This window comes from Saccopteryx bilineata, chromosome 10 (genome assembly GCF_036850765.1).
Source record: "Saccopteryx bilineata isolate mSacBil1 chromosome 10, mSacBil1_pri_phased_curated, whole genome shotgun sequence".
Classification (NCBI taxonomy): Eukaryota; Metazoa; Chordata; class Mammalia; order Chiroptera; family Emballonuridae; genus Saccopteryx; species Saccopteryx bilineata.
Genome location: NC_089499.1, coordinates 8787412 through 8930329, shown reverse-complemented (window position 1 = coordinate 8930329; position 142918 = coordinate 8787412). Strand labels below are relative to the sequence as shown.

General features: G+C 45.1%; 10 protein-coding genes and 3 pseudogenes across 12 annotated transcripts; all 13 read right to left on the bottom strand.

Moving 5' to 3' along the window:
* Window positions 1-10641: 10641 nt before the first annotated feature.
* On the bottom strand, window positions 10642-12190 carry LOC136314383 (C-C chemokine receptor type 1-like). Its single transcript, XM_066245193.1, has one exon. The coding sequence runs from the start codon at window positions 12188-12190 to the stop codon at window positions 11123-11125; it is 1068 nt and encodes a 355-aa protein (XP_066101290.1). The 3' UTR covers window positions 10642-11122.
* Window positions 12191-20205: 8015 nt separating this feature from the next.
* LOC136314508 (C-C chemokine receptor type 1-like) lies at window positions 20206-25254 on the bottom strand. Its single transcript, XM_066245523.1, has 2 exons — window positions 25176-25254; window positions 20206-21340 (listed from the first exon to the last, which is right to left on the bottom strand). Exon 2 carries the CDS (start codon window positions 21271-21273, stop codon window positions 20206-20208), a length of 1068 nt encoding a protein of 355 aa, XP_066101620.1. The 5' UTR covers window positions 21274-21340; window positions 25176-25254.
* A 3576-nt stretch (window positions 25255-28830) lies between these two features.
* Window positions 28831-32349, bottom strand: LOC136313975 (C-C chemokine receptor type 1-like; annotated as a pseudogene).
* A 915-nt stretch (window positions 32350-33264) lies between these two features.
* Window positions 33265-138939, bottom strand: LOC136314184 (C-C chemokine receptor type 1-like). Its single transcript, XM_066244733.1, has 2 exons — window positions 138857-138939; window positions 33265-34393 (listed from the first exon to the last, which is right to left on the bottom strand). Exon 2 carries the CDS (start codon window positions 34327-34329, stop codon window positions 33265-33267), a length of 1065 nt encoding a protein of 354 aa, XP_066100830.1. The 5' UTR covers window positions 34330-34393; window positions 138857-138939.
* LOC136314181 (C-C chemokine receptor type 1-like) lies at window positions 41454-83688 on the bottom strand. Of its 3 annotated transcripts, none has more exons than XM_066244731.1 (2): window positions 83629-83688; window positions 41454-43460 (listed from the first exon to the last, which is right to left on the bottom strand). In XM_066244731.1, exon 2 carries the CDS (start codon window positions 43393-43395, stop codon window positions 42328-42330), a length of 1068 nt encoding a protein of 355 aa, XP_066100828.1. In that variant the 5' UTR covers window positions 43396-43460; window positions 83629-83688; the 3' UTR covers window positions 41454-42327. The 3 variants fall into 3 exon arrangements, with proteins under 3 accessions (XP_066100828.1, XP_066100827.1, XP_066100826.1); XM_066244730.1 differs by lacking the exon at window positions 83629-83688 and adding an exon at window positions 64708-64828; XM_066244729.1 differs by lacking the exon at window positions 83629-83688 and adding an exon at window positions 46998-47114.
* Window positions 50741-60043, bottom strand: LOC136313974 (C-C chemokine receptor type 1-like; annotated as a pseudogene).
* LOC136314180 (C-C chemokine receptor type 1-like) lies at window positions 60227-64793 on the bottom strand. The gene is made up of 2 exons (XM_066244728.1): window positions 64708-64793; window positions 60227-61360 (listed from the first exon to the last, which is right to left on the bottom strand). The coding sequence occupies exon 2, from the start codon at window positions 61295-61297 to the stop codon at window positions 60227-60229; it is 1071 nt and encodes a 356-aa protein (XP_066100825.1). The 5' UTR covers window positions 61298-61360; window positions 64708-64793.
* LOC136314182 (C-C chemokine receptor type 1-like) lies at window positions 79155-83711 on the bottom strand. Its single transcript, XM_066244732.1, has 2 exons — window positions 83629-83711; window positions 79155-80289 (listed from the first exon to the last, which is right to left on the bottom strand). The coding sequence occupies exon 2, from the start codon at window positions 80220-80222 to the stop codon at window positions 79155-79157; it is 1068 nt and encodes a 355-aa protein (XP_066100829.1). The 5' UTR covers window positions 80223-80289; window positions 83629-83711.
* LOC136313973 (C-C chemokine receptor type 1-like) lies at window positions 98702-99846 on the bottom strand. Its single transcript, XM_066244302.1, is given in 2 exon segments — window positions 98702-99231; window positions 99234-99846. Coding segments are annotated over 2 exon segments (1143 nt in total).
* LOC136314843 (small nucleolar RNA SNORA42/SNORA80 family) lies at window positions 105835-105977 on the bottom strand (annotated as a pseudogene).
* On the bottom strand, window positions 107809-108873 carry LOC136314421 (C-C chemokine receptor type 1-like). The gene has a single exon (XM_066245306.1). It carries the CDS (start codon window positions 108871-108873, stop codon window positions 107809-107811), a length of 1065 nt encoding a protein of 354 aa, XP_066101403.1.
* LOC136313972 (C-C chemokine receptor type 1-like) lies at window positions 116343-121125 on the bottom strand. Its single transcript, XM_066244300.1, is given in 4 exon segments — window positions 116343-116453; window positions 117217-117452; window positions 119999-120380; window positions 120382-121125. Coding segments are annotated over 4 exon segments (1473 nt in total).
* Window positions 133885-134865, bottom strand: LOC136314185 (C-C chemokine receptor type 1-like). Its single transcript, XM_066244734.1, has one exon. The coding sequence runs from the start codon at window positions 134863-134865 to the stop codon at window positions 133885-133887; it is 981 nt and encodes a 326-aa protein (XP_066100831.1).
* Window positions 138940-142918: the final 3979 nt, after the last annotated feature.

Genomic DNA, 142918 nt, shown 5'->3' with positions numbered 1-142918 from the left:
TAAGGTAATTTCAATGCCAATGACAGTTCCCCAATTTTATTTCCCATTTGGTTCAAGTCCGTTCATCATGAGTTCTATGTTCCTCATTTTTTCCAGCAACCTAAACCCTGTAGGTGGGCGTGGAGAGTTTATGGAGGCAGCTGCTGCCTCCTGATTTGCTCTGGGCTCTGAACCAAGTCAGCTGTGGAAATCCCAGTTTTTAAGCCCATTGGTGGTGGGGGTAGAGGTGAGGGGAGGCTCAGTGGTTTTTTTTACAAATGTTCACGTTCAGAAATGTGAAACTCTCATTGGGCCAAGCCCTTGGCTGGAGCCCTTTATTCTTTCTTCTGGAATGACCTAGCTCACTCATTCATCTCCAGGGAGAAGTTCACGAAAAACACTCAAGGCCCAGACGTGATCCACCTCAACTCCAGGTGGCGTCGCTCCAGACTGATCAGAGGTCACAATCTTACTGGGACACTGAAGCTGTCTCCCCTCTAGACACCGTGTCTGGCAGGTCACACTTGCTGGGACCTGAGTCAGAACCTATCAGAGAGTTTCTCTTCACCTGCGGATGGAGATGTGGAGCTGGCCCTGTCCTGGTTCTCGGTATGGAAGAAGGGGAGCCGTTTCCCCGGTTTCAGGGACAGGAGCCAGTGGAACAGCTGATGGGGTACTCGTGGAAACTCTTGCCAACAAAGACGTAGATGATGGGGTTGACACAGCAGTGCATATAGGCGATCACCTCTGTCACTTGAATGGCCAGGGATAATTGGTCTTTCTGCTTACAGAAATTGACTAAAAGGATGTCATCAAATGCATAAATAGAAATAATCAGATTGAAGGGCATACAAAAAAGAAAAAGCATGGTCATGATGACAAAAATCAGACGCACGGCTTTGGACTTCCTCTCATTGGGCCGTCTGAGCAGAATCTTGATGATCCCTGTGAGGCAGTCGGTCATGATCACCAGAGGCTAGAACAGCCCCAGGACGCTCAGTTTCAGAGCCAGGATCCATTTCCACTGATTGCGATATTTAGGAGGGAAGTAAACGGTGCAGCTGTAATGATAGAACTCATCCTGGGACTCTGAAAAGTAAAGCCCGGGATGGCAGCCAGAATGGCAAGGACCCATCTGACTACGCTGGTGATGATACCAAATGTGACGGTCCGGACCCACGGGGCAAACACAGCATGGACGATGGCCAGGTACCTGTCGATGGTCAGCAGGATGATGAAGAAGATCTCGCTGTACAGACCTACTTGCACATGACATTGCCGAACACCAGTTATCTTTCTGATGGTAGTGAATCCAGAAGGGCAGCGTGAAGAGGAAGAGCAGGTCAGAAATGGCCTGGTTAGGAATGTAGATGCTGGTCATGTTCTTGAGCCTGTTGTGTTGCAAGAGGACCAGGACCACCAGGATGTTGCCGACCAGGCCAGTGACAAACACCAGGGAGTATAAAGGGGACAGCAGCTGAGCTGCAAAGGACCTCCAGTCTTCTTTCTGGCACAGGGTTGATTTCCTGTCCTCAAAATCTGTGGTCCTGTCATAGTCTATTATACTGGCTGGAATTTCAATCCTGCTTTCTCCCGTGGGTCCAGGAAGGAGATTTCTGTTTTTACTTTGCTGTTAGAGGCAGTGGGCTCTGAAAAATAGACCAGGCACAGATTATGTCTCAACCCCTTCACAACTGTTTATCGAGTGCCCACCATGTACCATATCCTTGGACCCAATGTTGAGATAGGGTTCTCTCTGCCCTTATGGAAACTACAGTTTACTGTAGATTGGGGGTGGGATAACAATTAACAAATGAGTGAACCTAGCATGATATCAAATATTTTGGCAAAGAGGGCTATGAAGGAAACTTCTGTGGATTGAGCTCCCAGACCTCACCACATTCTTCACCACCAATGGTTTCCTCGTGCTTCCTATAGACTTATCATTGATCTTAGTCTTAAACTATCCTGGAGGGTACAATTCACTTTTCCAATTTTAGAGGTGATGACACAGAAGTTCAGAGTGAGCGGGATACATATCCGTGACAACCAGAGCTGAGGCTCAAACCCGGTGTGTACACTCTCACGCCTGTCCCTGAAACCACTCAAATGTCCTGCCTCCAATCACAGAGCTGTGACTTTGCCCTTGGGAGTTCACAGAAAGACATGGGAGTACAAATATTCTTAGCTGACAGTCTAATAATTACCAATGAACCTGCATGGCATTAGAGATTAATAGTGTTTTTGTTGGTGTGACAAAGGTTACTGAGAATGTCACACTGTGTGGCCATGTGATCTTTTTAGATGTCACAAAGTCTAGTGGATGCTCCTGTGATTTGGTAGCATGGGCACAGATGTGGTACATTGCAGAGGTCATCTCACCAAAGCGCAGTACTGCCGCCACAGTCCAATTCTAGGAGGCCAGCCCATCCCTTAGTGGGGGACACTGAGGACACCAGAGGGGGCTTGGCCTGGCCCACGGTACTCGGTCCTGACAGGGCACAGGCAGGTCTGCAGTAGCTCTGTCATGTCAGAGCAGGTCAGAAATGGTTAGTTTGAGGACATAAATGTGGGTCATGTCCTTGAGGCTCTTGTATTATTGCTAGAGGTCCAAGACCACCAGGATGTTGCCTCAGAGAGCTCTGAGGACTCAGGGGAAAACCAGGATGGATAAGCGGGTGACCTGGTGAGAAGAAGCGGGTTCTCAGGAGGAATGGCTCAGAACAGCTTGAAGCCATGCGGTGTTGCTCAACCAAGTGGAAGCTGGAATGCTCAGAAATAAGCTCTGGAATAGTTTTACCCGACATTTCCTTGAAACAAACAAAGACAAACACAAACGATAAAGCACCACTAGATGGCTTGCCTTACAGGACTCTGCACACCTGCTCTTCAGCCCTCTTTCCAATCCTTTCTGACCACTTACTGAGGACGCCTCCCCAAATGGAGCATGGGCTTTGGTGTAACCGACCAGCTGTGTGAACTTGAAGAAGTTCATCTCTCTCCCTGAGCCTCAGTCTCTCTTCTGTAATGTGAGAAAGTATCCGTTACTCTGAAGGATTTCTGTAAGGTAAGGTATGAGAACAGCCAGCCCTGGCCCTTGCCAGGACACCAGTAAACATCAGGGGACCTCCTTCCTGGCATTACCCCTTCCCTGAGGACTCTAGTGAACAGGAATGTCCGAGTCTCCAATCCTGTTCTTGCTGATGTTCCCTATCTCCATGTTCCCCAGCCAGGTCTCTCTGTAGTTATTCTAGAAAGGGAATTCTGGTTGATGATGGACACAGCCGTGGAAGCTGCATTTTCAGATTCTAATGGTATTGTCACTAATCTGAAAGCTTTGACTGAAACACCAATCATGTAGCAGGATTTGCCTGCATCATAATTCCCTTCACCCCGGAGTCTCTGGTGCTCTTCCTTCTGCACCGATGCGTGAATGTTTCCTGCTGAGGAACTTACATTTCTAACGTGACTTTAGAAACTTAAGGCCCATAAGGGGTGTATGTTGGGCACCTCAGCTAGGGCCTTATGGTTTTCTGCCAAATCCATTTCTCTGGGTCACTTCTTCACCTCTGCCCTAGCTCTGTGACTGAGGAATCAGCCCTCTTTCTGGAAAAACCCAGCTGGACATCAGTAACAGAGTGGAGTCGACAATTTCTGATTTCTCCAGCCACTTTTTAGGGCCGGCGGATCAGCTGGCAGTCAGCATCATGGGAACCACAGGGTTTGGAGTGGAAGCAATAGGCAGCTGGAAACACAGGGGTGGCTCATGCAACACTGACCTCGGGAGCCCAGTCTTTAGGGAAACTTTGGCAAAGGTGAAGGCACGTTGATTGAGCATCGTCAGATGTCATTAGTGAAGTAACCTGCATCCCCCCTCTTACTCCATTCACTGTTTTCCCTAGAGGTGGGCACCATGTAATAACACTGCTCCCTAAGGGATTGGGGCTGGGGCGGCTCCTTGAAGGAGAATCCAAGGGCCATGTTGCAGCCAACCTGCCGGCCATGCTGCTGTCTGTCTAAAGAGTCTGCCCCAAGGTCATTGCCCAGAGGTCAGCTCTGGCCCTGCAGCCTGGAACCTTCCAGTGCCAACATGCTGCATCCTGGGAGTAGCTAAGCCTCTGAGCAGGGAGGGCAGTCTGTGTGGTAAAGACACCAGGCCTGGGGTGTGGGGCTGCTGGCTTTTCCTAGTTCATAAGCACTAACCGTGCGCCTGTGTCCCCAACCCCACAGTCAGCATATTGGTAGCTTGAAATCCAACACAGTGGGCATATTTACATGCAAAATCAGCAAAACTGGAAATCAGGGCTCTCTCTTTACAAAAGCCTGCTATAAAATATTTAGGAGCACATCAATGCTCACCCACCTCCCTGCCAGTATGAATAGTCTACTAGCTGTCCTGCTGGTCAGAGCGGGAAAAAAAATGTCAATGAGTGACATACAGCCTGTTGGCAGGCTATGCAAACTTCTGGGAATTTCTACTCTGGAAATGTGAGACTCTCTAGATTATTTGCCAGGAGGAAACAGTTAATGAAGATATTTCCAAGGAGTGTAAACCCCACTATTCTCAGAACAAAATTTTGCTTCCACTTTCTTTAGTAGGACAGAATAGATACATCGCAAAAGCTCACCAGGACAACTCTCCCCATTTGGGAGTGAAGTTCTACCTCCCCCACAGTCAGCCAACAGTCTGAGTTTGTGAGTCCTTGGTTCTATTCTTCTTAAGAAGATGGTTCAGTTTCAAACCATCCCGCATCTGCAAAGACTTTTCTAATTCATAGCTTCCTTCTGCTACAATGACTTTATACACCATGTATGATTTTCATTCACATGGGGGAAACTTTGCAAGTAATTTACTCTTGAATTGCCTTCCACAGAAAGAAACTTTTGCCTCTTAACACTGAGCCTACTTCTTAATCAGTCAGTAATGACCCATCATTCGAGACAGCTTCTCTTTTTAGCAAAATAAAAGCTTATTTCACATCTGATTACCCATCTCATAAATCCTCCTATTCTCAGCATTGCCATCTAGTTCACTGCCTGGCAGGTGCATCAAGGGCCATCAGACACACTGCGTGCACAGATTCATGCAGACTGTCCTCCATAGAAGCTGACAGGACAGAAACGACAAGTGCAACTTATTCTTGTGTTGTTGTAAAGTACCGAATCCTCAATTCCACGGGTTTTTCATACAGACATCAAGTCCAAATGAGTTTTGAAGAGTTTTATTAAAGGAGGAAATTTATTAAATATGCTGGCCTCATATATCATACATGGGGCAGTCCCAAATCGTGTGTGAGTATAATATTCTAGGAACTGGTTATATACCCTGAATTATACATGGGCAGGGAAAAAGCCTGACATCACGGCATAAGCTTATACCCTTTGTTTTCCCCTATACTGGTTTGGGAAAAGAATGAAGGGTGGGGGTAGGGACACAATTCATGAGCAAGTTTATAACATTTGTCTACAGGATTCATAAAAAGACGCTTCTACACTTTAAAACTTCTAAGGCAACACAATGGTAAAAATGTCACTTTACATATTAGAAGACATTCCTATATGTTCTAGTGTTCACTTGCTATTCCTTTGTTCAGAGATACATATATTAACTACATGCTTTCTGGAGGGAAGAAGTAGTTTCCATGGGGACAAATTCCTGTAAATGGTCCATTAATATAAGAAAAGGTTCAATTTAATCTTTCTTTGCCCACACCTGGTTATTCACCCATTTCCCCACAGGTGTGGTGGAAGGTCAGAGAATCCAAGTCTCCTTCCCCTTTGCATTTAAAACGCACTGCCATCGGCCATCTTGATTTTATGCTAATCACACAAGTACAAAGATCATTTACAAAATCTCTTTGCATGCCTAGCCCAAATTAATGAAATATTCTGCAAGCTTCTTAAAATATTAATATTAATTCTGTAGCTTTGGTACCTTACAACAATCCCCTCTGGCTCTATTTCCTAAGTCAAATCCTTGACTTAATTTACTGAAGAGCATAAGGCTGTCGTCTAGGAATATTAACTTATAACATGTAACAGATATTTAACAGACAGCATTAATAACAATACAGTTCACTAAAGAAACAAATATTACTAATTGATTCTTTATATATTGTACAATCTTTTTCAATTTACATAAAACTAATTTGCTTTTAGAATAATTTACCTTTAGTTAGAATGTTTAATTTTAAAACTTTTAACCTTTGTGACAATTAAGTTGGCTTTCTTTTTACCCTAGCTTCCCCTTTCCCAAAGTCTGATTAAAAAGAGTCCTTAGTTTCTTCATACATTCACCGTACATAGACCAACCAGCTTCCAGTTTGTGGTTGGAGTAAGGCATGCCTTCTATTTTGGCAGCAGTGGGAGTTGTCAGGATCAAGGTATGTGGGCCTGTCCACGTGGGAACTAGTCCCTGGGTAATGCACTGGATCTCTTAATAACGCTGGAAGCACCACTTGGACAGTCTTTTGAACAGTTTGCTGAGTAACTTGTAAATCCTGAAAGTACTTAGGGAAGGGGTGGTTACGTTTCTTTTACTATTTGATTCATATAATTTACTTGCCCTGAACCTTTGGGTACAAAGTAACTTCAAATTAGTTTCTAATTAATACTGGGTTCCTTTCCTACTAGCTTTGAGGCTGTGGACACAAATGCAGGTCCAATACTAGAATGGGCAAGCTAAACCTGGAAAGAACCTTATATATAGCAATTTTCTAACAATTGTCAATTATTTAATTAAAGTCTATTTCTAAATATTCTTAAATGTTTACTTGAAAAGATAAACTTTCTTCCCAGTTTTTAAATCTTTTCTAATTGGTATTGAATAAAGCTTTGGCAATAAGGGTCCCAAAACCCCACTGGTTCTGGGTGGCATCTATTCATTTGAATTACTATGTTCTGATTTTGAGGTGGACTGGAAGAATATATACAATTAATAAAAATACTATAACAAGCATCTTAATACAATAAAGTGACTAAAGCCTATTAGATTATTAAACGAAACAAAATTCTAACTAATATAACAGAATTTAAAATAAAATTCTTACGGTTATAATGTTCTTAACATGTTAATGTAATTTCACTAAATCTATGTTGACACTATAACTGATTTATATCATTTACAAATGTAACCTAATTTCTATTTCAGTCTGAGAAATGTCCTAAAGAGCACGAGTCATACGTATTCAGAAAAAGTCCACAAGGCAGTTGAACTGTGGTCATATTTCTACACTTTGCAACTAGAGTCCAAGTCCTAATGACCAATGTTTCTAGCTGGAATTAGAAGCAGGTCCAAGCCTACAATAGGCATGGGGCATTGGGACAAGAAGAATAAAGGAGACACTATACATTAAATAAAGCAACAGAAATCAGACTGTCATTACCCCTAGTAAAGATCTTCAAGGGATAAATAAAACTCAAATATTTAGGCAAGGCATAGTGAATGGCCCTTGTGTTTACCAGAAATGAGAGTATTTTCACCTTCTACTTGGAAGAAATACCTTAGGCTCATAAATGGTGTCGTGAGATGGGGCCAACCTTTAATTCTTGAGTGGCAGATCCCAGCAGGCTGGACAAGGTCAGGTCACAGGTAGCTGGAAAGGGCTGGAAGAGACTGAACCCTCCCTCCATGGAGCAAGGGGGCAGGTTACATTTTTTTTTTGTCCCTTTTCTTTTCACAGCAAAGGCATGTCCCCCGGTGGGGCTGAGAAACCTGGCCTCAGCTCAATGACCTTTCTTTCTACTCTTGAAGCAGGACCCTGATGGAATCCTATGAAGCCCCTTTGGGGTGCTGGAGCCTTTAAGGGTATAGGCCAAAAGCTGGCATTTTCCTGATCTCTTTTGGGCCTTAAGTCTTCTCTGTTTCTATTTTGGTCATTATAGACCTTAAAAGCCATGCTCACAAGATCTCGCTGAGGGACTTGAGAACCCTTTTCTATCTATATAAAGTCTTGGAAAAAGACAAAAGCAGTGTTATTAGCTGGATTAAATCAAGAAAAACAGGTTTTTGGTGTCTCCTTTAGAATTCCAGAGTCTCTTTGCTGCTGAATAACACAGTACATTGGTATTCAAAAGAAATTTTAACAAAACCGTGATAAAATAGACTTGCAGGAGTTCCAGGATATGACTCTTTTCCTTATATTACCTCGCATTGAACAATATTGTTGCAAAATGACAATAACCTAAACATTACATAAAAAGGCATTATTAATAATTCCTAATATTTAAACTAGAATTTCAATCTCACAAGGCTATAAAACAGTAAAGAATTAACAAAAGGCCTTTGAAATAACATATACATTTTAACACGGAATATATATATATATATATAGTGTGTGTGTCTGTACAGTCATGGTGCACTTTTGACCGGTCACAGGAAAGCAACAGAAGAGGATAGAAATGTGACTTCCCTCCCTGTGCTTGTTGCCAGGCAACAGCATGCACAGACTAACCCACCAGCTCCCACAATTGCAAACTATTCAGTTGCTAAACAAACTCTTATTCCTCAGGATCCCAGACTTTCTCAGTTCCCGGAGCCCTTACGTCCCAGTACTTTTCCTCAGTGCCCGGAGACAAAAGAAGAACCGAACTCTTCCCCTCAGGAAGCCTTTAGATTCAAACAACTTAAGTGATCTTGTCTATAGATGCTTAAAAATATACATCTATTGAAAAAATAATATTTTATTTCATTTTTAATTAATCCAGGCCAATGGGATATGTACGCCTGATGGGCAGATGTTGAAATCCATGGGACAATATTCTCTCAGTTCCTGTTCCACACTGATTTATCTCAAATCACTGGAAACCCGACTTTGCAGAGACACGCCCACTTTGAAGGGATGCACCACAATCTAACATTGAAACTGTGAACTTTCTCCTACTTGTAGTTCCCAGGGTGTCCAGAAAATGTGAGGTGCAGTGTGGAGCCCTTAAAAATTGGAACTGGGAGTTCACTGTGGCCCCAGGGTGCCTCAGCACACAGTTTGGAAACCGTAGCCTTATCTCACGTCATGTCTCTGATTAAGCTCTGACTGATACGCACATAATCTCATAGATATTTGGGTCTATTTTCTCCCTGTGTTTGTTTTCTTCATATATACTATAAAATATAAACCAGAAGATTCTGTATTTTTCCTTTTTATTTAATATTAGCAATATAAGCATATTCACATGTCAATAAATTTTTTTAGAAGTCATGCATATTGGTATCCTAGCTTATACTAAGAGTAGTTATTGAACTCTTCCTCGGTTATCGATCTTTCCAGATGTGCTGCTTTTTCCCATTATCTGTGACAGATCCTGGAAGCAGGATAATTAGGTGAGCTTTTCAAATGATCTTTATACCCATTTCTAAAGCGCTTTTCAGAAACACAGCACTGATTTACATTTCCATCAGAAATATGTGACAGGGACTGTGTCACAGCATCCTTTCCTGCTTTGGGTATTTTTATTAATAAAAAAATTTGACATCTGGTTATTATCTTAGCAGGCAAAAGAAGAAGTTCACTGTCATTAGCATGTCCTTGATTACTAATGTAATTGAGATTTCATATTAATGGCTACTGCATTTTTCGATGACGTACTAGTTAATATCTTTGTTAATTGTTTGACAATTGGGCATATAAAATAATTATGGGATAGAAAAATCCAAGTGGTTTTCCTACTGATTTGTAAAATTTCCTGATACATTAGGGGAGTTGATGATAGCATCTTGGTCTTAATTTTTAGTTTGTTATATACATTTTTTCTCTGTGTTAACATTTTTGTATTTTATGTTTTATAATGTGTGTCAATTTATAAGCCAGCCAATTTCCTTTTCAATAAATTACTTTTTATATTCAAAATTTGCTTACACTGTTTCACCTAGTAATTTTTCTAAAAGGTTTTAATTTGTTAAATTAAGAGCTAAGATAGAATGCTTTGGGGGTGAACAAAAGCTACACAGTGATTTGGTGCTGGCCTTCCAAGTCCCTGCCAGGACTCTCTATTAGGTCTGTTTCTGGGGTCAAACTGACCATCTCATTAGGCTCCTTCACATCTGGGCACATGGAAGGATGCGGTGCATGTGTGGGTGGCAGGCTCTACTTACAGTGGTCTTATATCCCTGGTCTCAGCCCCACCCACTCTACCCGGGCTCTGTTGGCATCTTTGTGGCTGACACCTCACTGAGCATAGGGCTCTTAGAGAACACCCCTCCCACCTGAGCCTCGTCTCAGAGGGTTGCTTTGATGGGAGCAGGTCCTCAGTCACCACGTGGGAGTGGATTGATTTGTGGAATCAACAATGGGCATATGAGTCAATTTGAGTCCATCTGCCGAGAAATTCAGTGTCGACACCATAAACAATGCTTTGAAATAATGTATTGAGCTTGAAACTTTATTGAATGTGCTCCTTTTAAAAACAACAAGAGCAGAAGGATGAGAACAGTAGTACATCTTTGTTATAATCATGAATGTGTACAAGAGAAACATAAAGTATAACAAAGTTCATCAACAATGAACATTGTATGTAATAGGGTAAAGAGATTTAGAAGTGAGTTTGAAGTCTGGGGTTTTGAAATAATGACTCTACTTTTTCCATGGCTACTTCCAGATATACAACCTTTTATACACAATGTCTGTATCTGACACTACACCTGAATTGCTTGATTTTAGTCAGTATAAAAATATTCTCTAATGAAAGTTCCATTGTCAAGAACAATTTCCCAACTCTCTTTTTCATTAGGTCTCAAGTTCTGCCATCATGAGTTCTATGTTCCTGAGGGCTTCTAGCAACCTAAACTCTGAAGGGGGGACTCAACTGTGGAAATCACTGTTTCCAAGCTCACTGGTGGTGCGGATAGAGGTGAGCGGATGCTCAGTGGCTTTGTTTACAAATGTTTATAGTCACGAATCTGGAACTCTATTTGGCCCAAGCCCGTGGCTGATGCCCTCTCCTTAGTCTTCCAGAACGACATAGCCCACTCATTCGTCTCCAAGTAGAAGTTCATGGAGAAGACTCAAGGACCAGAGATGATTTACCTCAACACCAGGTGGCGTTGCTCCACACTGGTCAGTGGTCACAATCTGGCCGGGACACCCAAGCTGCCTCCCCTCCAGCTACAGACACTGTGCCTGGAAGGTCATTCTTGCTGGGACCTGAGTCAGAACCCATCAGAGAGTTCCTGCTCCCCTGTAGATGGGTACATGGAGTTGGCCCTGTCCTGGTTCTTGGTGTGGAAGAAGGGGAGCCATTTCCCCGGGCTCAGGGACTGGAGACTGTAGAACAACTCACGCAGGTACTCGCGGAACTTCTCGCCAACAAAAACATAAATAATGGGATTGACACAGCAGTGCATGTAGGAGATCACGGTTGTCACTTGAGTGGCCAGGGCTAGTTGGTCTTTCTGGTTATAGTAATTGACTGAAAGAACGTCTTCAAAAGCTGAAAGAGACATAGTCAGATTGAAGGGCGTCCAAAAGAGAAAAAAGATGATCATGATGACAAAAATCAGACGGATGGCTTTGGACTTCCTCTCATTGGGTCGTCTGAGCAGAATCTTTATGATCCCCGTGTAGCAGACGATCATGATCACCAGAGGCAAGACCAGCCCCACGATGTTCAGTTTCATAGCCAGAAACTCTCTCCAATGATTGTAGTATGCAGGAGGGAGAAGTGAGTTGCAGATGTAACGACCTTCAGTGCTCATGGAATCTGTAAAGAAAACATCTGGAATTGAAGTCAGGCTGGCCAGGACCCAGCTGACTACGCTGGTGATGATACCAAATGTAACAGTGCGGACCCGAAGGGCAAACACAGCATGGACGATGGCCAGGTACCTGTCGATGGTCAGCAGGATGATGAAGAAGACCTCACTGTACAGACCTACATAATAAAGCCCCGACAGCAACTTGCACATGACTTTGCCAAACACCCAGTTATCTTTGTGAAAGTAGTGAATCCCAAAGGGCAGTGTGAAGACGAAGAGCAGGTCAGAAAAGGCCAGGTTGAGCAGGTAGATGCTGGTCATGTTCTTGAGCCTCTTGTGTTGCAAGAGGACCAGGATGACCAGGATGTTGCCCACCAGGCCAATGACAAATACCAGGGAGAACAAAGTGGACATCACCTGCACTAGAAAAGACCTTACGGTTTCAAATAGGCACGAGGTTGTTTCCCCGTAGTTTACTTTTGGGGTCTTGTTATAGTCCATTGAAATGTTTGAAATTTCCATCATGCTTTCTCCCACAGGTCCAAGTAGATGGTTTCTGTATTTACTTTGCTGGTAAAGGCACTGGGCTCTGGAAAACAAAGACAAGGCAGTTATTATATGACACCAACCACATCACAATGTTCATTGAGTGAAAAGTGCCAACTTGTAACTATGTCCTGGGATGCAACCTTGAACAAAGTGGCCCCAGGTCTTCTTCACTGTCATGGAAATTGTACTTTATTTGGGGGGGGAGATATAGGGTTGAGGGATACAATAAACTAATGAGTGCACAAACGATGAAGTCAAATTGTCAAATACTTTGGCAATGACTGCTGGGAAGAGAATGTCTGGTGGATGGAGCACCCAGACAAAGGGAGAGCAACCTCTTTCTTCATCACCAATGCTTCCCTCATGATTCCCACGGACCTGTCATTGGACTCAATGTTAAAGAATCCGGGAAGGCACCATTTATATCTCCCATTTTACACATAATGACAGAATAGTTCGCAGTGTGTAGGACACTTCTGGGACAATGAGAGCTGGAGCTCAAATCCAGTGTGTATCATTCTCACACCCACTCTTGAAACCACTTGAACTTTCAGCCTCCAATCACAGAGCAAGGACCTTGCATTTGGAAGTGCACAGGAGGAAATGGTTAAGAAATCAGTCCTGGTTGAGTGTCAAAAACTGACCAATGGATCTTAATGGCCTTTGGAGCTAAGAAGTTTCAATTTTTTTATATTTTATTTTGGTATATTTCTGAAATGAGAAACGGGGCGGTAGAGAAACAGACTCCTGCATGCACCTAATCAGGATCCACCTGGCAAGCCCATAAGCAGGCAATGCTCTGCCTATCTGGGGCCCTTGCTTCATTACAACCAGAATCATTCTAGCACCGTAGGTGGAAGCCATTGGGGCATCCTCAGCACCTGGGCCAACATTGGTGCAATGGAACCTTGGCTATGGGAGGGGAAGAGAGAGATAGAGGAAAGGAGAGTGGAAAGGGGTGGAGAAGCAGATGGGAGCTTCTCCTATGTGCCTTAGAGGGAATTGAACCCGGGACTTCCACATGCCTGGTCGGGACTCTACCACTGAGCCAACAGACCAGGGGTTAAGGAGATTCTTTGCTGAGGTGACATAAGACACTTGGGGCACATGAATCTGTGTGGCCATTTGATCTATTTAGTTGTCACAAAGCCTAAAGAATGTTTCTATCACTTGGTTGTCAGGGGCAAGGATGTCCTACAATGCACAAATTATCCCCCCAAACCCTAGTAGGCTGCCACAGTGCCCTCGTAGGAGGCCAACTCATTTCGTAGTTGAGAAAAACGAGGCCAACATTATAGGCTCAGCCTGACCCACGGCCCTAATGGGGTATAGGTAGGTCTGCAGACACTAAGTTGGCCTCCGGGGACAGCTGTGAGGACTCAGGGGAAAGGCAGGATGCGTGAGGAGGTGACCTGGTGAGAAGTAGGGGGTTCTCGGGAGGACTGGCTCAGAACAGCCTGAAGCCATGCGGTGTTGCACATCCAGGTGGAAGCTGGAATTCTCAGAAATGAGCTCTGGAATAGTTTACCCAATGTTGCCTTGAAAGAAACAAATACAAATGAGAAAGCACCACTAGATGGTTTGCTTTACATGACTCCCCACCCTAGCTATTCAGTCCTCTTTCAAATCCTTACTAAAGATGCCTCCCCAAAAGGAGCATGGGCTTTGGTGTAACCGACAAGCTCTGTGAACTTGAAGGAGTTCATCTCCCTCTCTGAGCTTCAGTCTTTCATGTGTTATGTGAGAAAGTATCAGTAACCTTGAGGGAGTACTGTAAATAAGGTATGACAAAAGCCAGGACATTAGTAAACATCAGGGGAGCTCCTTAATTGAATCTACCTTTCCTTCAGATCTCAAGACACCCACAATGTCCAGTCTCCTATCCTATTCTGGCTGATGTACCTGCCCCAAGTTCCCCCGCCAGGTCTCTCTGTAGTTAATCTAGAAAGGGAATTCTGCTGGATGATGTACAGTAGTGGGAGCTGCATTTTCAGATTTTCATTATGTTGCCACCAGTTTGAAAGCTTTGACTTAGACACCAATCGTGTAGCAGGACTTGCCTACATCATAATTCCCTTCACCCCGGAGTCTCTGGCGCTCTTCCTTATGCACCGCTGCGTGAATGTTTCCTGCTGAGGAACTTATATTTCTGCAGTGTCCTTAGAATCTTAAGACCCATGAGTGGGTATGTTCCACACCTCAGCTAGGGCCCTATGGTTTCCTCCCAAATCCATTTCTCTGGTTACCCCCTCCACCTCTGGCCTAGCCCTGCGACAGAGTAATCAGCCCTCTTCCTGGAGAAACCCAGGCTGGACATCTGTAACAAAGCTGAGTGACAATTTCTGCTTTCTGCAGCCACGGCCAGGGCCAGTGGGTCTGCTAGCAGTCAGCATCATGGGGACCATAGGGCTTAGAGACAAAGCAACAGGCAGCTGGAAGCACAAGGAGCAGCTCATGCAACCCTGACCTCGGGAGCCCCGTCTTTGGGGAAACTTTGGCAAAAGAGAAGGTTTGTTGAGTCAGCATCGTCAGATGCCATTAAACAAAGTAACGTCCATCCCCCCAGCCTCCTACTCCATTCACTGTTTTCCCTACAGGTGGGCACCATGCAATAACACTATTCTCCAAGGGATTGGGGCTGGGGCGGGGACTTTAAGGAGAACCGAAGGATCATGTTGCAGCCAACCAGCCCACTAAGCTGTCCTGTGTCTTTAGCATCTGCCCCAAGGTCATTACACAATGGTCAGTTATGGCCCTAAAGCCTGGGACCTTCCAGTGCCATCATGCTGCATCCAGGGAGTAGGTGAGTCTCTGACCAGGGAGGGCCATCTGTGCGGGTAAAGACACCAGACCTGAGGTGCGGGGCAGCTGGCTTTTTCTTGGTCATAAGAACTAATCGTGTGCATGTGTCCCCAACCCCACAGTCAGAATATTAGTAGATTGAAATCCACTACAGTGGGCATGTTTACATACAAATATAGCAACATTGGAAATCAGGGCTCGCTTTATAGGAAAGCCTGCTATGGAATTTTCAGGGAGGCCCATTATAAAATATCAAGCAGCACATCAATGCTCACCTGCCACCCCGCCAGTCTGAATAGCCTAAGAGCTGTCCTGCTGGTCAGAGTGAGAACAAATAGGTCGATGAGTGACACAATGCCTGGTGGCAGGCTATGCACACTCTTTCAAATTTCTAATCTGGAAACGTGAGACCCTCCAGATTTTGGGGCTGGGGAAACAGTTGAAGAAGATACCTCCAAGTAGCCCCAACCCCACTATTCTCAGAACAAAATTCTGCTTCCACTTTCTCTAGTAGGCCAGAAAAAATGCATCCCAAGAGGTCACCAGGACCACTCCCTAAATTCAGGAGAGGAAATCCTACCTCTTCCAAAGTCAGCTCACAATGATAGTTGGTGAATCCTTGGTTCTACTTTTCTTAAGAAGATAGTTGAGTTTCAAACCTTCCCGCATCTGCAAAGACTTTTCTATTCCTAGCCCCCTCCTGCTACACCATGTATGATTTTCATTTCCATGCAGTTGATTTGCAAGTAATTTCCTCTTGAATAGCCTTCCACAGAAAGTGGCTCTTGTTCCTTAATGCTCTGACAACTTTCTAATCAGTCAGTCCCATTATTCGAGAAAGCTATTCTTTTTTAATAGCAACAAAAAATGATTATTTCACATCTGATTGCCCATCTTATAAATCCTCCCATTCTCAGCATTGCTACACAGTTCACTGCCTTGCAGGTGCATGAAGGGGCCATCAGACGCACCGCGTGCACGGATTCATGCAGATTGTCCTCCACAGAAGCCGACTGAACAGAGAAGAGAAGTGCCACTTACTCTGGTGTGAAAGGATTTTGAGCACAAATTCTTTGTTTGTAGAGTTTTTACAGTCTTTGTTTTCCAGGTTCAAGGTCCTGATGGAGTAGGAAGTCTTTCATTTCCTGTGTATCCATGGAGACAGGACTCTAGGGATCTCAGTCACAGAATGCAAAGTGGAGGCAAATTCTTCTTTTTACATAGGTGAGTTTGCAAGAGTAGTAAGGACACCAAACACTGCCATGATGCTGAGTTCCATGTAAACATTTTTCTGTGGTCACTTGGTGGCACTTCTCTCTGCGGGTTCTGTCTTAAGGGCATCGGGGGCAGGTAATGAGGTGTTGTTGTTTGCGGTAAGGTGGGTGGCAGTAAGGTGTTTTCCAGAACTCGTGGAGCCAGTGAAGGCTGGGAATGGGAGGGGGACTGATGTAGGGCGGGAGGTTTCTGTGCTGGCGTGCTAGCCCATGCTAAGGACCCCTGACACAATTTAGGTGAATGCTTAAGAGGAATTAATTTATAGCTACAGCTGTAAGTAAAAAAGCTGAGGGTCCCAGCAGATCTAATCTTGCCAACAGAGGCAGGATGCATTCCTTGTGCGTCAGCCTTGCAGATATTGCAGGAAGGCGGTTTATTCTCCTTAAAACTTTTGCAAAGATATTGTACAAATGTGCTGAGAAAATTGTAACCTTGTGGGGTTTACCTTTGATACCCCCTCTCCCCTTGGAGCTCATCGCTGTTTGTTGCTTTCTCAGTGCAGCAGACAGACCACTGGCCAGAGAATAAAGCTTCCCAAGTTCAATCAATTTGGTGTTTGGTTCCGTTCACTGCATCACAACAGTCTCGTTGCCAGTGAGCAGCCTTTTCTTTCTCTTTCATTTTTTCTTTCTCTTTCTTCCCTCTCCCTAGTCTTTCTTCATTTCTTTCTTATCACAAAGAATAATTTTGTTTTAGATGTGCTTGTTTAAATATATTGGTAGCACTCAAGGAGTGCACAGATGAAAAGAAGCCTCATACTTTCTGGGGATTTTGTCCAGTGTCAGTCTAGTGGGCGTGGCATGGACATTTCCCAGAATCCCTTGCCTGCAGGGGCAGGTGAGTGTACACTGGGAGGAGTGATTAGCAGTCATTTGTAAGGGTGAAGCAACAGTGTTGAGCTCAGAAGATGGAAACAGTGCCAGGCCCTGTGGTATCTCCACGCACTGTCATCCACCTGCTGGCTCCCGCTGCTGGAGTTGGGCAGCACCTGGACCCACAGTGACTGCAGGTCCTGCTGCTGCCTGAAGTCCTGGGCCAGGAGTCCAAGCATCAGCATGGGGAAAGGGCAGCTTCCGTTCACGTCACTGTCCTTTCTACTGACACCTTCTACTTTGTCCTTGCTGTCATCCGTATCTAATGTCCCTTCCTGAATGCCCACTTGGCTGACCTCTAGAGACTTCCCTCCCTGTGCTAGTGGCCAGACAACAGCGTGCACAGACTCACCCACCAGCTCCCACAATTGCAAACTATCCAGTTGCTAAACACACTCGTATTCCTCAGGATCCCAGACTTTCTCAGTTCCCGGAGCCCTTATGTCCCAGTACTTTTCCTCAGCGCCCGGAGACAAAAGAAGAACCGAACTCTTCCCCTCAGGAAGTCTTTAGATTCAAACAACTTAAGTGATCTTGTCTATAGATGCCTAAAATTACACATCTATTGAAAAAATGATATTTTATTTCATTTTTAAATAATCCATGCCAATGGGATATGTACACCTGGTGTGCAGATGTTGAAAAGCATGGGACAATATCCTCTCAGTTCCTGTTCCACACTGATTTATCTCAAATCACCGGAAACCAGGCTTTGCAGAGACACGCCCACTTTGAAAGGAATGCACCACAAACTAACTTTGAAACTCTGAACTTTCTCCTACTTGTAGTTCCCAGGGTGTCCAGGAAATGTCAGGTGCAGTGTGGAGCCCTTAAAAATTGAAACTCTGAGTTTACTGTGGCCCTGGGTGCCTCGGCACACAGTTTGGAAACCCTAGTCTTATCTCTTGTCATGTCTCTCATTAAACTCTGTGATACACACATAATCCCATAGAAATTTGGGTTTATTTTTTCCCTGTGTTTGTCTTCTTCATATATATTATAAAATATAAACCAGAAGTTCTGTATTTTTCTTTTTTATTTAACATTAACAATATAAGCATATTCACATGTCAATAAATTTTTTTAGAAGTCATTCCTATCCGTATCCCAGCTCATAATAACAACAGTTATTGAACTCTTCCTCGGTTATCGATCTTTCCAGATGTGCTGCTTTTTCCCATTATCTGTGACAGATCCTGGAAACAGGATAATTAGGTGAGCTTTTCAAATGATCTCGGTACCCACTGCCAAAAGCGCTTTTCAGAAACACAGCACTGATTTACATTTCCATCAGAAATATGTGACAGGGACTGTGTCGCATCATTCTTACCTGCTTTGGGAATTTTCATTAATAAAAAAAATTGACATCTGGTTATTATCTTAGCAGGCAAAAGAAGAGGTTCACTGTCATTAGCATGTCCTTGATTACTAATGTAATTGAGATTTCATATTAATGGCTACTGCATTTTTCGATGACTTACTGGTTAATATCTTTGTTAATTGTTTGACAATTGGGCATATAGAATAATTATGGAATAGAATAATCCAAGTGGTTTTTCTACTGATTTGTAAAATATCCTGATACATTAGGGGAGTTGATGATAGCATCTTGGTCTTAATTTTTAGTTTGTTATACACATTTTTTTCTCTGTGTTAACATTTTTGTGTTTTATGTTTTATAATATGTGTCAATTTATAATCCGGCCAATTTTTTTTCCAATAAATTACTTTTTATATTCAAAATTTGCTTACACTGTTACACCTAATTATTTTTCTAAAAGGTTTTAATTTGTTAAATTAAGAACTAAGACAAAATGCTTTGGAGGTGAAGAAAAGCTACACAGTGATTTGGTGCTGGCCTTCCAAGTCCGTGCCAGGAATCTCTATTAGGCCTGTTTCCCTGGTCAAACTGACCATCTCATTAGGCTGCCCTGCATCTCGCCACATGGAAAGGTGCGGTGCATGTGTGGGTGGCAGGCTCTACTCACAGCGGTTTTATATTCCTGGTGTCAGCCCACCTACCCGACCTGGGCTCTGTTGGCATCCTTGTGGCTGTCACCTCACTGAGCACAGGGCTCTTAGAGAACACCCCTCCCACCTGAGCCTAGTCTTGGAGGGTTGCATTGACAGGAGCAGGTCCTCAGTCACCATGTAGGAGTGAATTGATTTGTGGAATCAACAATGGGCATATGAGTCAATTTGAGTCCATCTGCTTAGGATTTCAGTGCAGACACCATAAACAGTGGTTTGAAATAATGTATTGAGCTTGAAACTTGATTGAATGTGCTCCTTTTAAAAAGAACAAGAGCAGAAGGTGAGAACAGTAGTACATCTTTGTTATAATTATGAATGTGCACAAGAGAAAACATAAAGTATAACAAAGTTCATCAACAATGAACATTGTATGTAATAGGGTAAAGAAATTTAGAAGTGAGTTTGAAGTCTGGGGTTTTGAAACAATGACTCTACTTTTCCATGGCTATTTCCAGATGTACAACCTTTTATACACAAGGTCTGTATCTGCCACTAGACCTCAATTGCTTGATTTTAGTCAGTATAAAAATATTCTCTAATGAAAGTGCCATTGCCAAGGACAGTTTCCCAACTCTAATTTTCATTAGGTCTCAAGTTCTGCCATCATGAGTTCTATGTTCCTGAGGGCTTCCAGCAGCCTAAACCCTGCAGGGGAGACTAAACTGTGGAAATCACTATTTCCAAGTTCACTGTTGGTGTGGGTAGAGGTGAGGAGATGCTCAGTGGCTTTGTTTACAAATGTTTATAGTCACAAACATGAAACTCTGTTTGGCCCAAGCCCATGGCTGACGCCCTCTCCTCCGTCATCCAGAACGACATAGCCCACTCATTCGTCTCCACTTAGAAGTTCATGGAGAAGACTCAGGGCTAGAGATGATCTACCTCAACACCAGGTGGCATTGCTCCACACTGGTCAGTGGTCACGATCTAGCCGGGACACCCTAAGCTGCCTCCCCTCCAGCTACAGCCACTGTGCCTGGAAGGTCACTCTTGCTGGGACCTGAGTCAGAACCCGTCAGAGAGTTCCTGCTCCCCTGAAGATGGGGAGATGGAGCTGGTCCTGTCCTGGTTCTTGGTGTGGAAGAAGGGGAGCCATTTCCCTCGGCTCAGGAACTGGAGCCTGTGGAACAACTCACGTAGGTACTCGCGGAACTTCTCACCAACAAATACATAAATAATGGGGTTGACACAGCAGTGCATGTAGGAGATCACGGCTGTCACTTTTATGGCCAGGGCTAGTTGGTCTTTGTGGTTACAGTAATTGACTGAAAGGACGTCGTCAAAAGCATAAATAGACAGAGTCAGATTGAAGGGCGTCCAAACGAGGAAAAAGATGATCATGATGACAAAAATCAGACGCACGGCTTTGGACTTCCTCTCATTGGGCCGTCTGAGCAGAATCTTCATGATCCCCGTGTAGCAGACGATCATGATCACCAGAGGCAAGACCAGCCCCAGGATGTTCAGTTTCAGAGCCAGAAAGTCTCTCCAATGACTGTAGTATGTACGAGGGATAAATGAGGTGCAGGTGTAATGACCTCTAATGCTCAGGGAATGTGTAAAGACAACGTCTGGAATTGAAGTCAGGCTGGCCAGGACCCAGCTGACTACGCTGGTGATGATACCAAATGTGACGGTCCGGACCCGCAGGGCAAACACAGCATGGACAATGGCCAGGTACCTGTCGATGGTCAGCAGGATGATGAAGAAGATCTCGCTGTACAGACCTAAGTAAAAAAGCCCCGACAGCAACTTGCACATGACATCGCCGAACACCCAGTTATCTTTCCGATATTGGTGAATCCGGAAGGGCAGTGTGAAGAGGAAGAGCAGGTCAGAAATGGCCAGGTTGAGGACGTAGATGTTGGTCATGTTCTTGAGCCTCTTGTGTTGCAAGAGGACCAGGACCACCAGGATATTGCCGACCAGGCCAATGACAAATACCAGGGGGAACAAAGGGAGCAGCAGCAGAGCTCCTAAAGATCTTACGGTTTCATATAGGCACAGGGTTGTATTCCCGTAGTTGACTTCTGTGGTCCCATCATAGTCCTTTGAAATGTTTGAAATTTCCATCCTCTTTTTTCCTGCTGGTCCAGGTAGATGGTTTTTGTGTTTACTTTGGTGGTAAAGGCAGGGGGCTCTGGACAACAGAGACAGGGCAGTTATTATATGACATCAACCACATGACAACCGTTTATTGAGTCAAAAGTGCGGACTGTGAACCATGTGCTGGGACACAACCTTGAACAACGGGGCCCCAGGTCTTCTTCACTGTCATGGAAATTGTACTTTAATGGGGGGGGATGTAGGGGTTGAGGGAGACAATAAACAAATGAGTGCATAAACCATGAAGTCAAATACTTAGGCAATGACTGTTGGGAAGGGAACGTCTCGTGGATGGAGCACCCAGACAAAGGGAGAGCAACCTCATTCTTCATCACCAACGCTTCCCTCATGATTCCCACGGACCTGTCATTGGACTCAGTGTTAAAGAATCCGGGAAGGGCACCATTTATGTCTCCCATTTTACACATGATGACAGAGAAGTTCGCAGTGGGTAGGACACATCTGGGACAATGAGAGCTGGTGCTCAAATCCAGTGTGTATCATTCTCACGTCCACTCTTGAAACCACTTGAACTTTCAGCCTCCAATCACAGAGCAGGGACCTTGCATTTGGAAGTGCACAGGAGGACATGGTTGAGAAATCAGTCCTGGCTGAGTGTCAAAAACTGACCAATGGATCTTAATGGCCTTTGGAGCTAAGAAGGTTCTATTTTTTTTTTTTTTTTTATTTCTGAAATGAGAAACAGGGCAGTAGAGAGACAAACTCCTGCATGCACCTAATCAGGATCCACCTGGCAAGCCCATAAGAAGGCAATGCTCTGCCTATCTGTGGCTCTTGCTCCACTGCAACCAGAATCATTCTAGCACAGCGGTTCTCAACCTGTGGGTTGCGACCCCGGCGGGGGTCGAAGGACCAAAACACAGGGGTCGCCTAAAGCCATCGGAAAATACGTATATTTTTTTGTTTTGTATTTTTCTGAAGCTGGAAACGCGGAGGCAGTCAGACAGACTCCTGCCTGCGCCCGGGATTTACCCGGCACGCCCAACAGGGAGCGATGCTCTGCCCATCCGGGGAGTCGCTGTGTCACAACGAGAGCCACTCTAGCACCTGTGGCAGAGGCCAAGGAGCCATCCCCTGCGCCTGGGTCATCTTTTGCTCCAATGGAGCCTTGGCTGCGGGAGGGGAAGAGAGAGACAGAGAGGAAGGAGAGGGGGAGGGGTGGAGAAGCAGATGGGCACTTCTCCTGTGTGCCCTGCCCGGAATCGAACCCAGGATTTCTGCATGCTAGGCCGATGCTCTACTACTGAGCCAACCGGCCAGGGCCAATACATATTTATTATACAATACATTTTTAAATAAAAGATGTATTTCTGACGGCTTTAGGCGACCCCTGTGTTTTGGTCATTCTACCCCGGCTGGGGTCGCGACCAACAGGTTGAGAACCGCTGTTCTAGCACCTTAGGTGGAGCCCATGGAGCCATCCTCTGCACCCAGGACAACATTGGTACAATGGAATCCTGGCTATGGGAGGGGAAGAGAGAGATAGAGAGAGGAAAGGGTGGAGAAGCAGATGGGATCTTCTTCTGTGTGCCCTGACCAGGAATTGAACCCAGGACTTCCACATGCCTGGTTGAGACTCTACCACTGAGCCAATAGGCCAGGGATTGAGGAGGTTCTTTGCTGAAGTGACATAAGACACTTGGGGCACATGACTCTGTGTGGCCATTTGATCTATTTAGTTGTCACTAAGCCTAGAGGATGTTTCTATCACTTGGTTGTCAGGGGCAAGAATGTCCTACAATGCACAAATTATCCCCCAAACCTCAGTAGTGCTGTCACGGCACACGGCCCTAATGGGGTATAGGTAGGTCTGCAGAAACTAAGTTGGCCCCCGGGACAGCTGTGAGGATTCAGGGGAAAGGCAGGATGCATGAGCGGGTGACCTGGTGAGAAACAGGGGGTTCTCGGGAGGACTGGCTCAGAGCAGCCTGAAGCCATGCGGTGTTGCACATCCAGGTGGAAGCTGGAATTCTCAGAAATGAGCTCTGGAATAGTTTACCCAACGTTGCCTTGAAACAAATAAACACAAATGAGAATGCACCACTAGATGGTTTGCTTTACATGACTTCCCACCCTTGCTATTCAGTCCTCTTTCATATCCTTACTAAAGATGCCAGCAGAAACAGAGCATGGGCTTTGGTGTAACTGACCAGCTCTGTGAACTTGAAGGAGTTAATCTCTCTCTCTGAACTTCAATCTCTCATGTGTTATGTGAGAAAGTATCAGTAACCTTGAGGGAGTACTGTAAGTAAGGTATGACAAAAGCCAGGACATTAGTAAACATCAGGGGAGCTCCTTACTTGAATCTACCCTTCCTTCAGGACTCAAGACACCCAGAATGTCCAGTCTCCCATCCTATTCTGGCTGATGTACCTGCCCCAAGATCCCTGCCAGGTCTCTCTGTAGTTAATCTAGAAAGGGAATTCTGCTGGATGATGTACAGTAGTGGGAGCTGCATTTTCAGATTTTCATTATGTTGCCACCAGTTTGAAAGCTTTGACTTAGACACCAGTCATGTAGCAGGACTTGCCTACATCATAACTCCCTTCACCCCGGAGTCTCTGGTGCTTTTCCTTATGTACCGCTGCGTAAATGTTTCCTGCTGAGGAACTTATATTTCTGCAGTGGTCTTAGAAACTTAAGACCCATAAGGGGGGATGTTGCACACCTCAGCTAGGGCCCTATGGTTTCCTCCCAAATCCATTTCTCTGGGTCCCCACTCCACCTCTGGCCTAGCCCTGTGACAGAGTAATCAGCCCTCTTCCTGGAGAAACCCGGGCTGGACATCTGTAACAAAGCTGAGTGAAAATTTCTGATTTCTGCAGCCACGGCCAGGGCCGACAGATTGGCTGGCAGTCAGTATCATGGGGACCACAGGGTTTAGAGACAAAGCAACAGGCAGCTGGAAGCACAGGAGCAGCTCGTGCAACACTGACCCGGGAGCCCCATCTTTGGGAAACTTTGGCAAAGGAGAAGGCACATTGAATCAGCATCGTCAGATGCCATTAAACAAAGTAACTTCCATCCCCCCGGCCTCCTAGTCCATTCACTGTTTTCCCTACAGGTGGGCACCATGCAATAACACTGCTCCCCAAGGATTGGGGCTGGGGCGGGGACTTAAAGGAGAATCGAAGGACCATGTTGCAGCCAACCAGCCCACTAAGCTGTCCTGTGTCTTTAGCATCTGCCCCAAGGTCATTACACAATGGTCAGTTATGGCCCTAAAGCCTGGGACCTTCCAGTGCCATCATGCTGCATCCAGGGAGTAGGTGAGCCTCTGAGCAGGGAGGGCCGTCTGTGCGGGTAAAGACACTGGGCCTGAGGTGCGGGGCAGCTGGCTTTATCTGGGTCATAAGAACTAATCGTGTGCATGTGTCCCCAACCCCACAGTCAGCATATTGGTAGCTTGAAATCCACCACATTGGGCATGTTTACATACAAATATAGCAACACTGGAAATCAGGGCTCGCTTTATAGGAAAGCCTGCTATGGAATTTTCAGGGAAGCCCATTATAAAATATCAAGCAGCACATCAATGCCTACCTGCCACCCCGCCAGTCTGAATAGCCTAAGAGCTGTCCTGCTGGTCAGATTGGGAACAAAAAGGTCGATGAGTGACACAATGCCTGGTGGCAGGCTATGCACACTACTTGGAATTTCTAATCTGGAAATGTGAGACCCTCCAGATTTGGGGGCTGAGGAAACAGTTAAAGAAGATACCTCCAAGTAGCCCCAACCCCACTATTCTCAGAACAAAATTTTGCTTCTACTTTTTTTAGTAGGACAGAAAAAATGCATCCCAAGAGGTCAGCAGGACCCCTCCCTAAATTCAGGGAAGAAAATCCTACCTCTTTTAAAGTCAGCTCACAATGTGAGTTGGCGAATCCTTGGTTCTACTCTTCTTAAGAAGATAGTTGAGTTTCAAACCATCCCGCATCTGCAAAGACTTTTTTATTCCTAGCTCCCTCCTGCTACACCATGTATGATTTTCATTTCCATGCAGTTGATTTGCAAGTAATTTCCTCTTGAATAGCCTTCCACAGAAAGTGGCTCTTGTCCTTAATGCTCTGACAACTTTCTTAGTCAGTCCCATCATTCAAGAAAGCTTTTCTTTTTTAATAACAACAAAAAATGATTATTTCACATCTGATTGCCCATCATATAAATCCTCCTATTCTCAGCATTGCTACGCAGGTCACTGCCTTGCAGGTGCATGAAGGGGCCATCAGACGCACCGTGTGCACGGATTCATGCAGATTGTCCTCCACAGAAGCCGACTGGACAGAGAAGAGAAGTGCCACTTACTCTGGTGTGAAAGGATTTTCAGCACAAATTCTTTGTTTGTAGAATTTTTATAGTCTTTGTTTTCCAGGTTCAAGGTTTTGATGGAGTAGGAAGTCTTTCATTTCCTGTGTAACCATGGAGACAGAAGTCTAGGGATCTCAGTCATTCAGAATGCAAATTGGAGGCAAATTCTTCTTTTTACATAGGTGAGTTTGCAAGAGTAGTAAGGACACCAAACACTGCCATGATGCTGGGTTCCACGTAAACTTTTTTCTGTGGTCACTTGGTGGCACTTCTCTCTGTGAGATCTGTCTTAAGGGCATTGGGGGAGGGCGATGAGTTTGCGTTGTTTGGGGTGAGGGAGGTGGCAGTAAGGTGTTTTCCAGAACTCCTGGAGCCAGTGAAGGCTGGGAATGGGAGGGGGACTGATATAGGGCGGGAGGTCTCTGTGCTGGCTTGCCAGCCCATGCTAAGGACCCCTGACCCAATTTAGCTGAATGCTTAAGAAGAACTAGTTTATAGCTACAGCTGTAAGTGAAAAAGCTGAGGACCCAGCAGATCTAATCTTGCCAACAGAGGCAGGATTTGTTCCTTGTGCGTCAGCCTTGTAGATATTGCAGGAAGGCGGTTTATTCACCTTAGAACTTTTGCTAAGGTATTGTACAAAAGTGCTGAAAAAATTGTAACCTTGTGGGGTTTACCTATAAATACCCCTGTCCCTTTGGAGCTCATCGCTGTTTGTTGTTTCTCAGTGCAGCAGACAGACCACTGGCCAGTGAATAAAGCTTCCCAAATTCAATCAATTTGGGGTTTGGTTCCGTTCAGTGCAGTTGCATCACAACAGTCTCGTTGCAGAGAGCAGCCTGTTCTTTCTCTTTTTCATTTTTGCTTTCTTTCTCTTTCTTTATGTTTTTCTATCTTCCTTTCTATATTTCTTTTTTTAAATTATCTTTCTTATTATTTATTATTTCTTCTAAAGGTTGCAAGTAAAAGTGTTTAAATGAGAATCTTGTGTCCTCTGTTCCTCAATAATCTGGCTAGTAAACCAGGGGGAGGCGGCAACTTCTCTTGGGCGCCCCTAGTCCTCCACTGTCACTGCTCACTGTCCTCCACTGTCACTGCTCACTGTCCTCCACGGTCACTGCTCACTGTCACTGCTTACTGTCCCTCTCATCTCCCCTGTCTGCCCCAAACCCACAGAGCTGTTTCACACAGAGAAAACCCCAGCCCGGAGTGAATACAGGTCTGTAGAATGGAGTTCGCTGTCTCTCTGAGCCCAGGCTCCTGTGAAGATCAAATCCCAGCTCTCCCCTTGACACCAGGGCTGATCACTAGCTTTCCTGTGTCCTGGCTCCCCCTCCATCAAATGAGAACACTGGATGCTTAGGCTCGTAGGAGGATGCACAAGGTCAGCTTGTATGAGTGTTGGGTATAGGAAAAATGTCTCTTAAAAGATTTTTATTCTGGTTTTCCTCACAGTAGCCAATACCTGCTCTGTGCTGGTGTCTCTTTGAGTCCCACCTGCTTTTCTATAAAAGGAGGACTGTGCTAACCCCTGTCACAGGCATGTTGTAAAGTGCCATTCAGAAATCATATACGTGACCATGTTTAACATGTCCCTTCAGGCTCAGTTTCCTCATCTGTGAAAATGAAGACAATAGAGGAGGTGCCATCATGAACATCCCGTGAGTCTGCTGGGTGGGGTCTCCCCCTGTGGCAGCCTGTCTATAGAGAGATGGCGGGAGAGAGAGGCAGGAAGGGAACCAGATTGACAGCGATGGCTACTGGCCCGGAATCGTGCCACCTTTGCGCAAAAAACAGGGCATGTGTGTACAGGGGTTAATGGGAAGGCACATCAGTGACGAGCCTTTCAAATCATTCCCATCTCAGGTCTGCCCTTTACTGACTTTGGGCTTGTTGTGTAAGCTCCCAAGTGTCTCTTTCTTCCTCTGTAAGGCAGGGTTATAACGCCAACGTCTCACAGACACAGACATGAATGAATGATTTGGTGCAGTGCTCAAGACATTAATGCTTCCTGTCCTAATGTGGGTGTCCATCGAGGTGCAAACCATGAGCCCAGATGCAAGTGCATGCAGTGAGAGTGCAGGGGTCCCAGAAAACACCACAGGGAGGGCATAGTAGGACAAGAAAAGAAAGGAGCTGAAGATGAGAGCCACAGAGTCCCTGCCGCTGTGGACAGCAGGGTTCGGCCTACGTGGAATACAGGGACCCTGCAGGGTCATCTGAATTCAGGCCTGAGTTGTGAGGACACCAGGCAGTGTCTGTGAAATCTGGACCTTTCCATACGGTTGAGGGTTGCTTTTTGTGCTATTCTGGCTTCCTATCTGCCCCGCTCACCAGACGGGCGCCCCGTGTTGTTGGAGGGGCTGCAGCGTGTAGACGTGCATGCTGAGGGGCGTGCCCATGAGGTGCTCAGGAGACTCAGATGCACGCCAGTGTTGGCACAGCTGAGCTCCCTGCCCCTCCCCCACTAGGGCACTCTGCCAAGTGGTCATCAGTCACTCCTATCCCCAACAGGAAATGGAAGGTCTGTGTGTGTCTGGTTATCTGTTGTACTCGGCTGGTGGGTTGGTTTCAGAGAGTGAGGCTACTTCCAAAAGTAAAACACCTCATGAACAAGGTCTGTGTCTCGTCCTCAACCTGAATGGTTTGATTTTATTGAATACAAAAAAATTTTCTATAAGGGAATTTCAATGCCAATGACAGTTCCCCAATTTTATTACCCATTTGGTTCAAGTCCTTCCATAATTAGTTCTATGTTCCTTGTTTTTTCCAGCCTCCTAAACTCTGTAGGTGGGCGTGGCGAGTTTGGTGGAAGCAGCTGCTGCCTCCTGATTGGCTCTGGGCTCTGAACCAAGTCAGCTGTGCAAATCCCAGTTCCTAAGCCCATTGGTGGGGGGATAGAGGTGAGGGGAGGCTCAGTGGTTTTGTTTACAAATGTTTACGTTCAGAAATGTGAAATTCTTATTGGGCCAAGCCCTTGGCTGGCGCCCTTTATTCTTTCGTCTACAATGACCTAGTTCACTCATTCATCTCCAGGGTAAAGTTCATGGAGAAGACTCCAGCCCCAGAGGTGATCCACCTCCACCACAGTTGGGGTCGCAACACACTGATCAGAGGTCACAATCTTACTGGGACACTGAAGCTGTCTCCCCTCTAGACACCGTGTCTGGCAGGTCACTCTTGCTGGGACCTGAGTCAGAACCCATGAGAGAGTTTCTGTTCACCTGCGGATGGAGATGTGGAGCTGGCCCTGTCCTGGTTCTCGGTGTGCAAGAACAGGAGCCAGTGGAACAACTGATGGGGTACTCGTGGAACCTCTCATCAACAACGACGTCGATGATGGTGTTGACACAGCAGTTCATGTAGGCGATCACCTCTGTCACTTGAATGGCTAGGGCTAGTTGTTCTTTCTGGTTACAGAAATTGACTAAAAGGATGTCATCAAAAGCATAAATAGAAATAGTCAGATTGAAGGGCATACAAAAAGAAAAAACATAGTCATGATGACAAAAATCAGTTGGATGGCTTTTGACTTCCTCTCATTGGGCCGTCTGAGCAGAATCTTTATGATCCCCGTGTAGCAGACAATCATGATCACCAGAGGCAAGACCAGCCTTAGATGTTCACTTTCAGAGCCAGGATCCATTTTCACTGATTGCAATATTCAGGAGGGAAATAAATGGTGCAGCTGTAATGATAGGACTCATCCTGGGACTCAGAAAAGTAAAAACGCGGGATGGCAGCCAGGTTGGCCAGGACCCAGCTGACTACACTGGTGATGATTCCAAATGTGACGGTCCGGACCCGCAGGACAAACACAGCATGGACGATGGCCAGGTACCTGTCGATGGTGAGCAGGATGATGAAGAAGATCTCGCTGTACAGACCTACGTAATAAAGCCCCGACAGCAACTTGCACATGACATTGCCAAACACCCAGTTATCTTTCCGATAGTAGTGAATCCAGAAGGGCAGCGTGAAGAGGAAGAGCAGGTCAGAAATGTCCAGGTTGAGGACGTAGATGTTGGTCATGTTCTTGAACCTCTTGTGTTGCAAGAGGACCAGGACCCCCAGGATGTTGCCGATCAGGCCAGTGACAAACTCCAGGGAGTACAAAAGGGCAGCAGCTGAGCTGCAAAGGACCTCCAGTCTTCTTTCTGGCATGGGGTTGATTTCCTGTCCTCAAATTATGTGGTCCTGTCACAGTCCACTGTACTGGCTGGAATTTCAATCCTGCTTTCTCCCATGGGTCCAGGAAGGTGATTTCTGTTTTTACTTTACTGTTACAGGCAGTGGGCTCTGAACAACAGACAAGGCAGAGATTATGTCTCAACCACTTCACAACTGTTTATTGAGTGTTTCTATTTTGGTCATTATAGACCTTAAAAGCCATGCTCACAAGATCTCGCTGAGGGACTTGAGAACCCTTTTCTATCTATATAAAGTCTTGGAAAAAGACAAAAGCAGTGTTATTAGCTGGATTAAATCAAGAAAAACAGGTTTTTGGTGTCTCCTTTAGAATTCCAGAGTCTCTTTGCTGCTGAATAACACAGTACATTGGTATTCAAAAGAAATTTTAACAAAACCGTGATAAAATAGACTTGCAGGAGTTCCAGGATATGACTCTTTTTCTTATATTACCTCGCATTGAACAATATTGTTGCAAAATATCAATAACCTAAACATTACATAAAAAGGCATTATTAATAATTCCTAATATTTAAACTAGAATTTCAATCTCACAAGGTTATAAAACAGTAAAGAATTAACAAAAGGCCTTTGAAATAACATATACATTTTAACACAGAAAATATATATATATATTGTGTGTTCGTAGAGTCATGGTGCACTTTTGACCGGTCACAGGAAAGCAACAGAAGAGGATAGAAATGTGACTTCCCTCCCTGTGCTTGTTGCCAGGCAACAGCATGCACAGACTAACCCACCAGCTCCCACAATTGCAAACTATTCAGTTGCTAAACAAACTCTTATTCCTCAGGATCCCAGACTTTCTCAGTTCCCGGAGCCCTTATGTCCCAGTACTTTTCCTCAGTGCCCAGAGACAAAAGAAGAACCGAACTCTTCCCCTCAGGAAGCCTTTAGATTCAAACAACTTAAGTGATCTTGTCTATAGATGCTTAAAAATATACATCTATTGAAAAAATGATATTTTATTTCATTTTTAATTAATCCAGACCAATGGGATATGTACGCCTGATGGGCAGATGTTGGAATCCATGGGACAATATTCTCTCAGTTCCTGTTCCACACTGATTTATCTCAAATCACCGGAAACCCGACTTTGCAGAGACACGCCCACTTTGAAGGGATGCACCACAATCTAACATTGAAACTGTGAACTTTCTCCTACTTGTAGTTCCCAGGGTGTTCAGGAAATGTCAGGTGCTGTGTGGAGCCCTTAAAAATTGGAACTGGGAGTTAACTGTGGCCCCTGGGTGCCTCGGCACACAGTTTGGAAACCCTAGTCTTATCTCTCGTCATGTCTCTCATTAAACTCTGTGATACACACATAATCTCATAGATATTTGGGTCTATTTTCTCCCTGTGTTTGTCTTCTTCATATATATTATAAAATATAAACCAGAAGATTCTGTATTTTTCCTTTTTATTTAATATTAGCAATATAAGCATATTCACATATCAATAAATTTTTTTAGAAGTCATGCATGTCGGTATCCTAGCTCATAATAAGAGTAGTTATTGAACTCTTCCTCGGTTATCGATCTTTCCCGATGTGCTGCTTTTTCCCATTATCTGTGACAGATCCTGGAAGCAGGATAATTAGGTGAGCTTTTCAAATGATCTTTATACCCATTTCTAAAGCACTTTTCAGAAACACAGCACTGATTTACATTTCCATCAGAAATATGTGACAGGGACTGTGTCGCAGCATCCTTTCCTACTTTGGGTATTTTTATTAATAAAAAAATTTGACATCTGGTTATTATCTTAGCAGGCAAAAGAAGAGGTTCACTGTCATTAGCATGTCCTTGATTACTAATGTAATTGAGATTTCATATTAATGGCTACTGCATTTTTCGATGACGTACTGGTTAATATCTTTGTTAATTGTTTCACAATTGGGCATATAGAATAATTATGGGATAGAAAAATCCAAGTGGTTTTCCTACTGATTTGTAAAATTTCCTGATACATTAGGGGAGTTGATGATAGCATCTTGGTCTTAATTTTTAGTTTGTTATATACATTTTTTCTCTGTGTTAACATTTTTGTATTTTATGTTTTATAATGTGTGTCAATTTATAAGCTGGACAATTTCCTTTTCAATAAATTACTTTTTATATTCAAAATTTGCTTACACTGTTTCACCTAGTAATTTTTCTAAAAGGTTTTAATTTGTTAAATTAAGAGCTAAGACAGAATGCTTTGGGGGTGAACAAAAGCTACACAGTGATTTGGTGCTGGCCTTCCAAGTCCCTGCCAGGAATCTTTATTAGGCCTGTTTCTGGGGTCAAACTGACCATCTCATTAGGCTCCTTCACATCTCGGCACATGGAAGGATGCGGTGCATGTGTGGGTGGCAGGCTCTACTCACAGTGGTCTTATATCCCTGGTCTCAACCCCACCCACTCCACCCAGGCTCTGTTGGCATCTTTGTGGCTGTCACCTCACTGAGCACAGGGCTCTTAGAGAACACCCCTCCCACCTGAGCCTCATCTCAGAAGGTTGCATTGACGGGAGCAGGTCTTCAGTCACCACGTGGGAGTGAATTGATTTGTGGAATCAACAGTGGGCATACGAGTCAATTTGAGTCCATCTGCCGAGGATTTCAGTGCCGACACCATAAACAATGCTTTGAAATAATGTATTGAGCTTGAAATTTGATTGAATGTGCTCCTTTTAAAAACAACAAGAGCAGAAGGGTGAGAACAATAGTACATCTTTGTTTTAATCATGAATGTGTACAAGAGAAAACATAAAGTATAACAAAGTTCATCAACAATGAACATTGTATGTAATAGGGTAAAGAGATTTAGAAGTGAGTTTAAAGTCTGGGGTTTTGAAATAATGACTCTACTTTTTCCATGGCTACTTCCAGATATATAACCTTTTATACACAAGGTATGTATCTGGCACTACACCTGAATTGCTTGATTTTAGTCGGTATAAAAATATTCTCTAATGAAAGTTCCATTGTCAAGAACAATTTCCCAACTCTCTTTTTCATTAGGTCTCAAGTTCTGCCATCAGGAGTTCTGTGTTCCTGAGGGCTTCCAGCAGCCTGAACCCTGCAGGGGGGACTCAACTGTGGAAATCACTGTTTCCAAGCTCACTGGTGGTGCAGGTAGAGGTGAGCGGATGCTCAGTGGCTTTGTTTACAAATGTTTATAGTCACGAACCTGGAACTCTGTTTGGCCCAAGCCCATGGCTGAAGCCCTCTCCTCTGTCATCCAGAACGACATAGCCCACTCATTCGTCTCCAAGGAGAAGTTCATGGAGAAGACTCAAGGACCAGAGATGATTTACCTCAACACCAGGTGGCGTTGCTCCACACTGGTCAGTGGTCACAATCTGGCCGTGATACCCAAGCTGCCTCCTCCAGCTACAGACACTGTGCCTGGAAGGTCACTCTTGCTGGGACCTGAGTCAGAACCCATCAGAGAGTTCCTGCTCCCCTTTGGATGGGCACATGGAGTTGGCCCTGTCTTGGTTCTTGGTATGGAAGAAGGGGAGCCATTTCCCCGGGCTCAGGGTCTGGAGACTGTACAACAACTCACGCAGGTACTCGCGGAACTTCTCGCCAACAAAAACATAAATAATGGGATTGACACAGCAGTGCATGTAGGAGATCACGGTTGTCACTTGAGTGGCCAGGGCTAGTTGGTCTTTCTGGTTATAGTAATTGACTGAAAGAACGTCTTCAAAAGCTGAAAGAGACAGATTGAAGGGCGTCCAAAAGAGAAAAAAGATGATCATGATGACAAAAATCAGACGGATGGCTTTGGACTTCCTCTCATTGGGTCGTCTGAGCAGAATCTTTATGATCCCCGTGTAGCAGACGATCATGATCACCAGAGGCAAGACCAGCCCCACGATGTTCAGTTTCATAGCCAGAAACTCTCTCCAATGATTGTAGTATGCAGGAGGGATAAGTGAGTTGCAGATGTAACGACTTTCAGTGCTCAGGGAATCTATAAAGAAAACATCTGGAATTGAAGTCAGGATGGCCAGGACCCAGCTGACTACGCTGGTGATGATACCAAATGTAGCAGTGCGGACCCGAAGGGCAAACACAGCATGGACGATGGCCAGGTACCTGTCGATGGTCAGCAGGATGATGAAGAAGACCTCACTGTACAGACCTACATAATAAAGCCCCGACAGCAACTTGCACATGACTTTGCCAAACACCCAGTTATCTTTGTGAAAGTAGTGAATCCCGAAGGGCAGTGTGAAGACGAAGAGCAGGTCAGAAATGGCCAGGTTGAGCAGGTAGATGCTGGTCATGTTCTTGAGCCTCTTGTGTTGCAAGAGGACCAGGACCACCAGGATGTTGCCCACCAGGCCAATGACAAATACCAGGAAGAACAAAGTGGACACCACCTGCACTAGAAAAGACCTTATGGTTTCAAATAGGCACGAGGTTGTTTCCCCATAGTTGACTTTTGGGGTCTTGTTATAGTCCATTGAAATGTTTGAAATTTCCATCATGCTTTCTCCCACGGGTCCAAGTAGATGGTTTCTGTATTTACTTTGCTGGTAAAGGCACTGGGCTCTGGACAACAGAGACAAGGCAGTTATTATATGACACCAACCACATCACAATGTTCATTGAGTGAAAAGTGCCAACTTGTAACTATGTCCTGGGATGCAACCTTGAACAAAGTGGCCCCAGGTCTTCTTCACTGTCATGGAAATTGTACTTTAATGGGGGGGGGTGAGATATAGGGTTGAGGGATATAATAAACTAATGAGTGCACAAACCATGAAGTCAAATTGTCAAATACCTTGGCAATGACTGCTGGGAAGGGAATGTCTGGTGGATGGAGCACCGAGACAAAGGGAGAGCAACCTCATTCTTCATCACCAACGCTTCCCTCATGATTCCCACGGACCTGCCATTGGACTCAGTGTTAAAGAATCCGGGAAGGCACCATTTATGTCTCCCATTTTACACATGATGACAGAATAGTTCGCAGTGGGTAGGACACTTCTGGGACAATGAGAGCTGGAGCTCAAATCCAGTGTGTATCATTCTCACACCCACTCTTGAAACCACGTGAACTTTCACCCTCCAATCACAGAGCAAGGACCTTGCATTTGGAAGTGCACAGGAGGAAATGGTTAAGAAATCAGTCCTGGCTGAGTGTCAAAAACTGACCAATGGATCTTAATGGCCTTTGGAGCTAAGAAGTTTCAATTTTTTTATATTTTATTTTGGTATATTTCTGAAATGAGAAACGGGGCGGTAGAGAAACAGACTCCTGCATGCACCTAATCAGGATCCACCTGGCAAGCCCATAAGCAGGCAATGCTCTGCCTATCTGGGGCCCTTGCTTCATTACAACCAGAATCATTCTAGCACCTTAGGTGGAAGCCATTGGGGCATCCTCAGCACCCGGGCCAACATTGGTGCAATGGAACCTTGGCTATGGGAGGGGAAGAGAGAGATAGAGGAAAGGAGAGTGGAAAGGGGTGGAGAAGCAGATGGGAGCTTCTCCTGTGTGCCTTAGAGGGAATTGAACCCGGGACTTCCACATGCCTGGTCGGGACTCTACCACTGAGCCAACAGGCCAGGGGTTAAGGAGATTCTTTGCTGAGGTGACATAAGACACTTGGGGCACATGAATCTGTGTGGCCATTTGATCTATTTAGTTGTCACAAAGCCTAAAGAATGTTTCTATCACTTGGTTGTCAGGGGCAAGGATGTCCTACAATGCACAAATTGTCCCCCCAAACCCTAGTAGTGCTGCCAAAGTGCAATCCTAGGAGGCCAACTCATTTCGTAGTTGAGAGAAACGAGGCCAACAGAATAGGCTCAGCCTGACCCACGGCCCTAATGGGGTATAGGTAGGTCTGCAGACACTAAGTTGGCCTCCGGGGACAGCTGTGAGGACTCAGGGGAAAGGCAGGATGCGTGAGTAGGTGACCTGGTGAGAAGAAGGGAGTTCTCGGGAGGACTGGCTCAGAACAGCCTGAAGCCACGCGGTGTTGCACATCCAGGTGGAAGCTGATATTCTCAGAAATGAGCTCTGGAATAGTTTACGCAATGTTGCCTTGAAAGAAACAAATACAAATGAGAAAGCACCACTAGATGGTTTGCTTTACATGACTCCCCACCCTTGCTATTCAGTCCTCTTTCAAATCCTTACTAAAGACGCCTCCCCAAAAGGAGCATGGGCTTTGGTGTAACCGACCAGCTCTGTGAACTTGAAGGAGTTCATCTCCCTCTCTGAGCTTCAGTCTCTCATGTGTTATGTGAGAAAGTATCAGTAACCTTGAGGGAGTACTGTAAATAAGGTATGACAAAAGCCAGGACATTAGTAAACATCAGGGGAGCTCCTTAATTGAATCTACCTTTCCTTCAGGATTCAAGACACCCAGAATGTCTAGTCTCCCATCCTATTCTGGCTGATGTACCTTGCCCTAAGATCCCTGCCAGGTCTCTCTGTAGTTAATCTAGAAAGGGAATTCTGCTGGATGATGTACAGTAGTGGGAGCTGCATTTTCAGATTTTCATTATGTTGCCACCAGTTTGAAAGCTTTGACTTAGACACCAATCGTGTAGCAGGACTTGCCTACATCATAATTCCCTTCTCCCCGGAGTGTATAGGGCTCTTCCTTATGCACCGCTGCGTGAATGTTTCCTGCTGAGGAACTTATATTTCTGCAGTGTCCTTAGAATCTTAAGACCCATGAGTGGGTATGTTCCACACCTCAGCTAGGGTCCTATGGTTTCCTCCCAAATCCATTTCTCTGGGTACCCCCTCCACCTCTGGCCTAGCCCTGTGACAGAGTAATCAGCCCTCTTCCTGGAGAAACCCAGGCTGGACATCTGTAACAAAGCTGAGTGACAATTTCTGCTTTCTGCAGCCACGGCCAGGGCCGACAGATTGGCTAGCAGTCAGCATCATGGGGACCATAGGGCTTAGAGACAAAGCAACAGGCAGCTGGAAGCACAAGGAGCAGCTCATGCAACCCTGACCTCGGGAGCCCAGTCTTTGGGGAAACTTTGGCAAAAGAGAAGGTTCGTTGAGTCAGCATCGTCAGATGCCATTAAACAAAGTAACCTCCATCCCCCCGGCCTCCTACTCCATTCACTGTTTTCCCTACAGGTGGGCACCATGCAATAACACTATTCTCCAAGGGATTGGGGCTGGGGCGGGGACTTTAAGGAGAACCGAAGGACCATGTTGCAGCCAACCAGCCCACTATGTGGTCCTTTGTCTTTAGCATCTGCCCCAAGGTCATTACACAATGGTCAGTTATGGCCCTAAAGCCTGGGACCTTCCAGTGCCATCATGCTGCATCCAGGGAGTAGGTGAGTCTCTGACCAGGGAGGGCTGTCTGTGCGGGTAAAGACACCAGGCCTGAGGTGCGGGACAGCTGGCTTTTTCTTGGTCATAAGAACTAATCGTGTGCATGTGTCCCCAACCCCACAGTCAGAATATTAGTAGATTGAAATCCACTACAGTGGGCATGTTTACATACAAATATAGCAACATTGGAAATCAGGGCTCGCTTTATAGGAAAGCCTGCTATGGAATTTTCAGGGAGGCCCATTATAAAATATCAAGCAGCACATCAATGCTCACCTGCCACCCCGCCAGTCTGAATAGCCTAAGAGCTGTCCTGCTGGTCAGAGTGAGAACAAATAGGTCGATGATTGACACAATGCCTGGTGGCAGGCTATGCACACTCCTTGGAATTTCTATCTGGAAACGTGAGACCCTCCAGATTTTGGGGCTGGGGAAACAGTTGAAGAAGATACCTCCAAGTAGCCCCAACCCCACTATTCTCAGAACAAAATTCTGCTTCCACTTTCTCTAGTAGGACAGAAAAAATGCATCCCAAGAGGTCACCAGGACCACTCCCTAAATTCAGGAGAGGAAATCCTACCATTCCAAAGTCAGCTCACAATGATAGTTGGTGAATCCTTGGTTCTACTCTTCTTAAGAAGATAGTTGAGTTTCAAACCATCCCGCATCTGCAAAGACTTTTCTATTCCTAGCCCCCTCCTGCTACACCATGTATGATTTTCATTTCATGCAGTTGATTTGCAAGTAATTTCCTCTTGAATAGCCTTCCACAGAAAGTGGCTCTTGTCCTTAATGCTCTGACAACTTTCTTAATCAGTCAGTCCCATCATTCAAGAAAGCTTTTCTTTTTTAATAACAACAAAAAATGATTATTTCACATCTGATTGCCCATCATATAAATCCTCCTATTCTCAGCATTGCTACGCAGGTCACTGCCTTGCAGGTGCATGAAGGGGCCATCAGACGCACCGTGTGCACGGATTCATGCAGATTGTCCTCCACAGAAGCCGACTGGACAGAGAAGAGAAGTGCCACTTACTCTGGTGTGAAAGGATTTTGAGCACAAATTCTTTGTTTGTAGAATTTTTAGAGTCTTTGTTTTCCAGGTTCAAGGTCCTGATGGAGTAGGAAGTCTTTCATTTCCTGTGTAACCATGGAGACAGGACTCTAGGGATCTCAGTCATTCAGAATGCAAAGTGGAGGCAAATTCTTCTTTTTACATAGGTGAGTGTGCGGGAGCAGTAAGGACACCAAACATTTCCTGGATGCTGAGTTCCATGTAAACATTTTTCTGTGGTCACTTGGTGGCACTTCTCTCTGTGGGTTCTGTCTTAAGGGCATTGGGGGAGGGCGATGAGGTGGTGTTGTTTGGGCTGAGGGAGGTGGCAGTAAGGTGTTTTCCAGAACTTGTGGAGCCACTGAAGGCTGGGAATGGGAGGGGGACTGATGTAGGGCGGGAGGTCTCTGTGCTGGCGTGCCAGCCCATGCTAAGGACCCCTGACCCAATTTAGCTGAATGCTTAAGAGGAACTAGTTTATAGCTACAGCTGTAAGTAAAAAAGCTGAGGGTCCCAGCAGATCTAATTGTGCGTCAGCCTTGTAGATATTGCTGGAAGGCGGTTTATTCTCCTTAAAACTTTTGCAAAGATATTCTACAAATGTGCTGAGAAAATTGTAACCTTGTGGGGTTTACCTTTGATACCCCCTCTCCCCTTGGAGCTCATCGCTGTTTGTTGCTTTCTCAGTGCAGCAGACAGACCACTGGCCAGTGAATAAAGCTTCCCAAGTTCAATCAATTTGGTGTTTGGTTCCGTTCAGTGCAGTTGCACCACAACAGTCTCGTTGCCAGTGAGCAGCCTTTTCTTTCTCTTTCATTTTTTCTTTCTTTCTCTTTCTTCCCTCTCCCTAGTCTTTCTTCATTTCTTTCTTATCACAAAGAATAATTTTGTTTTAGACGTGCTTGTTTAAATATATTGGTAGCACTCAAGGAGTGCACAGATGAAAAGAAGCCTCATACTTTCTGGGGATTTTGTCCAGTGTCAGTCTAGTGGGCGTGGCATGGACATTTCCCAGAATCCCTTGCCTGCAGGGGCAGGTGAGTGTACACTGGGAGGAGTGATTAGCAGTCATTTGTAAGGGTGAAGCAACAGTGTTGAGCTCAGAAGATGGAAACAGTGCCAGGCCCTGTGGTGGCTCCACGCACTGACATCCACCTGCTGGCTCCCGCTGCTGGATTGGGCAGCACCTGGACCCACAGTGACTGCCGGTTCCGCAGCTGCCTGAAGTCCTGGGCCAGGAGTCCAAGCATCAGCATGGTGAAAGGGCAGCTTCCGTTCACGTCACTGTCCTTTCTACTGACACCTTCTACTTTGTCCTTGCTGTCGTCCGTATCTAGTGTCCCTTCCTGAGTGCCCACTTGGCTGACCTCTAGAGACTTCCCTCCCTGTGCTAGTGGCCTGGCAACAGCGTGCACAGACTCACCCACCAGCTCCCACAATTGCAAACTATCCAGTTACTAAACACACTCGTATTCCTCAGGATCCCAGACTTTCTCAGTTCCCGGAGCCCTTACGTCCCAGTACTTTTCCTCAGCGCCCGGAGACAAAAGAAGAACTGAACTCTTCCCCTCAGGAAGTCTTTAGATTCAAACAACTTAAGTGATCTTGTCTATAGATGCCTAAAAATACACATCTATTGAAAAAATGATATTTTATTTCATTTTTAAATAATCCATGCCAATGAGATATGTACACCTGGAGTGCGGATGTTGGAATCCATGGGACAATATCCTCTCAGTTCCTGTTCCACACTGATTTATCTCAAATCACCGGAAACCAGGCTTTGCAGAGACACGCCCACTTTGAAAGGAATGCACCACAAACTAACTTTGAAACTGTGAACTTTCTCCTACTTGTAGTTCCCAGGGTGTCCAGGAAATGTCAGGTGCAGTGTGGAGCCCTTAAAAATTGAAACTCTGAGTTTACTGTGGCCCTGGGTGCCTCGGCACACAGTTTGGAAACCCTAGTCTTATCTCTCGTCATGTCTCTCATTAAACTCTGTGATACACACATAATCCCATAGATATTTGGGTCTATTTTCTCCCTGTGTTTGTCTTCTTCATATATATTATAAAATATAAACCAGAAGATTCTGTATTTTTCTTTTTTATTTAACATTAACAATATAAGCATATTCACATGTCAATAAATTTTTTTAGAAGTCATTCCTATTGGTATCCCAGCTCATAATAACAACAGTTATTGAACTCTTCCTCGGTTATCGATCTTTCCAGATGTGCTGCTTTTTCCCATTATCTGTGACAGATCTTGGAAACAGGATAATTAGGTGAGCTTTTCAAATGATCTCGGTACCCACTGCCAAAGCACTTTTCAGAAACACAGCACTGATTTACATTTCCATCAGAAATATGTGACAGGGACTGTGTCACAGCATCCTTACCTGCTTTGGGTATTTTCATTAATAAAAAAAATTGACATCTGATTATTATCTTAGCAGTCAAAAGAAGAGGTTCACTGTCATTAGCATGTCCTTGATTACTAATGTAATTGAGATTTCATATTAATGGCTACTGCATTTTTCGATGACTTACTGGTTAATATCTTTGTTAATTGTTTGACAATTGGGCATATAGAATAATTATGGAATAGAATAATCCAAGTGGTTTTCCTACTGATTTGTAAAATATCCTGATACATTAGGGGAGTTGATGATAGCATCTTGGTCTTAATTTTTAGTTTGTTATACACATTTTTTTTTCTGTGTTAACATTTTTGTGTCTAATGTTTTATAATATGTGTCAATTTATAATCCGGGCAATTTTTTTTTCCAATAACTTAATTTTTATATTCAAAATTTGCTTACACTGTTACACCTAATTATTTTTCTAAAAGGTTTTAATTTGTTAAATTAAGAACTAAGAAAAAATTCTTCGGAGGTGAACAAAAGCTACACAGTGATTTGCTGCTGGCCTTCCAAGTCCCTGCCAGGACTCTCTATTAGGCCTGTTTCTGGGGTCAAACTGACCATCTCATTAGGCTGCTCTGCATCTCGCCACATGGAAAGGTGCGGTGCATGTGTGGGTGGCAGGCTCTACTCACAGCGGTTTTATATTCCTGGTGTCAGCCCACCTACCCCACCTGGGCTCTGTTGGCATCCTTATGGCTGTCACCTCACTGAGCACAGGGCTGTTAGAGAACACCCCTCCCACCTGAGCCTAGTCTTGGAGGGTTGCATTGACAGGAGCAGGTCCTCAGTCACCATGTAGGAGTGAATTGATTTGTGGAATCAACAATGGGCATATGAGTCAATTTGAGTCCATCTACTTAGGATTTCAGTGCAGACACCATAAACAGTGGTTTGAAATAATGTATTGAGCTTGAAACTTGATTGAATGTGCTCCTTTTAAAAAGAACAAAAGCAGAAGGGTGAGAACAGCAGTACATCTTTGTTATAATTACGAATGTGCACAAGAGAAAACATAAATTATAACAAAGTTCATCAACAATGAACATTGTATGTAATAGGGTAAAGAGATTTAGAAGTGAGTTTGAAGTCTAGGGTTTTGAAACAATGACTCTACTTTTTCCATGGCTATTTCCAGATGTACAACCTTTTATACACAAGGTCTGTATCTGCCACTAGACCTGAATTGCTTGATTTTAGTCAGTATAAAAATATTCTCTAATGAAAGTGCCATTGCCAAGGACAGTTTCCCAACTCTATTTTTCATTAGGTCTCAAGTTCTGCCATCATGAGTTCTATGTTCCTGAGGGCTTCCAGCAACCTAAACCCTGCAGGGGGGACTAAACTGTGGAAATCACTATTTCCAAGCTCACTGTTGGTGCGGGTAGAGGTGAGGGGATGCTCAGTGGCTTTGTTTACAAATGTTTATAGTCGCAAACATGAAACTCTGTTTGGCCCAAGCCCATGGCTGACGCCCTCTCCTCTGTCATCCAGAACGACATAGCCCACTCATTCATCTCCAAGGAGAAGTTCATGGAGAAGACTCAGGGCTAGAGATGATCTACCTCAACACCAGGTGGCGTTGCTCCACACTGGTCAGTGGTCACGATCTAGCCGGGACACCCTAAGCTGCCTCCCCTCCAGCTACAGCCACTGTGCCTGGAAGGTCACTCTTGCTGGGACCTGAGTCAGAACCCGTCAGAGAGTTCCTGCTCCCCTGCAGATGGGGACATGGAGCTGGTCCTGTCTTGGTTCTTGGTGTGGAAGAAGGGGAGCCATTTCCCTGGGCTCAGGGACTGGATCCTATAGAACAACTCACGCAGGTACTCGCGGAACTTCTCGCCAACAAAAACATAAATAATGGGGTTGACACAGCAGTGCATGTAGGAGATCACGGCTGTCACTTTTATGGCCAGGGCTAGTTGGTCTTTGTGGTTACAGTAATTGACTGAAAGGACGTCTTCAAAAGCATAAATAGACAGAGTCAGATTGAAGGGCGTCCAAAAGACGAAAAAGATGATCATGATGGCAAAAATCAGACGCACGGCTTTGGACTTCCTCTCATTGGGCCGTCTGAGCAGAATCTTTATGATCCCCGTATAGCAGATGATCATGATCACCAGAGGCAAGACCAGCCCCAGGATGTTCAGTTTCAGAGCCAGAAACTCTCTCCAATGAGTGTAGTATGTACGAGGGATAAATGAGGTGCAGATGTAATGACCTCTAATGCTCAGGGAATGTGTAAAGACAACGTCTGGAATTGAAGTCAGGCTGGCCAGGACCCAGCTGACTACACTGGTGATGATACCAAATGTGATGGTCCGGACCCGAAGGGCAAACACAGCATGGACGATGGCCAGGTACCTGTCGATGGTCAGCAGGATGATGAAGAAGATCTCGCTGTACCGACCTAAGTATAAAATCCCCGACAGCAACTTGCACATGACATTGCCGAACACCCAGTTATCTTTCCGATAGTGATGAATCCGGAAGGGCATAGTGAAGAGGAAGAGCAGGTCAGAAATGGCCAGGTTGAGGACGTAGATGTTGGTCATGTTCTTGAGCCTCTTGTGTTGCAAGAGGACCAGGACTATTAGGATGTTGCCAACCAGGCCAATGACAAATACCAGGGAGAACAAAGGGGGCAGCAGCCGAGCTCCTAAAGACCTTTCAGTTTCATATAGGCACAGGGTTGTGTTCCCATAGTTGACTTCTGTGGTCCCATCATAGTCCTTTGAAATGTTTGAAATTTCCATCCTCCTTTCTCCTGCGGGTCCAGGTAGATGGTTTTTGTGTGTACTTTCGTGGTAAGGCAGGGGCTCTGCACAACAGAGACAAGGCAGTTATTATATGACACCAACCACATGACAACCGTTTATTGAGTGAAAAGTGCCGACTGTGAACCATGTGCTGGGACACAACCTTGAACAACGGGGCCCCAGGTCTTCTTCACTGTCATGGAAATTGTACTTTAATGGGGGGGGGATGTAGGGGTGAGGGATACAATAAACAAATGAGTGCACAAACCATGATGTCAAATCCTTTGGCAATGATGTTGGGAAGGGAACGTCTGGTGGATGGAGCACCCAGACAAAGGGAGAGAAACCTCATTCTTCATCACCAACGCTTCCCTCATGATTCCCATGGACCTGTCGTTGGACTCAGTGTTAAAGAATCCGGGAAGGGCATCATTTATGTCTCCTATTTTATACATGATGACAAAGAGTTTGACAGTGTGTAGGACACATCTGGGACAATGAGAGCTGGAGCTCACATCCAGTGTGTATCATTCTCACGTTCACTCTTGAAACCACTTAAACTTTCAGCCTCCAATCACAGAGCAGGGACCTTGCATTTGGAAGTGCACAGGCAGAAATGGTTAAGAAATCAGTCCTGGCTGAGCGTCAAATACTTACCAATGGATCTTAATGACCTTTGGAGCTAAGAAGGTTCAATTTTTTTTTTTTTTGTATATTTTTGAAATGAGAAATGGGGCGGTAGAGAGACAGACTCCCGCATGCACCTAATCAGGATCCACCTGGCAAGCCCATAAGAAGGCAATGCTCTGCCTATCTGGGGCTCTTGCTCCACTGCAGCCAGAATCATTCTAGCACAGCGGTTCTCAACCTGTGGGTCACGACCCCGGCGGGGGTCGAACGACCAAAATACAGGGGTCACCTAAAGGCATCGGAAAATACATATTTATTATACAATGCATTTTTAAATAAAATATGTACTTTGGACGGCTTTAGGTGACCCCTGTGTTTTGGTAGTTTGACCCCCGCCGGGGTTGCGACCCACAGGTTGAGAACCGCTGTTCTAGCACCTTAGGTGGAGCCCATGGAGCCATCCTCTGCACCCAGGCCAACATTGGTACAAAGGAATCCTGGCTATGGGAGGGAAAGAGAGAGATATAGAGAGGAAAGGGTGGAGAAGCAGATGGGTGCTTCTCCTGTGTGCCCTGACCAGAAATTGAACCCGGGACTTCCACATGCCTGGTTGAGACTCTACCACTGAGCCAATAGGCCAGGGATTAAGGAGGTTCTTTGCTGAAGTGACATAAGACACTTGGGGCACATGACTCTGTGTGGCCATTTGATCTATTTAGTTGTCACAAAGCCTAGAGGATGTTTCTATCACTTGGTTGTCAGGGGCAAGGATGTCCTACCATGCACAAATTATCCCCCAAATCCCAGTAGTGCTGTCACAGTGCAATCCTAGGAGGCCAACTCATTTCTTAGTTGACAACAACGAGGCCACCAGAGTGGGCTCAGCCTGGCCCATGGCACACGGCCCTAATGGGGTATAGGTAGGTCTGCAGACACTAAGTTGGCCCCGGGACAGCTGTGAGAACTCTCGGGAAAGCCAGGATGCGTGAGTGGGTGACCTGATGAGAAGAAGGGGGTTCTCGGGAGGACTGGCTCAGAGCAGCCTGAAGCCATGCGCTGTTGCACATCCAGGTGGAAGCTGATATTCTCAGAAATGAGCTCTGGAATAGTTTACCCAACGTTGCCTTGAAACAAATAAACACAAATGAGAATGCACCACTAGATGGTTTGCTTTACATGACTTCCCACCCTTGCTATTCAGTCCTCTTTCATATCCTTACTAAAGATGCCAGCAGAAACAGAGCATGGGCTTTGGTGTAACTGACCAGCTCTGTGAACTTGAAGGAGTTAATCTCTCTCTCTGAACTTCAATCTCTCATGTGTTATGTGAGAAAGTATCAGTAACCTTGAGGGAGTACTGTAAGTAAGGTATGACAAAAGCCAGGACATTAGTAAACATCAGGGGAGCTCCTTACTTGAATCTACCCTTCCTTCAGGACTCAAGACACCCAGAATGTCCAGTCTCCCATCCTGTTCTGGCTGATGTACCCTGCCCCAAGTTCCCCCGCCAGGTCTCTCTGTAGTTAATCTAGAAAGGGAATTCTGCTGGATGATGTACAGGAGTGGGAGCTGCATTTTCAGATGTTCATTATGTTGCCACCAGTTTGAAAGCTTTGACTTAGACACCAATAGTGTAGCAACACTTGCCTACAGCATAATTCCCTTCACCCCGGAGTGTATAGGGCTCTTCCTTATGCACCGCTGCGTGAATGTTTCCTGCTGAGGAACTTATATTTCTGCAGTGGCCTTAGAAACTTAAGACCCACGAGGGGGGATGTTGCACACCTCAGTTAGGGCCCTATGGTTTCCTTCCAAATCCATTTCTCTGGGTCCCCCCTCCACCTCTGGCCTAGCCCTGTGACAGAGTAATCAGCCCTCTTCCTGGAGAAACCCAGGCTGGACATCTGTAACAAAGCTGAGTGGTAATTTCTGATTTCTGCAGCCATGGCCAGGGCCGGCGGATCGGCTGGCAGTCAGCATCATGGGAACCACAGGGCTTAGAGACAAAGCAACAGGCAGCGAGAAGCACAAGGAGAAGCTCCTGCAACACTGACCCCGGGAGCCCCGTCTTTGGGGAAACTTTGGTAAAAGAAAAGGCACGTAGAGTCACCATCATCAGATGCCATTAAACAAAGTAGCCTCCATCCCCCTGGCCTCCTAGTCCATTTAATGGTTTTTCTACAGGTGCATACCATGCAATAACAATTCTCCCCAATGGATCGGGGCTGGGGCGGGGACTTTAGGGAGAATCGAAGGACCATGTTGCAGCCAACCAGTCCACTATGCTGTCCTGTGTCTTTAGCATCTGCCCCAAGGTCATTACACAATGGTCAGTTATGGCCCTAAAGCCTGGGACCTTCCAGTGCCATCATGCTGCATCCAGGGAGTTGGTTAGCCTCTGAGCAGGGAGGGCTGTCTGTGCCGGTAAGGACACCAGGTCTGAGGTGCGAGGCAGCTGGCTTTTTCTGGGACATAAGAACCAACCATGTGCATGTGTCCCCAACCCCACAGTCAGCATATTGGTAGCTTGAAATCCACCACATTGGGCATGTTTACATACAAATACAGCAACACTGGAAATCAGGGCTCGCTTTATAGGAAAGCCTCCTATAGAATTTTCAGGGAAGCCCATTATAAAATATCGAGCAGCACATCAATGCCCACCTGCCACCCCACCAGTCTGAATAGCCTAAGAGCTGTCCTGCTGGTCAGAGAGGGAACAAAAAGGTCGATGAGTGACACAATGCCTGGTGGCAGGCTATGCACACTCCTTGGAATTTCTACTCTGGAAATGTGAGAACATCCAGATTTTGGGGCTGGGGAAACAGTTGAAGAAGATACCTCCAAGTAGCCCCAACCCCACTATTCTCAGAACAAAATTCTGCTTCCACTTTCTCTAGTAGGACAGAAAAAATACATCCCAAGAGATCACCAGGACCACTTTCTAAATTCAGGGGAGGAAATCCTACCTCTTCCAAAGTCAGCTCACAATGTGAGTGGCGAATCCTTGGTTCTACTCTTTTGAAGAAGATAGTTGAGTTTCAAACCATCCCGCATCTGCAAAGACTTTTCTATTCCTAGCTCCCTCCTGCTACACCATGTATGATGTTCATTTCCATGCAGTTGATTTGCAAGTAATTTCCTCTTGAATAGCCTTCCACAGAAAGTGGCTCTTGTTCCTTAATGCTCTGACAACTTTCTTAATCAGTCAGTCCCATCATTCAAGAAAGCTTTTCTTTTTTAATAACAACAAAAAATGATTATTTCACATCTGATTGCCCATCTTATAAATCCTCCCATTTTCAGCATTGCTACGCAGTTCACTGCCTTGCAGGTGCATGAAGGGGCCATCAGACGCACCGCGTGCATGGATTCGTGCAGATTGTCCTCCACAGAAGCCGACTGAAAAGAGAAGAGAAGTGTCACTTACTCTGGTGTGAAAGGATTTTGAGCACAAATTCTTTGTTTGTAGAATTTTTAGAGTCTTTGTTTTCCAGGTTCAAGGTCCTGATGGAGTAGGAAGTCTTTCATTTCCTGTGTATCCATGGAGACAGGACTCTAGGGATCTCAGTCATTCAGAATGCAAAGTGGAGGCAAATTCTTCTTTTTACATAGGTGAGTGTGCGGGAGCAGTAAGGACACCAAACACTGCCATGATGCTGAGTTCCACATAAACTTTTTTCTGTGATAATTTGGTGGCACTTCTCTCTGCGGGTTCTGTCTTAAGGGCATTGGGGGCAGGTAATGAGGTGGCGTTGTTTGGGGTGAGGAAGGTGGCAGTAAGGTGTTTTCCAGAACTTGTGGAGCCACTGAAGGCTGGGAATGGGAGGGGGACTGATGTAGGGCAGGAGGTCTCTGTGCTGGCGTGCCAGCCCATGCTAAGGACCCCTGACCCAATTTAGCTGAATGCTTAAGAGAAACTAGTTTATAGCTACAACTGTAGGTAAAAAAGCTGAGGGTCTCAGCAGATCTAATCTTGCCAACAGAGGCAGGATGCGTTCCTTGTGTTTCAGCCTTGCAGATATTGCAGGAAGGTGGTTTATTCTCCTTAAAGCTTTTGCTAAGGTATTGTACAAAAGTGCTGAAAAAATTGTAACCTTGTGGGGTTTCCCTTTAATACCCCTCTCCTCTTGAAGCTCATCGCTGTTTGTTGCTTTCTCAGTGCAGCAGACAGACCACTGGCCAGTGAATAAAGCTTCCCAAATTCAATCAATTTGGGGTTTGGTTCCATTCAGTGCAGTTGCACCACAACTGTCTCGATGCCAGTGAGCAGTCTGTTCTTTCTCTTTTTCATTTTTGCTTTCTTTCTCTTTCTTTATGTTTTTCTATCTTCCTTTCTATATTTCTTTTTTTAAATTATCTTTTTATTCATTCTTATTTCTTCTAAAGATTGCAAGTAAAAGTGTTTAAACGAGAATCTTGTATCCTCTGTTCTTCAATAACCTGGCTAGTAACCCAGGGGGAAGCTGCAACTTCTCTTTGGCGCCCCTAGTCCTCCACTGTCACTGCTCACTGTCACTGCTCACTGTTCCTCTGGTCTCCCACATCTGCCCCAAACCCACAGAGCTGCTTCACACAGAGAAAACCCCAGCCCGGAGTGAATACAGGTTTGTAGAATGGAGCTTGCTGTCTCTCTGAGCCCAGGCTCCTGTGAAGATCAAATCCCAGCTCTCCCCTTGAGACGAGGGCTGATCACTAGCTTTCCTGTGTCCTGGTTCCCCCTCCATCAAATGAGAACACTGGATGCTTAGGCTCGTAGGAGGATGCACAAGGTCAGCTTGTATGAGTGTTGGGTACAGGAAAAATGTCTCATAGATGATGTTTATTCCGGTTTTCCTCACAGTAGCCATACCTGCTCTGTGCTGGTGTCTCTTTGGGTCCCATCTGCTTTTCTGTAAACGGAGACTGTGCTAACCCCTCTCACAGGCATGTTGTAAAGTACCATTCAGAAATCATATATGTGACCATGTTTGAAAATGTCCCTTCAGGCTCAGTTACCTCATCTGTAAAAATGAAGACAATAGAGGAGGTGCCATCGTAGAATATCCCGTGACTCTGCTGGGTGGGGTCTCCCCCTTTGGCAGCCTTTGTAGAGAGAGATGGCGGGAGAGAGAGGCAGGACGGGAACCAGATTGACAGCGATGGCTACGGGCCTGGAAACGTGCCACCTTGGTGCACAAAACAGGGCATGTGTGTACAGGGGTTAATGGGAAGGCACATCAGTGACGAGCCTTTCAAATCATTCCCATCACAGGTCTGCCCTTTAATGACTTTGGGCTTGTTGTGTAAGCTCCCAAGTGTCTCTTTCCTCCTCTGTAAGGCAGGGTTATAATGCCAACGTTATAGAGATGACTAAAGGAAGATACAGACACACATATATGAATGAATGATTTGGTGCAGTGCTCAAGACATTAATGCTTCCTGTCCTAATGTGGGGTGTCCATCGAGGCGCAAATCGTGAGCTCGGATGCAGGTGCACGCAGTGAGAGTGCAGGGGTCCCAGGAAACACCACAGGGTAGGGGATAGTGGGACAGGAAAAGAGAGGAGCTGAAGATGAGAGCCACAGTTCCCTGCCGCTGTGGACAGCAGGGTTCGGTTCTACTGGGAACGCAGGGGCCCTGCAGGGTCATCTGAATTCAGGCCTGAGTTGTGAGGACACCAGGCAGTGTCCATGAAATCTGGACCTTTCCACACGGTTGAGGGTTGCTTCCTGTGCTATTCTGGCTTCCCGTCTGCCCCGCTCACCAGGCAGGGAGCCCCGTGTTGTCGGAGGGGCTGCAGCGTGTAGACGTGCATGCTGAGGGGCGTGCCCATGGGGTGCTCAGGAGACTCAGATGCACGCCAGTGTTGGCACAGCTGAGCTCCCTGCCCCTCCCCCACTAGGGCACTCTGCCAAGTGGTCATCAGTCAGTCCTACCCCACAACTGGAAATGGAAGGTCTGTGTGTGTCTGCTTATCTGTTGTGCTTGGCTGGTGGGTGGGTTTCAGAGAGTGAGGCTACTTCCAAAAGTAAAACACCTCATGCACAAAGTCTGTGTCTGGTCCTCAACCTGAATGGTTTGATTTTATTGAATACAAAAAAATTCTCTAAAACGGAATTTCAATGCCAATGATAGCTCCCCAATTTTATTACCCATTTGGTTCAAGTCTTTCCATCATGAGTTCTATGTTCTTCATTTTTTCCAGCAGCCTAAACCCTGTAGGTGGGCGTGGAGAGTTTGGTGGAGGCAGCTGCTGCCTCCTGATTGGCTCTGGGCTCTGAACCAAGTCAGCTGTGGAAATCCCAGTTCCTAAGCCCATTGTTGGTGGGGGTAGAGGTGAGGGGAGGCTCAGTGGTTTTGTTTACAAATGTTCATGTCCAGAAATTTGAAATTCTTATTGGGCCAAGCCCTTGGCTGGTACCCTTTATTCTTTCGTCTAGAATGACCTAGGTCACTCATTCATCTCCAGGGAGAAGTTCACGAAAAACACTCAAGGCCCAGACGTGATCCACCTCAACCCCAGGTGACGTCGCTCCACACTGATCAGAGGTCACAATCTTGCCAGGACACTGAAGCTGTCTCCCCTCTAGACACCGTGTCTTGGCAGGTCACTCTTGCTTGGACCTGAGTCAGAACCCATCAGAGAGCTTCTGCTCCCCTGCGGATTGAGATGTGGAGGTGGCCCTGTCCTGGTTCTCGGTGTGGAAGAAGGGGAGCCGTTTCCCTGGTTTCAGGGACAGGAGCCAGTGGAACAGCTGATGGGGTAATCGTGGAACCTCTCGCCAACAAAGACGTAGATGATGGGGTTGACACAGCAGTGTATGTAGGCGATCATCTCTGTCACTTAAATGGCCAGGGCTAGTTGGTCTTTCTGGTTACAGAAATTGACTAAAAGGATGTCATCAAAAGCATAAATAGAAATAGTCAGATTGAAGGGCATACAAAAAAGGAAAAACATGATCATGATGACAAGAATCAGACGGACGGCTTTGGACTTCCTCTCACTGGGCCGTCTGAGCAGAATCTTGATGATCCCTGTGAGGCAGATGGTCATGATCACCAGAGGCAAGACCAGCCCCAGGACACTCAGTTTCAGAGCCAGGATCCATTTCCATTGATTGAGATATTCAGGAGGGAAGTAAACGGTGCAGCTGTAACGATAGGACTCATCCTGGGACTCAGGCCCGCAGGCCAAACAGCATGGACGATGGCCAGGTACCTGTCGATGGTCAGCAGGATGATGAAGAAGATCTCGCTGTACAGACCTACGTAATAAAGCCCCAAAAGCAACTTGCACATGACATTGCCGAACACCCAGTTATCTTTCCGATAATAATGTATCCAGAAGGGCAGCGTGAAGAGGAAGAGCAGGTCAGAAATGGCCAGGTTGAGCATGTAGATGCTGGTCATGTTCTTGAGCCTCTTGTGTTGCAAGAGGACCAGGACCACCAGGCCAGTGTCAAACACCAGGGAGTACAAAGTGGGCAGCAGCTGAGCTCTAAAGGACCTCCAGTCTTCATTCTGGCACAGGGTTGATTCCTGTCCTCAAATTCTGTGGTCCTGTCATAGTCCACTGTACTGGCTGGAATTTCAATCCTGCTTTCTCCCGTGGGTCCAGGAAGGTGATTTCTGTTTTTACTTTGCTGTTACAGGCAGTGGGCTCTGAACAACAGACAAGGCAGGGATTATGTCTCAACCCCTTCACAACTGTTTATCGAGTGCCCACCGTGTACCATGTCCTTGGACCCAGTGTTGAGCTAGGGTTCTCTCTGCCCTTATAGAAACTGTAGTTTACTGTAGATTGTGGGTGGAAAAGACAATTAACAAATGAGTGAACCTAGCATAATATCAAATATTTTGGCAAAGAGGGCTGTGAAGGAAACTTCTGTGGATTGAGCTCCCAGACAAGGGGAGACCTAACCACATTCTTCATCACCAACGCTTCCCTCATGCTTCCTATAGACTTAGCATTGATCTTAATGTTAATCTATCCTGGAGGGTACAATTCACTTTTCCAATTTTAGAGGTGATGACACAGAATTTCAGAGTGGGCAGGACACATATCCAGTGACAACCAGAGCTGAGGCTCAAACCCGGTGTGAACACTCTCACGCCTGTCCCTGAAACCACTCAAATGTCCTGCCTCCAATCACAGAGCTGTGACTTTGCCCTTGGGAGTTCTCAGAAAGACATGGCAGTAGAAATATTCTTAGCTGACAGTCAAATACTTACCAATGAACCTGCATGGCATTAGAGATTAATAGTGTCTTTGCTAGTGTGACATAGGGTACTGAGAATGTCACACTGTGTGGCCATGTGATCTTTTTGGATGTCACAAAGTCTAGGGGATGCTCCTGTGATTTGGTAGGCATGGGCACAGATGTGGTACATTGCAGAGATCATCTCACCAAAGCGCAGTACTGCCGCCACAGTCCAATTCTCGGAGGCTAGCCCATCCCTTAGTGGGGGACACTGAGGACACCAGAGTGGGCTCCGCCTGGCCCACGGTACTCGGTCCTGACAGGGCACAGGCAGGTGTGCAGTAGCTCTGTCATGTCAGAGCAGGTCAGGAATGGTTAGTTTGAGGACATAGATGTGGGTCATGTCCTTGAGCCCCTTATATTATTGCTAGAGGACCAAGATCACTAGGATGTTGCCTAAGAGAGCTCTGAGGACTCAGGGGAAGATAGGCTGGATAAGCGGGTGACCTGGTGAGAAGAAGCGGGTTCTCAGAAGAAATGGCTCAGAGGAGGCTGAAGCCATGCGGTGTTGCTCAACCAGGTGGAAGCTTGAATGCTCAGAAATGAGCTCTGGAATAGTTTTACCCAACATTTCCTTGAAACAAAGACAAACACAAACGAGAAAGCACCATTAGATGGCTTGCCTTACAGGACTCTGCACACCTGCTCTTCAGCCCTTTTTCCAATCCTTTCTGAGCACTTACTGAAGACACCTCCCCAAATGGAGCATGGGCTTTGGTGTAACCGACCAGCTGTATGAACTTGAAGAAGTTCATCTCTCTCCCTGAGCCTCAGTCTCTCTTCTGTAATGTGAGAAAGTATCTGTTACCCTGAAGGATTTCTGTAAGGTAAGCTATGAGAACAGCCGGCCCTGGCCCTTGCCAGGACACCAGTAAACATCAGGTGACCTCATTCCTGGCATTACCCCTTCCCTGAGGACTCCAGCCATCAAGTATGTCCGAGTCTGCAATCCTGTTCTGGCTGATGTTCCCTGTCCTCCATGTTCCCCCGCCAGGTGTCTCTGTGGTTAATCTAGAAAGGGAATCCTGTTTGATGATGGACACAGCCGTGGGAGCTGCATTTTCAGATTCTAATCGTATTGTCACTAATCTGAAAGCTTTGACTTAGACACCAGTCATGTAGCAGAACTTGCCTGCATCATAATTCCCTTCACCCCCGAGTCTCTGGTGCTCTTCCTTATGCACCGATGCTTGAATGTTTCCTGCTGAGAAACTTACATTTCTGCAGTGGCCTTAGAAACTTAAGGCCCATAAGCAGTGGATGTTGGACTCCTCAGCTAGGGCCCTATGGTTTCCTCCCAAATCCATTTCTCTGGGTCACTTCTCCACCTCTGCCCTAGCCCTGTCAATGAGGAATCAGCCCTCTTCCTGGAAAAACCCAGGCTGGACATCAGTAACAGAGCGGAGTTGACAATTTCTGATTTCTGCAGCCACTGTTTAGGGCCGGCGGATCAGCTGGCAGTCAGCATCATGGGGACCACAGGGTTTGGAGTGGAAGGAATAGGCAGCTGGAAACACAGGGGTGGCTCATGCAACACTGACCCCGGGAGCCCAGTCTTTGGGGAAACTTTGGCAAAGGTGAAGGCACGTTGAATCAGCATCATCAGATGCCATTAAATGAAGTAACCTGCATTCTCCCTGTCTCTTACTCCATTCACTGTTTTCCCTACAGGTGGGCACCATGCAATAACACTGCTCCCCTAGGAATTGGGACTGGGGCGGGTCCTTGAAGGAGAATCCAAGGGCCATGTTGCAGCCAACCTGCTGGCCATGCTGTTGTCTGCCTCAAGAGTCTGCCCCAAGGTCATTGCCCAGACGTCAGCTCTGGCCCTGGAGCCTGGAACCTTCTAGTGCAACTTGCTGCATCCTGGGAGTAGCTAAGCCTCTGAGCAGGGAGGGCAGTCTGTGCGGATAAAGACACCAGGCCTGAGGTGTGGGACTGCTGGCTTTTCCTGGTTTATAAGAACCAACCATGCGCATGTGTCCCCAACCCCACAGTCAGCATATTGGTAGCTTGAAATCCAACACAGTGGGCATATTTACATGCAATATCAGCAACACTGGAAATCAGGGCTCTCTTTTTACAAAAGCCTGCTATGGCATATTTAGGAGCACATTAATGCTCACCCATCTCCCCCCCCCCCCCCCCCCAGTATGAATAGCCTACTAGCTGTCCTGCTGGTCAGAATGGGAACAAAGAGGTCAATGAGTGACATACAGCCTGTTTGCAGGCTATGCAAACTTCTGGGAATTTCTACTCTGGAAATGTGAGACTCTCTAGATTATTCGAGGGAGGAAACAGTTGAAGAAGATACCTCCAAGGATCCTCAACCCCACTATTCTCAGAGCAAAATTCTGCTTCCACTTTCTTTAGTAGTAGGACAGAATGGATGCTTCGCAAAAGCTCACCAGGACAGCTCCCCCCATTTGGGGATGAAGTCCTACCTCCTCCAAAGTCAGCCAACAGTCTGAGTTTGTCAGTCATTTTTTCTATTCTTCTTAAGAAGATGGTTCAGTTTCAAACCATCCAGCATCTGGAAAGACTTTTCTAATTCATAGCTTCTTTCGGCTACAATGACTTTATACACCATGTATGATTTTCATTCATATGGGGAAAAATTTGCAAGTAATTTACTCTTGAATTGCCTTCCACAGAAAGAAACTTTTGCCTCTTAATACTGAGCCTACTTCTTATTCAGTCAATAATGACCCCTCATTTGAGACAGCTTCTCTTTTTAGCAAAATAAAAGCTTATTTCACATCTGATTACCCATCTCATAAATCCTCCTATTCTCAGCATTGCCATCTAGTTCACTGCCTGGCAGGTGCATCAAGGGCCATCAGACGCACTGAGTGCACGGATTCATGCAGACTGCCCTCCATAGAAGCCGACAGGACAGAAACAACAAGTGCAACTTATTCTCGTGTTGTTGTAAAGTACCGAATCCACAATTCCACGGGTTTTTCATAGAGACACCAAGTCCAAATGAGTTTTGAAGACTTTTATTAAAGGAGGAAATTTATTAAATATGCCAGCCGCATATATCTTACACGGGACAGTCCCAAATTGTGTGTGACTGTAATATTCTCGGAGCTGGTTATATACCCTTAATTATACATGGGCAGAGAAAAAGCCTGACATCACGACATAAGCTTATACCCTTTATTTTCCCCTATACTGGTTTGGTAAAAGGATGAAGGGTGCGGGGATGGGACACAATTCATTAGCAAGTTTATAACATCTGTCTACAGGATTCATAAAAAAACGCTTCTACACTTTAAAACTTACGAGGCAACCCAATGGTAAAAATGTCACTTTACATATTAGAAGACTATATGTTCTAGTGTTCACTTGCTATTCCTTTGTCCAGAGATACATATATTAACTACATGCTTTTAGGAGGGAAGAGGTAGTTTCCATGGGGACAAATGCCTGTAAATGGCCCATTAATATAAGAAAAGGTTTAATTTAATCTTTCTCTGCCCGCACCTGGCTATTCACCCATTTCCCCACAGGTGTGGTGGAAGGTCAGAGAATCCAAGTCTCTTTTCCCTTTGCATTTACAACACACTGCCATTGGCCATCTTGATTTTATGCTAATCACACAAGTACAAAGATCATTTACAATATCTCTCTTCATGCCTACCCCAATTAATAAAATATTCTTCAAGCTTCTTAAAATATTAATATTAATTCTGTAGCTTTTGGTTCCTTACAACAATCCCCTCTGGCTCTATTTCCTAAGTCAAATCCTTGATTTAATTTACTGAAGAGCATAAGGCTGTCGTCTAGGAATATTAACTTATAACATGTAACAGATATTTAACAGACAGCATTAATAACAATACGGTTCACTAATGAAACAAATATTACAAATTGATTCTCTATAAATTGTACAATCTTTTTCAATTTAAATAAAACTAATTGGCTTTTATAATAATTTACTTTTACTTAGAATGTTTATTTTTAACACTTTTAAACTTTGTGACAATTAATTTGGCTTTCTTTTTACCCTAGCTTCCCCTTTCCCAAGGTTTGATTAAAAAGAGTCCTTAGTTTCTTCATACATTCACTGTACATAGACCAACCAGCTTCCAGTTTGTGGTTGGAGGAAGGCATGCCTTCTATTTTGGCAGCAGTGGGAGTTGTCAGGATCATGGTATGTGGGCCTGTCCACGTGGGAACTAGTGCCTGGGTAATGCACTGGATCTGTTAATAATGCTGGAAGCACCTCTTGGACAGTCTTTTGAACAGTTTATTGAGTAACCTGTAAATCCTGGAAGTACTTAGGGAAGGGGTGGTTACGTTTCTTTTACTATTTGATTCATATAATTTACTTGCCCTGAACCTTTGGGTACAAGGTAACTTCACATTAGTTTCTAATTAATACTGGGTTCCTATTTACTAGCTTTGAGGCTGTGGACACAAATGCAGGTCCAATACTAGAATGGGCAAGCTAAATCTAGAAAGAACCATATATAGCAATTTCCTAACAATCATCAATTATTTAATTAAAGTCTATTTCTAAATATTCTTAAATGTTTACCTGAGAAGATAAACTTTCTTCCCAGTTTTTAAATCTTTTCTAATTGGTATTGAATAAAGCTTTGGCAGTAAGGGTCCCAAAACCCCACTGGTTCTGGGTGGCATCTATTCATTTTAATTACTATGTTCTGATTTTGAGATAGACTGGAAGAATATATATAATTAATAAAAATACTATAACAAGCGTCTTAATACAATAAAGTGACTAAAGCCTATTAGATTATTTAACAAAACAAAGTTCTAACTAATATAACAGAATTTAAAATAAAATTCTTACGGTTACAAATGTTCTTAACATGTTAACGTAATTTCATTAAATCTATGTTGACACTATAACTGCTTTATATCATTTACAAATGTAACCTAATTTCTATTTCAGTCTGAGAAATGTCCTAAAGAGCAAGAGTCATACGTATTCAGAAAAAGTCCACAGGGCACTGGAACTGTGGTCATATATCTACACTTTGCAAATAGAGTCCAAGTCCTAATGACCAATGTTTCTAGCTGAAATTAGAAGCAGGTCCCAGCCTACAATAGGCATGGAGCGTTGGGCCAAGAAGAATAAAGGAGACACTATACATTAAATAAAGCAACAGAAATCAGACTGTCATTACCCCTAGTAAAGATCTTCGAGGGATAAATAAAACTCAAATATTAAGGCAAGGCATAGGGAATGGCCCTCGTGTTTACAAGAAATGAGATTAGTTTTACCTCCTACTTGGAAGAAATACCTTAGGCTCATAAATGGTGTCGTGTGATGGGGCCAACCTTTAATTCTTGAGTGGCAGATCCCAGCAGGCTGGACAAGGTCAGGTCACAGGTAGCTGGAAAGGGCTGGAAGAGACTGAACCCTCCCTCCGTTGAGCAGGGGGGCAGCTTACATTTTTGTGTCCTTTTTTTTTTTTTACAGCAAAGGCATGTCCCCTGGTGGAGCTGAGAAGCCTGGCCTCATCTATTGAAAAAATAATATTTTATTTCATTTTTAAATAATCCATGCCAATGGGATATGTATGCCTGGTGTGTAGATGTTGGAATCCATGGGACAATATCCTCTCAGTTCCTGTTCCAGACTGATTTATCTCAAATCTCCGGAAACCAAACACGCCCACTTTGAAAGGAATGCACCACAAACTAACCTTGAAACTCTGAACATTCTCCTACTTGTAGTTCCCAGGGTGTCCAGGAAATGTCAGGTGCAGTGTGGAGCCCTTAAAAATGGAACTGTGAGTTCACTGTGGCCCTGGGTGCCTCGGCACACAGTTTGGAAACCCTAGCCTTATCTCACGTCATGTCTCTGATTAAACTCTGAGTGATACACATATAATCCCATAGAAATTTGGGTCTATTTTCTCCCTGTCTTTGTCTTCTTTATATATATTATAAAATATAAACCAGAAGATTCTGTACTTTTTTAGTTAATATTAACAATGTAAGCATATTCACATATCAATAAATTTTTTTAGAAGTCATTCATGTATGTATCCTAGCTCATAATAACAGTAGTTATTGAATTCTTCCTCGGTTATTGATCTTTCCAGAGGTGCTGCTTTTTCCCATTATCTGTGACAGATCCTGGAAGCAAGATTATAAGGTGAGCTTTTCAAATGATCTTGATACCCATTGCCAAAGCGCTTTTCAGAAACACAGCACTGATTTACATTTCCATCAGAAATATGTGACAGGGACTGTGTCACAGCATCCTTACCTGCTTTGGGTATTTTCATTAATAAAAAAAATTGACATCTGGTTTTTATCTTAGCAGGCAAAAGAAGAGGATCACTGTCATTAGCATGTCCTTGATTACTAATGTAATTGAGATTTCATATAAATGACTACTGCATTTTTCGATGACTTACTGGTTAATATTTTTGTTAATTGTTTGACAATTGGGCATATAGAATAATTATGGGATAGAAAAATCCAAGTGGTTTTCCTACTGATTTGTAAAATTTCCTGATACATTAGGGGAGTTGATGATAGCATCTTGGTCTTAATATTTAGTTTGTTATACACATTTTTTTCTCTGTGTTAACATTTGTGTGTTTTATGTTTTATAATATGTGTCAATTTATAATCCGGCCAATTTCTTTTCCAATAAATTATTTTCATATTCAAAATTTGCTTACACTGTTACACCTAATTGTTTTTCTAAAAGGTTTTAATTTGTTAAATTAAGAACTAAGACAAAATGCTTTGGGGGTGAACAAAAGCTACACAGTGATTTGCTGCTGGCCTTCCAAATCCCTGCCAGGAATCTCTATTAGGCCTGTTTCCCTAGTCAAACTGACCATCTCATTAGGCTGCCCTGCATCTCGCCACATGGAAGGGTGCGGTGCATGTGTGAGTGGCAGGCTCTACTCACAGTGGTTTTATATTCCTGGTGTCAGCCCATCTACCCGACCTGGGCTCTGTTGGCATCCTTGTGGCTGTCACCTCACTGAGCACAGGGCTCTTAGAGAACACCCCTCCCACCTGAACCTAGTGTCGGAGGGTTGCTTTGACGGGAGCAGGTCCTCAGTCACCATGTAGGAGTGAATTGATTTGTGGAATCAACAATGGGCATACGAGTCAATTTGAGTCCATCTGCTTAGGATTTCAGTGCAGACACCATAAACAATGCTTTGAAATAATGTATTGAGCTTGAAACTTGATTGAATGTGCTCCTTTTAAAAACAACAAGAGCAGAAGGGTGAGAACAGTAGTACATCTTTGTTATAATTATGAATGTGCACAAGAGAAAACATAAAGTATAACAAAGTTCATCAACAATGAACATTGTATGTAATAGGGTAAAGAGATTTAGAAGTGAGTTTGAAGTCTAGGGTTTTGAAACAATGACTCTACTTTTTCCATGGCTATTTCCAGATGTACAACCTTTTATACACAAGGTCTGTATCTGCCACTAGACCTGAATTGCTTGATTTTAGTCAGTATAAAAATATTCTCTAATGAAAGTTCCATTGCCAAGGACAGTTTCCCAACTCTCTTTTTCATTAGGTCTCAAGTTCTGCCATCATGAGTTCTATGTTCCTGAGGGCTTCCAGCAGCCTAAACCTTTCAGGGGGACTCAACTGTGGAAATCACTATTTCCAAGCTCACTGGTGGTGCGGGTGGAGGTGAGCGGATGTTCAATGGCTTTGTTTACAATGTTTGTAATCACGAACCTGGAACTCTGTTTGGCCCAAGCCCATGGCTGACGCCCTCTCCTCCGTCATCCAGAACGACATAGCCCACTCATTCGTCTCCAAGGAGAAGTTCATGGAGAAGACTCAGGGCTAGAGATGATCTACCTCAACACCAGGTGGCGTTGCTCCACACTGGTCAGTGGTCACCGTCTGGCCAAGATACCCAAGATGCCTCCTCCAGCTACAGCCACTGTGCCTGGAAGGTCACTCTTGCTGAGACCTGAGTCAGAACCCGTCAGAGAGTTCCTGCTCCCCTGCAGATGGGGACATGGAGTTGGTCCTGTCTTGGTTCTTGGTGTGGAAGAAGGGGAGCCATTTTCCTGGGCTCAGAGACTGGAGATTGTAGAACAACTCACGTAGGTACTCGCGGAACTTCTCGCCAACAAAAACATAAATAATGGGGTTGACACAGCAGTGCATGTAGGAGATCAAGGTTGTCACTTTAGTGGCCAGGGCTAGTTGGTCTTTGTGGTTACAGTAATTGACTGAAAGGACGTCTTCAAAAGCAGATATAGACAGAGTCAGATTGAAGGGCGTCCAAAAGAGAAAAAAGATGATCATGATGACAAAAATCAGACGGACGGCTTTGGACTTCCTCTCATTGGGCCGTCTGAGCAGAATCTTTATGATCCCCGTGTAGCAGACGATCATGATCACCAGAGGCAAGACCAACCCCAGGATGTTCAGTTTCAGAGCCAGAAACTCTCTCCAATGATTGTAGTATGCACGAGGGATAAATGAGTTGCAGATGTAACGACCTTCAGTGCTCAGGGAATCCGTAAAGAAAAAGTCTGGAATTGAAGTCAGGCTGGCCAGGACCCAGCTGACTACGCTGGTGATGATACCAAATGTGACGGTCCGGGCCCGCAGGGCAAACACAGCATGGACAATGGCCAGGTACCTGTCGATGGTCAGCAGGATGATGAAGAAGATCTCGCTGTACAGACCTACGTAATAAAGCCCTGACACCAACTTGCACATGACATTGCCGAACACCCAGTTATCTTTCCAATAGTAGTGAATCCCGAAAGGCAGTGTGAAGAGGAAGAGCAGGTCAGAAATGGTCAGGTTGAGCAGGTAGATGCTGGTCATGTTCTTGAGCCTCTTGTGTTGCAAGAGGACCAGGACCACCAGGATGTTGCCGATCAGGCCAATGACAAATACCAGGGAGAACAAAGCGGGCACCACCTGCACTAGAAAAGACCTTACGGTTTCAAATAGGCACAAGGTTGTGTCCCCGTAGTTGACTTTTGGGATCTTGTCATAGTCCATTGAAATGTTTGAAATTTCCATCATGCTTTCTCCCACGGGTGCAAGTAGATGGTTTCTGTATTTATTTGCTGGTAAAGGCAGGGGGCTCTGGATAACAGAGACAAGGCAGTTATTATATGACACCAACCACTTGACAACTGTTTATTGAGTGAAAAGTGCCTACTTGTAACCATGTGCTGGGACACAACCTTGAACAAAGTGGCCCCAGGTCTTCTTCACTGTCATAGAAATTGTACTTTAATGTGGGAGATATAGGGTTGAGGGAGACAATAAACTAATGAGTGCACAAATTATGAAGTCAAATACTTTGGCAATGACTGTTGGGAAGGGAACGTCTGGTGGATGGAGCACCCAGACAAAGGGAGAGCAACCTCATTCTTCATCACCGTTTCCCTCATGATTTCCCACGGACCTGTCATTGGACTCAGTGTTAAAGAATCCGGGAGGGTACCATTTATGTCTCCCATTTTACACATGATGACAGAGAAGTTTGCAGTGTGTAGGACACTTCTGGGACAATGAGAGCTGGAGCTCACATCCAGTGTGTATCATTCTCATGTCCACTCTTGAAACCACTTGAACTTTCAGCCTCCAATCACAGAGCAGGGACCTTGCATTTGGAAGTGCACAGGAGGAAATGGTTGAGAAATCAGTCCTGGCTGAGTGTCAAAAACTGACCAATGGATCTTAATGGCCTTTGGAGCTAAGAAGGTTCTGGGTTGTTTTTTTTGTTTTTGTTTTTTGTTTTGGTATATTTCTGAAATGAGAAACGGGGCGGTAGAGAGACAGACTCCCGCATGCACCTAATCAGGATCCACCTGGCAAGGCTATAAGAAGGCAATGCTCTGCCTATCTGAGACCCTTGCTCCATTGCAACCAGAATTGTTCTAGCACCTTCGGTGGAAGCCATTGGGCATCCTCAGGACCAAGGCCAACATTGGTACAAGGGAATCTTGGCTATGGGAGGGGAAGAGAGAGATAGAAAGAAAGGAGAGTGGAAAGGGGTGGAGAAGCAGATGGGTGCTTCTCCTGTGTGCCCTAGAAGGAATTGAACCGGGGACTTCTATATGCCTGGTCGGGACTCTACCATTTATCCAATAGGCCAGGGATTAAGGAGGTTCTTTGCTGAGGTGACATGAGACACTTGGGGCACATGACTCTGTGTGGCCATTTGATCTATTTAGTTGTCACAAAGCCTAAAGGACGGTTTTATCACTTGGTTGTAAGGGGCAAGGATGTCCTACAATGCAGAAATTATCCCCCCAACCGCAGTATTGCTGCCACAGTGCAATCCTAGGAGGCCAACTCATTTCTTAGTTGAGAACAACGAGGCCACCAGAGTGGGCTCAGCCTGGCCCACGGCACACGGCCCTAATGGGGTATAGGTAGGTCTGCAGACACTAAGTTGGCCCCCGGGACAGCTGTGAGGACTCAGGGGAAAGCCAGGATGCATGAGCCGGTGACCTGGTGAGAAGAAGGGGATTCTCGAGAGGACTGGCTCAGAGCAGCCTGAAGCCATGCGGTGTTGCACATCCAGGTGGAAGCTGGAATTCTCAGAAATGAGCTCTGAAATAGTTTACCCAACCTTGCCTTGAAACAAACGAACACAAATGAGAAAGCACCACTAGATGGTTTGCTTTACATGACTCCCCACCCTTGCTATTCAGTCCTCTTTCAAATCCTTACTAAAGATGCCTCCCCAAAAGGAGCATGGGCTTTGCTGTAACCGACCAGCTCTGTGAACTTGAAGGAGTTCATCTCCCTCTCTGAGCTTCAGTCTCTCCTGTGTTATGTGAGAAAGTATCAGTAACCTTGAGGGAGTACTGTAAGTAAGGTATGACAAAAGCCAGGACATTAGAAAACATCAGGGAGCTCCTTACTTGAATCTACCCTTCCTTCAGGACTCAAGACACCCAGAATGTCCAGTCTCCAATCCTATTCTGGCTGATGTACCCTGCCCCAAGTTCCCCTGCCAGGTCTCTCTGTAGTTAATCTAGAAAGGGAATTCTGCTGGATGATGTACAGTAGTGGGAGCTCCATTTTCATATTTTCATTATGTTGCCACCAGTTTGAAAGCTTTGACTTAGACACCAATCGTGTAGCAGGACTTGCCTACATCATAATTCCCTTCACCCCGGAGTCTCTGGGGCTCTTCCTTATGCACCGCTGCGTGAATGTTTCCTGTTGAGGAACTTATATTTCTGCAGTGGCCTTAGAAACTTAAGACCCGTGAGGGGGGATGTTGCACACCTCAGGTAGGGCCTTATGGTTTCCTCTCAAATCCATTTCTCTGGGTCCCTCCTCCACTTCTGGCCTAGCCCTGTGACAGAGTAATCAGCCCTCTTCCTGGAGAAACCCACGCTGGACATCTGTAACAAAGCTGAGTGACCATTTCTGATTTCTGCAGCCACGGCCAGGGCTAGTAAATCGGCTGGCAGTCAGCAGCATGGGGACCATAGGGCTTAGAGACAAAGCAACAGGCAGCGGGAAGCACAAGGAGCAGCTCGTGCAACACTGACCCCGGGAGCCCAGTTTTTGGGAAAACTATGGCAGAGGAGAAGGCTTGTTGAGTCAGCATCGCCAGATGCCATTAAACAAAGTAACCTGCATCCCCCCGGCCTCCTATTCCATTCACTGTTTTCTCTACAGGTGGGCACCATGCAATAATACTGCTTCCCAAGGGATTGGGGCTGTGGCGGGGACTTTAATGAGAAACAAAGGACCATGTTGCAGCCAACCAGCCCACTATGCTGTCCTGTGTCTTTAGCATCTGCCCCAAGGTCATTACTCAATGGTCAGTTATGGCCTTAAAGCCTGGGACCTTCCCGTGCCATCATGCTGCAACCAGGGAGTAGGTGAGCCTCTGAGCAGGGAGGGCTGTCTGTGCAGGGAATGACACCAGGCCTGAGGTGCCGGGCAGCTGGCTTTTTATGGGTCATAAGAACCAACCATTTGCATGTGTCCCCAACCCCACAGTCAGCATATTGGTAGCTTGAAATCCACTACAGTGGGCATGTTTACATACAAATACAGCAACACTGGAAATCAGGGCTCGCTTTATAGGAAAGCCTGCTATGGAATTTTCAAGGAAGCCCATTATAAAATATCAAGCAGCACATCAATGCCCACCTGCCACCCCGCCAGTCTGAGTAGCCTAAGAGCTGTCCTGCTGGGCAGATTGGGAACAAAAACGTCGATGAGTGACACAATGCCTGGTGGCAGGCTATGGACACTCTTTCATATTTCTACTCTGGAAATGTGAGACCCTCCAGATTTTGGGGCTGGGGAAACAGTTGAAGAATATACCTCCCAGTAGCCCCAACCCCACTATTCTCAGAACAAAATTCTGCTTCCACTTTCTTTAGTAGGACAGAAAAAATGCATCCCAAGAGGTCACCAGGACCACTCCCTAAATTCAGGGGAGGAAATCCTACCTTTTCCAAAGTCAGCTCACAATGTGAGTTGGCGAATCCTTGGTTCTACTCTTCTTAAGAAGATAGTTGAGTTTCAAACCTTCCCGCATCTGCAAAGACTTTTCTATTCCTAGCTCCCTCCTGCTACACCATGTATGATGTTCATTTCCATGCAGTTGATTTGCAAGTAATTTCCTCTTGAATAGCCTTCCACACAAAGTGGCTCTTGTTCCTTAATGCTCTGACAACTTTCTTAATCAGTCAGTTCCACTATTCAAGAAAGCTTTTCTTTTTTAATAACAACAAAAAATGATTATTTCACATCTGATTGCCCATCTTATAAATCCTCCCATTTTCAGCATTGCTACGCAGTTCACTGCCTTGCAGGTGCATGAAGGGGCCATCAGACGCACCGCGTGCATGGATTCATGCAGATTGTCCTCCACAGAAGCCGACTGGACAGAGAAGAGAAGTGTCACTTACTCTGGTGTGAAAGGATTTTGAGCACAAATTCTGTGTTTGTAGAGTTTTTACAGTCTTTGTTTTCCAGGTTCAAGGTCCTGATGGAGTAGGAAGTCTTTCATTTCCTGTGTAACCATGGAGACAGGACTCTAGGGATCTCAGTCACAGAATGCAAAGTGGAGGCAAATTCTTCTTTTTACATAGGTGAGTGTGGATGAGCAGTAAGGACACCAAACACTGCCATGATGCTGATTTCCCCGTAAACTTTTTTTTGTGGTAATTTGGTGGCACTTCTCTCTGCGGGTTCTGTCTTAAGGGCATTGGGGGGCAGGTAATGAGGTGGCGTTGTTTGGACTGAGGGAGGTGGCAGTAAGGTGTTTTCCAGAACTTGTGGAGCCACTGAAGGCTGGGAATGGGAGGGGGACTGATGTAGGGCGGGAGGTCTCTGTGCTGGCGTGCCAGCCCATGCTAAGGATCCCTGACCCAATTTAGTTAAATGCTTAAGAGGAACTAGTTTATAGCTACAGCTGTAAGTGAAAAAGCTGAGGACCCAGCAGATCTAATCTTGCCAACAGAGGCAGGATTTGTTCCTTGTGCGTCAGCCTTGCAGATATTGCAGGAAGGCAGTTTATTCTCCTTAAAACTTTTGGAAAGATATTGTACAAATGTGCTGAAAAAATTGTATCCTTGTGGGGTTTCCCTTTAATACCCCTCTCCCCTTGGAGCTCATAGCTGTTTGTTGCTTTCTCAGTGCAGCAGACAGACCGCTGGCCAGTGAATAAAGCTTCTCAAATTCAATCAATTTGGGGTTTGGTTCCGTTCAGTGCAGTTGCACCACAACAGTCTCGATGCCAGTGAGCAGCCTGTTCTTTCTCTTTCATTTTTTCTTTCTTCCTTTTTCTTTATGTTTTTCTTTCTTCCTTTTTATCTTTCTTTCTTTTCATTTTCTTTCTTATCCTTTATTATTTCTTCTAAAGATTGCAAGTAAATGTGTTTAAACGAGAACCCTGGGTCCTCTGTTCCTCAATAATCTGGCTAGTAAACCAGGGGGAGGCGGCAACTTCACTTCGGCGCCCCTAGTCCTCCACTGTCACCCACTGTCACTGCTCGCTGTCCTCCATTTTCACTGCTCACTGTCCTCCACTGTCACTGCTCACTGTCACTGCTCACTGTCCTCCTCTGTCACTGCTCACTGTCCCTCCACTGTCACTGCTCACTGTCCTCCACTGTCACTGCTCACTGTCCTCCACTGTCACTGCTCACTGTCCCTCTCCTCTCCCCTGTCTGCCCCAAACCCACAGTGCTGTTTCACACAGAGAAAACCGCAGCCCGGAGTGAATACAGGTTTGTAGAATGGAACTTGCTGTCTCTCTGAGCCCAGGCTCCTGTGAAGATCAAATCCCAGCTCTCCCCTTGAGACCAGGGCAGATCACTAGCTTTCCTATGTCCTGGCTCCCCCTCCATCAAATGAGAACACTGGATGCTTAGGCTCGTAGGAGGATGCACAAGGTCAGCTTGTATGAGTGTTGGGTACAGGAAAAATGTCTCATAGATGATGTTTATTTCAGTTTTCCTCACAGTAGCCAACACTCGCTCTGTGCTGGTGTCTCTTTGGGTCCCACCTGCTTTTGTATAAAAGGAGGACTGTGCTAACCCCTGTCACAGGCATGTTGTAAAGTGCCATTCAGAAATCATATATGTGACCATGCTTGAAAATGTCCCTTCAGGCTCAGTTTCCTCAGTTGTGAAAATGAAGACAATAGAGGAGGTGCCATCATGGAACATCCCGTGAGTCTGCTGGGTGGGGTCTCCCCCTTTCGCAGCCTGTCTACAGAGAGATGGCGGGAGAGAGAGGCAGGAAGGGAACCAGATTGACAGAGATGGCTATGGGCCTGGAAACGTGCCACCTTTGCACACAAAACAGGGCTAGTGTGTACAGGGGTTAATGGGAAGGCACATCAGTGACGAGCCTTTCAAATCATTCCCATCACAGGTCTACCCTTTACTGACTTTGGGCTTGTTGTGTAAGCTCCCAAGTGTCTCTTTCCTCCTCTGTAAGGCAGGGTTATAACGCCAACGTAATAGAGAGGACTAAAGGAAGATACACACACACACACATGAATGAATGATTTGGTGCAGTGCTCAAGACATTAATGCTTCCTGTCCTAATGTGGGGTGTCCATCGAGGTGTGAACTGTGAACCCAGATGTAGGTGCATGCAGTGAGAGTGCAGGGTTCCCAGGAAACACCACAGGGTAGGGGATAGTGGGACAGGAAAAGAGAGGAGCTGAAGATGAGAGCCACAGAGTCTCTGCCGCTGTGGGCAGCAGGGTTCAGGCCTATATGGAACGCAGGGGCCCTGCAGGGTCATCTGAATTCAGGCCTGAGTTGTGAGGACACCAGGCAGTGTCCATGGAATCTGGACCTTTCCACGTGGTTGAGGGTTGCTTTCTGTGCTATTCTGGCTTCCTATCTGCCCCGCTTACCAGACGGGTGCCCCGTGTTGTTGGAGGGGCTGCAGCGTGTAGACGTGCATGCTGAGGGGCGTGCCCATGAGGTGATCAGGAGACTCAGATGCACGCCAGTGTTGGCACAACTGAGCTCCCTGCCCCTCCCCCACTAGGGCACTCTGCCAAGTGGTCATCAGTCACTCCTACCCCGCAACAGGAAATGGAAGGTCTGTGTGTGTCTGGTTATCTGTCGTACTCGGCTGGTGGGTTGGTTTTAGAGAGTGAGGCTACTTCCAAAAGTAAAACACGTCATGCACAAGGTCCCTGTCTGGTCCTCAACCTGAATGGTTTGATTTTATTGAATAAAAGAAAATTCTCTATAAGGGAATTTCAATGCCAATGACAGTTCCCCAATTTTATTTCCCATTTGGTTCAAGTTCGTCCATCATGAGTTCTATGTTCCTCATTTTTTCCAGCAGCCTAAATCCTGTAGGTGGGCGTGGAGAGTTTGGTGGAGGCAGCTGCTGCCTCCTGATTGGCTCTGGGCTCTGAACCAAGTCAGCTGTGAAAGTCCCAGTTTCTAAACCCATTGGAGGTGAGGGCAGAGGTGAGGGGAGGCTCAGGGGTTTTGTTTACAAATGTTCATGTTCAGAAATGTGAAAACCTCAAGCCCTTGGCTGGCGCCCTTTATTGTTTTGTCTGGAATGACCTCGCTCACTCATTCATCTCCAGGGAGAAATTCACGAAAAACACTCAAGGCCCAGACTTGATCCACCTCAACCTCAGGTGGCATCGCTCCACACTGATCAGAGGTCACAATCTTGTGGGACAATGAAGCTGTCTCCCCTCTAGACACCGTGTCTTGGCAGGTCACTCTTGCTGGGACCTGAGTCAGAACCTATCAGAGAGTTTCTCCTCACTTGCGGATGGAGATGGCTCTGCCCTGGTTCTCGGTTTGGAAAAAGGGGAGCCGTTTCCCCGGTCTCAGGGACAGGAGCCAGTGGAACAGCTGATGGGGTATTTGTGGAACCTCTCGCCAACAAAGACGTAGATGATGGGCTTGACACAACAGTGCATATAGGCGATCACCTCTGTCACTTGATTGGCTAGGGCTAGTTGGTTTCTGATTACAGAAATTGACTAAAAAATGTCATCAAAAGCATAAATAGAAATAGTCAGATTGAAGGGCATACAAAAAAGAAAAAACATGGTCATGATGAAAAAAATCAGATGGATGGCTTTTGACTTCCTCTCATTGGACCGTCTGAGCAGAATCTTGATGATCCCCGTGTAGCCGATGATCATGATCACCAGAGGCAAGACCAGCCCCAGGACGCTCAGTTTCAGAGCCAGGATCCACTTCCATTGATTGAGATATTCAGGAGGGAAATAAACGGTGCAGCTCTAATGATAGGACTCATCCTGGGACTGATCCCGGGATGGCAGCCTGGAGGGCCAGGACCCAGCTGACTAAGCTGGTGATGATACCAAATGTGACTGTCCGGACCCGCAGGGCAAACACAGCATGGACGATGGCCAGGTACCTGTCGATGGTCAGCAGGATGATGAAGAAGATCTCGCTGTACAGACCTACGTAATAAAGCCCCCACAGCAACTTGCACATGAATTGCCGAACACCCAGTTATCTTTCTGAGAGTGGTGAATCCAGAAGGGCAGCGTGAAGAGGAAGAGCAGGTCAGAAATGGCCAGGTTGAGCAGGTAGATGCTGGTCATGTTCTTGAGCCTCTTGTGTTGCAAGAGGACCAGGACCACCAGGATGTTGCCGACCAGGTCAGTGACAAACACCAGGGAGTACAAAGGGGGCAGCAGCTGAGCTCCAAGGGTCCTCCAGTCTTCATTCTGGCACTGGGTTGATTTCCTGTCCTCAGATTCTGTGGTCCCGTCATAGTCCACTGTACTGGCTGGAATTTCAATCCTGCTTTCTCCCATGAGTCCAGGAAGGTGATTTATGTTTTTCCTTTGCTATTACAGGCAGTGGGCTCTGGACAACAGAGACAAGGCAGAGACTATGTCTCAATCCCTTCTCAACTGTTTATCGAGTGCCCACCGTGTACCATGTCGTTGGACCCAGTGTCGAGCAAGGGTTCTCTCTGCCTTTCCAGAAACTGTAGTTTACTGTAGATTGGGGGTGGGGAAGACAATTAACAAATGAGTGAAGCTAGCATGATATCAAATATTTTGGCAAAGAGGGCTATGAAGGAAACTTCTGTGGATGGAGCACCCAGAGAAGGGGAGACCTCACCACATTCTTCACCACCAATGCTTCCCTCATGTTTCCTATAGAATTAGCTTTGATCTTAGTGTTAAACTATCCTGGAGGGTACAATTCACTTTTTCCATTTTAGAGGTGATGACACAGAAGTTCAGAGTGAGCGGGACACCTATCCGGTGACAACCAGAGCTGAGGCTCAAACCCGGTGTGTACACTCTCACGCCTGTCCCTGAAACCACTCAAATGTCCTGCCTCCTATCACAGAGCTGTGACTTTGCCCTTGGGAGTTCACAGAAAGACATGGGAGTACAAATATTCTTAGCTGACAGTCAAATACTTACCAATGAACCTGCATGGCATTAGAGATTAATAGTGTTTTTGTTGGTGTGACATAGGGTACTGAGAATGTCACACTGTGTGGCCATGTGATCTTTTTGTATGTCACAAAGTCTAGTGGATGCTCCTGTCATTTGGTAGGCAAGGACAAGGATGTGGTATATTGCTAAGATCATCTCACCTAACCACAGTACTGCCGCCACAGTCCAATTCTAGGAGGCCATCCCATACCTTAGTGGAGAACACTGAGGACACCAGAGTGGCCTCAGCCTGGCCCACGGTACTCGGTCCTGACAGGGAACAGGCACGTCTGAAGTAGCTCTGTCATGTCAGAGCAAGTCAGGAATGGTTAGTTTGACGACATAAATATGGGTCATGTCCTTGAGCCTTTTGTATTATTGCTAGAGGACAAAGATTACCAGTATGTTGCTTCAGAGAGCTCTGAGGACTCAGGGGAAACCCAGGCTGGATGAGCGGGTGACCTGGTGAGAAGATGCGGGTTCTCAGGAGGAATGGCTCAGAACAGCCTGAAGCCATGCGGTGTTGCACATCCAGGTGGAAGCTGGAATTCTCAGAAATGAGCTCTGGAATAGTTTTACCCAACATTTTCTTGAAACAAACAAAGACAAACACAAATGAGAAAGCACCACTAGATGGCTTGCCTTACAGAACTCTGCACACCTACTCTTCAGACCTCTATCCAATCCTTTCTGAGCACTTACTGAAGATGCCTCCCCAAACGGAGCATGGGCTTTGGTGTAACCGACCAGCTGTGTGAACTTGAAGGAGTTCATCTCTCTCCCTGAACCTCAGTATTCTTCTGTAATGTGAGACAGTATCAGTTACCTTGAAGGATTTCTGTAAAGTAAGGTATGAGAACAGCCAGCCCTGGCCCTTGCCAGGACACCCGTAAACATCAGGTGACTTCCTTCCTGGCATTACCCCTTCCCTGAGGACTCCAGCCACCAGGAATGTCCAGTCTCCAATCCTATGTGGCTGATGTTCCCTTCCCTCCATCTTCCCCGCCAGGTCTCTCTGTGGTTAATCTAGAAAGGGAATTCTGCTTGATGATGGACACAGCCATGGGAACTGCATTTTCAGATTGTCACTATGTTGTCAACAATCTGAAAGATTTGACTGAAATACCATTCATGTAGCAGGACTTGCGTACATCATAATTCCCTTCATCCCGGAGTCTCTGGGGCTCTTCCTTATGCACGGCTGAGTGAATGTTTCCTGCTGAGAAACTTACATTTCTGCAGTGGCCTCAGAAACTTAAGGCTCATGGGAGGTGGATGTTGGACCCCTCAGCTAGGGCCCTATGGTTTCCTGCCAAATCCATTTCTCTGGGTCAGCCCTCCACCTCTGCCCTAGCCCTGTCAATGAGGAATCAGCCCTCTTCCTGGAGAAACCCGGGCTGGACGTCAGAAACAGAGCGGAGTCGACAATTTCTGATCTCTGCAGCCACTTTTTAGGGCCGGCGGATCAGCTGGCAGTCAGCATCACGGGGACCACAGGGTTTAGAGTAGAAACAACAGGCAGCTGGAAGCACAGGGGTGGCCCATGCAACACTGACCTCGGGAGCCCAGTCTTTGGGGAAACTTTGGCAAAGGAGAAGGCACGTTGAGTCAGCATTGTCAGATGTCATTAAATGAAGTAACCTGCATCCCCCCTGCTTCCTATTCCATTCACTCTTTTTCGTACAGGTGGGCACCATGTAATAACACTGCTCCCCAAGGTATTGGGGCTGGGGCGGTCCTTGAAGGAGAATCCAAGGGCCATGTTGCAGCCAACCTGCTGGCCATGAGGTTGTCTGTCTAAAGAGTTTGCCCCAAGGTCATTGCCCAGAGGTAGCTCTGACCCTGGAGCCTGGACCTTCCAGTGCCAACATGCTGCATCCTGGGAGTAGCTGAGTCTCTGAGCAGGGAGAGCAGTCTATGCGGTAAAGACACCAGGCCTGAGGTGCGGGGTAACTGGCTTTTCCTGGTTCATAAGAACCAACCATGTGCATGTGTCCCCAACCCCACAGTCAGCTTATTGGTAACTTGAAATCCAACATAGTGGGCATGTTTACATGCAAAATCAGCAACACTGGAAATCAGGGCTCTCTTTTCACAAAAGCCCGCTATGGAATATTAGGAGCACATCAATGCTCACCCACCTCCCCGCCAGTATGAATAGTCTACTAGCTTTCCTGCTGGTCAGAATGGGGACAAAAAGGTCAATGAGTGACACACAGCCTGTTGGCAGGCTATGCAAACTTCTGGGAATTTCTACTCTGGAAATGTGAGACTCTCCAGATTTTTTTTGGGGAGGAAACAATTAACGAAGATACTTCCAAGTAGCCTCAACCCCACTATTCTCAGAACAAAATTCTGCTTCCACTTTCTTTAGTAGGACAGAATGGATGCATTCCAAGCTCTCTGGGATAGCTCTTCATATTCAGCGGGTGAAATCCTACCTCCTCCACAGTCAGCCAACAGTCTGAGTTTGTCACTCCTTGGTTCTATTCTTCTTAAGAAGATAGTTCAGTTTCAAACCATCCCGCATCTGCAAAGACTTTTCTAATTCATAGCTTCCTTCTGCTACAATGACTTTATAGACCATGTATGATTTTCATTCACATGGGGGAAATTTTGCAAGTAATTTACTCTTGAATTGTTTTCCCCTGAAAGAAACTTTTGCCTCTTAATACTGACCCTACTTCTTAATCAGTCAGTAATGACCCATCATTTGAGACAGCTTCTCTTTTTAGTAAAATAAAAGCTTACTTCACATCTGATTACCCATCTCCTAAATCCTCCTATTCTCAGCATTGCCATTTAGTTCACTGCCTGGCAGATGCACCAAGTGTTACCAGATGCACTGTGTGCACGGATTCATGCAGACTGCCCTCCATAGAAGCTTTCAGGACAGAAACAACAAGTGCAGCTTACTCTGGTGTTGTTGTAAAGTACCGAATCCATAATTCCACGGGTTTTTCGTACAGACACCAAGTCCAAATGAGTTTTGAAGAGTTTTATTAAAGGAGGAAATTTATTAAATATGCCAGCCGCATATAGCTTACACAGGGCTGTCCCAAATCCTGTGTGTCTGTAATATTCTAGGGGCTGGTTATATACCCTTAATTATACATGGGTGGGGGAAAAGCCTGACATCACGACATAAGCTTATACCCTTTGTTTTCCCCTCTACTGGTTTGGTAAAAGGATGAAGGGTGGGGGGATGGGACACAATTCATGAGCAAGTTTATAACATTTGTCTACAGGATTCATAAAGAGACGCTTCCACACTTTAAAACTTACGAGGCTACACAATGGTAAAAATGTCACTTTACATATTAGAAGACATTCCTATATGTTCTAGTGTTCACTTGCTATTCCTTTGTCCAGAGATACATATATTAACTACATGCTTTCAGGAGGGAAGAAGTAGTTTCCATGGGGACAAATGCCTGTAAATGGCCCATTAATATGAGAAAAGGTTTAATTTAATCTTTCTCTGCCTGCACTTGGCTATTCACCCATTTCCCCACAGGTGTGGTGGAAGGTCAGAGAATCCAAGTCTCCTTCCCCTTTGCATTTAAAAGGCACTGCCATCGGCCATCTTGATTTTATGCTAATCACACAAGTACAAAGATCATTTACAAAATCTCTCTGCATGCCTAGCCCAAATTAATAAAATATTCTGCAAGCTTCTTAAAATATTAATATTGATTCTGTAGCTTTTGGTACCTTACAACAATCCCCTCTGGCTCTATTTTCTAAGTCAAATCCTTGACTTAATTTACTGAAGAGCATAAGGCTGTCGTCTAGGAATATTAACTTATAACATGTAACAGATATTTAACAGACAGCATTAATAACAATACAGTTCACTAATGAAACAAATATTACTAATTGATTCTCTATAAATTGTACAATCTTTTTCAATTTACATAAAACTAATTTGCTTTTAGAATAATTTACCTTTAGTTAGAATGTTTAATTTTAAAACTTTTAACCTTTGTGACAATTAAGTTGGCTTTTTTTTTACCCTAATTTTCCCTTTCTCAAAGTCTGATTAAAAAGAGTCCTTTGTTTCTTCATACATTCACTGTACATAGACCAACCAGCTTCCAGTTTGTGGTTGGAGTAAGGCATGCCTTCTATTTTGGCAGCAGTGGGAGTTGTCAGGATCATGGTATGTGGACCTGTCCACGTGGGAACTAGTCCCTGGGTGATGCACTGGATCTCTTAATAACGCTGGAAGCACCTCTTGGACAGTCTTTTGAACAGTTTGCTGAGTCACCTGTAAATCCTGGAAGTACTTAGGGGAGGGGTGGTTACGTTTCTTTTACTATTTGATTCATATAATTTACTTCCCCTGAACCTTTGGGTACAAAGTAACTTCAAATTAGTTTCTAATTAATACTGGTTTCCTTTCCTACTAGCTTGAGGCTGTGGACACAAATGCAGGTCCAATACTAGAATGGGCAAGCTAAACCTGGAAAGAACCATATATATAGCAATTTTCTAACAATCGTCAATTATTTAATAAAAGTCTATTTCTAAATATTCTTAAATGTTTACCTGAGAAGATAAACTTTCTTCCCAGTTTTTAAATCTTTTCTAATTGGTATTGAATAAAGCTTTGGCAGTAAGGGTCCCAAAACCCCACTGGTTCTGGGTGGCATCTATTCATTTGAATTACTCTGTTCTGATTTTGAGGCAGACTTGAAGAATATATACAATTAATAAAATTCAAATAACTAATGTTAACAAATACTATAACAAGTGTCTTAATCCAATAAAGTGACTAAAGCCTATTAGATTATTAAACAAAACAAAGTTCTAACTAATATAACAGAATCCAAAATAAAATTCTTACGGTTACAAATGTTCTTAACATGTTAACGTAATTTCACTAAATCTATGTTGACATTTTAACTGCATTATATCATTTACAAATGTAACCTAATTTCTATTTCAGTCTGAGAAATGACCTAAAGAGCACGAGTCATACATATTCAGAAAAAGTCCACAAGGCACTGGAACTGTGGTCATATTTCTACACTTAGAGTCCAAGTCCTAATGACCAATGTTTCTAGCTGAAATTAGAAGCAGGTCCCAGCGTACAATAGGCATGGGGCATTGGGCCAAGAAGAATAAAGGAGACACTATACATTAAATAAAGCAACAAAAAACAGACTGTCATTACCCCTTGTAAAGATCTTCGAGGGATAGATAGAAATCAAATATTTAGGCAAGGCATAGTGAACGGCCCTGAAGTTTACAAGTAATAAAATCAGTTTTACCTGCTACTTGGAAGAAATACCTTAGGCTCATAAATGGTGTCGTGAGATGAGGCCAACCTTTAATTCTTGAGTGGCAGATCCCAGCAGGCTGGACAAGGTCAGGTCACAGGTAGCTGGAAAGGGCTGGAAGAGACTGAACCCTCCCTCCGTTGAGCAGGGGGGCAGCTTACATTCTTGTATCTCTTTTTTTTTCACTGCAAAAGCATGTACAGCGGTGAAGGCCAGAAGCCTGGCAGGCCTCAGCTCAATGACCTTTCTTTCCACTTTTGAAGCAGGACCCTGATGGAATCCTATGAAGCCCCTTTTGGGTGCTGGAGCCTTTAAGGGTATAGGCCAAAAGCTGGTATTTTTCTGATCTCTTTTGGGCCTTATTAGCCTTTTCTGTTTCTATTTTGGTCATTATGGACCTTAAAAGCCATGCTCACAAGATCTCGCTGAGGGACTTGAGAGCCCTTTTCTATCTATATAAACTCTTGGAAAAAGACAAAAGCAATGTTATTAGCTGGATTAAATCAAGAAGAACAGGATTTTGGGGTCTTCTTTAGAATTCCAGATCCCTTAGCTGCTGAATAACTCAGTACATTAGTATTCAAAAGAAATTTTAACAAAAGCATGATAAAATGGACTTGCAGGAGTTCCAGGATATGACTCTTTTTCTTATATTACCTCTCAATAAACAATATTATTGCAAAATGACAATAAACTAAACATTACATAAAAAGACATTATTAATAATTCCTAATATTTAAACTAAGATTTCCATCTCACAAGGCTATAAAACAGTAAAGAATTAACAAAAGGCCTTTGAAATAACATATACATTCTAACATGGAATATATATATATATATATATATATATATATATATATATATATATATATATAGTGTGTCCGTAGAGTCATGGTGCACTTTTGACCAGTCACAGGAAAGCAACAAAAAACGATAGAAATGTGACTTCCCTCCCTGTGCTTGTTGCCAGGCAACAGCATGCACAGACTCACCCACCAGCTCCCACAATTGCAAACTATTCAGTTGCTAAACAAACTCTTATTCCACAGGATCCAGACTTTCTCAGCTCCTGGAGCCCTTACGGTCCCAGTACTTTTCCTCAGTGCCCAGAGACAAAGGAAGAACCGAACTCTTCCCCTCAGGAAGTCTTTAGATTCAAACAACTTAAGTGATCTTGTCTATAGATGCTTAAAAATACACATCTATTGAAAAAATGATATTTTATTTCATTTTAAAATAATGCATGCCAATGGGATATGTACGCCTGGTGTGCAGATGTTGGAATCCATGGGACAATATCCTCTCAGTTCCTGTTCCACACTGATGTATCTCAAATCACCGGAAACCAGGCTTTGCAGAGACAAGCCCACTTTGAAAGGAATCCACCACAAACTAACCTTAAAACTCTGAACTTTCTCCTACTTGTAGTTCCCAGGGTGTCCAGGAAATGTCAGGTGCAGTGTGGAGCCCTTAAAAATTGGAACTGGGAGTTCACTGTGGCCCCTGGGTGCCTCGGCACACAGTTTGGAAACCCTAGCCTTATCTCACGTCATGTCTCTGATTAAACTCTGTGATACACACATAATCTCATAGATATTTGGGTCTATTTTCTCCCTGTGTTTGTCTTCTTCATATATATTATAAAATATAAACGAGAAGATTCTGTATTTTTCTTTTTTATTTAATATTAACAATAGAAGCATATTCACATGTCAATAAATTTTTTTAGAAGTCATTCATGTCGGTATCCTAGCTCATAATAACAACAGTTATTGAACTCTTCCTCGGTTATCGATCTTTCCAGATGTGCTGCATTTTACCATTATCTGTGACAGATCCTGGAAGCAGGATAATTAGGTGAGCTTTTCAAATGATCTCAGTACCCACTGCCAAAGCGCTTTTCAGAAACACAGCACTGATTTAGATTTCCATCAGAAATATGTGACAGGGACTGTGTCACAGCATCCTTACCTGCTTTGGATATTTTCATTAATAAAAAAAATTGACATCTGGTTATTATCTTAGCAGGCAAAAGAAGAGGTTCACTGTCATTAGCATGTCCTTGATTACTAATGTAATTGAGATTTCATATTAATGGCTACTGCATTTTTCGATGACTTACTGGTTAATATCTTTGTTAATTGTTTGACAATTGGGCATATAGAATAATTATGGGATAGAAAAATCCAAGTGGTTTTCCTACTGATTTGTAAAATTTCCTGATAAATTAGGGGAGCTGATGACAGCATCTTGGTCTTAATTTTTAGTTTGTTACATATCTTTTTTCTATGTGTTAACATTTTTGTATTTTATGTTTTATAATGTGTGTCAATTTATAAGGCGGGCAATTTCCTTTTCAATAAATTACTTTTTATATTCAAAATTTGCTTACATTGTTACACCTAATTATTTTTCTAAAAGGTTTTAATTTGTTAAATTAAGAGCTAAGACTGAATGCTTTGGGGGTGAACAAAAGCTACACAGTGATTTGGTGCTGGCCTTCCAAGTCTCTGCCAGGAATCTCTATTAGGCCTGTTTCTGGGGTCAAACTGACCATCTCATTAGGCTCCTCCACATCACACACAGCACATGAAGGAGGCAATGCATGTGTGGGTGTTAGGCTCTACTCACAGTGGTTTTATCTCCCTAGTCTCAGCCTTACCCACCACACCCGGGCTCTGTTCGCATTCTTGTGGCTGTCACCTCACTGAGCACAGGGCTCTTAGAGAACACCCCTCCCACCTGAACCTAGTCTCGGAGGGTTGCTTTGACGGGAGTAGGTCCTCAGTCACCACGTGGGAGTGAATTGATTTGTGGAATCAACAATGGGCATACGAGTCAATTTGAGTCCATCTGCTTAGGATTTCAGTGCAGACACCATAAACAATGCTTTGAAATAATGTATTGATCTTGAAACTTGATTGAGTGTGCTCCTTTTAAAAACAACAAGAGCAGAAGGGTGAGAACAGTAGTACATCTCTGTTATAATCATGAATGTGCACAAGAGAAAACATAAAGTATAACAAAGTTCATCAACAATGAACATTGTATGTAATAGGGTAAAGAGATTTAGAAGTGAGTTTGAAGTCTGGGGTTTTGAAACAATGACTCTACTTTTTCCATGGCTATTTCCAGATATACAACCTTTTATACGCAAGGTCTGTATCTGGCACTAGACCTGAATTGCATGATTTTAGTCAGTATAAAAATATTCTCTAATGAAAGTGCCATTGCCAAGGACAGTTTCCCAACTCTATTTTTCATTAGATCTCAAGTTCTGCCATCATGAGTTCTATGTTCCTGAGGTCTTCCAGCAACCTAAACCCTGCAGTGGGGACTCAACTGTGGAAATCACTGTTTCAAAGCTCACTGGTGGTGCAGGTAGAATTGAGGGATGCTCAGTGGCTTTGTTTACAAATGTTTATAGTCACGAACCTGGAACTCTGTTTGGCCCAAGCCCATGGCTGACGCCCTCTCCTCCGTCATCCAGAACGACATACCCCACTCATTTGTCTCCAAGGAGAAGTTCATGGAGAAGACTCAAAGACCAGAGATGATCTACCTCAACACCAGGTGCCGTTGCTCCACACTGGTCAGGGGTCACAGTCTGGCCAAGACACCCAAGCTGCCTTCTCCAGCTACAGCCACTGTGCCTGAAAGGTCACTCTTGCTGGGACCTGAGTCAGAACCCGTCAGAGAGTTCCTGCTCCCCTGCAGATGGGGACAAGGAGTTGGCCCTGTCCTGCATCTTGGTGTGGAAGAAGGGGAGCCATTTTCTTGGACTCAGGGACTGGAGACTGTAGAATAACTCATGCAGGTACTCGCGGAACTTCTCGCCAACAAAAACATAAATAATGGGGTTGACACAGCAGTGCATGTAGGAGATGACGGCTGTCACTTCAATGGCCAGGGCTAGTTGGTCTTTGTGGTTACAGTAATTGGCTGAAAGAACATGTTCAAAAGCATAAATAGACAGAGCCAGATTGAAGGGTGTCCAAAAGAGAAAAAAGATGATCATGATGACAAAAATCAGACGCACGGCTTTGGACTTCCTCTCATTGGGCCGTCTGAGCAGAATCTTTATGATCCCCATGTAGCAGACGATCATGATCACCAGAGGCAAGACCAGCCCCAGGATGTTCAGTTTCAGAGCCAGAAACTCTCTCCAATGACTGTAGTATGTACGAGGGATAAATGAGTTGCAGATGTAACGACCTTCAGTGCTCAGGGAATATGTAAAGAAAAAATCTGGAATTGAAGTCAGGCTGGCCAGGACCCAGCTGACTACACTGGTGATGATACCAAATGTGACGGTCCGGACCCGAACAGCAAACACAGCATGGACGATGGCCAGGTACCTGTCGATGGTCAGCAGAATGATGAAGAAGAGCTCGCTGTACCGACCTATGTAATAAAGCCCCGACAGCAACTTGCACATGACATTGCCGAACACCCAGTTATCTTTCCAATAGTGGTGAATCCGGAAGGGCAGCGTGAAGAGGAAGAGCAGGTCAGAAATGGCCAGGTTGAACAGGTAGATGCTGGTCATGTTCTTGAGCCTCTTGTGTTGCAAGAGGACCAGGACCACCAGGATGTTGCCAACCAGGCCAATGACAAATACTAGGAAGTACATGGGGGGCAGCAGCTGAGCTCTAAAAGACCTTATGGTTTCAAATAGGCACAGGGTTGTATTCCCGTAGTTGACTTCTGTGGTCCCATCATAGTCCATTGAAATGTTTGAAATTTCCATCCTGCTTTCTCCCACAGGTCCAAGTAGATGGTTTCTGTATTTACTTTGGTGGTAAAGGCAGTGGGCTCTGGACAACAGAGACAAGGCAGTTATTATATGACATCAACCACTTGACAACCGTTTATTAAGTGAAAAGTACCGACTGTGAACCATGTGCTGGGACACAACCTTGAACAAAGTGACCCCAGGTCTTCTTCACTGTCATGGAAATTGTACTTTAATGGGGAGGTTGGGGATATAGGGTTGAGGGAGACAATAAACAAATGAGTGCACAAACCATGAAGTCAAATACTTTGGCAATGACTGTTGGGAAGGGAACGTCTGGTGGATGGAGCACCCAGACAAAGGGAGAGCAACCTCTTTCTTCATCACCAACGCTTCTCTCATGATTCCCACGGACCTGCCATTGGACTCAGTTTTAAAGAATCCAGGAAGGGCACCATTTATGTCTCCCATTTTACACATGATGACAGAAAAGTTCGCAGTGGGTATGACACATCTGGGACAATGAGAGCTGGAGCTCAAATCCAGTGTGTATCATTCTCATGTCCACTCTTGAAACCACTTGAACTTTCAGCCTCCAATCACAGAGCAGGGAACTTGCATTTGGAAGTGCACAGGAGGAAATGGTTAAGAAATCAGTCCTGGCTGAGTGTCAAAATCATACCAATGGATCTTAATGGCCTTTGGCTAAGAAAGTTCTATATTTTTTTCTATATTTCTGAAATGAGAAACGGGGCGGTAGAGAGACAGACTCCCACATGCACCTAATCAGGATCCACCTGGAAGCCCATAAGAAGGCAATGCTCTGCCTATCTGGGGCTCTTGCTCTGTTGCAGCCAGAATCGTTTTAGCACCTTAGCTGAAGCCCATGGAGCCATCCTCTGCAACCAGGCCAACATTGGTACAATGGAATCTTGGCTATGGGAGGGGAAGAGAGAGATAGAGAGAGGAAAAGGTGGAGAAGCAGATGGGAGCTCTCCTGTGTGCCCTGACCAGAAATTGAACCCGGGACTTCCACATGCCTGGTTGAGACTCTACCACTGAGCCAATAGGCCAGGGATTAAGGAGATCTTTGCTGAGGTGACATAAGACACTTGGGGCACATGACTCTGTGTGGCCATTTGATCTATTTAGTTGTCACAAAGCCTAGAGGATGTTTCTATCACTTGGTTGTCAGGGGCAAGGATGTCCTACCATGCACAAATTATCCCCCCAAGCCCCAGTAGTGCTGCCACAGTGCAATTCTAGGAGGTCAACTCATTTCTTAGTTGAGAACAATGAGGCCACCAGAATGGGCTAGCCTGGCCCAGGGCACACGGCCCTAATTGGGTATAGGTAGGTCTGCAGACACTAAGTGGGCCTTACGGGACAGCTGTGAGGACTCAGGGGAAAGCCAGGATGCGTGAGCGGGTGACCTGGTGAGAAGAAGGGGGTTCTCGGGAGGACTGGCTCAGAGCAGCCTGAAGCCATGCGGTGTTGCACATCCAGGTGGAAGCTGGAATTCTCAGAAATGAGCTCTGGAAGAGTTTACCCAATGTTGCCTTGAAACAAACGAACACAAATGAGAAAGCATCACTAGATGGTTTGCTTTACATGACTCCCCATCCTTGCTATTCAGTCCTCTTTCAAATCCTTACTAGAAATGCCTCCCCAAAAGGAGCATGGGCTTTGGTGTAACCGACCAGCTCTGTGAACTTGAAGGAGTTCATCTCTCTCCCTGAGCCTCAGTGTCTCAGCTGTTACGTGAGAAAGTATCAGTAACCTTGAGGGAGTACTGTAAGTAAGGTATGACAAAAGCCAACCCTGGCTCTTGCCAGGACATTAGTAAACATCAGGGGAGCTCCTTACTTGAATCTACCCTTCCTTCAGGACTCCAGACACCCAGAACGTCCAGTCTCCCATCCTATTCTGGCTGATGTACCTGCCCCAAGTTCCCCCTCCAAGTCTCTCTGTGGTTAATCTAGAAAGGGAATTCTGCTGGATGATGTACAGTAGTGAGAGCTCCATTTTCAGATTTTCATTATGTTGCCACCAGTTTGAAAGCTTTGACTTAGACACCAGTCATGTAGCAGGACTTGCCTGCATCATAATTCCCTTCACCCCGGAGTCTCTGGGGTTCTTCCTTATGCACCGCTGCGTGAATGTTTCCTGCTGAGGAACTTATATTTCTGCAGTGGCCTTAGAAACTTAAGACCCATGGGGGGGGATGTTGCACACCTCAGCTAGGGCCCTATGGTTTCCTTCCAAATCCATTTCTCTGGGTTTCTCCTCCACCTCTGGCCTAGCCCTGTGACAGAGTAATCAGCCCTTTTCCTGGAGGAGAAACCCAGGCTGGACATCTGTAACAAAGCTGAGTGACCATTTCTGATTTCTGCAGCCACGGCCAGGGCCGGCGGATCGACTAGCAGTCAACATCATGGGGACCACAGGGCTTAGGGACAAAGCAACAGGCAGCGGGAAGCACAAGGAGCAGCTCTTGCAACACTGACCTCGGGAGCCCCGTCTTTGGGGAAACTTTGGCAAAGGAGAAGGCACGTTGAGTCAGCATCGTCAGATGCCATTAAACAAAGTGACCTCCATCCCCCCGGCCTAGTAGTCCATTTGCTGTTTTCCCTACAGGTGGGCACCACGCAATAACACTATTCTCCAAGGGATTGGGGCTGGGGTGGGGACTTTAAGGAGAATCAAAGGACCATGTTGCAGCCAACCAGCCCACTATGCTGTCCTGTGTCTTTAGCATCTGCCCCAAGGTCATTACACAATGGTCAGTTATGGCCCTAAAGCCTGGGACCTTCCAGTGCCATCATGCTGCATCCAGGGAGTAGGTGAGCCTCTGAGAGGGAGGGCCGTCTGTGCAGGTAAGGACACCAGGCCTGAGGTGCGGGGCAGCTGGCTTTTCCTGGGTCATAAAAACCAATCGTGTGCATGTGTCCCCAACCCCACAGTCAGCATATTGGTAGCTTGAAATCCACCACATTGGGCATGTTTACATACAAATACAGAAACACTGGAAATCAAGGCTCGCTTTATAGGAAAGCCTGCTATGGAATTTTCAGGGAGGCCCATTATAAAATATCAAGCAGCACATCAATGCCCACCTGCCACCCCGCCAGACTGAGTAGCCTAGGAGCTGTCCTGCTGGTCAGAGCGGGAACAAAAAGGTCGATGAGTGACACAATGCCTGGTGGCAGGCTATGCACACTCCTTAGAATTTCTACTCTGGAAACGTGAGACCCTCCAGATTTTGGGGCTGGGGAAACAGTTGAAGAAGATACCTCCAAGTAGCCCCAACCCCACTATTCTCAGAACAAAATTCTGCTTCCACTTTCTTTAGTAGGACAGAAAAAATGCATCCCAAGAGGTCACCAGGACCACTTTCTAAATTAAGGGATGGAAATCCTACCTCTTCCAAAGTCAGCTCACAATGTGACTTCGTGAATCCTTGGTTCTACTCTTCTTAAGAAGATAGTTGAGTTTCAAACCCTCCCGCATCTGCAAAGACTTTTCTATTCCTAGCTCCCTCCTGCTACACCATGTAAGATTTTTATTTCCATGCAGTTGATTTGCAAGTAATATCCTCTTGAATAGCCTTCCACAGAACGTAGCTCTTGTTTCTTAATGCTCTGACAACTTTCTTAATCAGTCAGTCCCATCATTCAAGAAAGCTTTTTTTTTTAATAACAACAAAATATGATTATTTCACATCTGACTGCCCATCATATAAATCCTCCCATTGTCAGCATTGCTACACAGTTCACTGCCTTGCCGGTGCATGAAGGGGCCATCAGACGCACCGTGTGCACGGATTCATGCAGATTGTCCTCCACAGAAGCCAACTGGACAGAGAAGAGAAGTGCCACTTACTCTGATGTGAAAGGATTTTGTGCACAAATTCTGTGTTTGTAGAATTTTTAGAGTCTTTGTTTTCCAGGTTCAAGGTCCTGATGGAATAGGAAGTCTTTCATTTCCTGTGTAACCATGGAGACAGAAGTCTAGGGATCTCAGTCATTCAGAATGCAAAGTGGAGGCAAATTCTTCTTTTTACATAGGTGAGTGTGGAGGAGCAGTAAGGACACCAAACATTGCCATGATGCTGAGTTCCACGTAAACTTTTTTCTGTGGTCATTTGGTGGCACTTCTCTCTGCGGGTTCTGTCTTAAGGGCATTGGGGGCAGGTAATGAGGTGGCGTTGTTTGGGGTGAGGAAGGTGGCAGTAAGGTGTTTTCCAGAACTTGTGGAGCCACTGAAGGCTGGGAATGGGAGGGGGACTGATGTAGGGCGGGAGGTTTCTGTGCTGGCGTGCCAGCCCATGCTAAGGATTCCTGATCCAATTTAGCTGAATGCTTAAGAGGAACTAGTTTATAGCTACAGCTGTAAGTAAAAAAGCTGAGGACCCAGCAGATCTAATCTTGCCAACAGAGGCAGGATGCGTTCCTTGTGCGTCAGCCTTGCAGATATTGCAGGAAGGCGGTTTATTTTCCTTAAAACTTTTGGAAAGATATTGTACAAAAGTGCTGAAAAAATTGTAACCTTGTGGGGTTTGCCTATAAATCCCCCTCTCCCCTTGGAGCTCATTGCTGTTGCTTTCTCAGTGCAGCAGACAGACCACTGGCCAGTGAATAAAGCTTTCCAAATCCAATCAATTTGGGCTCTGGTTCTGTTCAGTCCAGTTGCATCACAACATTTGGGTGCTTATCAGGGATGTACCAGAATTTTCTGGTGATCGGAGCCTATTTGGGTCTTCAGGTGCCCTGCCTAGGGGGAGATCTCTGAGAGACCTTCCTCAGCCCCAGACACAGGCGGCGCTCCATTGGACGTTGAGCCGCTCAGGATCTCACCGGTAAGCAACAGGGTCCAGTCAGGTTGGGGCGCACCCAGTGGGGTCGGCGGCCTTGCTGGACGCAGCATAACCTCCGGGACCCGATCCGGGCACACAGCGGTGGCCAGTGATCTCAGGTTTGGTTGGCCAGTCAGGTTTAGTCCGCTACTCAGGTTTCAGGTTTGTTTTTTTTCTAGTTTGGTTTTTGTCTGGTTGTGCATTCTCTGGAGTGTTTGTCTAGTTGTCTTTCTCAGTCTAGACCTCATCTAGTCCGTCAATATGGGTCAGTCTGCTTCTTGTGTTAAATGTATGCTGCTTGAATGTGTTTTGAATAAAACCCAGGACTTTAAGGAACGAGCTGCAGACTATAGAGCTACTGTTAGCTCCAGGTCACTGCACACCCTGTGTGAGTTAGAGTGGCCAGCGCTCCCCCCAGGGAACTGGCCTTCCAAAGGATCTACTAAAATCTCTCTTACTTATCAGGTTCAATCAGTCATCTTCAGGAGTCCTGGACACCCTGACCAAATTCTATATACACATATTTGGATTGATGTTCTCACTGAGCAGCCAGAGTGGCTCAAAGACTCCCCCCACACCTCTATTTGTTGACTCCACGAGATCGGGCGAGTTCAGGGTGGTATAGAAAAATCTAATTTTAAAATTGTCTAAAGATACATAGAAAACTCTCTGGAAATTAAAATGGCCAATTCTAGAGCAGAATAGCCAAATCAAGAATTGCTAGACCCAGAGAAAGCACAGGCAGGCAGTCTAGCACACTATCACCGGGCACCCACCCGCAAATCGGTGGTGAGCCAGGATGCGGCCGAGTATGTCAGCAGAGGCAGCAGAGTTAGGGAAAGAAAAGGCAGGCGGGCTGCAGCTGGCTGCACGAGAAGTGGCGGAGAGAAGGAATAAAAATAGAAATGGCAGGCTCCCCTCACTGTTCTGGCACCTTCCCCTCTCCCTCGGACACCCGGCACCCTGACCAATTTCCCTATATTGTATAAGAAAGAAACTTTTTTCTTTGCTCAAGGGCTGCATCAAGTAATTAAGGCAAAAGATAACAGCGGAGTAAGCTAGAGGCACGCTACCACCACCTTGCTATAGCCCCCCCCCCCCACTTCTGCTTTGGCTCCAGGGAATCCCTGCCTCCTACCTATAGCCAGACTCAGGAAAGATTTAGGGAATGCTGCCCCTTCTAAACCCACTCCTTAAGCCATAATAGTCAAGAGTTGTAAGAAAGGGTCCTCAGGGAATTATAGGATTACGATGTCCCTGAGAAAATTGAAGAACTTATGTAAACTAGGATACCCCACTGTTAGGAAAATGAGTTTGTAAAATATGTATTCTTTGAGTGTGCTACACCGGCTCTTATATTGACTTAATGTTGTAAAGCACTGAAGGTCAAGAAAGAGAGGGTTAGCATCTCTTTGCCAGCTGGGTATCAACGAAATAGTAACTGCATTTTGACCATTTTTTATTTTTCTCTGTAAATCAGTAGTTCATTGGGGATAGTAGTTTATACTCTTCTTATTGTAAATTGTACTAAATTTGTACTAATAATAAGGCATATAGAATTGTATAGTCTGCCAAATACAAAGACTTTCTTTTTGTACCAAGGATCAGTTGTTGTAGAAAAAATATTTTCTATGTTAGAAATGTATGTTATTTCAAGAGTCTTTTGTTAATTCTCCTTTTTATTTGCCATTTCATAGCCCTGTGATGTTGAAATCTTGGTTTGACTATTAGGGGATATGTAATGATTATTAATGTAATGATTCAGTATTGCTCAATGTTAGGTCACCAAACTCAGAGTGATAAATATTACTGTTGATTAGCTTAACAGTAAAATTCTCAACATAACAGGTAGAAAGGAGAACAGAGAAAATAAATGACTAATTGTAGTAGCAGGGAACATTTCAGTTTTGTGTCCAGATTAAAGGGCTTAAGGATGTGAACAGAAATCTGTTTCTCTTGAGCTTTTAGACATTATCTGTTAGGGTATGTAAAGTTACAGCATAAATAAATAAGGTATGTTTTCTTAGAATGTAAAAGGGTTATAATTAAGTAGAGTGTAAGCTTTATTTGATGAAATATTAGTCATTTCAATTAGTACTTTTGACTAGATCTTTAGAACTTGAGACATAGATGTAATAAATAGTTTAAATTCTTTTTTCCAAGTGACCTATACAATTAGAAAGCTCAGAATCCCCTCTCTTGGGGAAGCCTCAAGTCCTAACAGGACTGTTAGAATCTGTACCGCACATACGCTGCCCCACTGAGGACAACCGAGACCATGTCGAAAAAGAAAAAGAACCATAAGTTTGTCTAAGGTGTTAGAAGTTATTCAGGATCCTCGAAAGACCCTCGCAGCTTTCTTAGACTATAGAAAGCTCATATAGTCTATGCACCTCTAGATCTAGAGGCTCCAGAAGATATAAGGCATTGAAATTAGCCTTTCTATAGCATTCAGCTCTAGAAATTAAAGAGGAAATGTATTCTAAGTTTTTAAGAAGAAAAAACATTAGCTGCTAAAAATCTAAGCATTTTGGAAGGGACATTGCTCCTCCCTCACTCACATAAGTAACTCTGTTTGGCACCTAAAATGGCTGGTTAGCCAAAGATAGGTAAGATTCCTGAAGGCAGGAACAACCTAAGCCAGGCACAGTCGAACAGGAGCCATCAGGAGAAGGCTTAAGAACTAACAAAGGTGAGGCTCAAACCTCGCCCCAGAGAATGGAAGAGACTGCTCCCCTGAAATAGTGGCCATCATCCACTGTCCAGAGCCCCCAAAGAGGAGGACTCCATAGAAACTCTAGAAAAACCAAGCAGCTGATGGTACTACCAATAAAGTAGCCCTAAAACCAGTGGGGTTTTTAGGAAATTTTAGTAACTTTACTAGAACCCAGGTTGCCAAAGGATTTTTTTACAACCATTTTGAAAAAGATGTCCCTTTGCCAGCAGGAAAGGGACGAGTAAGAATAAGAAGAAATAATTAGAAAAGTCAGAATTAGAATCTAATGAAGAAGGCAGAATGTATGAGTTTTTAGTCTGTGCCCAAATAAATAGTAAACAAAGTAAAGAAATTATAAAGAGAAACAGGCAGAGAGGAACTTTCCCAGGGGAACATTTAGAAATAGACTTTACTAAAATAATTGACAGGTAGGTAGAAGCCTTTCCTACTAGAAATGAGACCGCAGTAACAGTTGTTAAGAAATTGCTTTATGAAGTGGTTCCCAGATTTAGCTTGACCATTAATATTGGGTCTAATAATGAGCCTGTCTTTGTATTCAAGATCTCACAGCTAGTAGGAAAGGCACTCAATATTAATTAGAAATTACATTGTGCCTACAGGCCCAAAGTTCAGGGCAGGTAGAACCCATGAATCGGATCATAAAGGAAACTTTAACTAAATTAATTTTGAAACCAGTAAAAAGTAGCCCACCTTAGTCCCCTTAGCCCTCCTTAAGGCAAGGTGCACCCCCTAGAGGGAAGAATTCACTTATTTTGAAATAATGTTTAGGAGACCCCCACCCTTCCTACCGAAACTCGAGGAAGAAATAAAAGCTAACTTAAGTGATCACTCCTTCCTTAAGTACTTACAGGGTCTACAGATGACTCAGTAGGCTGGCCAAAAGACTGTCCGAGGGACACCTCCAGCACTGTCAGGAGATCTGGTATATCCCGTCCAGCCTGGGTAAAGACTCAGTCTGGGTAAAGAAGTACAACACGCAAAGACTAACTTCAACGTGGACGGGTCCACCACAACCAGATGAAGCCTGCAGTTCCAGCAGAGTCACCCTCGTGGACAGCGGAGACTGACCCCGCCAACCCTTATAAGTTGACCCTGAGAAGAACGGCATACCCAGCTGCAGCCACAAACCGGAAGCTGGCTGGTCTATGCTCAGCTAATACCTAGAGAAACTCACTGAGCACCTCCTTTTAATTGGACTTTGGGGAGGAAGAAAAACTAAGGTCAAAGGAAAGCCAGAACAAGTTGTCTTAAGGGTTGATGCATGTACTGCTATGAGTCATACAGAGGGAGATATAAGTCCCTTTGCGAGAAGGGAAGCTACAAGGTAAATGAAAAATATATATGCTTATACTTAACCTATAAATACTAGCTACTTAGAGGAAGGACATCTCCAAAAGGAAGAAAGCAAGCTGTTATGAAGCCACTTATCTCTTTAAAAGATAAGAAAGTTCATGAAAGTTGAGGGGTATGTAAGTTGCAGAAGGTTTGTACAGGTTATAGCAGGGTTAGATAGAGAAGAAAAACGCAAGGAAGTAAGAAATTAGTATGAAAGTTTATTCTCCTCATCTCCTTGGCTCACTATGTTGCTTACTGCTCTTACTGGGCACCTTATTTTACTTATAGTAGGAGTCACCATTGGTCTGTGTATTATCAACTGCCTCACGCAGTACGTACAAAAAAAGAATTCAAGCCGTAAAGCTTCTAGTGTTAAGGGCACATTATCAGCCCATTCATACCGATAAGGAAATAATGATTTGTTTTCCCGATAAAACCAGTGGGGAATGTGCTGTCATGCCAGCCCACCCTAAGAACCCCTGACCCAATTTAGCTGAACACTTAAGAGGAACTAGTTTATCGCTACAGCTGTAAGTAGAAAATTCTCACGGCCCCAGCAGATCTAATCTTGCCAACAGAGGCAGAATGCGTTCCTTGTGCATCAGCCTTGCAGATATTGCAGGAAGGCGGTTTATTCTCCTTAGAACTGTGTGTGCTTTTGCAAAGATATTGTACAAACGTACTCAAAAAATTGTAATCTTGTGGGGTTTGCCTATAAATACCCCTCTCCCCCCAAGCTCATCATTGTTTGTTGCTTTTTCAGTGCAGTGGACAGACCACTGGCCAGTGAATAAAGCTTCCCAAATTCAATCAATTTGAGCTCTGGTTCCATTCAGTACAATTGTACCGCAGCAGTCTCATTGTCAGTGAGCAGCGTTTTCTTTCTCTTTTCCATTTTTTCTTTCTTTTTCCTTCTTTATAACTTTCTTCTTTTCTGTCTTTCTTTTTTTCTTTATTATTCTTATCCTTTATTATTTCTTCTAAAGATTGCAAGTAAAAGTGTTTAACCTAGAACCCTGTGTCCTCTGTTCCTCAATAATCTGGTTAGTAAATCTGGTTTGTTTACTTCAACTCTCTCTTGTTTTTTCATATAGGCCTGTAGTGATATGAACTTCCCTCTTTTTTTTTTTTTTGTATTTTTCTGAAGTTGGAAACAAGGAGGCAGTCTGACAGACTCCCGCATGCATCCCACCGGGATCCACCTGGCATGCCCACCAGGGGGTGATGCTCTGCCCATCTGGGGCATTGCTCTGTCGCAACCAGAGCCATTCTAGCACCTGATGCAGAGGCCATGGAGCCATCCTCAGCTCCTGGGCGAACTCTGCTACAATGGAGCCTTGGTTGCAGGAGGGGAAGAGAGAGAGAGAGAGGAAAGAGAGGGGGAGGGAGGGGGGTGGAGAAGCAGATGGGCACTTCTCCTGTGTGCCCTGACTGGGAATCGAACCCGGGAATCCTGCAAACCAGACCAACGCTCTACCACTGAGTCAACCGGCCAGGGCCTGAACTTCTCTCTTATTACTGCTTTTGCTGCATCCCAGAGATTCTGATATGTCGTATTGTTACAATATTTTTGTTTGACTGCATGTATCATTTTTTAATGATTTTTATTTATTATATTTACATAGATTCTACTGTTGCCCAAATGCATCCCTCTTCCAACGTATTTTCCTCAAAATCTCCATTGCCCCCCTCCCTATAGCTCCCTCCTCCCTTCCCTTCAGGTTTATCCCATCCAATCATCCTCTTTCCCTCTGTCCTCTTTTCCTTTGGTCCCTTTGATCTCTCCTCTGTCTCAACTCCATTTCTCAGTTGTCATTGTTCAATGGATTCCTCAAATGAGGTTATATGATATTTTTCTTTTTCTGCCTGGCTTATTTCACTTAACATAATATTTTCCAGGTCCCTCCATGTTGTTGCAAAAGGTAAGATTTCCTCCTTTTTCATGGTCCCATAGTTTTCCATTGTATATATGTACCAAAGCTTTTTAATCCACTCGTCCACTGATGGACACTTGGGCTGTTTCCAGATCTTTGCTATTGTGAACAATGCTGCCATAAACATAGGGTGCATTTCTCCTTTTGAAATAGTGCTATGGTGTTCTTGGGGTATATTCCTAAAAGTGGAATAGTTGGGTCAAAAGGCAGTTTGATTTCTAATTTTTTGAGGAATCTCCATATTGTTTTCTGCAGTGGCTGCATCAGTCTGCATTCCCACCAGCAGTGCAGGAGGGTTTCCTTTTCTCCACATCCTCACCAGCACTTATTCTATATTGTTTTGTTGATGAGCACCATTCTGACTGGTGTGAGGTGATATCTCATTGTGATTTTAATTTGCATTTCTCTAATGATTAGTGATGTTGAGCATTTTTTCATATGCATATTGGCCATCTCTATGTACTCTTTGGAGAAGTGTCTATTCATTTGTTTTGCCCACTTTTTGATTGGATTGTTTATCTTCCTGGTGTTGAGTTTTACAAGTTCTTTATAAATTTTGGTTATTAACCCCTTATCAGACGTGTTTGTTGAATATGTTCTCCCATTGTGTAGTTTGTCTTTTTATTCTGTTCTTTTGTCTTTAGCTGTGCAAAAGCTTTTTAGTTTGATATAGTTTCATTTGTTTATCCTGTCTTTTATTTCCCTTGCCTGTGGAGAAAAATTAACAAATATATTGCTGCAGGAGATGTAGGAGAGTTTACTGCCTATGTTTTCTTCTAAGATGCTTATGGTTTCACGACTTACATTTAAGTCTTTTATCCATTTTGAGTTTATTTTTGTGAGTGGTGTAAGTTGGTGGTCTAGTTTCATTTTTTTGCAGATAGCTGTCCAAGTTTCCCAACACCATTTGTTGAAGAGGCTGTCTTTACTCCATTGTATGCTCTTATTTCCTTTGTCAAATATCAGTTGTCCATAATGGTGTGGGTTTATTTCTGGGTTCCCTGTTCTGTTCCATTGATCTATATGCCTGTTCTTATGTCAGTACCAAGCTGTTTTGAGTACAATAGCCTTGTAGAACTTGATATCCGGAAGTGTGATACCTCCTACTTTATTCTTCCTTTTCAAGATTGCTGAGGCTATTCGTGTTCTTTTTTGGTTCCATATAAATTTTTAAAATATGTGTTCTATATCTTTGATGTATATCATTGGTATTTTAATTAGTATTGCATTGAATTTATAAATTGCTTTGGGTAATATAGACATTTTAATGATGTTTATTCTTCCTAACCATGAGCACGGTATATGCTTCCACTTGTTTGTATCTTCCTTGATTTCTTTTATCCGTGTTTTCTAATTTTCCCGAGTACATGTCTTTAATCTCCTTGGTTAAATTTACTTCTAGGTACTTTATTTTTTTGGTTGCAATAGTGAAGGGGATTGCTTCCTTAATTTCTCTTTCTGACAGTTCATTGTTGGTGTATAAAATGCCTCTGATTTCTGAGTATTAATTTTATATCCTGCCACCTTGCTGATTTTATTTATCAGGTCGAGTTGTTTTTTGACTGAGATTTTAGGGTTTTCTATATACAATATCATATCTTCTGCAGTAAGGATAGTTTTTCTTCTCCTTTTCTAATTTGGATGTCTTTTATTTCTTCTTCTTGTCTGATTGCTGTGGCTAGGACTTCCAGGACTATGTTGAATAAGAGTGGTGAAAGGGGGCACCACCGCTTTGTTCCTGATCTTAAGGGGATTGCTTTTAATTTTTTCCCATCGAGTATGATGTTGGCTGTGGATTTGTCATAGATGGCCTTTATCATGTTGAGATACATTCCCTGTATTTCCACTTTGCTGAGAGTTTAGATCATGAATGGGTGCTGGATTTTATCAAATGGTTTTTCAGCATCTATTGAAATTGTCATGTGGTTTTTCTCCTTTCTTTTGTTTATGTGATGAATCATATTGATTGATTTGCAAATATTATATCAACCTTGCCTCCCCAGAATAAATCCCACTTGATCATGGTGTATGATTTTTTTCAGATATTGCTGGATCTGGTTGGCTAATATTTTGTTGAGGATTTTAGCATCTAGATTCATCAGGATATTGGCCTATAATTTTCTTTTTTTGTTTTGTCTTTGCCTGGTTTTGTAGTCAGAATTATGCTTGCCTCATAAAAGGAGCTTGGAAGTCTTCCTTCCTCTTGAATTTTTTGAAATAGCTTTAGAAGGATAGGAGTTAGTTCTTCTTTGAATATTTGGTAGAATTCACCTGTGAAGCCATCGGTCCCTGGGCTTTTGTTTGTTGGGAGTTTTTGATAACTGTTTTGATCTCATTTGTTGTAATCGGTCTGTTTAGGTTTTCTGATTCTTCCAGATTGATTTTTAAAAGATTATATGTTTCAAGAAATTTGTCCATTTCATCTAAGTTGTCTAATTTTTTGGCATATAGTTCTTCATAGTATTTTCTTACAATATTTTGTATTTCTGTTGTGTTGGTTGTTATTTCTTCACTCTAATTTCTAATTTTATTTATTTGAGTCCTCTCTCTTTTTTCTTGGTGAGTCTGGCTAAAGGTTCCTCGATCTTGTTTACCCTTTCAAAGAACCAGCTTTTGGTTTTAATAATCCTCTGCATTGTTTCTTTAGCCTCTATATCATTTATTTTTGCTCTGATCTTTATTATTTCCTTCCTTCTGCTACCTCTGGCTTTACTTGCTGTTCTTTTTTCTAATTCTTTTAGATGCAGGGTTAAGTTGTTTATATGAGCTTTTTCTATCTTCTTAAGGTTTGCCTGTAATTTTATGAACTTCCCTATCAGTACTGCTTTTGCTCTGTCCCATAAATTTTGAGTTGTTGTATGCTCATTATCACTTGTTTCTAGGAATTTTTTAATTTTTTCTTTGATCACATTGTTAATCCATTTGTTATTTAATAACATGCTTTTTAGTTTACAAGTGTTTGAGTATTTTTCAGTTTTTCTGTTGTGGTTGATTTCTAGTTTCATGCCATTGTGACCAGAGAAAATGCTTGATATGATTTCAGTCTTCTTAAATTTGTTGAGACTGCTTTTGTGCCCTAACATGTGGTCTATCCTAGAGAATGTACCATGAGCACTTGAAAAGAATGTATATTCTGCTGCTTTAGGGTAAAAGGTTCTGAAGATATCTATTAAATCGAGTTGATCTAGTATGTCCTTTAAGTCTGCTGTTTCTTTGTTAATTTTCTTTCTTGAGGATCTATCTAGTGATGTTAATGGGGTATTGAAATCCCCTACTATTATAGTATTGTTGTTGATCTCGCCTTTTATATCCACCAAAGTCTGCTTTATATATTTAGGTGCTCCTATCTTAGGTGCATAGATATTAATAATGGTTATATCTTTCTGTTGAATTGCTCCCTTTATCATTATGTAGTGACCTTCTTTATCTCTAACTATGGTCTTTGTTTTCAAGTCCATTTTGTCTGATATAAGTATTGCTACCCCAGCTTTTCTTTTCATTTACATTTGCATGAAATATTTTTTCCACCCTTTTATCTTCAGTCTATGTGCATCTTTTGTTTTAAGGTGTGTCTCCTGTAAGCAGCATATGAACGGGTCCTGTTTTCTTATCCACGCAGCTACCCTATGTCTTTTTTTATTTTATTTATTTTTTCCGAAGCTGGAAACGGGGAGTCAGTCAGACAGACTCCCTTAGGTGCCTGACCAGGATCCACCCGGCATGCCCACCAGGGGGTGACGCTCTGCCCATCTGGGCACGTCGCTCTGCTGCAATCAGAGCCATTCTAGCACCTGAGGCAAAGGCCACAGAGCCATCCTCAGCGCCCGGGCAAACTTTGCTTCAGTGGAGCCTTGGCTGTGGGAGGGGAAGAGAGAAACAGAGAGGAAGAAGAGAGGGAGGGGTGGAGAAGCAGATGTGCGCTTCTCCTGTGTGCCCTGGCAGGAATTGAATTTGGGACTCCTGCACGCCAGGCCGACGCTCTACCACTGAGCCAACCGGCCAGGGCATAACCTATGTCTTTTGATTGGATCATTTAATCCATTTACATTTAAGATTATTATTGATATATAGTTGTTTATTGCCATTTTATTCTTTAAAGCTGTATTCCTCTTTTGCTCTATTCTTTTCACCCTTGATCTGTTTACAACAGGCCCCTTAACATTTCTTGCAGCATTGATTTGGCTTTAGTGAATTTCTTGAGGTTTTTTTTTTTCTGCGAAGCTTTTTATTTCTTCTTAAATTTTAAACGATAGCCTTACTGGATAAAGTAGACTTGGTTGTAGGCTCTTGTTCGACATTACTTGAATATTTCTTGCCATTCCCTTCTGGCCTCAAGTGTTTTTGTTGAGAAGTCGAATGTCATCCTTATGGGGGCTCCTTTATAGGTGATAGTCTTTTTTTCTCTAGCAGCTTTTAATATTTTCTCTTTATCACTTAGCTTTGGTATTTTAATTATGATGTGTCTTAGTGTAGATTTCTTTGGGTTTCTCTTTAATGGAGTTCTCTGTGCTTCTTGAACTTCTGAAATTTTTTTCCTGCATCAATTTAGGAAAGTTTTCAGCTATAATTTGATTGATCAAAGTCTCTATGCCTTGTTCTTTCTCTTCTTCTTCAGGAAGCCTTATGATGCAAATGTTATTTCTCTTCATGTTGTCACAGAACTTTCTTATAGTTTCCTCAGACTTTTTGAGTCCTTTTTTTTTCTGCTCTGCTTCCGTGCCTTTATCTTGTCCTCTAACTCACTGATTCAACCTCAGGTTCATTTATCCTGCTTTTAATTCCTTCCATTGTGGTCTTAATTTCTGATATTGTCTTTGTCATTTCTGACTGATTCTTTTTTTATTATTTCAATGTTCTTTTTTATATTTGCTATCTATTTAGGTGTTTGTAATGACCATCTATTGTTGTTCTAAGATCTTTAGGCATTTTAACAATCGTTATTTTAAACTCTGCATCCAATAATTTGGTTGTATCTGACTCATTCAGGTCCTTTTCTGGGAATTTCTCTTGATTCATTTGGGTTACATTTCTCTGCCTTCTCATTATGTCTGTTTAGAAGAAGGTTTTGGCCACTGGAGTCCAATGGGTGCGGCTTTTGTGTTTCCTAGGTGTGGTCTGTCTGCAGGCCCACCTCCCCCTCTACTGCTGCCTAGGGCATTCGGGTGTGGGTGCGGCTGTCATGGCGGTTTCTGCCTCTCCTCCACAGGAGGGGATGTGTTCAAATGCTTGGGTCTACAAGCCTCAGCCAACTTCAGCCTTTGCCCCACCCCCACAAGTGGGGTTATGTGCCCTGTCCTGCTGCAAGCCTCTGCACCACAGGCAGGGGTGAGCACCTTTGCTTAGCTGTGGGTCTTCGCTTGTTCCCGGGCTCCTGCCCCGCCACTGTGGAAGCAGCTGGCTCGCGCATTGTGCCGCAAGCCTCGGCTCCACAGGCTAGTTGGGCTGCGTGCATATTCTCAGTCGTGTCTCTGCCTGTTCCCGGGCTTCTGCCCATCCCCGTGGGAGGATCGGGCTCACATGTCAGGCCGCAAGCATCGGCTCCGCGGGCTGGGTGAGGCTGCACGCTCTGGCGTCCTTACTCAGCAGTGGGTGTCCACCCATTCTGGGGCTCCCACCATTCCCCTGCAGGCAGGATTTCAGGGGGGCCCGCAGCTGGACTGGACCACTATCGCGCCAGGCAAGACTGAGCTTATGCCTGGGCCTCAGTAGTTGTGGGCCGGCATCCACCCTCGCCGAGAAAACTGTGCTTCAGTGTCCCGCTGCTGCCCGCCCTCCAGTGAGCCCTCAGACATGTGGGTGGGGTGCTGCACGTCAGACCCTAGCACTCAATGCTGTATTCCTTAAGGCTCCCTCCTTCTAATTGACTCTGCTTTGAGTGTTGGGGGAGAGCTTGCTTGGCTAGTGTCCTGCTTCCCTTTGCTGGTATTGCTGGTTCCAGGGGAAATATTCATTTCAGATTTGGGGAGTGACTCAGCCCAGGGGTTAGGGTGGCTGTCCCTCAAAGTGTTTCTCCCTGTGCCTCCTAGATTACACTCTCTTCCCACTGCTCCAGTCCTCTCCTTTCTCCCCGTCCTCTGGAGCCCAGGGCGAGAGGTTGTGAAAGAGGTTTTCTGCATGGTCCCTTTAAAAAGAATCCTGGGTCTGAGAAAAATGTCTCTTTCTCACAAACAGTATTCTGTCTTGTTTCCAGGTAAATACTATCCATATGCCTCTTCTAAGCTCTGGGGAGGCAGGCTGGGGCTTTGTTCCTGGGGCTCAGGACCCTCCTGTATCCACTAAACTCACTTCCCGCCCCGCAAGTCTCTCCCAGCTGTTGTTCACACTGGGGAGCTGGGCTGTCCTCTCTGCATTTCTGCTTTTCCTACCAGTCTCAGTGTGGCTTCTTCAGTGTTCCTTGGTTGAAGAGTCCTCTTAGTTTAGTCCAAAGTTGGTTTTTCCAGATGATGGTTCTTAAAATTAGGTTGTAATCCGCTTTGGTTCTGGGAGCTGGAAGTTGGTATATCTGCCTACTCTATCACCATCTTGTCATCTCTTAAGCTGCCTGTCTTAATGTGGGGTGTCCATCGAGGTGCAAACCATGAGCCCCAGATGCAGGTGCACACAGTGAGTCTGCAGGGGTCCTAGGACACACCACAGGGGAGGGGATAGTGGGAAGGAAAGCAAAGTTGCTGGTGGGTAGAACCACAGAGTCCCTGGCTCTGTGGGCAGCAGCGTTCTGTCTTACAAGGAGCTCAGAGGCCCTTCAGGGTCATTCGTCTTCAGGACTGAGTGGTGAGGACACTAGGCAGTGTCCATAAAATCTGTATCTGCCCACAGCGGGTGGAGGGCTTCTTCTTGAACTATTCTGGCTTCCCGTCAGCCCAGCTCACCAGGCAGGGAAGCCTGTGTTGTTAAAGAGGCTGCAGCATGTAGACATACATGCTGAGGGGCGTGCCCACAGGGTGCTCAGGAGACTCAGATGCACGCGAGTGTTGGCACAGCTGAGCTCCCTACCCCTTCTCCAATAGGCACTCTGCCAAGTGGACATCAGTCAGCCTTACCCTGCAATAGGAAATAGAAGGTCTGTGTGTGTCTGGTTATCTGTCGTACTTCGCTGGCAGGTCAGTTTCTGAGAGTGAGGCTACTTCCAAAAGTAATACACCTCATGCACAAGGTCTGTGTCTGATCATCTACCTGAATGGTTTGATTTTATTTAATACAAGAAAATTCTCTATAAGGGGATTTCAATGTCAATGACAGTTCCCCAATTCTATTTTCCATTTGGTTCAAGTCCTTCCATCATAAGTTCTATGTTCTTTGTTTTTTCCAGCAGCCTAAACCCTAAAGAGGGATGCAGAGAGTGCGGTGGAGACAGCTGCTGCCTCCTGATTGGCTCTGGGCTCTGAACCAAGTCAACTGTGAAAATCCCAGTTTCTAAGCTCATTGGTGGGGGGGGGGCTCAGTGGATTTTTTTACAAATGGTCATGGTCACAAATCTGAAACTCTCTTTGGGCCAAGCCCTTGGCTAGCACCCTTTATTCTTTCTTCCAGAATGATCTAGTTCACTCATTCATCTCCAGGGAGAAGTTTACGGAGAAGACTCAAGCCCCAGAGGTGATCCACCTCAACCTCAGGTGGGGTCGCTCCACACTGGTCAGTGGTCACAATCTGGCTGAGACACCCAAGCTGCCTCCCCTCCGGCCACCGTGCCTGCAGGACACTTGCTGGGCCCTGAATCAAACCCATCAGAGAGTTCCTGCTCCCCTGTGCAGGGGGACATGGAGCTGGCCCTGTCCTGGTTCTTCATGTGGAAGAAGGGGAGACATTTCCCCGGCCTCAGGGAGAGGAGTCTATGGAACAGCTGACGCAGGTACGCGCGGAACCTCTCACCAACAAAGACGTAGATGATGGGGTTGACACAGCAGTGCATGTAGGAGATCACCTCTGTCACCTGAAAGGTCAGGGTTAGTTGGTCATTTTGGTTACATGAATTGACTGAAAAGACGTCTTCAAAAACATAAATAGACATAGATTGTAGGGCGTCCAAGAGAGAAAAAAACATGATCACGATGACAAAAATCAGACGGATGGCTTTGGACTTCCTCTCATTGGGCCGTCTGACCAGAATCTTTATAATCCCCGTGTAGCAGAAGATCATGATCACGAGAGGTAAGACCAGCCTTAGATGTTCAGTTTCAGAGCCAGGATCCATTTCCACTGATTGTGGTATTCAGGAGGGAAATGAACATTGCAGCTGATACGAATGAACTCATCCTGGGACTCAAAAAAGTAAAAGCCTGGGATGGCAGCCAGTAGGGCCAGAACCCAGCTGACTACGCTGGCAATGATACCAAATGTGACAGTCTGGGCCCACAGGGCAAACACAGCATAGACGATGGCCAGGTACCTGTCAATGGTCAGCAGAATGATAAAGAAGATCTCACTGTACTGACCTACATAATAAAGCACCCACAGCAACTTGCACATGACATTGCCGAACACCCAGTTATCTTTCCGGTAGTAGTGAATCCAGAAAGGCAGCGTGAAGAGGAAGAGCAGGTCAAAAATGGCCAGGTTGAGGATGTAGATGCTTGTCATGTTCTTGAGTCTCTTGTGTTGCAAGAGGACCAGGACCACCAGGATGTTGCTGACCAGGCCAATGACAAATACCAGGGAGTACAAAGGGGGCAGCAGCTGAGCTCCAAAAGACCTCAAGTCTTCATTCTTGCACAGGATTGATTTGCTGTCCTCAAATTCTGTGGTCTTGTCCCAGTTCATTATACTGGTTGGAATTTCCATCCTGCTTTCTACCGTGGGTCTTGGAAGGTGGTTTCTGTATTCACTTTGCTGTTACAGGCAGTGGGCTCTGGACAACAGAGACAAGGCAGAGACTATGTTTCAACCCCTTCACAGCTGTTTACTGAGTGCCCACTGTGTACCACGTCCTGGGACCCAGTGTTGAGCTAGGGGGTTCCAGGGTCTCTCTGCCCTTGTGGAAACTGCAGTTTACTACAGATTGGGGGTGGGGAAGACAATTAACAAATGAGTGCACCTAGCATGATTTCAAATATTTTTGCAAAGAGGGCTGTGAAGGAAACTTCTGCGGATGGAGCTCCCAGACAAGGGGAGACCTCACCACATTCTTCACCACCAACGCTTCCCTCATGCTTCCTATAGACTTAGCATTGATCTTAGTGTTAAACTATCCTGGAGGGTACAATTCACTTTTCCCATTTTAGAGGTGATGACACAGAAGTTCAGAGTGAGCGGGACACATATCCAGTGACAATGAGAGCTGAGGCTCAGACCCAGTGTGTACACTCTCACGCCTGTCCCTGAATCCACTCAAATGCCCTGCCTCCTATCACAGAGCTATGACTTTGCCCTTGGGAGTTTGCAGAAAGATATTGGAGTGGAAATATTTGTAGCTGATAATCAAATACTTACCAATAAATTGTCATGGTTTTGGGGGCTTAAAATGTCTGGGTTGGTGTGACATAGTGTACTGGACAAGTGACACTGTGTGGCCATGTGATCTTTTTGGATGTCACAAAGTCTAGTGGATGGTCCCGTGATTTGGTAGGCATGGGCACAGATGTGGTACATTGCAAATATCATCTCACCAAACCACAGTACTGCCGCCACAGTCCAATTCTAGGAGGCCAGCCCATCCCTTAGTGGGGGACACTGAGGACACCAGAGTGGGCTCCGCCTGGCCTATGGTACTCGGTCCTGACAGGGCACAGGCAGGTGTGCAGTAGCTCTGTCATGTCAGAGCAGGTCAGAAATGGCTAGTTTGAGGACATAGATGTGGGTCATGTCCTTGAGCCTCTTGTATTATTGTTAGTGGACCAAGACCACCAAGATGTTCCCTCAGAGAGCTGTGTAGACTCAGGGGAAAGCCAGGCTGGGTAAGTGGGTGACCTGGTGAGAAGAAGCGGGTTCTCAGGAGGAATGGCTCAGAACAGCTTGAGGCCATGCAGTGTTGCTCAACCAGGTGGAAGCTAAAATTCTCAGATATGAGCTCTGGAATAGTTTTACCCAATGTAGCCCTGAAACAAACAAACACAAACACAGAAGAGAAAGCACCACTAGATGGCTTGCCTTACAGGACTCTGCACACCTGCTCTTCAGCCCTCTTTCCAATCCTTTCTGACCACTTACTGAAGACGCCTCCCCAAACGGAGCATGGGCTTTGGTGTAACCGACCAGCTGTGTGAACTTGAAGGAGTTAATCTCTCTCCCTGAGCCTCAGTCCCTCTTCTGTAATGTGAGAAAGTATCCGTTACCTTGAGGAATTTCTGTAAGGTAAGGTATGAGAACAGCCGGCCCTGGCCCTTGCCAGGACACCAGTGAACATCAGGTGACCTCCTTCCTGGCAGTACCCCTTCCCTGAGGACTCCAGCCACCAGGAATGCCCCAGTCTCCAATCCTATTCTGGACGATGTCCCCTGTACTCCATGTTCCCCGCCAGGTCTCTCTGTGGTTAATCTGGAGAGGGAATTCTGCTTGATGATGGACACAGCTGTGGGAGCTGCATTTTCAGATTGTCACTCTGTTGCCACCAATCTGAAAGCTTTGACTGAAACACCAATCATGTAGCAAGACTTGCCTACATCATAATTCCCTCCACCCTGGAGTCTCTGGTGCTCTTCCTTATGCACCGCTGTGTGAATGCTTCCTGCTGAGAAACTTACAGTTCTGCAGTGGCCTTAGAAATATAAGGACCATGGGGGTTAGGATGAACTTTAGACACCTCAGCTAGGGCACTATGTTTTCCTGCCAAATCCTGCACCTCTGGCCTAGCCCTGTGACTAAGTAATAAGCCTTCTTCCTGAAGCTACCGGGCTGGACATCAGTAACAAAGCTGAGGTGACAATTTCTGATTTCTGTTGCCACTGCCGGGACCGGCGGATCAGCTGGCAGTCAGCATCATGGGGACCACAGGGTTTAGAGTAGAAGCAACAGGCAGCTGGAAGCACAGGAACGGCTTGTGCAACACTGACCCTGGGAGCCCAGTCTTTGGGGAAACATTGGCAAAGGTGAAGGCACGTTGAGTCAGCATCATCAGATGCCATTAAAGAAAGTAGTCTCCATCCCCCTGACCTCCTACTCCTTTCACTGTTTTCCCTACAGGTGGGCACCATGCAATAACCCTGCTCCCCAAGGGACTGGGGCTGGGGTGGAGCCATGAAGGATAAACCAAGGGCACATTGCAGCCAACCTGCCGGCCATGCTGTCGTCTGCCTCAAGAGTTCGCCCCAAGGTCATTGCACAGAGGTCAGCTCCGGCTCTGGAGCCTGGAACAGTCCAGTGTCATCATGCTCCAACCTTGGAGTAGGTGAGTCTCTGAGCAGGTAGGGCAGTCTGTGAGGTAAAGGCACCAAGCCTGAGCGGTGTGTGGCAGCTGTCTAATCTATTTCATAAGAACCAACCGTGTGCATGTGTCCCCAACTTCACAGTCAGCATACTGGTAGCTTGAAATCAACCGCAGTGGGCATGTTTATAAGCAAAATCAGCAACACTGGAAATCAGGGCTCTCTCTTCAGGAAAACCCATTATGGAATATTTAGCAGCTTATCAATCAATGCTCCCCTCACTTCCCCATGAGTCTGAAGAGCCTAAGAGCTGTTCTGCTGCTCAGAGTGGAGACCAAAGAGGTCGATGAGTGACACACAGCCTGGTGGCGGGCTATGCACACTTCTGGGATTCAACTTAGCAATCTAAGACTCTCCAGAATTGAGGGGGGAACAGTTGAGGTTCAGACCTCCACGTAGCTCCAAAATTTCTCTATGCTCAAAAAAAGTTCTGCTGCGTTTTTGTTGGTTCGCCAGAACTGATGCATTCCAAGAGGTCACCTGGCCACCTCCCTGCCTTCAGAGAGTGAAATCCTACCTCCTCCAAGCAAGCCCGCAGTCTGCATCTGAGGGTTCTTAGTTCTAGTCTTCTTAAGAAGTTAGTTCTTTTTCAAACCATGCTGTATCTGCAAGGACTTTCCTAATTTATATCTCCCTCATGCTACAATAACTTCATACAACATGTATGATTTCATTTTCAGGTGGGAAACTTTGCAAGTATTTCCTCTTGAATTGAAAGTGCCTCTCATCTCTTCATAACACCAGGCTTTCTTCGTGAGTCACTAACAACACCATTTAAGAAAACGTCTCTTTTTAAGCAAAAAATAAAAGCCTGTTTCACAACTGACTGCCCATGTCATAAATCCGCCCATTCTTAGCATTGCTACGCAGTACACTGCCTTGCAGGTGCGTCAAGGGGCCATCAGACGCACTGCGTGCACGGATTTACCAGAATAGCCCTCCACAGAAGCCGAAAGGACAGAAAAGACAAGTGCCACTTACTCTGCTGTCAAGGGATTCTGTCCACGAAGTCTTTGTTTCTAGAGCTGTTAGCATCTTCGTTTACACGGTTCCAGGTCCTGATGGAGTAGGAAGTCCTTCACTTGATGATGAGGACAGGACTCTGGGGTTCTCTGTCATTCAGGATGACAAGAAGGAGACAAATTCTTCTCTCTATGCAGCTGGTTGTGCATGAATAGCCACAATGCCTACCAGTGGCCAGTTCCTGGAGGCTGAGTTCACTCTAAGGATTTTTTGTCTGGTCATTTGATTGTATTTCTGGTGGGGAGCTCTGTTTCAAGGGAATTGGGTGCAGGGGGTGAAGTAGGGTATGGTAGGTGGTCATGAGTTGTTCCCAGAACTTGTGTAGCTGCTGAGCTGGGAATGGGGAGCAGTGACTGATGCGGGGTGTGGTCAGTGAGCAGCTTTCTCTCTCTCTCTCTCTTTCTTTTTTTTTTCCTTTCTTTCTCTATCTCTCTCTTTTCCTCCTTCCCTCCCTCTCTCCCTCTCTCCTCCATTCTTTCTTCCTTCCTTTCTTCTTTCCCTTTCTTTATTTTTAATATAGGGAGTGGAAGGTTTTATACCAGAACTGTGGGTCCTTTGTTCCCCAAAACGACCAGACTCACAAACCAGGGGGAGGCAGCAGCTTCTCTTTGGCGCCCTAGTCCTCCACTTCTGATGCTCACTGTCCCCCTCTTCTCCCCTGTCTGTGCCCGTCTTTCCCCAAACCCCACAGCACTGTTTTCCCTACAGCACCCTCCAGCCTGGAGCTAATACAGGTCGGTCCAATGGACTGTGGCCTGTCCTCTGAGCCCAGGTTCCTGTTTTCTGCATCGTCCAACACAGGCCAAGTTCAGATCCCAGCCCTCCACTGAGACGTGGGCAGATCACCAGCTTTTCTAAGTCATGGCTCTCACTTCATCAAATGATTTAGAAATCTTAAATGTAGACACCTGAAACAATGTCAACACCAGAAATTAAAAATAAATATTAAAAACAAAACACCATAATTGTGGACATTCTTTGAAAATGTCACTTCTCCATCAGAGGCGGATTTCTCGGCAAGTGCTCTGAGCATGCAGCATGGGCCCCCACCTCTGAAGGGCCTGGAAAACCCCAACCTTACTCTTTTTCTAATGTAAGGGGCCCAATATTTTCCTTTTTGCCCAAGGTGTGGGTACAGAGACCTTAATCTGCCTTAATGTCATGGCCTAAGGAACACGTTGGTCCAGGGATGAACGCCCCTGGAGTAGGAGGGGGCACGGAACTACCTACAGCAGGGTTCCTCATAGTTTAGACACTAAAGCAGCAACATTGACACCCCCGGAAAATTGCAAGTAATGTGAATTCTAGGGTCCTACTAGAATCACACCTACTGAATCAGATGTTCTGGCTTTAACAGGACCTCCACGTCATTCTGAAGCATGTTCAGGTTTGGGAACCATGGATCTAGACTTTCACTGGCCTTTGTCTCAGGCCCTGAGTGATCTCTCCCTGGGAGAGCTGGGCTGGCCCACATGTGAGCGGGAAGACGTCTTGTGCTTATAGCTGGAGGCCTAAACAAGCTGCTGCTCAGTGGGCTGTCCCCTCCCCGATACCCACACCCCATTCCCTAGGGCGTCAATGGTGAGAGGCCTGTGCACACACACACACAGACACACACACACACAAGCACACACACAGCTTTTGTACTTTTTATTTTTAAAACAGGTGGGGCATGTGATACACATTGTTGGGGCATCAAAGTAATGCAGGGAAATGCAGTTCCCGGAGCCCTTAAGGTCCCAGTACTTTTCCTCAGTGACCAGAGGGCAAAGGAAGAACCGAACTGTTCCCCTCATAAGTGTTTACATTCAAACAACTGAAGTGATTTTGTCTATAGCTGCTGGAAAATACACATAAACTAAAAAAAATAATATTGTTTCATTTTATATAATTCATGCCAATTCATTTTATATAATTCATGCCAACATACGCCTGGTGGGCAGATGTTGGAATCCGTGGGACACTGATTAAAAATTAAAAATTGGAACTGGGAGTTCACTGTGGCCCTGGGTGCCTCGGCACACAGTTTGGAAATCCTAACCTTATCTCATGTTATGTCTCTGATTAAACTCTAAGTGATACACACATAATCTCATAGAATTTGGGGTCTATTTTCTCCCTGTCTTTGTCTTCTGCGTATATATTACCAGGAGTGAAACAGAAGATACCGTATTTTTCTTTTTTATTTAACATTAACAATATAAGCATATTCACATGTCAATAAATTTTTTTAGAAGTCATTCGTGTCTGTATCCTATCTCATACTTACAGTACTTAATTAACTCTTCCTGGGTTATCGAACGTTCCAGATGTGCTGCATTTTACCATTATCTATGACAATTCCTGGAAGCAGGATAATTAGGTGAGCTTTTTTTTTTTTTCTTTCCACTGTGTGACCCACTTCAGTGCCTGCAGCCGATGGGCAGAGGCCAGGCAATGGTTCAGGGCCATAGTTTGCTCTGGATGGGGCACTATGAGCGACCCAGGGGGACATTAGGTGAACTTTTTAAATGATCTTGGTACCCATTTTCAAAGCGCTTTTTAGAATCACAGCACTGATTTACATTTCCATCAGAAATACCTAACAGGGACTGGGTTGCCGCATCCTTACCTGCTTTGGATATTTTCAGAAACAAAATTACATGACATCTAGTTATCATCTTAACAGGCAAAAGAAGAGGTTCACCGTCATTACCATGTCCTTGATTACTAATGTAATTGAGATTTCATATTAATGGCTATAGCATTTCTTTATGACTTATTGGTTAATATCTTTGTTAATTGTTTGAATTGGGCATATAGAATAATTATGGGATAGAAAAATTTAAGTGGTTTTCCTACTGATTTGTAAAATACTCTGATATATTAAACGGGGAGTTGACAATAGCATCTTGGTCTTAATTTTTAGTTTGTTACATACATGTTTTTTCTGTGTTACATTTTTGTATTTTATGTTTTATAACGTGTGTCGATTTATAAGCAGGCCAATTTACTTTCAGTAAAATATTTTTCATATTCAAAATTTGCTTACACTATTATACCTAATTATTTTTTCAAAAGGCATTATATTTGCTAAATTAGGAGCTAAGACAGAATGCTTTGGGGGGGTGAACAAAAGCTACACAGTGATTTGGTGCTTGCCTTCCAAGTCCCTGCCAGGCATTTTAATTAGGCCTGTTTCCCTGATCAAACTGACCATCTCACTTGGCACCTGCCCCATCACAGCACATGGAAGGATGCGGTGCATGTGTGGGTGGCAGGCTCTACTCACAGCAGTCTTATATCCCTGGTCTCAGCCCCACCCACCCCACCCGGGCTCTGTGTGTATCCCTGGGGCTGTCACCTCACTGAGCACAGGGCTCTTGGAGAACACCCCTCCCACCTGCACCCGTGTCCCCCAGGGTTGCTTTGACGGGAGCAGGTCCTCAGTCACCACGTGGGAGTGAATTGATTTGTGAAGGCACCATGGGGACACGAGTCAATCTGAGTGCGTCTGTGCCGTGGATTTCAGTGCCGACACCATAAACAATGCTTTGTAATAATGTATGGAGCTGGAAACACGATTGAATGTGATCCTACTTTTAAACAACCAGGTCAGAAGGGTGAGAACAGTAGTACATCTCTGTTATAATTATGAATGTGCGCAACAGAAAACAAAGTAAAAGAAAGTTCATCAAAAATGTACGTTGTATGTAATGGGGTAGAGGAATTTAGGGGTGATTTTGATATCTGGGGTTTTGAAATGAATGACTCTTCCTTTTCCATGGCTATTTCTATATGCACAATCTTTTATTCACAAGGTCTGAGTCAGGCCCTTGGTCTGAATTTTTTTATTTTATTGTGTAAAAAAATTTCTCTAATTAAAGTTCTACCGTGAAGGAAAGTTTACCTATTCTAGTTTCCATTAGGTCTCAAGTTCTGCCATCATGAGCTCTATGTTCTTCAGGGCTGCCAGCAGCCTAAACCCTGCGGGGGTGGGGGGGTGGCAGGTAGAGGCTGCTGCTGCCTCCTGATTAACTCCTGGCTCTGAGCCGAGTCAACTGTGGAAATCACTGTTTCCAAGCTCACTGGTGGTGCGGGTTGAGGTGAGGGGATGCTCAGTGGCTTTGTTTATAAATCTGAAACCTTATTTGCCCTAGCCCTTGGCTGGCGCCCATTGCTCCATCTTCTGGAATGAGCTAGTTCACTCATTCATCTCCCAGGAGAAGCTCACAGGAGACACTCAAGCCCCAGAGGTGATCCACCTCAACCCCAGGTGGCGTTGTTCCACACTGGTCAGTGGTCACAATCTGGCCGGGACACTGAAGCTGCCTCCCCTCTAGCCACCGTGCCTGGCAGGTCACTCTTACTGGGAGCTGAGTTAGAACCCATCAGAGAGTTCTTGCTCCCATGAGGATGGGGACATGGAGCTGGCCCTGTCCCGGTTCTCGGTGTGGAAGAAGGGAAGTCGTATCACCTGGCTCAAGGACAGGAGCCTGTGGCACAGCTGACGCAGGTATTGACAGAACTTCTCGCCAACAAAGACGTAGATGATGGGGTTGACACAGCAGTGCATGTAGGCGATCACTTCTGTCACCTGAATGGCCAGGGCCAGTTGGTCTTTCTGGTTACAGGAACTGACTGAAAGGACGTCTTCAAATGCAGAAATAGACAGAGTCAGATTGAAGGGCGTCCAAAAGAGAAAAAAAATGATCATGATGACAAAAATCAGACGCACGGCTTTGGACTTCCTCTCATTGGGCCGTCTGAGCAGAATCTTTATGATCCCCGTGTAGCAGACGATCATGATCACCAGAGGCAAGACCAGCCCCAGGATGTTCAGTTTCAGAGGCGGTAACCATATCCAATGTTTGTAGTTATAAGAATTATTGAAGCTGCAGATGTAACCACCTCCATACCTCTGGGAATTCATAAAGTAAAACTCTGGAATTGAAATCAAGAAGGTCAGGACCCAGCTGACTACGCTGGTGATGATACCAAATGTGACAGTCCGGACCCGAAGGGCAAACACAGCATGGACGATGGCCAGGTACCTGTCGATGGTCAGCAGGATGATGAAGAAGATCTCACTGTACAGACTTACATAATAAAGCCCCGACACCAACTTGCACATGACATTGCCAAACACCCAGTTTGCTTTAATATAGTAGTGAATCCAGAAGACCAGCGTGAAGAGGAAGAGCAGGTCAGAAATGGCCAGGTTGAAGACATAGATGTTGGTCATGTTCTTGAGCCTCTTGTGTTGCAAGAGGACCAGGACCACCAGGAAGTTGCCGACCAGGCCAGTGACAAATATCAGGGAGTACAAAGGGGGCAGCACGTGATCTCCAAAAGACCTTCCTGTTTCATATAGGCATGGAGTTGTATCCCCGTAGTTGACTTCTGTGGTCCCATCAAAGTCAATTGAAATATTTGAAATTTCCATCCTGCTTTCTGCCGTGGGTCCAGGTAGATGGTCTCTGTATTTATTTGCTGGTAATGGCAGTGGGCTCTGGACAACAGAGACAAGGCAGTTATTATATGACATCAACCACTTGACAGCTGTTTATTGAGTGAAAAGTGCCTACTTGTAACCATGTTCTGGGACACAACCTTGAACAAAGTGGCCCCAGGTGTTCTTCACTGTCATAGAAATTGTAGTTCAATGGGGGGGGGGAAGGGGTGGGGGAGACAATAAACAAATGAGTGCACAAACCATGAAGTCAAATACTTTGGCGATGACTGTTAGGAGGGCACCATTTATGTCTCCCATTTTACACATGATGACAGAGAAGTTTGCAGTGAGTAGGATGCATCTGGTGACAATGAGAGCTGGAGCTCACATCCAGTGTGTATCATTCTCACGTCCACTCTTGAAACCACTTGAACTTTCAGCCTCCAATCACAGAGCAGGGACCTTGCATTTGGAAGTCCACAGAAGGACATGGGAAAGGAATTTGTCCTGGCTGAGTTTCAAAAACTTACTAATGGATCTTCATTTGGAACTAAGAAGTTTCTATGTTTTTTGTTTGTTTGTTTTGGTTTTGTATATTTCTGAAATGAGAATGGGGGCAGCAGAGAGACAGACTCCTGCATGTGCCTAATCGGGATCCACTTGGCAAGCCCATAAGAGGGCGATGCTTTGCCCATTGTGGCCCTTGCTCCGTTGCAACCGGAACCATTCTAGCACCTGAGGTGGAGTCCATGGAGCTATCCTCAGCACCCGGGCCAACTTTGCACCAATGGAGCATTAGCTATAGGAAGGGCAGAGAGTGATAGAAAGAAAGGAGAGAGGGAAGGGTGGAGAAGCAGATGGGAGTTTCTCCTGTGTGCCCTGGCTGGGAATCGAACCTGGGACTTTCACATGCTGGGCCGAGGCTCTACCACTGAGCCAACCGACCAGAGCTTATGGAAGGTCTTTGCTTAGGTGACATAGGACACTTGGGGCACATGACTCTGTGTGGTCATTTGATCTATTTAGTTGTCACAAAGCCTAGGGGATTATTCTATCATTCGGTTGTCAGGGGAAAGGATATCCTACAGTGCACAAATTATTGCCCCCAAACCCTAGAAGTGCTGCCACAGTGCAATTCTAGGAGGCCACCTATCCCTTAGTTGAGGACACCAAGGCCACCAGTGTGGGCTCCGCCTAGCCCGCATCACTCGACCCTAATGGGACACAGGCAGGTTGATAGAAACTCTGTCAGCCTCTTGGGACAGCTGTGAGGACTCAGGGGAGAGCCAGGCTGGGTGAGCGGGTGACCTGTTGAGAAGAAGGGGATTCACAGGAGGAATGGCTCAGAACAGCCTGAAGCCATGCGGTGTTGCACATCCAGGTGGAAGCTGAAATTCTCAGAAATGAGCTCTGAAATAGTTTACCCATTGTTGCCTTGAAACAAACAAACACAAACACAGAAGAGAAAGCACCACTAGATGGCTTGCCTTACAGGACTCTGCACACCTGCTCTTCAGCCCTCTTTCCATTCCTGTCTGAGCACTTACTGAAGACGCCTCCCCAAACGGAGCATGGGCTTTGGTATAACCGACCAGCTGTGTGAACTTGAGAAGTTCATTTCTCTCCCTGATGCTCAGTCCCTCTTCTATAATGTGAGAAAGTATCCGTTACCTTGAGGGACTACTGTAAGGTAAAATATGACAAAAGCCAGCGTTGGCCTTTGCCAGGACATTAGTAAATATCAGGGGACCTCCTTCCTGGCATTACTCCTTCCCTGAGGACTCTAGCCACCAGGAATGTCCCAGTCTCCATTCCTATTCTGGCTGATGTCCCCTGCCCCAAGATCCCCTGCCAGGTCTCTCTGTGGTTAATCTAGAAAGGGAATTCTGCTGTATGATGGACACAGCTGTGGGAACTTCATTTTCAGATTTTCATTACATTGTCACCAATCTGAAAGCTTTGACTGAAACACTAATCATGTAGCAGGACTTGCCTACGTCATAATTCCTTCCACCCTGGAGTCTCTGGTGCTCTTCCTTATGCATCGCTCATAAATATTTCATACAGAGAAACTTACATTTCTGCAGTGGCCTTAGAAACTTCAGGCCAATACTGGGGGGCTGGATGTTGAACGCCTCAGCTAGTAGGGCCCTATGGTTTCCTGCCAAATCCATTTCTCTGGGTCACTCATCCACTGCAGGCCTAGCCCTATAACTAATAGCTCTCTTCCTGGATAAACCCAGGCTAAACATCTGTAACAAAGCTGAGCTGATAATTTCTGATTTTTGCTGCCACTGCTGGGACCGGTGAATCAGCTGGCAGTCAGCATCATGGGGACCACAGGGTTTAGAGTGGAAGCAACAGGCAGCTGGAAGTACAAGGAGAGGCTCGTGCAACACTGACCCCGGGAGCCCAGTTTTGGGAAAACGTTGGCAAACGTGAAGGCACGTTGAGTCAGCATCATCAGATGCCATTAAACAAATTAACCTGCATCCTCCTGACCTCCTACTTCATTCCCTGTTTTCCCTACAGGTGGGCACCATGCAATAACCCTGCTCCCTAAGAAATTGGGGCTGTGGCAGAGCCTCAAAGGAGAAACCAAGGGCCATGTTTTGTGCAACTAGCCATTCATGTTGTCGTCTGTCTCACAAGTCTCCCCCAAGGTCATAGCACTATGGTTAGCTCTGCTCCTGTAGCCTGGAACCTTCCAGTGCCAACATGCTGCATCCTGGGAGTAGCTGAGTCTCTGAACAGGGAGGGCAGTCTGTGCGGTAAAGACACCAGGCCTGAGGTGCGGGGCAGCTGGCTTTTTCTGTTCATAAGAACCAATCGTTTCCAAGTGTCCTCAACCCCACAGTCAGCATATTGGTAGCTTGATATCACCACAGTGGGCATGTTTACATACAAAATCAGCAACACTGGAAATCAGGGCTCTCTCTTCAGGATAGACCGCTATGGAATTTTCAGGGAAGCCCATTATAAAATATTTAGCAGCAAAGCAATGCTCACCTGCCACCCTGCCAGTCTGAATAGCCTAAGAGCTGTCCTGCTGGTCAGAATAAGGACAAAAAAGTCGATGAGTGACACACAACCTGGTGGGAGGCTATGCACACTCCTGGGAATTTCTGCTCTGGACATGTGAGGTCCTCCAGATAATTTTGGGGACTGGAGAACAGTTGAATAGATATCTCCAAGTTGCCTCAACCCCACTATTCTCAGAGCAAAATTCTGCTGCCACTTTTTAATTAGGACAGAATGGATACAGCCCAATAGGTCACATGGCCACCTCTCTGCCTTCAGGGGGTAATATTCTACCTTCTCCAAAGTCAGCTCGCAGTCCGTGTTTTAGGATCCTTGGTTCTAGTTTTCTTAAAAAGTTGGTTTAGTTTCAAACCTTCCTGCATCTGCAAGGACTTGTTTAATTCATAGCTCCCTCCTACTACAATGACTTCACACACAATGTATGATTTTCATTCACATGAGGAAATTTTGCAAGTAATTTCCTCTAAAATGGCCTTCCAAGAAAGTGCTTCTTGTCCCTTAAAGTTGTGCCAACTTTCTTAATCAGTCAGTCCCATTTTTCAAGACAGCTTCTCTTTCTTAACAACAACAACAACAAAAAGCTTATCTCACATCTGATTGCCCATCTTATAAATCCTCCCATTCTCAGCATTGCTACACAGTTCACTGCCTTGCAGGTGCGTCACGGGGCCATCAGTCGCACTGCGTGCACAGATTCACCCAGATGACCCTCCACAGAAGCCGACAGGAGAGAAAACACAAGTGCCACTTACTTTGATGTCAAAGGATTCTGTCCACAAAGTCTTTGTTTCTAGAGTTTTTAGAGTCTTTGATTTCAATGTTCAAGGTCCTGATGTTGTAGGAAATCTTTCAGTTCCTGTGTAACGATACAAACAGGATACTAGGGATCTCAGTTACTGAGAATGCAAAGAAGGAGGGAAATTCTTCTTTTTACATAGGTGAGTGTGCGGGAGCAGTAAGGACACCAAACATTTCCTGGATGCTGAGTTCCATGTAAATGTTTTCCTGTGGTCACTTGGAGGCACTTCTCTCTGCGGGCTTTGTCTAAAGCAGGGGTCCCCAAACTACGGCCCCCGCGGGCCACATGCGGCCCCCTGAGGCCATTTATCCGGCCCCCGCTGCACTTCCCGAAGAGGCTCCTCTTTCATTGGTGGTCAATGAAAGGAGCACATTGACCATCTCATTAGCCAAAAGCAGGCCCATAGTTCCCATTGAAATACTGGTCAGTTTCTTGATTGAAATTTACTTGTTTTTTATTTTAAATATTGTATTTATTCCTGTTTTGTTTTTTTTTTACTTTAAAATAAGATATGTGCAGTGTGCATAGGGATTTGTTCATAGTTTTTTTTATAGTCTGGCCCTCCAACGGTCTGAGGGACAGTGAACTGGCCCCCTGTGTAAAAAGTTTGGGGACCCCTGGTCTAAAGGGCATTAGGGAGGGCGATGAGGTGGCGTTGTTTGGGTGAGGGAGGTGGCAGTCAGGTGTTCCCCAGAACTTGTGGAGCCACGGAAGGCTGGAAATGGGAGGGGGACTGATTTAGGGAGGGGGGTCTCCTTTTCAGTGAGCAGCCATTTTTCTTTCTTTCTTTCTCTTTCTTTCTTTCTTTCTTTCTCTTTCTTTCTTTCTTTCTTTTTCTTTCATTTTTTCTTTCCTTCTTTTTTTCTTTTTCTTTCTCTTCTTTCTTTTTTTTAAGATTGCAAGTGAAAGTGTTTAAACTGGAACCATGTGGCCTCTGTTCCTAATAACCTGGCTCCAGGGGTCCCCAAACTACAGCCCGCAGACTACATGCGGCCCCCTGAGGCCATTTATCCGGCCCCCGCTGCATTTCCGGAAGGGGTACCTCTTTCATTGGTGGTCAGTGAGAGGAGTTCAGCATCCTGTACTCCTGGAGCACTGTATGTGGGGGTGCCACAAAGCGCAGCATCGCTCACGTACAGTACTACTTCTGATGACACAGGACGCATGCGTCACGGCTCCGGAAGTGCGTCATATCACTTGTTATGGCTAGCAGTGACAAATATGGAACCAGACTTTGACCATCTCATTAGCCAAAAGCAGGCCCATAGTTCCCATTGAAATACTGGTTAGTTTGTTGATTTAAATTTACTTGTTCTTTATTTTAAATATTGTATTTGTTCCCGTATTGTTTTTTTACTTTAAAATAAGATATGTTCAGTGTGCACAGGAATTTATTCATAGTTTTCTTTTTTATAGTCTGGCCCTCCAATGGTCTGAGGGACAGTGAACCGGCCCCCTGTGTAAAAAGTTTAGCGACCCCTGACCTGGCTAGTAAACCAGGGAGAGGCAGCAGCTTCTCTTTGGCGCCCCTAGTCCTCCACTGTCACTGCTCACTGTCCCTACTTCTCCCCTGTCTGTGTGCCCCTCACTTTCCCAAACCACAGAGCTGTTTCATCCAGAGGAACCACCGGCCCGGAATGCATACAGGTCTATAGGATGGAGTTTGCCGTCTCTCTGAGCCCAGGCTCCTGTTTTCTGCATCGTCCAACACAGGCCAAGTTCAAATCCCAGCTCTCCCCTTGAGACGGGGGCTGATCACTAGCTTTCCCATGTACTGGCTCCCCCTCCATCAAATGAGAACACTGGATGCTTAGACTCTTAGGAGGATGCACGAGGTCAGCTTGTATGAACGTCGGAGACAAGAAAAATCTCTCATAGATGATGCTTATTCCGCTTTCCCCCACAACAGCCAACACCTGCTCTGTGCTGGTGTCTCTTTGGGTCCCACCTGCTTTTCTGTAAAACAGAAAGTCTGCTAACCTTTCTCACAGGTGTGTTATAAAGTACCATTCAGAAATCATATACAGGACCATGCTTTCAACATTTCCCTTCAGGCTCAGTTTCCTCATCTGTGAAAATGAAGACAATAGAGGAGGTGCCATCGTGGAACATCCCGTGAGTCTGCTGGGTGGGGTCTCCCCTTTTGGCAGCCTGTCTGTAGAGAGATGGCGGGAGAGAGAGGCAGGAAGGTAGTCTGATTGACAGCAACGGGTACGGGCCCGAGAACATGGCGTCTTTGTATAGACAGCAGGTCGAGGGGTGCACAAGAGTGACGAGCCTCTCACATGTAACAGTCCTGTGTCCCATTCCAGGTCTACCCTTTACTGACTTTGGATGTGTTATTTAAGCTCCCAAGTGTCTATTTCCTCTTCTATAAGGCAAGGTTAATAATGCCAACTTTATGGAGAGGACTCAAGTTAGATACACACACAAACACCCATGAATGAATGATTTGGTGCAGTGCTTGAGACATTAAGCATTTTCTTAATGTGGGGTCTTCGTCCCGGTTGCAAACCATGAGCCATGAATGCAGGTGTATGCCGTGAGTCTGCAGAGGACCCAGGAAACACCGTAAGGGTTCCAGGAAACAATGCCAGGGAGGGGATAGTGGAACAAAAATAGGAAGGATCTGGTGAGGAGAGTCACTGAGCACCTGCCACTGTGGGCAGCAGGGTTCAGTCCTACTGGGAGTTCCATGGTCACTACCTGTGATTGTTGACAGGCTGTCCAACTCTGCTCTAGGCTTCTGTGGCCCCCACGACACAGAGAGGACATGCCAGGCACATATACTTGCTCACCTCACTTATGTTACTGATTACCATGACGTGCCAGGCACTGTCAGGTACTAGGGATATAGCGGTGACAGGGAGAGACAGACATCGTTCTTCAGGTGCCCACGGGGTAGCCAGGCATACAGACGATTAAGCAAGCCCTACAGAAGGAACAATGTGATGGCCTGGAAATTACCCTGGGCCAAGGGAAGGTGCAGCTGGGAGGGAGGTGGTAAGGGAGCCTGTAGAGCAGGGGTCTCAAAGCTAGGATATCAGAGCAGCATCACACCACTGAGAACACGCCAGTGATGCAAATTCTGGGGTCCCACTCCACACCTACTGAGTCAGACAATCTGGCTTTACCATGTGCTCCTGTGATTCCGGTGCTCGCTCACGTATGGGAACCATGGATCTAGACTTTCACTGGCCTTTGTCTCCAGGCCCTGAGTGATCTCTCCCCGGGACAGCTGGGATGGCCTACATGTGAGCAGGTAAAGGTCTTCTGCTTATAGCTGGAGGGCTAAACAAGCTGCTGCTCAGTGGGCTGCCCCCTCTCTGATACCCCGCCCCCTAGGGCTTCAATGGTGGGAGGCCTGTGCACACACACACACATACACATACACAGAGCTTTTCAACTTCTTATTTTTAACACAGGTGGGGCATGTGATATAAATTGTTTTGGAGATTAAAGTAATGTAGGAGAATCACTGAAGTGTGACAGCGTTTCAAAGAAAATGCACTCACATTTCATTTTCAGGAAAACTTTGAAAGAAATAAAAATAAAACAAGGGGCCACTCTGGGGCACCGGCTCTCCACAGACATCAGCTATGAGATCCCCGTTGGCCGCTCATGGCATCCACACGGTGTGAGCCGCAGGGTTACCAGGAGGAGAAAGGCAGAGGCTGGGGTTCCCCGGGGGAGTGAGCAGGAGGCGGTCCAGAGGGATGGGCCCTGGGTCCTGTGGGGAGGGGTCTGAGCCATTAGCACGATCCACAGGCCCTATCTCAAGTCCTTGTAGCTACCATGGTTTTAACCACGTGTTTCTATTAATGAAAAGTGAAGCTCAGACAGATGTCACCCAAGCGCTCCTGGCATTTAAGTACCTCTCTTAGGAAGCTTGTGCTCGAGTGTACGCTGAGTCATTCCCGAATGGAAATACCAGACTCAGTATATTTGGAGGCCTCTTGTTCTTGACCATCTCCCAGTCTCCCCGCTCTGGGCATGTGGCCCCCCCACTATGAAAATCCTACCAACATTTTGGTTCCAGATGGTGTCATGGTCCTGGGTTATCACCGACACCACACCTCATTCTGGAATGCTCTTCCCAACTTGTTCTATTCTGAAATAATGTCTTATTTTTATTCTTTCTCTGTCTCTCTTTCCTCAACATTTCCCAATCTCTTTTCTTCCCTCTCCCTACTCTTTCTTCATTTCTTTCTTTTCACAAAGAATAGTTTTGCTCGTGATGTGCTTGTTTAAATATATTGGTAGCACTCAAGGAGTGCACAGTGAAAATAAGCCTCACGCTTCCTGGGGATTCTGTCCAGTGTCAGTCTAGTGGGCCTGGACTGACATTTCCCAGAATCCCTTGCTTGTAGGGGCAGGTGAGTGTCCAATGGGAGGGATAATTAGCGCATCATTTGTAAGGGTGAAGCAACAGTGTTGTGTTCAGAAGATGGAAATGGTGCTAGGTCCTGTGGTCCTCCATGCACTGATGTCACCTGCTGGCTTCCGCTGCTGAAGTTGGGCAGCACTTGGACCCACAGTGACTGCCGGTTCCGCTGCTGCCTGAAGTCCTGGGCCAGGAGTCCAAGCATCAGCATGGGGAAAGGGCAGCTTCCGTTCACGTCACTGTCCTTTCTACTGACACCTTCTACTTTGTCCTTGCTGTCGTCCGTATCTAGTGTCCCTTCCTGAGTGCCCACTTGGCTGACCTCTAGAGACTCCCCTCCCTGTGCTAGTGGCCTGGCAACAGCGTGCACAGGCTCACCCACCAGCTCCCACAACTGCAAACTATCCAGTTGCTAAACACACTCTTATTCCACAGAATTCCAGACTTTCTCAGTTCCCGGAGCCCTTATGGTCCCAGTACTTTTCCTCAGCGCCCGGAGACAAAAGAAGAACTGAACTCTTCCACTCAGGAAGTCTTTGGATTCAAGCAACTTAAGTGATTTTGTCTGCACTGCTTGAAAATACACATCTATTGAAAAAAATAATATTTTATTTCATTTTTAAATAATCCATGCCAATGGGATATGTACACCTGGTGGCTGATGTTGGAATCCGTGGGACACTGTCCCCTCAGTTCCTGTTCCACACTGATTTATCTCAAATCACCGGAAACCAGGCTTTGCAGAGACACGTCCACTTTGAAAGGAATGCACCACAACATAACATTGAAACTGTGAACTTTCTCCCACTTGTAGTTCCCAGGGTGTCCAGGAAATGTCAGGTGCAGTGTGGAGCCCTTAAAAATGGAACTGGGAGTTCACTGTGGCCCTGGGTGCCTCGGCACACAGTTTGGAAACCCTAGCCTTATCTCACGTCATGTCTCTGATTAAGCTCTGAGTGATACACACATAATCCCATAGAATTTGGGGTCTATTTTCTCCCTGTCTTTGTCTTCTGCATATATATTATAAAATATGAACCAGAAGATTTCATATTTTTTATTTAACATTAACAAAACAAGAATATTCATGTCAATAAATTTTTTATAAGTCATTTGTGCCTGTTTCCTAGCTCATACTTAACAGCACTTAATTAACCCTTCTTCGGTTATCGAACTTTCCAGATGTGCTGCATGTTACCATTATCTGTGACTATTCTTGGACAGAGGATTACCAGATGTACTTTCTAAATGATCTTCACTGCCGTTAGCATTTCTTTGATAACTAATTGAGATTTCATAATAATGGCTACTGCATTTATTCTATGACCTATCTGTTAATATCTTTGTTAATTGAGTATATAGAATAATTATGGGATAAAAAAATCCAAGTGGTTTTCCTATTGATTTGTAAAATATTCTGATAAATGAGGGGAGTTGATAGTCATGTCTTGGTCTTAGTTTTTAGTCTGCTACATACATTTTTTTTCTGTTATCATATTTTGAATTTGTGTTTTATGATGTGTATCAGTTCATAAGCAGATCAGTTTCTTTTCCAATAAAATACTTTTCATATTCAAAATTTGCTTACACTGTTTCACCTAATTATTTTTTCAAATAGGTTTTGAATTTGCTAAATTAAAAGCTAAGACAGAATGCTTTTCGGTTGAATAAAAGCTGCACAGTGATTTGGTGCTGGCCTTCCCAGTCCCTGCCAGGAATCTCTAATAGGCCTGTTTCCCTGGTCAAACTGACCACCTCATTAGGCTCCTCCCCATCACGGCACATGGAAGGATGTGGTGCATGTGTGGGTACAGGCTCTACTCACAGTGGTCTTATATCCCTGGTCTCAGCCCCACCCCACCCCACCGGGGCTCTGTTGGCATCCCTGGGGCTGTCACCTCACTGAGCACAGGGCTCTTGGAGAACACCCCTCTCACCTCCACCCGTGTCTCCCAGGGTTGCTTTGACTGGAGTAGGTCCTCAGTCACCACTTGGGGGTGAACTGATTTCTGCAAGCACCATGGGGATACCAGTCAATTTGAGTGCGTCTGTGCCGTGGATTTCAGTGCTGACACCATAAACAATACTTTATAATAAGGTATTGAGCTGGAAATGCGATAGAACGAGCTCCTACTTAAAAACAACAGGAGCAGAAGGGTGAGAATAGTAGTGCATCTTTGTTATACTCATGAATGTGTATGACAGAAAACATAAATTAAAGGAAAGTTCATCAAAAATGTACATTAACTATAATGGGGTAGAGGGATTTAGGAGTGATTTTGATGTCCAAGTTTTTGAAATAATAACTGCTTTACTTCTATGGCTATTTCCAAAAGTACAACACATTATACACGAGGTCTGTGTCTGGTCCTCAGCCTGAATGTTTTTATTTTAGTGAGTATAAGATAATTCTCTATAAGGCAAGTTTTGGTGCCAATGAAAGTTCCTCAATTCTCCTCTCTTTTGGTTCAAGCCCTTCCATCATGAGTTCTAGGCTCCTCAGGGTTTCCAGCAGACTAAATGCCTGCCGGGGACTGCAGAGGGGGTGGGAGACGCAGCTGCTGGCTCCTGATTGGCTCCTGGCTCAGAGCTGAGTCACTGTGTAAATCACTGTTTCCAAGCTCACTGGTGGTGGGGGTGGAGGGGAGAGGATGCTCAGTGGCTTTGTTTACAAATGTTCATGTTCACAAATCTGAAACCCTGTTTGGCCCAAGCCCTTGGCTGGCGCCCTTTGTTCCGTATTCTGGAATGACCTCGCTCACTCATTCATCTCCAGGGAGAAGCTCCCAGGAGATAGTCAAGCCTCAGAGGTGATCCACCTAAACCCCAGGTGGCGTCGCTTCACACTGGTCAGTGGTCACTATCTGGCCGAGACACTGAAGCTGCCTCACCTTCAGCCACTGTGCCTAGCAGGTCACTCTTGCTAAGCATGAGTCTGATCCCATCAGAGAGTTCCTGCTCTCCTGTGGATGGGGACATGGAGCTGGCCCTGTCTTGGCTATGGGTGTAGAAGAAGGGGAGATGTTTCCACGGGCTCAGGGACAGGAGCCTGTGGAACAGCTGACGCAGGTACTTGAGGAACCTCTCTCCAATAAAGATGTAGATGATGGAGTTGACACAGCAGTGCATGTAGGAGATCACCTCTGTCACCTGAATGGCCAGGTCCTGCTTTTTGGTCTACTCACAGTTACTCTCCAAAAGAGCGTCTGCAAAAGCTGCAACAAACTTGGTCGGATTGAAGGGCGTCCAAAAGAGAAAAAAGATGACCATAATTGACAAAAATCAGTCGGACAGCTTTGGACTTCCTCTCATTGGGCCGTCTGAGCAGAATCTTTATGATCCTCGTGTAGCAGACGATCATGATCACCAGAGGCAAGACCAGCCCCAGGATGTTCAGTTTCAGAGCCAGAAACCGTTTCCAGTGATTGTGGTATTCAGGAGGGAAATAAACCGTGCTGCTGTAACGATTGAACTCAATCTTGGACTCAGAAAAGTAAAAGCTCGGGATGGCAGCCAGGCTGGCCAGGACCCAGCTGACTACACTGGTGATGATACCAAATGTGACGGTCCGGGCCCGCAGGGCAAACACAGCATGGACGATGGCCAGGTACCTGTCGATGGTCAGCAGGATGATGAAGAAGATCTCGCTGTACAGACCTACGTAATAAAGCCCCGACAGCAACTTGTACATGACATTGCCAAACACCCAGTTACCTTTCCGATAGTAGTGAATCCAGAAGGGCAGCGTAAAGAGGAAGAGCAGGTCAGAAATGGCTAGGTTGAGCAGGTAGATGTTGGTCATGTTCTTGAGCCTCTTGTGTTGCAAGAGGACCAGGACCACCAGGATGTTGCCGACCAGGCCAGTGACAAACACCAGGGAGTACAAAGGGGGCAGCAGCTGAGCTGCAAAGGACCTCCAGTCTTCTTTCTGGCATGGGGTTGATTTTCTGTCCTCAAATTCTGTGGTCCTGTCATAGTCCACTGTACTGATTGGAATTTCAATCCTGTTTTCTTCCATGGGTCCTGGAATGTGGTTTCTGTTTTTGCTTTACTGTTTACAGGCAGTGGGCTCTGGACAACTGAGACAAGGCAGAGATTATGTCTCAATTCCTTCAGAACTCTTTACTAAGTGCCCATCGTGTTCCATGTCCTGGGACCCAGTGTTGAGTGAGGGGGTTCCAGGGTCTCTCTGCCCTTGTGAAAACTGTAGTTTACTGCAGATTGGGGGTGGGGAAGACAATTAACAAATGAGTGCACCTAGAATGATTTCAAATATTTTGGCAAAGAGGGCTGTGAAGAAAACTTCTGCAGATGGAGCACCCAGACAAGGGGAGACCTCACCACATTCTTCCCCACCAACTCTTCCCTCATGCTTCCTATAGACTTAGCATTAGTGTTAAACTATCCTGGAGGGTACAATTCACTTTTTCCATTTTAGAGGCGATGACACAGAAGTTCAGAGTGAGCGGGACACATATCCGGTGACAGTGAGAGCTGAGGCTCAGACCTGGTGTGTACACTCTCACGCCTGTCCCTGAAACCATTCAAATGTCCTGCCTCCTATCACAGAGCTGTGACTCTACCCTTGGGAGTTTGCAGAAAGACATGGGACTGAAAATATTCTCAGCTGACAGTCAAATACTTACCAATGAACCTTCATGGCATTAGAGACTAAATAGTGTCTCTGTTGGTGTGACAAAGGGTACTGAGAATGTCACACTGTGTGGCCATGTAATCTTTTTGGAATGCACAAAGTCTAGTGGATGCTCTTGTGATTTGGTAGCCAAGAGCAAGGATGTGGTACATTGCAAAGATCATCTCACCAAATCACAGTACTGCCACCACAGTCCAATTCTAGGAGGCCAGCCCATACCTTAGTGGAGGACACTGAGGACACCAGAGTGGGCACAGCCTGTCCCGTGGTACTTGGTCCTGACAGGGCATAAGCAGGTCTTCATAGCTCCGTCATGTCAGGGCAAGTTAGAAATGGCTAATTTGAGGACGTAGATGTGGGTCATGTCCTTGAGGCTCTTGTATTATTGCTAGAGGACCAAGACCACCAGGATGTTGCCTCAGAGAGCTCTGAGGACTCAGGAGAAAACCAGGCTGGGTGAGCGGGTGACCTGGTGAGAGGAAGTTGGTTCTCGGGAGGAATAACTCAGAACAGCCTGAAGCCATGTGGTGTTGCACAACCAGGTGGAAGCCGGAATGCTCAGAAATGAGCTCTAGAACAGTTTTACCCAACATTTTCTTGAAGCAAAGAAAAACACAAACTAGAAAGCACCACTAGATGGCTTGCCTTACAGGACTCTGCACACCTGCTCTTCAGCCCTCTTTCCAATCTTTTCTGACCACTTACTGAAGACGCCTCCCCAAACGGAGCATGGGCTTTGGTGTAACCGACCAGCTGTGTGAACTTGAAGAAGGTCATGTCTCTCCTTGAGCCTCAGTCTCTCTTCTGTAATGTTAGAAAGTATCCATTACCTTGAAGGATTTCTGTAAAGTAAGGTATGAGAACAGCCAGCCCCTGGCCCTTGCCAGGACACTAGTAAACATCAGGTGACCTCTGACCTGGCATTATGCCGGGGTCCAGCCCCGGGGGGAATCCAGGGGTCCCACAGGAGGAGACGGCGTCGGCGAAATCGAGTGAGAGAGCCGGATTCTTTTCTTTCTCTTTATTCTCTAGTTAGCATTTACTGCCAGGCATCTCTGCCAAATGCTAGTATAGGTCCCTTTTTATACACACAACTAAGTTACAATTACATGGTATTAATCATTGCTTCTGTTTCACTATGTTTACATGTTTCCAGATAACAGTTAATTTATATCTATAAATTACAAACCAGGTAGCAAATCATTCAAAGTACAAAATAACTTGAATAGCGATAACAACATCAGTAAAAGCTTTTAAAGTATTAGTACTAATAATTAACTCAACTTTACTGCTGTTGTGATTCAAGGGGCAGAGAGAGATTAGCAGATGAAATTATTAAGGACTAACAATGGACCACCGCTTGCTCAGGTAAATGGCCTTGAGTTTATGCAGTGTCCTACTTTTTCTCACAAGATTCTAAAAGGCTCGCCTATAAAGAAATTGACATAACATTAAGAGTAGCTTTCACCCAAAGATATACAGAGTGCACTTGCAAGATAGCAACATAATTTCAGAAGACATTAACTGTTATTACTTCTATGGATTCCCCTACATTCCTCTCATTATCAAAAAATCTTGGAAAGTATATAAATCTCATGAGAACATCTCATTGAGAAAGCCTAGCAATTGCCTTTAGTCAAAAGACAATTCTCTTAGTAAAACATTCTTTTCTTGCTGACTGCGCTCTCATCCTAGGCCACACAATGGACCATTCTACTATACCTTACTTAAGATACTATTGTCTAGTCAAATATTACTTATTTATTATATTTAAACACTAGTTAAGTTCTAATTCTATTCTTCTCAGAATGTACCACTATCTGCAGATCAAATAAGCAAGAAGAAAGGAATGTTTCTCTACTCTATCACATGAAAAGGCTAGGGAGGAAAAATGTTGAATTAAGTGAAGGCCGAAAGGTGCTCTGTGCACAGCCACTGCCTCCTACCCATTCACAAGTCACAATCTATTCTTTCTAACATGATTAAGAAGAAATTTTCCTACAGACTTAACCCTTTACGAGGAATATCATAGCCAGCCCCTTATGTCTATGAGCCCAGTTCAAGGGGCTTACAGGCTTTTCTGTGGAACTCACACCCTCTGTCTCATTTCCAAAGAAATCACTATGAATCTACAGGGAAAGCACGGTACTATTATCCCTGAGCCATAAATAATAGCACACACCCAGAAAAGGGGGGATATAAGGCCAGATTAATTCAAAAAGTCAAAGGGGGAAGTATCATTGTATCTCTCCTTTGGGTGACTTTGTCAACCCGCAGCCATTGGTCTTCTCTGCTGTGACTTTGTCAATGAGCAATTTTTGATTTTTTTCTGCTGTGACCTTGTCAGCCAGCAGTTGTGGGTCTTCTTCTGCTGTGACCTTGTCAGCCAGCAGTCGTTGATCGGCTCCCGACAGCATTACACCTTCCCTGAGGACTCCAGCCACCAGAAATGTCCCAGTCTCTAATCCAATCTGGCTGATGTCCCCTGTCCTCCATGTTCCCTCGCCAGGTCTCTCTGTGGTTAATCTAGAAAAAAAATTCTGCTTGATGATGGACACAGCCATGGGAGCTTTAGTTTCAGATTGTCACTCTGTTGCCACCAAGCTGAAAGCTTTGTGAAACACCAATCATGTAGCAGGACTTGCCTACAGCATAATTCCCTTCACCCCGGAGTCTCTGGGGCTCTTCCTTATGTACCACTGCATGAATGTTTCCTGCCGAGAGCCTTATATTTCTGCCGTGACTTTAGAAACTTAAGGGCCATTAGGGGTAGATGTTGAATGACTCAGCTAGGGCACTATCATTTTCTGCCAAATTCACTTCTCTGGGTCACCCCTCCACCTCTGGTATAGCCCTGTGACTGAAGAATCAGCCCTCTTCCTGGAGAAACCCGGGCTGGACGTCAGAAACAGAGCCGAGTTGACAACTTCTGATTTCTGCTGCTTCTCTTCCAGGGTCGGCGGATTGGCTGGAAGTCAGCATCATGGGGACCACAGGGTTTGGAGAGGAAGCAACTGGCAGCTGGTGCACAGCAGTGGCTCGTGCAACACTGACCCCGGGAGCCCCGTCTTGGGGAAACTTTGACAGAGGAGAAGGCACGTTGAGTCAGCATCGTCAGATGCCATTAAACAAAGTAACCTGCATCCTCCCTGCCTCTTACTTTATTCACTGTTTTCCCTAGAGGTGGGCACCATGTAATAACAATGCTCCCCAAGGGATTGGGGCTGGGGCAGGGCCTTGAAGGAGAATCCAAGGGCCATGTTGCAGCCAACCTGCCGGCCATGCTGTTGTCTGCCTCAAGAGTCTGCCCCAAGGTCATTGCCCAGAGGTCAGCTCTGGCCCTGGAGCCTGGAACCTTCCAGTACCAACATGCTGCATTCTGGGCGTAGCTGAGTCTCTGAGCAGGGAGGGCAGTCTTTGCGGGTAAAGACACCAGGCCTGAGGTGCGGGGCAGCTGGCTTTTCCTGGTTCATAAGAACCAATCGTGTGCATGTGTCCCCAACCCCACAGTCAGCATATTGGTAGCTTGAAATCCACCACAGTGGGTATATTTACATACAAAATCAGCAACACTGAAAATCAGGGCTCTCTCTTCACAAAAGCCCGCTATGAAATATTTAGGAGCACATCAATGTTCATCCCCCTCCCCGCCAGTATGAATAGTCTACTAGCTGTCCTGCTGGTCAGAATGGGGACAAAAAGGTCAAGAGTGACACACAGCCTGTTGGCAGGCTATGCAAACTTCTGGGAATTTCTACTCTGGAAATGTGAGACTCTCCAGATTATTTGGGGGGAGGAAACAGTTGAAGAAGATACCTCCAAGGAGCCTCAACCCCACTATTCTCAGAACAAAATTCTGCTTCCACTTTCTTTAGCAGGACAGAATGGATGCATCCGAAGAGCTCTCTGGGAGAACTCTCCACATTCAGGGGGTGAAATCCTACCTCCTCCACAGTCAGCCAACAGTCTGAGTTTGTGAGTCCTTGGTTCTATTCTTCTTAAGAAGATGGTTCAGTTTCAAACCATCCCACATCTGCAAAGACTTTTCTAATTCATAGCTTCCTTCTGCTACAACGACTTTATAGACCATGTATGATTTTCATTCACATTGGGGGAAATTTTGCAAGTAATTTACTCTTGAATTGCCTTCCACAGAAAGAAACTTTTGCCTCTTAATACTGAGCCTACTTCTTAATCAGTCAGTAATGACCCATCATTCGAGACAGCTTCTCTTTTTAGCAAAATAAAAGCTTATTTCACATCTGATTACCCATCTCATAAATCCATTTATTCTCATCATTGCCATCTAGCTCACTGCCTGGCAGGTGCATCAAGGGCCATCAGACGCACTGTGTGCACGGATTCATGCAGACTGCCTTCCATAGAAGCCGACAGGACAGAAACAACAAGTGCAACTTATTCTCGTGTTGTTGTAAAGTACCGAATCCACAACTCCACAAGTTTTTCATAGAGACACCAAGTCCAAATGTGTTTTGAAGAGTTTTATTAAAGGAGAAAATTTATTAAATATGTCGGCCACAAATAGCTTACATGGGGCAGTCCCAAATCGTGTGTGACTATAATATTCTAAGGACTGGGTATATACCCTTAATTATACATAAGCAGGTAAAAAGCCTGACATCATGGCATAAGCTTATACTCTTTGTTTTCTCTTCTACTGGTTTGGGAAAAGGATGAAGGGTGGGGGGATGGGACACAATTCATTAGCAAGTTTATAACATCTGTCTATAGGATTCATAAAAAGACACTTCTAGGCCCTGGCCAGTTGGCTCAGCGGTAGAGCTTCGGCCTGGCGTGTGGGGGACCCGGGTTCAATTCATGGCTAGGGCACATAGCAGAAGTGCCCATCTGCTTCTCCACTCCTCCCCCTCTCCTTCCTCTCTGTCTCTCTCTTCCCCTCCCACAACCAAGGCTCCATTGGAGCAAAGATGGCCCGGGAGCTGGGGATGGCTCCTTGGCCTCTGCCCCAGACGCTAGAGTGGTTCTGGTCATGGCAGAGCGACGCCCTGGAGGGGCAGAGCATCGACCTCTGGTGGGCAGAGCATCGCCCCTGGTGGACATGCCAGGTAGATCCTGGTCGGGCGCATGCGGGAGTCTGTCTGACTGTCTCTCCCCGTTTCCAGCTTCAGAAAAATACAAAAAAAAAAAAAAAAAAGACGCTTCTACACATTAAAACTTATAAGGCAACACAATGGTAAAAATGTCACTTTACATATTAAAAGACATTCCTATATGTTCTAGTGTTCATTTGCTATTCCTTTGTTCAGAAATCTTTATTATATGCGGCTTAAGTGTCTGTTTGTTGCCGATAGCTTCTTGGTTGCTTGCATAACTGTACTAGCCAATGGGGTGAAGTTGCCACGGCATTCAAATAGTCCCGCCTTCTGGCATGCCACCTCAAAAATTGAGGTTAAAACCTGACCTGTGGTGGCGCAATGGATAAAGCGTCAACCTGGAAATGCTGAGGTTGCCGGTTCAAAAACCTGGGCTTGCCTGGTCAAGGCACATATGGGAGTTGATGCTTCCAGCTTCTCCCCACCTTCTCTCTCTCTGTCTCTCCATCTCCTCTCTAAAAATGAATAAATAAAAAATAAAAAAACATGCCTCATGTTGATGGATTTTAAAAAATACATATAGATCACATTTAAAAAAAATTGAGGTTAAAGATTGGAGCAATTATTATGCTGTTAAGAAATCTTAACACCAGAAGGGGTCTTTGCAATGGTACAAGACTAGAGGTTCTCCAATTGAAAAATCATGTCATAATAGCTAAGTCTTTGACTGGCTCCTCTAAAGGTGAAATACATGCCATTCCAAGAATTGATTTGGCTCCATCTCAAACAGGGTTGCCATTTCAATTGAGACATAGACAATTTCCTGTAAAACTTGACTTTGCTATGACCATCAATAAGTCTCAGGGCCAAACGCTTAAGCGTGTTGGCATTTTTTTACCTGAGCCTGCATTTGGACACGGTCAACTTTATGTTGCCTGTTCAAGAGTTCGTGAAAGAACGGACGTAAAATTAAAAATAATTGATGGTCGTCTGCAAGGTGAGCTTAAAAATGATGAAAAGATCCACACAAGAAATGTTGTGTACAAAGAGATCTTTGACATGTGAATTAACATTTTATTATTTAAATCACCTTTATTTATTGAGCTAGCGGTGGATCTTAAGAAATGTACCGCCAGTGTTTCCTTCATTGCACTCTACTTTAAGCAATTAAGTAAGTAGAAGGGGGAAACCCCGTGGGGCAGTAAGCAAAGGGGCATCCTTGCCGCCTGACCTGGGTAATTCAGTTTGAATTAGCAGACACCTTTGCACAAATCATTTTAATTACAATTTATAATATCTAGAACAGCGGTCATTTCGTATGACCGCCGGGCTTTCTATTGTAGTGTGTGTGTGTGTGTGTGTGTGTATATATGTATACACACACACACACACACATTAACTACATGCTTTCAGGAGGGGAGAGGTAGTTTTCATGGAGACAAATGCCGGTAAATGGCTCATTAATATAAGAAAAGGTTTAATTTAATCTTTCTCTGCCCTCACCTGGCTATTCACCCATTTCCCCACAGGTGTGGTGGAAGGTCAGAGCATCCAAGTCTCCTTCCCCTTTGCATTTACAATAAATTGCCATCAGCCATCTTGATTTTATGCTAATCACACAAGTACAAAGATCATTTACAAAATCTCTCTGCATGCCTAGCCCAAATTAATAAAATATTCTTCAAGCTTCTTAAAATATTAATATTGATTCTGTAGCTTTTGGTTCCTTACAACAATCCCCTCTGGCTCTATTTCCTAAGTCAAATCCTTGACTTAATTTACTGAAGAGCATAAGGCTGTCGTCTAGGAATATTAACTTATAACATGTAACAGATATTTAACAGACAGCATTAATAACAGTACAGTTCACTAAAGAAACAAGTATTATTAATTGATTATTTATATATTGTACAATCTTTTTCAATTTACATAAAACTAATTTGCTTTTAGAATAATTTACATTTAGTTAGAATGTTTAATTTTAAAACTTTTAACCTTTGTGACAATTAAGTTGGCTTTCTTTTTACCCTAGCTTCCCCTTTCCCAAAGTCTGATTAAAAAGAGTCCGTTGTTTCTTCATACATTCACCGTACATAGACCAACCAGCTTCCAGTTTGTGGTTGGAGTAAGGCATGCCTTCTATTTTGGCAGCAGTGGGAGTAGTCAGGATCATGATATGTGGACCTGTCCACGTGGGAACTAGTCCCTGGGTGATGCACTGAATCTTTTAATAACGCTGGAAGCACCTCTTAAACAGTCTTTTGAACAGTTTGCTGAGTCACCTATAAATCCTGCAAGTACTTAGGGAAGGGGTGGTTACGTTTCTTTTACTATTTGATTCATGTAATTTACTTGCCCTGAACCTTTGGGTACCTGTGGGTACAATGTAACTTCAAATTAGTTTCTAATTAATAATGGGTTTCTTTCCTACTAGCTTTGAGGCCATGGACACAAATGCAGGTCCAATACTAGAATGGGCAACTAAATCTGAAAAGAATCATATATAGCAATTTCCTAACAATTGTCAATTATTTAATTAAAGTCTATTTCTAAATATTCTTAAATGTTTACCTGAGAAGGTCCCTTTCTTCCCTGTTTTTAAATCTTTTCTAATTGGTATTGAATAAGCCTTTGGCATAAGGGTCCCAAAACCCCACTGATTCTGGGTGGCATCTATTCATTTGAATTACTATGTTCTGATTTTGAGGCAGACTGGAAGAATCTACAATTAATAATGAAATTGAAATAGCTAATGTTAACAAATACTATAACAAGCATCTTAATACAATAAAGTGACTAAAGTCTATTAGATTATTAAACAAAACTAAGTTCTAACTAATATAACAGAATCCAAAATAAAATTCTTAGTTACAAATGTTCTTAACATGTTAACATAATTTCACTGTCTATGTTGATGCTATAACTGCTTTATATCATTTACAAATGTAACATAATTTCTATTTCAGTCTGAGAAATGTCCTAAAAAGCACGAGTCATACACATTCATAAAAAGTCCACAAGGCACTGGAACTGTGGTCATATTTCTACACTTTGCAAATAGAGTCCAAGTCCTAATGACCAATGTTTCTAGCTGGAATTAGAAGCAGGTTCCAGCCTACAATAGGCATGGGTCATTGAGACAAGAAGAATAAAGGAGACAGGAGATACTATACATTAAATAAAGCAACAAAAAACAGACTGTCATTACCCCTAGTAAAGATCTTCGAGGGATAAATAAAACTCAAATATTTAGGCAAGGCATAGTGAATGGCCCTCGTGTTTACCAGAAATGAGATTAGTTTTACCTCCTACTTGGAAGAAATACCTTAGGCTCATAAATGGTGTCATGAGATGGGGCCAACCTTTAATTCTTGAGTGGCAGATCCCAGCAGGCTGGATAAGGTCAGGTCACAGGTAGCTGGAAAGAGCTGGAAGAGACTGAACCCTCCCTCTGTGGAGCAGGGGGGCAGGTTACATTTTTTTTTTTGTCCCTTTTCTTTTCAGAGCAAAGGCATGTCCCCCGGTGGGGCTGAGAAGCCTGGCCTCAGCTCAATGACCTTTCTTTCTACTCTTGAAGCAGGACCCTGATGGAATCCTATTAAGCCCCTTCGGGGTACTGGAGCCTTTAAGGGTATAGGCCAAAAGCTGGCATTTTCCTGATCTCTTTTGGGCCTTATTAGCCTTTTCTGTTTCTATTTTGGTCATTATAGACCTTAAAAGCCATGCTCAGAAACAGAAGATCTCGCTGAGGGACTTGAGAGCCCTTTTCTATCTATATAAACTCTTGGAAAAAGACAAAAGCAATGTTATTAGCTGGATTAAATCAAGAAAAACAGGTTTTTTGTGTCTCCTTTAGAATTCCAGAGTCTCTTTGCTGCTGAAGAACACAGTACATTGGTATTCAAAAGAAATTTTAACAAAAGCATGATAAAATAGACTTGCAAGAGTTCCAGGATATGACTCTTTTCCTTGTATTACCTCGCATTGAACAATATTGTTGCAAAATGACAATAACCTAAACATTACATAAAAAGACATTATTAATAATTCCTAATATTTAAACTAAGATTTCAATCTCACAAGGCTATAAAACAGTAAAGAATTAACAAAAGGCCTTTGAAATAACATATACATTTTAACACGGAAAATATATATATATATTGTGTGTCCATAGAGTCATGGTGCATTTTTGACCAGTCACAGGGAAGCAACAAAAGACGATAGAAATGTGACTTCCCTCCCTGTGCTTGTTGCCAGGCAACAGCGTGCACAGACTCACCCACCAGCTCCCACAATTGCAAACTATGCAGTTGCTAAACAAACCCTTATTCCACAGGATCCAGACTTTCTCAGTTCCCAGAGCCCTTACGGTCCCAGTACTTTTCCTCAGCGCCCGGAGACAAAAGAAGAACCGAACTCTTCCCCTCAGGAAGTCTTTAGATTCAAACAACTTAAGTGATCTTGTCTATAGATGCTTAAAAATACATATCTATTGAAAAAAACGATATTTTGTTTTATTATTAAATAATCCATGCCAATGGGATATGTACACCTGGTGGCAGATGTTAATCCGTGGGACACTTCCCCTCAGTTCCTGTTTCACACTGATTTATCTCAAATCACCGGAAACCCGACTTTGCAGAAACATGCCTGAATTGAAAGGAATGCACCACAAACTAACCTTGAAACTCTGAACTTTCTCCTACTTGTAGTTCCCAGGGTGTCCAGGAAATGTCAGGTGCAGTGTGGAGCCCTTAAAAATTGGAACTGGGAGTTCACTGTGGCCCCTGGGTGCCTCGGCACACAGTTTGGAAACCCTAGCCTTATCTCACATCATGTCTCTAATTAAACTCTTACTGATACACACATAATCCCATAGAAATTTGGGTTTCTTTTCTCCCTGTGTTTGTCTTCTTCATATATATTATAAAATATAAACCAGAAGATTCTGTATTTTTTTTTTAATATTAACAATATAAGCATATTCACATGTCAATAAACTTTTTTAGAAGTCATTCATGTCGGTATCCTAGCTCATAATAACAACAATTATTGAACTCTTCCCTGGTTATCGATCTTTCCAGATGTGCTGCTTTTTCCCATTATCTGTGACAGATCCTGGAAGCAAGATTATAAGGTGAGTTTTTCAAATGATCTTGATACCCATTGCCAAAGCGCTTTTCAGAAACACAGCACTGATTTACATTTCCATCAGAAATATGTGACAGAGACTGTGTCACAGCATCCTTACCTGCTTTGGATATTTTCATTAAAAAAAATTGACATCTGGTTATTATCTTAGCAGGCAAAAGAAGAGGTTCACTGTCATTAGCATGTCCTTGATTACTAATGTAATTGAGATTTCATATTAATGGCTACTGCATTTTTCGATGACTTACTGGTTAATATTTTTGTTAATTGTTTGACAATTGGGCATATAGAATAATTATGGGATAGAAAAATCCAAGTGGTTTTCCTACTGATTTGTAAAATTTCCTGATACATCAGGGGAGTTGATGAAAGCATCTTGGTCTTAATTTTTAGTTTGCTACATATCTTTTTTCTCTGTGTTAACATTTTTGTATTTTATGTTTTATAATGTGTGTGGATTTATAAGCCGGGCAATTTCCTTTTCAATAAATTACTTTTTATATTGAAAATTTGTTTACACTGTTTCACCTAATTATTTTTCTAAATGGTTTTACTTTGTTAAATTAAGAGCTAAGACAGAATGCTTTGGGGGTGAACAAAAACTACACAGTGATTTGGTGCTGGCCTTCCAATTCCCTGCCAGGACTCTCTATTAGGCCTGTTTCTGGGGTCAAACTGACCATCTCACTAGGCTCCTTCACATCACACACAGCACATGAAGGAGGCAATGCATGTGTGGGTGGCAGGCTCTACTCACAGCAGTCTTATATCCCGGTCTCAGCCTTACCCACCACACCCGGGCTCTGTTGGCATCCTTGTGGCTGTCACCTCACTGAGCACAGGGCTCTTAGAGAACACCCCTCCCACCTGAACCTAGTCTCGGAGGGTTGCTTTGACGGGAGCAGGTCCTCAGTCACCACGTGGGAGTGAATTGATTTGTGGAATCAACAATGGGCATACGTGTCAATTTGAGTCCATCTGATGACGATTTCAGTGCAGACATCATAAACAATGCTTTGAAATAATGTATTGAGCTTGAAACTTGATTGAGTGTGCTCCTTTTAAAAACAACAAGAGCAGAAGGATGAGAATAGTAGTACATCTCCTTTATAATCATGAACGTGCACAAGAGAAAACATAAAGTATAACGAAGTTCATCAACAATGAACATTGTATGTAATAGGGTAAAGAGATTTAGAAGTGAGTTTGAAGTCTGGGGTTTTGAAACAATGACTCTACTTTTTCCATGGCTATTTCCAGATGTACAACCTTTTATACACAAGGTCTGTATCTGGCACTAGACCTGAATTGCTTGATTTTAGTCAGTATAAAAATATTCTCTAATGAAAGTGCCATTGTCAAGGACAGTTTCCCAACTCTAATTTTCATTAGGTCTCAAGTTCTGCCATCAGGAATTCTATGTTCCTCAGGGCTTCCAGCAACCTAAACTCTGAAGGGGGGACTCAACTGTGGAAATCACTGTTTCCAAGCTCACTGGTGGTGCAGGTTGAGGTGAGGGGATGCTCAGTGGCTTTGTTTACAAATGTTTATAGTCACGAACCTGGAACTCTGTTTGGCCCAAGCCCATGGCTGACGCTCACTCCTCCGTCTTCCAGAATGACATAGCCCACTCATTCGTCTCCAAGGAGAAGTTCATGGAGAAGACTCAGGGCTAGAGATGATCTACCTCAACACCAGGTGGCGTTGCTCCACACTGGTCAGTGGTCACAATCTGGCCGGGACACCCCAAGACGCCTCCCTTCCAGCTACAGCCACTGTGCCTGGAAGGTCACTCTAGCTGGGACCTGAGTCAGAACCCGTCAGAGAGTTCCTGCTCCCCTGCAGATGGGGACAAGGAGTTGGCCCTGTCCTGCATCTTGGTGTGGAAGAAGGGGAGTCATTTTCCTGGGCTCAGGGACTGGATTCTGTAGAACAACTCACGCAGGTACTCGCGGAACTTCTCGCCAACAAAAACATAAATAATGGGGTTGACACAGCAGTGCATGTAGGAGATGACGGCTGTCACTTCAATGGCCAGGGCTACTTGGTCTTTGTGGTTATGGTAATTGACTGAAAGAACATGTTCAAAAGCATAAATAGACAGAGTCAGATTGAAGGGCGTCCAAAAGAGAAAAAAGATGATCATGATGACAAAAATCAGACGGAAGGCTTTGGACTTCCTCTCATCGGGTCGTCTGAGCAGAATCTTTATGATCCTCGTGTAGCAGACGATCATGATCACCAGAGGCAAGACCAGCCCCAGGATGTTCAGTTTCAGAGCCAGAAACTCTCTCCAATGACTGTAGTAAGTGCGAGGGATAAATGAGTTGCAGATGTAACAACCTTCATTGCTCAGGGTATGTGTAAAGAAAAAGTCTGGAATTGAAGTCAGGCTGGCCAGGACCCAGCTGACTACGCTGGTGATGATACCAAATGTGACAGTCCGGACCCGAAAGGCAAACACAGCATGGACGATGGCCAGGTACCTGTCGATGGTCAGCAGGATGATGAAGAAGATCTCACTGTACATACCTACGTAATAAAGCCCCGACAGCAACTTGCACATGACATCGCCGAACACCCAGTTATCTTTCCAATAGTGGTGAATCCAGAAGGGCAGCGTGAAGAGGAAGAGTAGGTCAGAAATGGCCAGGTTGAAAACGTAGATGTTTGTAATGTTCTTGAGCCTCTTGTGTTGCAAGAGGACCAGGACCACCAGGATGTTGCCGACCAGGCCAATGACAAACACCAGGGAGTACAAAAGGGGCAGCAGCTGAGCTCTAAAAGACCTTACAGGTTCATATTGGCACGGGGTTTTGTTCAATGAGTTGGATTCTGTGGTCCCCTCATAGTCCATTGAAATGTTTGAAATTTCCATCCTGATTTCTGGCGTGGGTCCAGGTAGATGGTTTCTGTATTTATTTGCTGGTAAAGGCAGTGGGCTCTGGACAACAGAGACAAGGCAGTTATTATATGACATCAATCACTTGACAGCTGTTTATTGAGTGAAAATTGCCAACTGTGAACCATATCCTGGGACATAACCTTGAACAAAGTGGACCCAGGTGTTCTTTACTGTCATGGAAATTGTAGTTCAATAGGGGTGGGTAGTATAGGGATGGGGCAGACAATAAACAAATCAGTGCACAAACCATGAAGTCAAATACTTTGGCAATGACTGTTGGGAAGGGAACATCTGGTGGATGGAGCACCCAGACAAAGGGAGAGCAACCTCATTCTTCATCACCAACGCTTCCCTCATGATTCCCACGGACCTGTCATTGGACTCAGTGTTAAAGAATCCGGGAAGGGCACCATTTATGTCTCCCATTTTACACATGAAGACAGAAAAGTTCGCAGTGGGTAGGACACATCTGTGACAATGAGAACTGGAGCTCACATCCAGTGTGTATCATTCTCACATCCACTCTTGAAACCACGTGAACTTTCAGCCTCCAATCACAGAGCAGGGACCTTGCATTTGGAAGTGCACAGGAGGAAATGGTTGAGAAATCAGTCCTGGCTGAGTATCAAAAACTTACCAATGGATCTTAATGGCCTTTGGAGCTAAGAAGGTTCTTTTTTTTTTTTTTTTTTTCTGAAATGAGAAACGGGGCGGTAGAGACACAGACTCCCACATGCACCTAATCAAGATCCACCTGGCAAGCCCATAAGAAGGCAATGCTCTGCCTATATGGGGCTCTTGCTCCGCTGCAACCAGAATCATTCTAGCACAGCGGTTCTCAACCTGTGGGTCACAACCCTGGCAGGGGTCGAACGACCAAAACAAGGGGTCGCCTAAAGCCATTGGAAAATACATATATTTTTTTGTTTTGTATTTTTCTGAAGCTGGAAACGCAGAGGCAGTCAGACAGACTCCCGCATGCGCCTGGGATTTATCTGGCATGCCCACCAGGGGGCGATGCTCTGCCCATTCGGGGCATCGCTCTGTCGCAACCAGAGCCACTCTAGCACCTGGGGCAGAGGCCAAGGAGCCATCCCCAGCACCCAGGCCATCTTTTGCTCCAATGGAGCCTTGGCTGCGGGAGGGGAAGAGAGAGACAGAGAGGAAGGAGAGAGGGAGGGGTGGAGAAGCAGATGGGCACTTCTCCTATGTGCCCTGGCCGGGAATCAAACCTGGGACTCCTACACGCTAGGCCGACACTCTACCACTGAGCCAACTGGCCAGGGCCAATACATATTTATTATACAATACATTTTTAAATAAAATATGTATTTCCGATGGCTTTAGGCGACCCCTGTGTTTTGGTCGTTCGACCCCCGCAGGGGTCGTTATCCACAGGTTGAGAACTGCTATTCTAGCACCTTAGGTGGAGCCCATGGAGCCATCCTCTGCACCCAGGCCAACATTGGTACAATGGAATCCTGGCTATGGGAGGGGAAGAGAGATATATAGAGAGGAAGGGGTGGAGAAGCAGATGGGAGTTTCTCCTGTGTGACTGGCCAGGAATTGAACCCGGGACTTCCACATGCCTGGTCGGGACTCTACCACTGAGCCAATAGGCCAGGGATTAAGGAGGTTCTTTGCTGAGGTGACATAAGACACTTGGGGCACATGACTCTGTGTGGCCATTTGATCTATTTAGTTGACACAAAACCTAGAGGATGTTTCTATCACTTGGTTGCCAGGGGCAAGGATGTCCTACCATGCACAGATTATCCCCCAAACCCCAGTAGTGCTGCCACAGTGCAATCCTAGGAGGCCAACTCATTTCTTAGTTGAGAACAACGAGGCCACCAGAGTGGGCTCAGCCTGGCCCACGGCACACGGCCCTAATGGGGTATAGGTAGGTCTGCAGACACTAAGTGGGCCTCCGGGACAGCTGTGAGGACTCAGGGGAAGCCAGGATGCGTGAGCGGGTGACCTGGTGAGAAGAAGGGGGTTCTCGGGAGGACTGGCTCAGAACAGCCTGAAGCCATGCGGTGTTGCACATCCAGGTGGAAGCTGGAATTCTCAGAAATGAGCTCTGGAATAGTTTACCCAACGTTGCCTTGAAACAAACAAACACAAATGAGAAAGCACCACTAGATGGTTTGCTTTACATGACTCCCCACCCTAGCGATTCAGTCCTCTTTCAAATCCTTACTAAAGATGCCTCCCCAAAAGGAGCATGGGCTTTGGTGTAACCGACCAGCTCTGTGAATTTGAAGGAGTTTATCTCTCTCCCTGAGCCTCAGTCTCTCATGTGTTATGTGAGAAAGTATAAGTATCCTTGAGGGAGTACTGTAAGTAAGGTATGACAAAAGCCAGGACATTAGTAAACATCAGGGGAGCTCCTTACTTGAATCTACCCTTCCTTCAGGACTCAAGACACCCAGAATGTCCAGTCTCCTATCCTATTCTGGCTGATGTACCTGTCCCAAGATCCCCGCCAGGTCTCTCTGTAGTTAATCTAGAAAGGGAATTCTGCTGGATGATGGACAGGAGTGGTAGCTGCATTTTCAGATTTTCATTATGTTGCCACCAGTTTGAAAGCTTTGACTTAGACACTAATCATGTAGCAGGACTTGCCTACATCATAATTCCCTTCACTCCGGAGTCTCTGGGGCTCTTCCTTCTGCACCGCTGCATGAATGTTTCCTGCTTAGGAACTTACATTTCTGCCGTGACTTTAGAAACTTAAGACCAACAGGGTGGGATGGGGGGGGGTGGTGTCAGAAACCTCAGCTAGGGCCCTATGGTTTCCTGCCAAATTCATTTCTCTGGGTCCCTCCTATACCTCTGGCCTAGCCCTGTGACAGAGTAATCAGCCCTCTTCCTGGAGAAACTCAGGCTGGACATCTGTAACAAAGCTGAGTGACAATTTCTGATTTCTGCAGCCACAGCCAGGGCCGGTAAATCGGCTGGCAGTCAGCATCATGGGGACCACAGGGTTTGGAGAGGAAGCAACAGGCAGCTGTAAACACAAGGAGAAGCTCGTGCAACACTGACCCCGGGAGCCCAGTCTTTGGAGAAACTTTGGCAAAGGAGAAGACACGTTGAGTCAGCATCGTCAGATGCCATTAAACAAAGTAACCTCCATCCCCCCGGCCTCCTAGTCCATTCACTGTTTTCCCTACAGGTGGGCACCATGCAATAACACTGGTCCCTAACGGATTAGGGCTGTGGTGGGGACTTTAAGGAGAAACGAAGGACCACGTTGCAGCCAACCAGCCCACTATGCTGTCCTGTGTCTTTAGCATCTGCCCCAAGGTCATTACACAATGGTCAGTTATGGCCCTAAAGCCTGGGACCTTCCAGTGCCATCATGCTGCATCCAGGGAGTAGGTGAGCCTCTGAGCAGGGAGGGCCATCTGTGCGGGTAAGGACACCAGGCCTGAGGTGTGGGGCAGCTGGCTTTTCCTGGGGTCATAAGAACCAACCGTGTGCATGTGTCCCCAACCCCACAGTCAGCATATTGGTAGCTTGAAATCCACCACAGTGGGCATGTTTACATACAAATACAGCAACACTGGAAATCAGGGCTCGCTTTATAGGAAAGCCTGCTATGAAATTTTCAGGGAGGCCCATTATAAAATATCGAGCAGCACATCAATGCCCACCTGCCACCCCGCCAGTCTGAATAGCCTAAGAGCTGTCCTGCTGGTCAGAGCGGGAACAAAAAGGTCGATGAGTGACACAATGCCTGGTGGCAGGCTATGCACACTCCTTGGAATTTTTAATCTGGAAATGTGAGACCCTCCAGATTTTGGGGCTGGGGAAACAGTTGAAGAAGATACCTCCAAGTAGCCCCAACCCCACTATTCTCAGAACAAAATTCTGCTTCCACTTTCTCTAGTAGGACAGAAGAAATGCATCCCAAGAGGTCACCAGGACCACTCCCTAAATTCAGGAGAGGAAATCCTACCTCTTCCAAAGTCAGCTCACAATGATAGTTGGCGAATCCTTGGTTCTACTCTTCTTAAGAAGATAGTTGAATTTCAAACCATCCCGCATCTGCAAAGACTTTTCTATTCCTAGCTCCCTCCTGCTACACCATGTATGATGTTCATTTCCATGCAGTTGATTTGCAAGTAATTTCCTCTTGAATAGCCTTCCACTGAAAGTGGCTCTTGTTCCTTAATGCTCTGACAACTTTCTTAATCAGTCAGTCCCATCATTCAAGAAAGCTATTCTTTTTTAATAACAACAAAAAATGATTATTTCACATCTGATTGCCCATCTTATAAATCCTCCCATTCTCAGCATTGCTACACAGTTCACTGCCTTGCAGGTGCATGAAGGGGCCATCAGACGCACCGCGTGCACGAATTCATGCAGCTTGTCCTCCACAGAAGCCGACTGGACAGAGAAGAGAAGTGCCACTTACTCTGGTGTGAAAGGATTTTGAGCACAAATTCTGTGTTTGTAGAGTTTTTAGAGTCTTTATATTCCAGGTTCAAGGTCCTGATGGAGTAGGAAGTCTTTCATTTCCTGTGTAACCATGGAGACAGGACTCTAGGGATCTCAGTCACAGAATGCAAAGTGGAGGCAAATTCTTCTTTTTACATAGGTGAGTGTGGAGGAGCAGTAAGGACACCAAACACTGCCATGATGCTGAGTTCCACGTAAACTTTTTTCTGTGGTCATTTGGTGGCACTTCTCTCTGCGGGTTCTGTCTTAAGGGCATTGGGGGCAGGTAATGAGGTGGTGTTGTTTGGGGTGAGGGAGGTGGCAGTAAGGTGTTTTCCAGAACTTGTGGAGCCACTGAAGGCTGGGAATGGGAGGGGGACTGATGTAGGGCGGGAGGTCTCTGTGCTGGCGTGCCAGCCCATGCTAAGGATCCCTGACCCAATTTAGCTGAATGCTTAAGAGGAACTAGTTTATAGCTACAGCTGTAAGTGAAAAAGCTAAGGGTCCCAGCAGATCTAATCTTGCCAACAGAGGCAGGATTTGTACCTTGTGCGTCAGCCTTGCAGGAAGGCAGTTTATTCTCCTTAAAACTTTTGGAAAGATATTGTACAAATGTGCTGAAAAAATTGTAACCTTGTGGGGTTTGCCTATAAATCCCCCCTCTCCCCTTGGAGCTCATCGCTGTTTGTTGCTTTCTCAGTGCAGCAGACGGACCACTGGCCAGTGAATAAAGCTTCCCAAATTCAATCAATTTGGGCTCTGGTTCTGTTCAGTGCAGTTGCATCACAACAGTTGGGTGCTCATCAGAGATGTACCAGACTTTTCTGGTGATCGGAGCCTATTTGGGCCTTCAGGTGCCCTGCCTAGGGGGAGATCTCTGAGGGACCTTCCTCAGCCCCAGACACAGGCGGCGCTCCATTGGACGTTGAGCCGCTCAGGATCTCACCGGTAAGCAACAGGGTCCAGTCAGGTTGGGGCGCCCCTAGCGGGGTCGGCGGCCTTGCTGGACGCAGCATAACCTCCGGGACCCGATCCGGGCACAGGGCGGTGGCCAGTGATCTCAGGTTTGGTTGGCCAGTCAGGTTTAGTCCGCCACTCAGGTTTCAGGTTTGGTTTTTGTCTAGTTTGGTTTTTGTCTGGTTGTGCATTCTCTGGAGTGTTTGTCTAGTTGTCTTTCTCAGTCTAGACCTCATCTAGTCCGTCAATATGGGTCAGTCTGCTTCTTGTGTTATGTGTACGGTGCTTGAATGTGTTTTGAATAAAACCCAGGACTTTAAGGAATGAGCTGCGGACTACGGAGCTACTGTTAGCTCCGGGACACTATGCACACTCTGGGCGAGTTAGAGTGGCCAGCGCTCCCCTCAGAGAACTGGCCTTCCAAGGGAGCTACTAAAATCTCTCTTACTTATTGTTGGGCAGATAAAATATATTATGCTCACTTTGTTGAGGATGGCGCTGCCCACATGGAAGCTGTCGCCCAGGTGATATTAATGTGTGTTGGGGGCGGGCTGTGGGCAGGCAGGATCCTTGTAGCCTGGGCTTGGTTTTAGGACTAAGCCTTTCCCACCCTTTTTGATGTGGGGTGGTGCAATCCCATCATCCACTGTCCAGAGCCCCTAAAGAGGAGGACTCCTTAGAAACTCTAGAAAAACCAAGCAGCTGATGGCACTACCAATAAGGTAGCCCTAAAACCAGTGAGGTTTTTAGGTAATTTTAGTAACTTTACTAGAACCCAGGTTGCCAAGTTTTTTTTTGTTTTATTTTTTGTTTTGCAACCATTTAGAAAAAGATTTTGCTAGCAGGAAAGGTACGACTAAGAATAAGAAGAAATAATTAGAAAAGTCAGAATTAGAATCTAATAAAGGCAGAATGTCCGAATGTTTAGTCTGTGCCCAAATAAATAGTAAGCAAAGTAAAGAAATTATAAAGAGAAACAGGCAGAGAGGAACTTTCCCAAGGGAACATTTAGAAATAGATTTTACTAATGTAATTGACAGGTAGGTAGAAGCCTTTCCTACTAGAAATGAGACCGCAATAACAGTTGTTAAGAAATTGCTGTATGAAATGGTTCCAAGATTTAGCTTGCCTATTATTATTGGGTCTAATAATGAGCCTGCCTTTGTATCCAAGATCTCAGCTAGTAGGAAAGGCACTCAGTGTTAATTAGGAATTACATTGTGCCTACAGGCCCCAAAGTTCAGGGCAGGTAGAATCTATGAATGGGATCTTAAAGGAAACTCTATCTAAATTAGTTTTGAAACTGGTAAAAAGTAGCCCACCTTACTCCACTTAGCCCTCCTTAGGGCGAGGTGCACCCCCTACAGGGAAGAATTTACTTCTTTTGAAATAATGTTTAGGAGGCACCCTCCCTTACCTCCAAAACTTGGGAGAAGAAATAAAAGCTGAGTTAAGCGACCCTTCCTTTTTAAAGTACTTACAGGGTCTACAGATGACTCAGTAGGCTGGCCAAAAGACTGTCCGAGGGACGTACAAAGGGGGCAGCAGCTGAGCTCCAAAAGACCTCAAGTCTTCATTCTGGCACAGGGTGGATTTGCTGTCCTCAAATTCTGTGGTCCTGTCCCAGTCCACTGTACTGGTTGGAATTTTCATCCTGCTTTCTCCCGTGGGTCCAGGAAGGTGGTTTCTGTATTCACTTTGCTGCTACAGGCAGTGGGCTCTGGACAACAGAGAGTAGGCAGAGATTATGTCTCAATCCCTTCTCAACTGTTTACTGAGTGCCCACTGTGTACCATGTCCTGGAACCCAGTGTTGAGATAGGGTTCTCTCTGCCCTTGTGAAAACTGTAGTTTACTGTAGATTGGGGGTGGGGAAGACAATTAACAAATGAGTGCACCTAGCATGATATCAAATATTTTGGCAAAGAGGGCTATGAAGGAAACTTCAGTAGATAGAGCACCCAGACAAGGGGAGACCTCACCACATTCTTCACCACCAACGCTGCCCTCATGCTTCCTATAGACTTAGCATTGATCTTAGTGTTAAACAGTCCTGGAGGGGTACATTCATTTTTCCCATTTTAGAGGCGATGACACAGAAGTTCAGAGTGAGCAGGACACATATCCAGTGACAATGAGAGCTGAAGCTCAAATTGGTGTGTACACTCTCACATCTGTCCCTGAAAGCACTCAAATGTCCTGCCTAATATCACAGAGTTGTGACTTTGCACTTGGGAGATCAAAGAAAGACATGGGAGTGGAAATATTCTTAGCTGACAGTCAAATACTTACCAATGAACCTTCATGGCATTAGAGACTAAATAGTGTCTTTGTTGGTGTGACAAAGGGTACTAAGAATGTCACACTGTGTGGCCATGTGATATTTTTGGATGTCACAAAGTCTAGTGGATGCTCCTGTGATTTGGTAGGCATGGGCACAGATGTGGTACATTGCAGAGATCATCTCACCTAACCGCAGTACTGCTGCCACAGTCCAATTCTACAAGGCTAGCCCATCCCTTAGTGGGGGACACTGAGGACACCAGAGTGGGCTTGGCCTGGCCCACGGTACTCGGTCCTGACAGGGCACAGGCAGGTGTGCAGTAGCTCTGTCATGTCAG

What these genes read in the sequence shown, in the direction of transcription:
- LOC136314383 (XM_066245193.1), bottom strand. Translation starts at nt 12,190, where the DNA reads ATGGAAATTTCAAACATTTCAATGGACTATAACAAGACCCCAAAAGTA.
- LOC136314508 (XM_066245523.1), bottom strand. Translation starts at nt 21,273, where the DNA reads ATGGAAATTTCAAACATTTCAAAGGACTATGATGGGACCACAGAAGTC.
- LOC136314184 (XM_066244733.1), bottom strand. Translation starts at nt 34,329, where the DNA reads ATGATGGAAATTTCAAACATTTCAATGGACTATAACAAGACCCCAAAA.
- LOC136314181 (XM_066244731.1), bottom strand. Translation starts at nt 43,395, where the DNA reads ATGGAAATTTCAAACATTTCAAAGGACTATGATGGGACCACAGAAGTC.
- LOC136314180 (XM_066244728.1), bottom strand. Translation starts at nt 61,297, where the DNA reads ATGATGGAAATTTCAAACATTTCAATGGACTATGACAAGATCCCAAAA.
- LOC136314182 (XM_066244732.1), bottom strand. Translation starts at nt 80,222, where the DNA reads ATGGAAATTTCAAACATTTCAATGGACTATGATGGGACCACAGAAGTC.
- LOC136314421 (XM_066245306.1), bottom strand. Translation starts at nt 108,873, where the DNA reads ATGGAAATTTCAAATATTTCAATTGACTTTGATGGGACCACAGAAGTC.
- LOC136314185 (XM_066244734.1), bottom strand. Translation starts at nt 134,865, where the DNA reads ATGGAAATTTCAAACATTTCAATGGACTATGAGGGGACCACAGAATCC.